At 39.3% G+C, this 123958-nt stretch overlaps 5 protein-coding genes and 1 long non-coding RNA gene across 8 annotated transcripts; 1 reads left to right on the top strand and 5 right to left on the bottom strand.

Annotated features, from left to right (window-relative positions):
* Window positions 1–4425: 4425 nt before the first annotated feature.
* On the bottom strand, window positions 4426–15167 carry sp2 (sp2 transcription factor). 2 transcript variants are annotated; one of them, XM_056252735.1, is made up of 8 exons: window positions 15068–15167; window positions 13701–13777; window positions 11664–12425; window positions 10405–10623; window positions 8145–8430; window positions 7816–8002; window positions 4946–5139; window positions 4426–4855 (listed from the first exon to the last, which is right to left on the bottom strand). In XM_056252735.1, exons 1-8 carry the CDS (start codon window positions 15072–15074, stop codon window positions 4755–4757), a joined length of 1833 nt encoding a protein of 610 aa, XP_056108710.1. In that variant the 5' UTR covers window positions 15075–15167; the 3' UTR covers window positions 4426–4754. The 2 variants fall into 2 exon arrangements, with proteins under 2 accessions (XP_056108710.1, XP_056108711.1); XM_056252736.1 differs by lacking the exon at window positions 15068–15167 and adding an exon at window positions 14053–14204.
* Window positions 15168–16449: 1282 nt separating this feature from the next.
* socs7 (suppressor of cytokine signaling 7) lies at window positions 16450–32488 on the bottom strand. 2 transcript variants are annotated; one of them, XM_056252731.1, is made up of 10 exons: window positions 30624–32488; window positions 28757–28821; window positions 28398–28502; window positions 24991–25122; window positions 22756–22901; window positions 22361–22529; window positions 19329–19457; window positions 17796–17931; window positions 17086–17226; window positions 16450–16983 (listed from the first exon to the last, which is right to left on the bottom strand). In XM_056252731.1, exons 1-9 carry the CDS (start codon window positions 31970–31972, stop codon window positions 17106–17108), a joined length of 2352 nt encoding a protein of 783 aa, XP_056108706.1. In that variant the 5' UTR covers window positions 31973–32488; the 3' UTR covers window positions 16450–16983; window positions 17086–17105. The 2 variants fall into 2 exon arrangements, with proteins under 2 accessions (XP_056108706.1, XP_056108707.1); XM_056252732.1 differs by lacking the exon at window positions 24991–25122 and having other exon boundaries at window positions 30624–32487.
* A 1996-nt stretch (window positions 32489–34484) lies between these two features.
* Window positions 34485–50692, top strand: gpr179 (G protein-coupled receptor 179). Its single transcript, XM_056252726.1, has 11 exons — window positions 34485–35457; window positions 35921–36029; window positions 38195–38291; window positions 41108–41319; window positions 41510–41578; window positions 42067–42176; window positions 42701–42939; window positions 43927–44065; window positions 44141–44243; window positions 44746–44895; window positions 47038–50692. The coding sequence occupies exons 1-11, from the start codon at window positions 34562–34564 to the stop codon at window positions 50251–50253; spliced, it is 5340 nt and encodes a 1779-aa protein (XP_056108701.1). The 5' UTR covers window positions 34485–34561; the 3' UTR covers window positions 50254–50692.
* On the bottom strand, window positions 41161–42934 carry LOC130086650 (uncharacterized). Its single transcript, XR_008807244.1, has 3 exons — window positions 42794–42934; window positions 41492–41648; window positions 41161–41289 (listed from the first exon to the last, which is right to left on the bottom strand). It is a non-coding gene; the product is annotated as an uncharacterized LOC130086650 (long non-coding RNA).
* Window positions 50693–51938: 1246 nt separating the features above from the next.
* Window positions 51939–57422, bottom strand: mrpl45 (mitochondrial ribosomal protein L45). Its single transcript, XM_056252742.1, has 8 exons — window positions 57312–57422; window positions 56860–57052; window positions 53801–53918; window positions 53608–53706; window positions 52843–52891; window positions 52587–52736; window positions 52336–52509; window positions 51939–52130 (listed from the first exon to the last, which is right to left on the bottom strand). Exons 1-8 carry the CDS (start codon window positions 57372–57374, stop codon window positions 52032–52034), a joined length of 945 nt encoding a protein of 314 aa, XP_056108717.1. The 5' UTR covers window positions 57375–57422; the 3' UTR covers window positions 51939–52031.
* A 760-nt stretch (window positions 57423–58182) lies between these two features.
* On the bottom strand, window positions 58183–91190 carry npepps (aminopeptidase puromycin sensitive). Its single transcript, XM_056252730.1, has 23 exons — window positions 90861–91190; window positions 88211–88295; window positions 87989–88066; window positions 87673–87794; window positions 86124–86231; window positions 85516–85716; window positions 84775–84871; window positions 84646–84679; window positions 84300–84414; window positions 84029–84193; window positions 83673–83777; window positions 82774–82834; window positions 81363–81472; window positions 81030–81093; window positions 80778–80917; window positions 72916–73050; window positions 72022–72241; window positions 69793–69935; window positions 62658–62714; window positions 62466–62573; window positions 61156–61311; window positions 60942–60989; window positions 58183–59651 (listed from the first exon to the last, which is right to left on the bottom strand). The coding sequence occupies exons 1-23, from the start codon at window positions 91143–91145 to the stop codon at window positions 59505–59507; spliced, it is 2784 nt and encodes a 927-aa protein (XP_056108705.1). The 5' UTR covers window positions 91146–91190; the 3' UTR covers window positions 58183–59504.
* Between the last annotated feature and the right edge of the window lie 32768 nt (window positions 91191–123958).

Raw genomic sequence — 123958 nt, 5'->3', positions numbered from 1 at the left:
AACTTTTTTTATTAGTTAGGCTATTATAAATCTGCAGTGGTCTACAGCGGCCACATGGTCGTAGCTCTCAGAAAGTTTACACGATGAAATTACAAGTTATACAAGCACATGAAGGCTTTTTACAGTTCAGAATCATTAGGCCTACAGTAAATACTAGGCTGGGTACTATACTAGGCTAAATACTTTATGAACTGAGATCGATTCTTAGGCTAAATCCCAAGAAATAATCTTTAAGGCCCATTCACACCAAGGACGATAACTACAAAGGTAAAGATATTGTTCTAAAAATCATTCTCAAAGAATAGCAGAATTCACACCACAGCTATAAGTTACGATAACGGCCCAGAGAAACGATATTGTTGGAATCACTTAAGAACGATTTTATCCAGCTGCATGATGACCGATAACAACATTGACAGGCAACCAGAATCCATCCTGCTGTAATGAGCTTGAGCATTTAAAGCTGCAGACAAGCCGACGCTTAGAATAAACAGACCACTGGTGTGGACGATAATATATCTTATTGATGGCCATGTTCAATGTCCCACTTGCCTTATTATCAATGTTCCCTACTCATTGGAATGTGATTGAGGGTACAAGGGCATGCGTGTTGGCCTCTCCTTTGCCCAGGTGTGAGCTGGCTTCCAGTTTTTCCAAAGAGGAACCCTTGTCTCTTGTGGCTTCTGACTAATTAGATAAGGATTAGATAAGGACAATTATACACCCTTGTAGAGATCTGCCAGGACTGTTTTTTTCGTCAAAGGATGTCGGAAGCGGCCGGCTATTGTCAGACTGCCTGCTCCAGTCAAACAAGAGATACCGACTGCTACCATCTTTGAAATTGAATGAATCCACTCCCTGTTGTCGCTAATGATCCAGGGTATGTGACGGGTCACTTTTCAACCTCTCAACTACAGCTTTGGAGAGGGATTACGAACAACAAGTGGCTCACTGGCACACTGGAGACAGGCTACAGTCTTCAGTTCCATCACAGACTCCTATTATGCACACATACTTGACCCACAGTGGTTTGGGACCTTCATCAAGCTTTCTCTCTATTTTTGGAGGTCTTGAAGCTACTGGAGAGGGTGCAATAGTTAAAGTAAATCCCTGAAAGAAACCATCCTGGGGGATTTCATTCAAAATATTTCCTTGTTTGCAAGAAGGATGGAAGTTTCAGGCCCATCCTGGACCTCAGATGCCTAAACAGGAGTCTCAAACACCTTCGTTTCTGCATGCTGCATGTCATAGATGTCCTGCAAGCCATCGTACCATGCATGTGGTTTACTTCTGTGTATCTGAAGGATGCATACTTCCACATTCCCCTTGCACCTCATCACAGAAAGTTTCTTCGGTTAACGTTCCAGGGCAGGACATACCAATATCAAGACCTGCCATATTATGGCCTCTCCCTCTCTCCCTGTGTTTTCACACGGCGTATCCAAGTGGCACTTGGACCTCTGCAGCGGGAGGGCATGATGATTCTCCTGTACCTGGAAGACTGGTTGCTCTGTGCCAGGACACCTCAACAGGCTGCCAGCAACAGCGCTTACTGGAGCATGCGTTAGGACTGAAGGTAAACCTACAGAAAAGCAACCTACAGAGCTGCCTCTCTTTGTGATAGTCAATACTCTTCCTGGGATTGCAAGTCGATGAGGGCCGATGAGGGCCACCCTCACAGCGTGCAGGAGGCAGGTTATACGGGGAGGCATAGCGAAGTTCCAGGTTTGATGTAAGCTACCTTATCTCAGCGTCTTACAGCTAGCTAGCCTTCTCACGGCAGCCTCATCAGCCATTCAATTAGGCCTTTTACACCTTCGCTCATTTCAACGGTGGCTGATAGCCAGACAGTTGTTGGCAGTCCACAATTGGAATACCCTTTTTCAGATCACAACCAGTTGTTCTGTTCATCTGAGGCCTTGGAGACAAGAACGATTTCTGTGAAGGGGTGTACCAATGGGACCACCTCTGGCACGCAGGTAAGTAATGACAATGGATACTTCCCTTACCGGATGGGGAGGACTGTGGCAACATCAGGTTTTTGCAAATGAATGGGGGATATAGATTGGTATGAATAGATTAATGGCGGCTTTTCCTAAGGAAGCAGGCTTTTCCTTTCTCTTAGCTATAACATCGAGATGGTCTCCCTCACTGCAGAACACGAAATCCAGTGGGAGGAGTTGGATCCAGATCCAACTCCTCCCACCGTACATATGCCTAAACCTACCCATCTCCGGCCCCTGATCCCTAACCCCACCCCTAATCCTACCCATCTCCGCCCCCTGATCCCTAAATCCACCCCTAATCCTACCCATCTCCACCCCTTAGATCTGGATCCAACTCCGCCCCCCTGGATCTCGTGTACTGCAATGAGGTGCTACTGATAACATCAACCAAAAGGGTAGGGGAGCTATGTCCTCTCAGTGAGCCCACAATGTCCCAGATGGGGACCTCAGAATAATCAGGTTATACTTTGCCCAAATCCAGCTTTCCAACCTGGGGTATTGTCTGATCGGTTTGTGAACCAACCTATTCAAGCTTGCGGCGCTCAATCATGAAGTGGCATTTATATCCATGTCCATAACATTAGAAGATTTTTTTCCTTATATTTTAATATTCCCTATTTATCAATTTTGTTTGTATACATGACTCAAAGCCCTCTAGTGAATGAAATCAGTACATTCCATGTGCTTTCTTTTGTTTGCTCCCAATAGGTTATCGCAGCAGCAAAAAAAAAAACATTTTATACTTGTGTTGACTAATTAGAGACCCATTATATGAATTAGGAGTTTCTCTGCACTTGTAAAATGTACAAGCAATTTGTTGACAAATTTAAAACATGCGACCCCCATAGTTTAATTGGGGCAACTTGATCAGGTCACATTTATCTCTCAAGTCTAAAATGTACCACAAGCTTTGCCCCTGATGTTTGCACAGTCATGACAAAAAGGCCTATGTGGGTTACACATGAGAATGATGTAAGTGATGAAAAATGTTATTTTTGGCTGAACTATTGCATTCAAAAACAGAGAAACACTGGATGTTTTGTGTTATGCTTTATTAGGTGAGTGGGAGAGGTGGTCTGACTGTAGAAAAAGATAGCAAGTTCTCTGGTCTAAGCTCCTCAATACAAGTTATACAAACACAAGTTTACCTACCGATATTCAAAGCCAGGGCTCTTAAATGTGGGGTTTATCAAGGATAGATAAAGAACTTTTTATTCTTTCAAATCAAACGTAGGTACATAAACCAAATAATTAAATTATCCACTCAGTGAAAACCCTGAATTTGGTCAGTGCACATAAATTGGCATTTCGTAACACTTTATAAGTTAGACAAAAAATAAGAATAAAGCAGGTCTACAAATGCAGTTCCCTGGAAAAAGACAAATCTCTTTAAATATGGGGTGCTGCAGACTAAGGCAACTTTTAGTCAATAAAAGGGTAATCTATTAGTCTTACATATTATAGGAATGAAACTATACAATGTTGTTTTTTTTCCTTCTCATTTACACTGTACACAGTCCACATCTTTCATGTTTGGCAACAACAGCCAATACACATTTATGTAACAATTATCCTACATTTTACACCCAAATAGAGCAGTATGAACTCAGACACTATACAAACATACATGAGCACAGATTTTGTTTCCCCTCTTAAGGCCTCCTTTAGAGAGCTTGGACAAAAACTTAGATTAACTTAAATGGAATGACTGAATTTAACGAACCATTAAATCCAGTAGCCGCTTTACTCGTACCTTGACTGAAATAAAAACATTTAAATTGGTATAACCACAATCACATTTTCATCACATTTGTGAGAAATTTCTTCTTGCTTTACAACAGAACATAAACATGACTTCTTATCTACATTTTTTTGAATGGACACATTAGCAATCTTTTAACAGACACAATCTGCATACATTCAATTCCATTTACGTTTTCTTTTAAATAAATTATTCCTTATTTCATATGATGATCAACCTTTAAACGTGTAGCAAATCCCAAGATATTTACTCTCCTATGTATCTCCTTTATACACGACATGATTGTCTAACATTGGACAAGTATGTAAAAGCCAAAATATTTTTTTTCCAAACCTTCACTAATGTTAAAACCAATCAACTAAAGTTATACAAAGTTTCAAGCGTCCGTTTAAAATTCTAAAGCAGACATTAAAAAAATCATTTAATAACTGAAAATAATTTAACTGGGTCAAAGAGTTTGTATTCAACCGCTTATGTATTCAAATTTGCCATAGTATGTACAAATGTATGTTTGTATGTATGAAAACAAACATTTACACAATAAAAGCCAGAAAACACTGTCCATTAGCTGCTACACTTCATTGTGAGGGGCATGATATAGCTAAAACAACCAACACATACATGTGAAAAATTGGTGGTGGTGGTGGGGGATAACTTATTTTCTTCTTTTCTTGGCTGGAGTGTCTGTTGGTGCTGAGACAGACGTCCTTTCCGCACCAAGACACAATTGGCACCCATGTTCTTCGTGAATCTCAGGTGAGGGCCGCACTTTACGGCCTGCCAGCCTTCCTCTGACAATAAGAGCGAGTAAAAAAGTGGACAGCGGGAGTGTAGTCTACCCTGAAACAGCTGGTATAAACAGGTAACTTTGTCGTACACGTGAAGGGGGGTTGACCTCTCTGTTTCCTCCCATCCTTCAAGCCCCGGGAAGAGCGTTTTTCTTATTTATCCCCCCAAAGTTCCTGAAACCCTGTGAAAGATGATGTTCACAGGCTCTTTGTGTTGATGTGTGTTTTGTAATGCTTTGTGAGGTGGTCGCTCCGCATGAAACGTTTCTGACACTTATTGCACTCAAAACGTTTGTCTCCTGAAAACAGACAAAAAAATAATAATAATGAAGAGAATTTACACAGTGAAGCAACACATTTGTGCATGTGTACATTTGGAGGTTGCATACCCGTGTGTGTCCTGGCGTGTCGCTGGAGCTCGTCACTGCGTGTGAATCGTTTTCCACAGAAGACCCAGCTGCACACAAAGGGTCTCTCTCCCGTGTGCAGTCGGACATGCGCCCGCAGCAGGGACGTCTTTCGAAAGGTCTTTTCACAGCCTGCTATGTGGCAGATGTGTTTTCTTTTCCCCACCTCTCCTGGCCTGTTGCAAATAAAAACCAAATATAAGCTGCCACAATGAGTGTTTCCTTTCATAAAAGCAGCCATTCATTATAACATGGTAATCAGAAGTGCGCCATTGAGATATTCGATCGTCGTGAAATCTGATCTGAAATCCTACATGGAACGGAACCAAAAACAGTTTCCAGCTGAACCAGCTTCATTGTTTGAATTTAAGCAGATTTACTATCTGGGCTCAGATTTCATTAGGAAAGCAATCTAGGTTTGGGCGATAAATCAATATGGATGTTTATCTGAAAAAATAAATCCATGATATTAATAATAAACATTAATTTTCAATATTTAGCTTACATCTAGATTATCAGGTGTGCGTCCCTATAAAGTCTGCATGCAAGTCTGAATATTCTGCTTGTCTTTGTGTGAATGAATGCCGCAGTTCTGTCTAATACAGTGTTTCTCAAACTTTTTCTGCCATTCCCCACTTTGAAGGTAGGGAAGGGTTCGTGCCCCACCTGTCCTCATGCAATCGCCCCAACAAAATGTTAATAAACTAGGCTTTAAGTTAAAATGTATTTTATTAACATGAAATTTTAAAAACATGAACATGACAGTAGATAAAAATAATAATGCAATTGTGTTTGTATTTTGCCTCTGATAATATCAAATTCCGAAACGGAAAAAATAAAAGTGTGGACTAGTTGTGCTTTGCTTTACTATTTTGTCCCTTCGCAAACTGCATGCAAAAAGAACAAACAAAATTGAAAAAAATAAAATAATAATATCTCAGAGTTTTTCCTGGTTCAAAACGAGGCAGAGGTGGTAAAATCCTAATGTACGTATTTTAGGTATATTTTATAATAATAATTGTATTTTTCGAAGACTATCATATAGGCTACTGTGTTTCCCACAGTATTTTGCGTGTGGTGTGGACCTCTGCAGCCCTAGGGGGGTCCGGGGGCATGCTCTCCCGGAAGAAAAGTTAGTACGTTTTAAAGATAAATTCATAAATCTGGTGCACTTTGAAAGTTCAACATTAAGTGATTAACTAATTTAGTGTCTGCAATGAGCCTGTCTTGTAGTAGGCTACACATATTTTCTGAGCCAGAGACGGAGAGCACTCACCGCTTGACATCACAACTATTCAGTGTTTTCAACCACATAATGTTTATTTTAGGTTTCAGACATTTAAATTCACATAAGTACTAAAAAAGCAATACATTTAGAGTTTGTCAAATACACACTTTCTATGGAAGCGGCAATAATAATTATTTACATTATAATTAGACGACACGTATTATTCATATCAAATACGCATCGTGTAAGTAACTTTCAAGTTTACTCTATGCTTCTCCCAGTTCACCGGCCACTTACTTTCATGTATTTCGGGAGAAGTGGATAAATTGACGTGTTAAATCCAACAGATCCGATTCTCTAAAATCTGGCATAAACTAACGCCCATCGCGTATAGCTCAACTAAGGTGTTTAAACAACAAAACGCATGCTCATATTTGACAATCGGAATATCAGATATTTCCTGCTATAGCCAACAAATTTGTGAAATAAAAGCAGATAATCAGTCATTGATTCAGCGCTATTGTGGCTGCAGTGTGACAAGCAATGACGCGTCACCATGGAAACCATAAAGGGATACGATCTAAATAACGGGCGCCTCTAAAAACTTTTAAACTTACGTGTGAAAAGGTTAAGTAAGGCTTACATTGAAATGTGTCGTTGTTTTGTTTTGAGTTTATGCTCAATAAATAGAGGAATTAATAGAGATGGGCACAAAAATTACCACATTTTCTCCCGTTTGTCGTGCCCCACTTGTCATGTTTCCATTCCCCACCAGTGGGGCGCGCCCCACACTTTGAGAAACGCTGGTCTAATACAAACACTTACGCAACAATAATTATTTGTTACCATTTTAAGCAAGAGTTCTGTTGTGTAGTGCCTTATTTGACTAAAAATGCTTGTAAATTAATTGTTATATTTTAATTTGATTACATTTTAAGATAGATTATGAATTCATTCCATATTTGATGATAATTATGTAAGTCATAAAATAATGAATCCAGAAAACAAGAGAAAAATTTATTTCAAATAAATTATAAGGAAGCTTACTCTGTGGAGGTTATGTTTACTAGGACTGGATATTGATACAAATTTCACCAATCGATTTTGATTAACAAGATTCAATTTGATATCGATTAATTTTGGATATATATCAGGTACAGTACAAGGCAAATTTTCTCATGGAAAAAAATTCTAAAAACTCATGCTGTAAACTATACAGGAGTCAGTTGGTACTACATTACTACAATATTGAAGGTTAAAATGAACTGATTTGTATACAAACAATTCATATACACACAAGGAAGTTTTTATAATAATAAAGTTATGATAATTACATAATTATGTTTCCACTCCAATTCGTTCCTTGAAATATAAACATTTAAATGGTGGCTGTCATAAAAACTTGACGGATTTATTCAACGAAAAAAAAAAATGAATATGCAATAGTGCATATATTTAGGAAAACATTTTTTGTTATTTATTATTTGAATTTGTAATAAAATGGACAGAATTTGAAATCCAAAACTTTGTTTCAAATCAAAAGTAACAAAGCTTATTGCGATTGATTGGATTGCGGAATTTCACACGGATTTTTAAATGCCTTTGTAAATAAAAGGTTTGCTACCTCTTTTCTGCGTCTTTGCAGTTTGGACAGGTGCAGGCCATACGCCGTTTTTTCTCTCCTGGCTGACTCTGCAGTTCCAGTGCGAGTGTCTGCGTTTGCTCCATCTGCATGGTCTGTGTTTGTGTCTGCACACCGCTCAACTGCAGACCTGCGCCTGGAACCGTCTGCACTGTGAGATGCTGCTGGCCTGAAAGACACAAACGCATCAATCAAAATGCAGCTCATATTAACATCACTCACAATGTCTTTGCGAGAGTCAAGTAACACAAATCAATAATAATTAAACACAGCCTTTTGCATCTGTTTGTCAAAACGCAGCACTCACTCACCCCCAGCGTTGGTGATTGTTACAGGAACACCCTGCACCTGGACACCATTAATATTGATGGTCTGAACAGCCTGAGCAGCAGAAGCTAACTGGGCTGCATTCAGGGTTATCAGACCCCCCCCAGCCGGGGCAATTTTATGCAGAGTCCTTTCTTTCCTTGACCCTGTTTGAGCCTTTTTAGTGACCATCGCAGATGTGAGGGTGCTGGTGGGTGTTGTTGGCGTGGACACAGTGGTCTCCTGTAGCTGTACAGCCTGCCATTCACCTGAGGCTGTTTTAATCAGCACCTGGCACAGCAGAGCACATGCATTAGATAATTCATTATTTATTTAGATTTTTTGCAAATGGACATGTAATGAACATATTAGATTCACTGCCCTTGTCAATTGTGTTGATTATTAACTCTAAAGAGATTTGAGGTCGACCGATTGATCGGTTTTGCCGATTAATTGGCACCGATAACCAATTATCGGAAAATATGCTACAAATAGTTTTTCCGGGTTGCGTCCATTGCTGAAGCGGCTGAGAAGGGTGCGTTTTCATTAAACAGTACGAGAGCGGCCTCTAGAGTTGAAATAAAAAACATCATGATGCCTTGAGGTATTTGTTTTGACACGTAAAACAGCGCTGCACAGAGCAGTACACTTCAGATGCGGATTAAAAACAGACTACACTACACTCCATGTTTTCATATCATTATAAAGTAATTCATTTGTTGACTAGATGCTGCATTAGTGGAGAACAGCAGTATGTCGAGGCTGAGAGGACGCCAACATTACTAGTACCTAAAGCGGTTAAAACAATGCAAACCCCCCCCCCCAACACACACAAAAAACACGCAAACCTGACCAAAATGTTTAATGTCATGATTATTACCATCTATTTGCATTAGTTTATATTCAGCTGGTTGCTTTTATGCCTTCTTTGTGCAGCGAAGTTGCATATTTAGAGCTAGAGTCATGAAAAACGACACAAACATGTAAACAAAATAGAAACGTTTTCGATTTCAGTTTTTTTTTTTCAGCATCACTGTAATACATGTTTAGTTATTTTTATTAGATAATCATTCTAAAATAGAAGCAAATAAAATGGGCTTTCGCACCAAAGGAACCTTTTCATAGTTCCTAGAACTATTGGTGAAAGTACCCGGATGTCGCGTGTTCGCACCGCAGGAACTAAGAGTGATTTTAGTTCTAGGAACTCTTTTAGAGGAACTAATTTAGCTCCTACTTCAGAGTAGGGTCTAAACCAGCGCTATAGGAACTATCAGTGACGTTAGTGATCGCGGATTGGCTGAACGCACGCAAAACAACAGCACCCGCCATTTAAAAAATGCTATGTAAACACAGATTATAGCCTCTATACTCCAGAAACTAACTCTATGAACATGGAAAACAGTGATAGATGGGCATCTTAACCTTTAAGCTAAGGAGAAAATCCAACACAACTTTGAGGAGACCAAGCCAAACATGACTATGTGTTTCTGCTCAGCTAGCAACACTGGACATCAACCACACGGCATACGCTAATAACTTTTCATTTACTGTCTACTTTCTATGTATAACAGTTCTATCTAATAAAGTATTAGACATGACTATTAGACAGATCGTAAACTAATGAACAAGGAGAATGTGAGCACTGTTTGTTTGCTCAGGCAAACTAAAGGTCAAAATAAATGTCCGCTGCGCCATCAAAATAAAAGTCACAACAACGAGCGTGGCTTACGTCACTTCAGAGTTCCTACTGGCGGTGCAAAAGCAACAGGAAAACGTTCCTAGGGGAACCATTAGTTCTCGGGGAACCACCCTGGTGGGTAGTTCCTATAACTAAGTTCCTAGAACTATCCGGTGCGAAAGCCCCTAAAGTGTGCGAGTAAATATATACGTCTAATTTCAATGCTATGGTGTTTGTGTAGATATTTAAAGATGGCCATCTTTAAGCATGACTGCTTAGATTTATATGAAATGGTAACACTTTACAATAAGAGTCCATTTGTAATATTAATTAAGGTTAGTAAAAGAATTGTTCATTGGTAATTTCAACATTTACTAAAACATTTACAACATTTTACTGACTAAAACATTATTTTTATATTTAAAAAGTACAGTACATTTTTATGGTTCGGTACTGTTGTAATAAGGTTCAGCACTATTTTATGTGTTATGTTTGTTTTCATTCAATATCCAATGAAGAAAAAACAATCAGTTGATTAGTCGGTTATCGGCCAGCTTGAGATAATAAAACAAGGTGTTTTGACGTACCTGTGTGGATTCTGGGGGGGACACCTGCACAGTGGGCGTGACTGTCTGTCTCTGTGGTACAGGAGGAAGTGTGGCAGAGGCGGCCTGTACCACTTTTAGAGCCTGCGAAGGGATCTGGACGACCTGCTGATCGGATTTCTGCTGAACCAACTGCACCTGCTGCACCATAGCAGGCTGACTCCCCCCTGGACTCTGCACGATCAGGAGATTATTTCCTGCCTGTTACAGGAAGACATTATTAGAAAAAACAGACGCAATCAACAAAAACAGTTGTATAAAACAGCCTAATTAAAGGTCATATTTCACTCAACGTTTCTTGCATTGTGACATTATTGACGAATATTTTCTGCCAAATTCTGGACTTTTTTAATGACCATTTTAATACCATTATTCTCATTACATTTTCATGATTGTAATAAGGGTTATTAAACTATTAACAATATTTGTCATAAAGCTGAAATAAAATAAAATATAAATATTGGAGGAAAAAGAAAATCTAAATTAAAAAGAGAAATACTGCCTTGGCATCTACCTGAAACAATTTTAAGTTGAAGCACTAAAATTATTAGCTTAAAAGAAATACAAACTAAAACTGAAATAACAATTAATTATCTCTACATAGTAATATTTTTAAAAAATGGCAAAACATCAAAATTACTAACATAAATGACCCCCCCCCCCCCCCCCCAAAAAAAAAATAGTAAAAATTTTGTAGTAGATAAATAACACAAAATATCAGCTTTTTAAATGTAATTATTGTTAAAAATTAATGATTAATAATTATCCGAGATTAATACAAACAATTTTATTTAAAATCAGTATAAAAACATTAACAACAAATATGGTGTAAATATACTTTATAACTTCAAATATTCTTTTTTGCATTTACTGTAATGTAAAGAATAAAATCTTTGCATTATGATAGTGATAATTACATGGGTCCAAGTACAATGTCAAAATCTTAAAAATAGCATATTTATTTTAACATAATTTCTCAATAGGTTTTAATTGTGAAATAGGACAGCTTATGCAACAACAAAACAACTGGTTTTTGATAAGAATGACTGAAAAGGACAGATAATGATTTTCCCTTAACACACATGCCAGCAGAGAACAGCGTAAACAAACAAGGTCATTTTAATGTATGAATCTGTCAAACGACATCCAGGAAACCAGCAATTCACAAATTTACACTATTATGAGCTAAAAGCACTCAAGGATTTTTAAAAGCCAAAGCAGAATGATAGAAACGCGCATACTTGTATAATGTTGTCGGCTGTGGTCTCTATTAGCAGCGCTTCAACCTGCTCGGCTACAGGTGGAGGTGAGGCCGGTTGATGGGCAGGGGGGGGCGGGGCTATAGCCACCTGTCTCTTCCTTCCCCTCTTGCCCTTCACTGGAGCAGCAGCAGTCTCTGTTACAATATGCGCTCCTCCCACATCACCAGTAGTAACGTTAAGAGGGAGCGTGAGTCCACTAGGGAGTCGTACAACGTTAGAATTTACATTGGCATTATTCTGCCGCCGCTTTTGGGAGGACGGCTTGATCGCCACCGTCTTATGATGGGATACCGGTGCTGGGGCCAGAGGAGGCGGGGCCGGTGTGGCAGCCTGAACTGTGACAGGTGAGGTGAAAATGGCCTGGTTGGTTCCGGGGATGATCTGGATCTGTCCTCCCTGAGGCATCATTTGAATGGTCTGAGACCCCTGGAACTGAGGGATCACTTGGTACTGGATGTTGGCATTGGATGTGCCTGCTGGACGTGAAGGGCTCTGAATAGTGAAGACAATGGGACTGGCCCCTGACGAACCAAGTCCCGCAGGCAGCTGGATGACATTTCCTTTCGCTGAGAGGAAGCCAAGGTTTTTGGGTGGAGCCGGAGCAATAGGGGCGGGCTTGATGGGGTGCAGACGGCGCGTGGTTGGCTGAGATTGTGGTGTGCTAACTGGTGCCTGGGCGGCAGGAGGCCCGATCTTACTGCAGGTAGCCGCCAGAAGTGCCAGTGGGGAAGGCTGTGAATCCTGCACGTGAGCGTGTCAATACACAATCAATACAAAATACCAGAAGCAAATTATTAGTATACAAGCATGGAAAAAAAAAGAAGAACAATATTTCATTATGTGTGGAGAAAGAGACAAAAAGACATTAAACTGCCACAGCTATGTAAGAAAACTGTCAATACAAATACAAAATGAATACAGTTTAGCAGTAATTATACCAAAAAACTTGACTGTGGAATGCAGCACCGACCAATCAGAATGAAGTATTCCGAGTAATAATAATAATAATAGAGTCGGGTTTAAAAATAGATTTTTAAAGATAACTTATAAACCTTTAAAGACAGCCCTACTGTGAGCTACGAGGTTGTTTATTTCAACTTATTCTTAAAATAATCATGTTTAACAGCGGAATTCGTGGCGAAAAACTACATTACCCAAGACGCTTGACAGAAAATTACACCTATCAGAGTCACCACAATGAAAACATGCCAAACAATCTCTTTATACAAAAGAGCGGAGCCCCACTCTCATTATACAATCGAGTCGGCCTCCCTACACTCTGAAAATACTTAAATATTTGTAATAACTTTAAATATATTTAAAACAGAAATCTATTTTTCATTTGGTACATTTCAAATGTTATTATGCTAACATGCACTTATAACTTTCCTAAAGCAGATAAAAAATTGCCGACACCATTTGCACCTTTCTTAGGACCAGGACCAATAAACAATCATAACTTCAAAAACTAAAGCTGCATTTTATCTAATGAATAACCTCTAATTCATGAGTGAATACACACACATTTAAAAGATTTGCCTGTCATACTGAAGATGCCTTGAGAGCCGAAACATTCGTGTCTCCCATGAGATCAATAAAAATTGTAAATTCTTTTGTTTTGGTTTTATGGAGTGTGAATCAATATTCAGGTTTTGATGAAAGCGTTGACTATTACCATGTTATTGCTACATTTACCCCGTTTTTATTCATTAATATAATAGAATTATTTAAAGTTAAACATTAACTGCCGCAAAAACCAATATGATGCCTGAAAAAAAAAAACTCAATATTTATGAGATTTTATTTGAATATGTCATAATGTGAAATATATAAAACTTATAATATGAGAATTACCAGTATTGGTAATTTAATTTAAGTATTTCAAATGATTGATTTAGATTTAATTGAAAACATGAAGATAATAAGTCTTCTCCATTTTAAAAAAAAATTAATAAAAATGAACATCAGTGCATCTCTAAAAAAAAGGTGTAAAAATATCACTTCAAGGGACCTTACTTGAGAAGCGGTGGTGGAGGGCTGAAGATATTCACTGGGGCTGACTGCGACAGTGGTGGCCATACTGTCCTTTTGATCTGGAAGGAGGAGGTGAATATTTATGCAAGGGAAAAAAAACAACTCTCCAAATGTGACTTTCATTTGAGAATGAAATAAGGTAGCAGGACTTATTTGTGTATTCTGTGCTTAGACTTTGCATGTACTTATTTTTTAAGCACCACAGTTTGTGATCACTGTTTGCATAGAGAACAGGAAATACTGAAATCGAATAAACGGATTGTTCAAAATAAACAAAACATGGATGGCATGCACTTTCAGTTATGAATTATGACTGTACCAAAGGAGGCGTTACCTGCTGTAATCTAAACCCTGGAGAGGAGCGATTCAGAGGGTTAGGGTTTAAAACCCAATCCACTTATAGCACTCAGTGGCACTTTACACCATACAATGTTCTCAATCCTGGTCCTGAAGTGCTGGGCTGCTCCAGAACCAGAACTGAGATCCACTGCTCTGCTATATATACATATTTGGTAAACAACCAGCACTGTCTCGTCATTGACGACGCATGTACAAATAACTCATATCGCAACCCAAATAAACACTTGATGTTATGATGCTTTCTAACTGGCTGTCAGAGCTAGCAAAATGAACTAGTTATACACTTTATTTGAAGTCGTTACATTTCATAGTAAGTCGAAAGGAATTACACCACAGTGATCTTTCTGCCATCAAATTCAACATTTTTGCAACTTTACTACATGAAAAACTTGCTCTCACAACAAGCTAATCAGGCTGAAAATCATGACAGACACGCTGATAACCAAAGAGAGCGTATTAACAGTAAAATTCGTGGTTGGAGGTAAGAAATTTTAGTTTTTTTAAGCCTATATGAATGTAAAATAGTTTGATTAAAGCTTCAGGATGAAGCCAGCGGCTAACGCTAACAGGCTAGCTGCTAAACGTCTGATGTCTGCAAGTGCTTGAGCTATTATGATTGAGTGCTTTAAAGTATTTCGTTATATCATGTTTTAATCAGCCGTCCACACGTTTACGTCTTTCTACGACCATGCAGTGCGCTATGAAAGAGTTATTCTGTCTGCGGGCAGACAGACTCAAGAGTGCGCTGATGGAGGAGGAAACTGCTTGCTTAGCATGCTAATGTGCTAACTAGCCAGATAAACTCTTCGCTGCGGAAAAGAACCGTGTTTCCGGAAGTGTCCATTTGGCAGAATCGCCGTGCTACGTGTGATTTTTAAAACTCGTGTGTGCAAGCTACGACATAAAATATATATCGGTTCATTCGCTCAATAGAATGTTTATGAAAGTAACATAGTAATATAAACACCAACGTTATAATTCCTACCCACCGCTCATGACGACATTCACTCTCCGTGAAGCCTTGAAGAGCCCACACGAGATACCGCCCCACCAGCGCCCTCTGGCCAATCTGGTTACTTGTCAATCAGCGAGAGCTAGCGGTTCTGACCACTCAGAGTACAGTATTTGTCTGATTGACGTTTGTTCCGGCCAATGGTATATGGTAGTATTTCTATGACAGTTGAAGGATATATATCTGGCCAATAGGTTGTCGAGTTTTCAGGAGGAGGGCGGGAGTTGTGAAGACGTCAAAATAATAAGCCGAACCAATAATACACCGGGCTGAGTTTCACTGACGTTTAGCTCGCCCAGTTAGAAATGGAAACAGCATATCAATCAAAAGTAATTGACAACAATTTCGATCGATCAACCTGCGTGGACTGTGGGTGCTCCATCAGAATATGGTTGTTGTCTTCTGAAACGAGTTACGCAACCTACAGGTGATGGACGGTGCATCTCAATAATGCAACCCAGCTGCTTTGTCAACAACAAATTGCTTTCATTCTCCAACATGACATTTTGCTTTTTGTAAAAGCTATTTGTTTTGTTACCCCAATATTAGTTAAATTTAGATTTTATGCATTCCTCGCTGAGTATAAAACTGAACTATGGGAATACTATGGGAATAAATCTGACAAAGCTCCTTTTGGGGGAAGTCCTCATTTATAAAAACGGTATGTTATAGTATTTATAACCACCATTATCATTTAGATAGCTAAGAAAACATGTGTGTGTGGGCTGGTAAACCCTACATTATGTGGACAAAATGTCCCCACAAAGTTGGCAAAATCCATTTGTTGGTCCCCATGAGGAAACCAGCTTAGAAACCATACTAAGTGATGTGTTTTTTGAAAATTAAAAAATGCAAAAAGTTTTTCTGTGATGGGTAGGTTTAGGGATAGGGTTGATGTGGGGATATAATATAAAGTTTGTACAGTATGAATATCATTATGTCTATGGAAAGTCCTCATAAAACATGAAAATACAACATGTGTATATCCCCAGCCAAAAGTTTAGGATAACATCCCTCAGAGAAAAAAAAAGAACTGTGGTGTTACCATTATATAATGATGGTAGCAAATTGGTAATACCATGGTACTGAACGATTACCATAGTCATATACAATGCTATTAATACAGAACACCATGCTAATTCACATGGAATTAATTGAAATTGGTACTATGGTACTATCATGGTAGTAACATGGTACTATCACCATGATAGTACGTGCCCAAATCAATCAAACAAACAAACAAGCACATGGTAACTCATAGAGATCTGCAAGGAAAAACAGATGCATCCAATGGAGGGACCAACTTAAATTCAAGCAATTATAATCCTTAATCATGAATAATGTGAAAAAGTCAACCACCTTATTTTCAAGTTTACTTTGTCTTTACTCAAAATACAGTTCAGGTGGCCTGACCAGACTGAAGGAGTTACAATCAGGGAAAGGACAAATAAAGGGGTCACACACTCCACCCAGGGGCAGGGGCCTGATGAGGAAAGCAAGAAGAACCAAACAGAGACGGATTCACAAACAGGCCAGTTTAAAAACTCCAGTGTAATATAACCTACAGATGAAGGCTTTTGCTAGTACCCCAAGTCAAATGTCCTTGTTCGGTTTTTTGTTTAACTTATTATTTTTTTAAGTCCACTGTTTGCTGTCCAGTGTCCTTTCAAGTCTTTTGTCTATCATGTCAGTCTCTGGATTTATTTGCCTGCTCAACATAGACAGTATTCCAGCACTCCTCTGTACTCCCTCTGTCCGCGTATTGGTCAAGAGGAGGGGCCAGTCGGCTGATGTTCATTGGCTTCTGCTGGAAGACTGGCAGGGAGTTGGAGCAGAGCTGTGCACCAGGAAGTGTCCATGTGCTGTTCCATCTATTACCCACACACAGAAATCCTAAAAAAGAACCCATTTATGTTTCGTTAATTTAATACGTTGGCTACAGGGCATTGAGTGCAACATACTATATGTAGAACAATCAGTGCTGCAAGTACTTACAGTGAAAAGGAGCGTTCTGGCTATGTTTCAGACTCGGCTTCCTGTTCCACACCTGCTGCCTGGCGCATGCCTTTGATTGACAGGTACATTTCTTCCTCTGGATCATAGTAATAGAACTTCCTCAAGTAGACAATGAGAGGTCTAAGATAGGAAAAATAGGGAAAGTTAGTATTTATAGACACTTTGTATGCACATTTTTTTGCCTTTTAATTGCTAAGCAATTTTATTTCAATAATACATAATAACAGTCGGTAGACCTATGTGATACACCCATAACCTTTGAACATAACCATTCTAGCTCAAATAAATGCTGTCCTTTTAAACTTTCTATTCATCAAAGAGTCCTGAAAAAAATGTGTTATGGTTTCCACAAAATATTAAACCGTTTTTAACATCAGTGATTTGGAATGATTCTGAAGGATCATGTGACACTGAAGACTGGAGTAATGATGCTGAAAATAAATTCAGCTTTGACATCACAGGTATACATATTTTTTTAAAATAAATTAAAATAGAAAAACAGTTATTTTAAACTGTAATCATATTTCACAATATTACAGTCTTTACTGTATTTTAATTATAAAAAATGTGCAGCCTTGGTGAGCACACAAGACTTCTTTCAAAAATATGTTACAGACCTAAAATTTTAGAATTATAGTGTATCAGAAATCTAAATGGGCAAAATAATGTAAAGTGTGAGTGAGTCATACTTGGGGAGGGGCAGCTCCTGGATGTGGTCTATGCGGACGAGTTGTCGGATACAGAAACGGCACAGATGCTGGAGTGATTTCACATTGCTGAAGCGTGAGACTGGGTAGAGCAGCTGCACGGGGGTCGGGGGCAACCCTGAGACAGACACCAGACGTTTCGTTACACTGACCTTTCATCTCTCACACCCTCAAACCAGTTTTTGGTCTTTACGAACAAAATAAACCCTGCCTCACTTCTGTGCACATTGTTACCACAAACACTTTAGACAAAAACATGGTTGTTAACTAAAACTATTCAAAATAGTTTTTTGCCCCTATTATGCTATTTTAAACTATTTTTGGTAATGTTCTACAATAGATTTACATGCATCCAAGGTAAAAAAAACACTTTAATTTTCTCATAATATACATTGCAGAATCACCTCTTTTCTCACAGTGTCTGAAACTGTTCAATAAAGGATCCGTTCTCTTTTTTCCGAGAGCCTACTCTGCTCTGATTGGTCAGATGGCCAAGTCTGTAGTGATTGGTCTACTGCTTACAGCGCGCGTCGTTAACAAAACGCCCAATTTCAGCTCTGGAGGCTTTCTTAGCACTTGTACACACAGTGATGCGAACAGTAACAATGGCGTTGGTTTTACCATTTTAATTCACCCTTCGCCAGAAGTTTGATTGACAGGCTATCTGACCAATCATAATGCCAAATCTGCCATTTTGTCCGACAAACAAACCAGACAGGAGGAGTTAGGGCCATATTTACTAAACAGGGCAAATTAGCATGAGAGCCCAATTGCACAAAAGCGGTTTTGAAACAACATACCTTCTGATGTTCATTCATGTTTATTTTGTGCTATAACTAGTATACGTGCTGCTTGAACTGAGGTGCTACAACGATCTTTCATGACACATTAACGTAGCAAAAGTAACTAAGGGGGGCGGGTCTTTGCAAAGGGTCGATTCCATCGCGAGTCCTCATGCTTTGGGAAGTGCATGCAAAGTGGATTTGCACTTTTGCAGCGCAGGAAACTGCATCCTCTTGACAACAAGACATAATGCTACAACATGTTGTTTCTCAGCTACAACTACAGTGTTTGAGGGTGGCTAAAAGTACTATGTAGACATTGTTCGCAGGCAGCCAATAAAGACAAACCTACATAGATATGTTACAGAAGTGAGACTGGGAATGGTGACAACTCGTTTCAGTAATTCAGAATCGATTATTTATTTTAGGAGACAATAACTTTATTTGTTGTGCACTTTGATCTTTAAAACTTTGCAGACCTCTTATATTCACACACTGCTATTTTACACACTACGTTAAAGATAACAGTATAATAGGGCACTTTAATTTAAACAAAGCTGTACATATAGGATAAAATGAAAATAAACACTTTATGTTGAAGTACTAAAAGTACTATTACTAAAACTGAAATAAATATAATTTAAAGCTAAATAGCCTCAAGCACTTTTTTTGTCCCTAATTGTCCCTATTTCATGAATGTCTTGTCATATAAGCAGGATATTTGTAGCCTTACCAGGTACACGGGAACGTAGGAAGTAGAGGAATTTTCCATTTTTAGAGTGCATGATGGCTCGCTCAATGAATTCAACCACAGAATGGCAGCGGTCCTCAAATTTAGGGTGGCACCATAAACTGAAGGTTCCTGAAGAGTTAAAGGCAAATTTTAAGGAAAAGAAATACACTGGGAAAAAAAGAAACTTTGTCACAGCAAAATGTATTAGTATTTCTCAAATTATATTTATAACTCTTTGATTTACTATTAATTAAAAATATTTTCTTTCAAAGACAAAAACATTCATTACAAAGTAAAACGATTATTTATTACAAAGACTATATCAAATCATTTTTTATTAGAAATAAGCCACACACATATATATATATATATATATTGCTTTTTACAAAGGGAACTTGGCCTTTGTGTTTCCTCATATTTAAACTCCTGTGAAACAAGAAGTCATGGCTGGACAATTTCATGTTCTTAGTCCTCCTGGTGTGCTAAAAAAGGTAAACATTAATGGGAATATACTTCAGATACTTTATTTGTAAAAAATTCTAGGGGTGCCAATAATTGTGGCCAACGTGTTTTGGAGAAAAACATTTATTTCATAATGTGATTCCCCCCCCACTTTCAATTCTTTTACTTCAATGAAAGGTTAGATTTTTGGCAATTTTTTGAATGAAAGATCAAAAGGATAAACGATGCAGATTTATTTTTTACAGCCAGTTTTGATTATATTTACCAGGGGTACCATTCATTCTGAGCACGACTGTATATATATATATATATATATATATATACATACACATATACTGTATTATAGAAACACAAACTTTTATTTTAGAATCGATTAATCGCATTTAATTGATTTGACAGCACTAAAAATGCACTTTAATAGATGATACTCATTTTAAAAAAAATTTACGAATGCAGGAAATAATGGGGGTGTGAAAACATTTAATGACTATCGATTTGATTTTTACTGTTCGCATTGTCATTCTGCAAGTGATGAAATGTAATCTTTTTATAAGTCTGTAAGTTTATTCAGACGGTGTAGTCAACAATTACCTTTTAATCGGACTCTGAGGATGTGGTTTAGATTGGAAAAAAGGAAGGAAAAGTTGGCTACCACAGCTCCAAAAGAAAAATATCACCACAGGTGACGTTTCGAGCCCAGTGGCTCTTCATCAGATTGGGTTTGTAAACATAGGATTTGTGTTTTTTGGCAACACATACGAGAATGATATGCCAAAAAGGAGTATGTGTGTGTTTATGGATATGTGTTATATAAGGGGTGTAATACAGTAATACGGTTCGGTGCATACAGTCAGACAACGAACACAGTCAGTCACAGACCATCCACACTCCAATCCAGAAGGGGGCGCGCGCAGTAATGCAACACTGTTTGCTAACCACCACAACATGAAAAAGAGCTGAAGAAGAAGAGACCGTCTACCAAGAGGGTAATCCATCGACCGGAAGTTGAAGCCGGCCGGGTGCCGCCATCTTGTAGCAGAACTTCACTTGCGTTAGCATTTCCATTGACTCCCATTCATTTTGGCGTCACTTTGACAGCGAATAACTTTACATCTGAGGCGTTTAAAGACTCCATTTGTCCATTATTTATTTCTAAAGAAACACGACAATGTATAAAAGGCTCCATTACTTTGTACCTTACGTTATGGCCCCGTAGAAGCCGTTTTTGTAAAAATAGGCTAACGATTGCGTCATAACACGCGACTCTCTGGCGCACACAAGAGAAAATTACCGTATAGACAGAAGTAGAAACTCGCGCGCACTCGGGGGGGACGTGGAGGCATAAAGTCAAGGGAGAAGCCCATAGAGAGTTGTAAAGTTGCTCCTGCTGCGAGCTCATGGACAGCTAATACTCACGATCTCCGGCTCTGCAAGTTTCGGAATGGAATGATTAGATTCCTCTTGGCACCGCTACTAGAAGAGTAACGTCTGTCAGACAGGTTGCTCACGTCATCAAGCTTAGTTTGAGTGGGTTTAAGTCTGCGCGTCAGGAACGGAAGTGCTCAAAAATCGCAAAAAATGGGCTTCAACTGTCTCAACTGAGTTCCAATGAGATGGCTCTGTCCACTTCTTATACTGTCTATGCCGTCTACACACCAACCCAAAACAAGAGTTCAGATGGCAATCAAGAGCTTGCTAGTAGCTTATACGCTGAGTTTCGATACATTTTTGGAGGCACTCCACAAACTTCACTAAAAGTAAACCGGGATGGCAGAAAGTTCGTTTTCTTTATTTTACAAAAGCACAATGTTTTGTTTTTATTGTGAGTGTACACAAATAAAAATAGACAGTTTTGAATGATGTACTACTCTTATCTGTATGACCCTAAATGACTGGGTATTTTAAGTTGTTTCCGACAAGATCATTTGCCATTGTGCTGATGTGTCGTTGAATCTCACTTACTGTCCAGTGATGAAATATGCATGTCCTGGAAATGAAAAGCCTCAGGTGGAGCTTAACTCGCTGTCTCCTCGTAGAAAGGTGAAGTAGGCTCTTTTTTTCTTAGTGATTTCTTGAAAAAGCGTAATATTGAACTTTTTGCATCTGCCATTGTCACAGCATGTTATTGAACTATCGTACACAAAGAAATCTAATCTTTTAGTTGCTAAACTAAAAAACGTTATTTTTCATTATTCTATTCATTTTGTACTTTTATAACACAAGAGATGCTTTACAGTTTTGTAGCTAACCCAATACCTTTTGTTTTTTTATCAGCCCTACAAAAAAATATGACCTATGTAAGAGTGCATTCTGTTTACTACTTAGTGCTTAATAATACATTAAAAGAGGCTGTACTGTACCAACTAGGGGACTAAATGCCGCTAGGTGGAACAAACTGAAATTTGCACTACTGTCAGTTCAAAATAAATCAAAAGAAACCTAGCATTGGGGATTTGTTGCTTTTTCCTGTTGTACCGAACTCGTATTGAACCGTGACCCAAAAAAACGAGGTACGCACCGAACCGTGACTTCTGTGTACCGTGACACCCCTAGTATATGTGTGTGTTTACCTCTGTAGTGCTCCATACGCGTGTGGTGTGTGACTCCCTGTGAGCGAAAACTGAGGCTGAGGATGTATCGTGGGTCTGAACTGTCCCGCACCAAAAACGAGCCATCTGGCTTCCCTCTTAGCTTCATTTCAGCATCCTCCCAGTTCATCGGCCCCCAATACCAGCCACACTGCAGACACACAAACACACACTGACCATCCAACAGTGCTAAACAAAAGCTGCTTATAGAGAAAACATGCAAAACCTACTAAATTATATGGACAACCACAGGAAGCCACAGATATGTTTCATAGTTAAAAAGGTCTGCCGATAAACATGCCCAATGATATTACAATCATGTGACTGGAAATTTTCAGTTGTTTCTTGACTTCACATCAACTGCTTTTGTCTCTCACCCGCTCCAGCTCTCTCAGGCTGGCAGTGAAGCTGCTGGAATCGGCTCCTCTCAATGGACACATGATCGGAGCCGGGGCCACTCTGGCAGGGGCCGCCGTGTCCATCGGTGACGCGGCCGAATGAGGAAGTGCTCGGAAGAAAGCATCTGAGACACAAATGGAGCATTTTTTGAATACACCAGCAAATTTTAAGTTCTGATCATCCTAGTTCTGAACTAGACTAGTATCCCATTCAACTAAATGAATACTTCTACTTTTTCTTTGGTGTAGATTGTCTCTTGACAAATAACAAATATACACTACTAAAGACAAAAGTTTGTGTCACATGATCTAATATGCTGATCTCCTGCTCAAGAAACATTTTGTATTATTTTCAATGTTGAAAAACAGCTTAATATTTTTGTGTAAACCTTGATACTTTTTTTCTAAATTCTTTGATGAATAGAAAGTTCAAAAGAACAGCATTTATTTATTTAAAATAGAAATATTTTGTAACATTATGAATGTCTTTACTGTAACTTTTTATCAATGTCATGGATTTCATGAATAAAAGTGTTTTAAACTGACCATAAACTTTTGAACAGTAGTATAAGTTGACAAATAACAGTTTCAATCATTTTACTTTAAAATGTAGTCTAAAATTTGGTCCATTTTGTCAAGTTTTTTACATATAGTCCTGCAGTATGACAGGCCTATCAGTGTTATAATTGCAAATTGTTAAAAGTACAATCATCCCAAGTTAATAATATGAGGTTATTAAAATGGTTGTATATAACAATCAGACAAGAATTAAAGAAAATATGTCATTTAAAATATGTCTAAATGAATTCGGATGAGACATGGGCTAGTTGTCACATTTTTTTTATGCCAGCGACTATTTATCAGTGCAGGTTTATTTCTGTATCAACACAAACTTTTGTATTTGATGATACAAAAATTAAATATTTTCACCATTATTGTCAATGAAAAAGATACAATTCACTGAACACACATTGACCTTTTGTGACAACATTCCCAAGTAGTGCTCTCCTGACAGCTAGAGCAATACAAAATTGTTTTGAAAAAGAATTTAGAAAAATTATTCTAATAGGGTTATATCACACTGCAGGACACATCTTTCACTAGCTATGTTTCAAAAAAAAAAAAAACGCTGGACAGAAACGCCAATATGTGCATACATTCTAAAAATGCACATAAAAAACGTATGTGGTCAATTGAGGCAGATACATTTTTTATCAGATAAGAAGACATGCGCATAAACTACGATGGAAACATTTACCGAATGAATCCCTCGATGCGCAACAAAAAACTCTTGTGACTTCTTCTCAACAGTGGATGCGATTGATAACTGGACTAACCAGTGGACCAATTTCAGTGCACAGCATCTCAAATGTTGGTTTGATCATTCTGAAATGTCTGAGCCAAAGTCTGTCATCAGAATGATTTGGTATAATGACCTCCCAGAAGCGTCTCACATGATTGTGTTCCCAAACACCATACATCTGAACGCAAGATAACATGACAGCATTTATGGTTAAGGTTTTTTTTTATGATGTAGAAAAATATCTAGTGTCTTCCTGAATTGCAGCAACTTCCATTTTTACTATAGAAATGTTGCGCTAATTTCCCAGGAAGTGATCATTTTGTTCTCTTGAACACATGGGAGGGAAACGAAATTCCAATTTTGCACATAAGTTAAATTCGCAACTTTGGATGGAAACATAGCTAGTGATGAAATGTCATATCAATGTGTGTACATGCTGTTATAGATAATAAAGTTACCAAATCTTTAATATTACCATCAACCTTCAAAGTTATATATGAGTTCTTCAGCAAATTCACTACAAAACTTAAGTTTGAAGTATGGCACCATCACGTTCACACTTCCTCTCTTTATAAACGCACATTAGTCACACTGCCTTCTTCCTCCAAACTGCGAAAGGAACTGAGAAACGAAACCACGCGGTCAACCAAAGCCTTTGTTTGACAAAACGATACATGCGGCAGATGGCATGTATTGTCTTTACCTTTGCTTTTCACAAGAAACATCACAGTTACATTCACACTTTATTCCATTTCCCTTTTTGTTTGATGGAATAAAGTTGCTACTGAGGGCGGAGAATGAGCCGGTTCGCAGAAAGGGAAGGGGATGTTGGAGTCTGCTCGTAGAACCAGAAAGGTGCCCTAAAACACCCTTAAACACACACCGCCCCCTCCACTGCACCCAAGTCTTACCATTGAGGCTGAGACTATGCTGGATGGTGGCGTGGAGAGGGGGAGGAGGAGGAAGAGGCAGAGGGAGAGACTGCAGGGACGCCCCCATTACACTCACTAGGAAAGGCCCAGGCTGCGGCCCACCTATATCGTCTGGAAGAGAGCAGGAGGGAGGGTTCAGAGCCAGGAGAATAAGGAGATGTCATAGAAAAAGCAATGGAAGCGTAGAGAAGGTTAAAGTCTATTAGAATGAGACAGGAGCCTGGGGCGATGAAGAGGAATCAGAACATGACTAAAATCAGCCCTAACACCATTCAGCTTTAGAGCAAAAGGAACAGCAACAATATTCTTGCACATGTTACCAAAAATAGATCAAAATGCAGCCAGATTTCAGAAGATTTTGATTAGACTAACATGAATATTACATTCAATGACCTCTGATTTGTGTATGAATAACGCAGTTTTGCCTGTATGAACTTTAAAGGAGCAAGACAAATCCTCCAATTATGTTACAATATCTGATCCTCTTATAGCACTTGAAGACTAAGACACCGTGACAGGAAGCATATGACATGGGGAACTGCAGCATGGGAAAACAACATGGGTAAATCCACACGCTGGTATGTGCATTCAATCACATACTCACGACACTGGAAAATTTCGTGTTTTTTTTTACTTTAAAGGAACATTGCGGGTTTAATAAAGTGTTTCATTGAGATACTATTCTAGTTTTTACTATATTTTGAATTAGATTTTCAGTTTTCATTTTGTTAACTTTGTTAAACCAGATGAAAATGAGTAATGTTGTAAATAAAATAGTCTTTTAATATTTTATTTTATTTCAACAAAAGTGATATTTCTTATGGCTTTAGTTTTAGTTAACTCTATGATAACACTGGTTCAATACAATCTTATTAAACAGCATTTGTGACAATGTCGATTATCACAAAAATGTATTTATTCCCTTACTTAAAAAAAAAAGATGGGTTACAGTGAAGCTTTTACTAAGGAATTGAATGTGGACAATCCGTACAAGTTACAAAATACTCATTGTTTCAATAGTAAATAATAATAATATTTGAAAACAATAAGAGTGTTAACATGATTGTAGTGGAAAAATCACTTACTTACAGTGTAAAGTTATATCCAATTTTTAGTAACTCTAAAACATCTGTATTTAAACAGCATCACAGCTCAAAAATACATAGGTTTTAACAAAATAATTCATGTAAGTGATTGTTATAAAGTTATAAGCTTCAAATTTCTACTTTTAAATACTCCAAAAATGGTCTCTATTCACTTTCATAAGTATTTCACTGTAACCTCCATGTTTCTTTCTTTTTTTCATGTCATGTTAGATTTGTATGCTTATCAACATCATGCCACAAATGCTATACATTGAGCTTAAAGGAATAGTTTACTTAAAAATGGAAATTCTGTCAGCATTTACTCACCCTGAAGTTGTTTCAAACCTGTATGAATTTCTTTCTTCGAAAGAATGTCGGTAACCAAACAATTGATGAACCCCATTGACTTCCATAGTATTTTTTTTCCAACTATGGAAGTCAATGGGGTCCATCAACTGTCTGATTACCGACATTCTTTAAAATATCTTCCTTTGTGTTCAGCAGAAGAAAGAAATTCATACAGGTTTGAAACTTGAGGGTGAGTAAATGATGACAGAATTTTAACTTTTAAGTGAACTATTCCTTTAACTATTGAACCCAGAATATTCCTATATACCTCTACTCTCAACCTAAACACACTTGAAAAAAAAAATCAACTTCAAACATGATGACTGAATAATCATACATACCTAATCATCTTTGTTCCCTCATGACAAAGACCGCTTCAGATCTAAAATCTATCTCTCTAGTATTGAGATTATTTCAAACTTCAATCTCAAAGACCACACTGAGCTGATGAACAGGAAGAAACTGTGCAGTGGTCTCACTTTATTAGAAAAGGAACTGCTCATCTGTGTGCCAAATACTAGTTAAGTTTAACCACATGTAGGCTTGCACAATAACTAATTTTAGGTGGCGCTTCTCTGAATTTTATGCTTTCAGAATGCAATCAGAGACTCCGGTAACCATGAAATGAAAAGAATGAAGGTCGAATAAAAAAGGGGAAATGAAAGGACAAAGTGAAAGAATAAGCAAGTACGTTGACGTCCTACACGGCATCTTTAACATCTGCCTTGGGTTCACTCACAGAGGTGAGGTGAAACAGATCATCTTTTAAAACTGCAGTAACAAAATCTCAGCATTCTTTTTTTGAAAACTTGTGTTTAGATTTTGAGGGGAGGTACTTTGATATTTTACTTTAAAAGTTAAAAAAAAGTAATAAAAAAAACGTCAAGCTCCTATATTATCAGATCAGTATTTTCTTTTCAACTCAAATTTTAGGAATATTTGATTGACAGGTGAGTAGGCAGTCCTTTGATGTTGACTGAGACCAACAATGAAGCTGTGAGTATAGGGTCTTTCTCACCGGGTAGTTCTAGGAACTGGTGGTTTCCCGAGAACTAATGGTTCCCGTAGGAACATTTTCCTGGTTGCATCCACACCGCCAGTAGGAACTCTGAGTGACGTAAGCCGCTTGGTTCTTGTGACTTTTATTTTGACGGCGAGGTGGACCTTTATTTTGACGGCGCTGAGAATGCCAGCCCGAGCACTCTCCGTGTTCATTAGTTTACAATCTGTCTAACAGTCCTGTCTAATACATTATTAGATAGAACTGTTATACATAGAAAGACAGTATATGAAAAGTTATAAGCGTATGCCGTGTGGTTGATTTCCAGTGTTGCTATCTGAGCAGAAACACATAATCATGTTTCGCTTGGTCTCCTCAAAGTTGCGTTGGATTTTCTCCTTAGCTTAAAGGTTAAGAGTTCCATCTATCACTGTTTTCAATGTTTGTAGAACAATGGCTTACAGCTTATGAAAACCCCAAATTCAAAATAGAATACTGTGAAAAGGTTTTCAGAGCTGTAAGCCATAATCATCAAAATTATAACAAATAAAGGCTTGAAATATCTCACTTTGCATGTAATGAGTCTATATAATATATTAGTTTCACCTTTTAAGTTGAAGTACTGAAATATATTAACTTTTGCACGATCTTCAAATTTTTTGAGTTTCACCTGTATATGAATGTTTTTACTGTGTTTTTGATCAAATAAATGCAGCCTTGGTGAGCATAAGAGACTTCTTTCAAAAATGTCCAACAATCTTACTGACCCCAAACTTTTGAATTTAACCGTAGATAGAGGTGAAAGGATGAAGGGAAGATACCCGGGAGGCGGGGAGGGGCGGGGATGGGGGAGGTTACTGGAGAATTATTTAAAAAGTATGAAACAGATGGAGATGTGAAAGCAGAAACGAAGGAGATCAAGGAGGTGTGTGAACATCTGTAGTGAGGCTCACCTAGCAGACTGAGGCTCCGCCGAGGGGGAGGTGGAGGAGTGGGAGGGTGAGGGGAGTTCCTCCCTCTCTGAGAGATGTCCACATCCACCAACGACACCGTCTCTCCTGCAACCAGAGCAATAGTACTTAATGACAAGAGCCATAAGAACGACATTAACAACATTTGTTACAATAATGTAGCATAATTCCAAAGATTGGCCTAAAATGAGACTAATCTCATCCAAATCGTGTGCCTGTGTCATTATATTTCCCATGCACTGTGTAAGCTTATTAGTGGCTTGCAAATGTGCCTTCATTTAATGTATTCCAAGGATTCCTTTAGCTTCTAACCCAATATGTTCCCCTGAATCTTCGTTTACCTGTGAAAACGGGAGTAAAAGAGGCCGCAGAGAAGGCACTTTGTGCCCTTGTTAGTCCAGGTTGGCTGCAGAAAGACAATCATCATTTTAATTGTTAAAATAAAAAAAGACAACACATTAATTTACATTAATTCTGTATCTCAAAGTTTATTATATCATTATTTATTTATCTACAGTTTATAATGAATTAGAAGTATAGATAATCACACTTGACTCACCTGAGGTCAATTATGACTTTGCGACTATCATATAAAAACAAATCAAAAGTACAACAGGTTTAATGAAATGTGTTTTATGATGGACATTTTATGAGAGATTTAAAAGAAAAACATTTATGGAGAAAAAAGTGTCCAATTTCTTGGTTAATTTCGAATGAATTGGCTAAATCATCGATTGAAATATTAAATATTCTTGGGATAAAGACCATAGTTGGTCCCATAATGCTGTCTATTTGTAGGTAAACAAAGAATACTTCAATACACCATAGCCAACCATTTCCAATTGGTTTTTAGAAAGAGGTTTATTATTTAATAGTAGGCTACATCAATGTCTGTTTTCCTACACTCCTAAGAAAATGTGTAATTTTAAATAAATTTTACCTTTAGGGATACAACAGCTTGTTAAAATGGTAGTGCCCTTAAAGGGACAACTATTCTATTTATCTAATCTAATCTAATCTACTTTATTTACCCCATCCAGATATCCTCTATAGATGTTTCCTTTAAAGGGATAGTTCACCCAAAAATGAAAATTGTCCATCAATTGAGTCCATCAACTGTTTGGTTACCAACATTCTTCAAAATATCTTATTTTGTGTTCAGCAGAAGAAAGAAATTCCTACAGGTTTGTGTAACACCTTGAGGCTGAGTAAACGATGACAGAATTTGAGGGTGACCTATCCCTTTAAGTGCTACCCCAGTGACAAACTGTTGTACCCCTAAAGATAAAATTCTTGTACATTTTTTCTGACAGTGTAGGCTCCTCCATAAAAATGTTGAAGGAACCATACTTATATAACCAGGACTACAACGGTTGCACAAAAACTTGTTCTTGTGAAAGTTGTAGTCATTAAACTATGTGGCAAGTTGTTATCAACTTTTTAAAGCAATATTGGTAACACTTCATAATAAGGTTTATTAGTACATTAGATAATGTATTAATTAACTAACATGAACTAACAATGAGCAATTAATTTGTTACAGTATTAGTGTCAGTATCACTAACTTTGTTAGTGTTAGTTAATAAAAATACAGCTTTTCATTGTTTGTTCATGTTAGTTCACAGTGCATTAACTAATATTAACAAAATACAACCTTTGATTTTATTAACATATTAGTAAATGTTGAAATTAATATTAACTAAGATTAATAAATGCTGAAGTATTGTTCATTCTTAGTTCATGTTAGGTAGTTAATAAGGTTAACTAATGAACCTTATTGTAAAGTGTTATTTAATAATATATTACAAAAATATCTATATTTTTTATTATATTAAAAAAAGCAATATTTAAAAAAACACAACTGCTTAAAAATCTACTTTTGAGGTATGACTGTGTAGTTTATATTGTATGAAAACAACCATGAAATTGTCTTCAAATTATGTTAACCTCAGAGCTTTTTAATACAATTCTTAACTAATTAAGTACTAATTAACTAATACTAATTAACTAATCATAAGGTGCCAATCTAAAGAAAGAAAGAAAGAAAGAAAGAAAGAAACTAAGAAAGAAAGAAAGAAAGAAAGAAAGAAAGAAAGAAAGAAAGAAAGAAAGAAAGAAAGAAAGAAAGAGAAAATTCCTGAGGGAGTAAATCTTATAAATAAGATGTTTAATATTTAATTTCAAGGTTGTTTGGGCAGAAGAACTCACCTGGCTGTGTCTTGTTCCCCACCGCTCGCTCCGGACATGTCCACTAAACTGCCCGCTGATGATATGGAGAACGTGACTGAAGGTCTCTTGTCCAAAAGGTTGTTAGAGCCACTACAGCTTTTAGTTCTAAAAAGTTTACTCAGGCGTATTTTAAGAGAGCCCTTCCTGGATTTCCCTGGTACTTTCAAAGTCTTCTCTCCTCCGCTGGCCGCGGAAAGATGCGCCCGGGTCGTGCTCCTGTCCGACCGGGCCTTCGGTGTGGACGCCTGGCTGGAGCACGGGGTGTCCTGGTTGGATGCGGCTTGCGATAGAACCTCGGGAGTCAGTTTATCTGTGGTGGGAGCCTGAGGCCTGGTGTTTACAGAGTCTCGCAACAAACAACACGCCGGTGAGCAAAGTCCCCCGGACACTGCCATAGCTTGTCCGGACAGCACCGACGGGAAACATTTGAGCGCAAACGCACCCGGCTCATTGTTTTGGGAATCGGTCTTCTGACAGGCATTGATGCCCAGGCCGTTCACTTCTTCTGACCCGAGGCCCTCCAGAACCAGCAGAGCATCGCTGGTCTCGGTCGGGTCATCTCCCTGCCTGATTCCAGCCGAGCCGAGCATGCTTTGACACGAGCAGTGCTGCAGCTCGCCGTCCTTCAGTAGAAATTCGGGTACCGGAGCGACTCCCAGCTCGCCGAATTTCCTCGCCAGCTCCAGGACAGGACCCTCAGGCAGAGCCGTCGTGCAGCTCCAGCCCGGCTCTGTCATCGAGCCCGTTTTGTGATCCACCACCGGCGGCCAGTCTTGTTTGTCTGTGATCAAGCGATGCCGGTGACACAGTTCGGCTCCCTCCGTATCCGTAGCAACCGCTGGCAGTTTGAGCTGTGGATGCAGCGTCCATGTAGGCGGATGCTGAGCGTCCACAGCGCCAGACTCCGAAGCGAGTACCGCTTGCTCCTCAAAAGCCCTTCGCTGATCCTCCGACTTGTTCTCGGCAAATCCTTCAGAGTCTCTCGATATGTTTCTGAATACCAACAGCTGAGGCCCCATTCCACCTCGGTGGGTGAGATCGTACCCGTGGGCCTCGGCTGAATGAAGAGGAGGCGGCGGCACAGACAGCGCAGGTCTAGTCGCCATCACTCCCGCGTCAGGTGCCTCCGTTCCGCTGGCCTGCGGAGCTTTGTTCACCGCCGAGATGTGGCCGTGATTCTGCGTGCATTCAAAGTTCCCCTTGATAGCCACCGTCAGTCCAGTGCCCGATGACAGATTCCCATTCTCCTCGTCCAAGCGGTCATCCTCGGCCGCGGAGACCAGGCGCATCAAGACAAAATCGGGAGACATATCTTGCGCGTTGTTCATTATTATTCCTCAATATACTGAAGGAATGAGCGATATCAGCGTTTCACATTGCTCCAGTCATGAGATCTCGTTTGTGTGATGATGGTAATCCACTTGGTGTTAGTTAGCCCTCTCACTCAGCGCCAGACAATTAGTGCATTTAAACTCTATTTCAGTCGCTCCTTCAACATTGCGCACGTCCTCGTCTCATTTCGCGTCCGGCCTTAAAAATCTCCACGGGTCTTTGTAGGGTCATACATAACGCTTCGTTTCACGCAATCCTAACGGCGTCTGTGGTCACATTACTGTCGAGGCCCCACCCGCCCGCTCACTTCCGCAAATTCGATGCGTTTCGTGTTTGGTCTTATCGGTGCCATTGCTGTCCACTTGGCTGCAGGCTATGTGCTGTCCCCCTTAGTGACGTGCACCGTGCTGTAATGTTGCTTTCATGTCATTTACCGCGCTGTTGTCTGGAAGATGGCCTTACCAACTGATGTTTATGATGCATCAATTATAGTGGCATCGCCTTACCGCACGAATTCAACACAAATTAAACTCTCCTTGCAAATCGGTTGCATTATGAGTCAACGTTAACTGACTTGCACGCTTTAATCATTTGAATAATGACTCTCATCCTGATATAGCCTACAAAAAAATGAAAATAAAAATACAGCATGGTGTCAAATAGAAATAGAACCAAAATAATATCATGATACTGGACATGCCAGTTATTCATTATGTAGCATGTAAAAATGATAACTTATTTAAACTAATAATTGATCATAACATAGGCTGTTTTTATCAACAGGGTTTTTACGAATGTACATGGAAATGTTTTTACCATTTTAATCTTAAATGGTGCAACAAATACATTTTTTAAAGTACAAACATTTCAATGCATTTGAATTAATATGCTATAATAAAAGCGGCAGCAATAATAATTTGAAAAGAAGTAGCATAATTCTGTTAGTTCTAGATGGAATGTAGCATGTAATTTTCCAAAAGTATTATATTATCATCTATGCCTGTACATATTGCAAAATCACTGCGCATGATGTGTATGCCAATTAAAGGCCTATTGAGACAAAATACAGTTATTGTTTACATCCACCCATTGTTCTGTGGTCAAGACTTTAAATTCGAGCTGTATTTGTGAAATGCAATTTCTTTGACCGACCGAATGATGTCGCTATACACAAACAATTTACACATGCCCATAGAGCCCTTTAAAACCTGCTGTTCACAAGGAGTTTATGGGTTTTAATACAGTTATGGGTTTACACAAATATCCAGAAGAAATGTGTTTTCACAGTACTTCATCTGAGAAATATTGCATACATTGACATCATCCTCTCCAATTAAATGCACACAGTACTGTGACACATAGCCTAACACACACAAACACACATGTATCCATAAAAAAAAAAAAACATTTACACAGTTCAGGTTTTGAGAAGGGAGTGCATGTACATAGACACACACACATATGTTTAGGGGCACACTCACACACACACACACACACACACACACACACACACACACACAGTCACAGCCTCTGCAGTCCTGAGTGGGGGTGGGGCCCCACAGGAATGAGTGTTGAATCTCAGAACCCTGTTGCCATGGCACCAAAACAAGGATTTGCCTGCATTACCCAGTATGACTGGATTTGTCTGAATCATCTCTCTCTATCTCACTCACATACACATCTTTGACAGACATTCATTCATTTATACACATGTGCAACATGCTTTCTTCTTTCTTTCTTTTTTTAATTTCCCTGATTGATGCACAACATATTTGCAGTTACAAAACGCAATTTGCTTATCAGAGATTAGCATTTCAGTGCACTTCATCTGCCAAACAGATGCAGACTTGTAAACCGCTGCATGCACATATTCACAATGTCACAGTCCATAAAAGACCACTCATGACTGACCCAGCCGGGGAGTGTTGGGTTAATCCACAAAGCGGTGAGATTCTGATGCATACCCAACCGAGAGGATTACCCTCCCATCCTCTCATCCATCAGCCCATCCTCATGCACATACACTCATCATAACAATCCAACATTAACAGATGTGCCTCTCTCAGCACTCACCACAACTGGGAGATTGGGAGAGGGAGCGAAAGAGATGGGAGAGTGGGAGAGATTTACAGGAGGACTGCAGAGCAAGTGAAGAGGTAAGCAGAGAGAGAGAAACAGGGGTGTTCCACATGTTCTCGGTTTCTTGTTGATCTTTGTTACTCACTCCAGTTTCTTGCAGGCCTGTTAACTCCAGCATCACATCCAGAAAGGACCTGACCAACTTATTGTAGGACGCACGGAGCATAAATGTTGTTGAGCTTCATCTTCATCTTCGAAAATGAGTAGTGCATGTCAGTCCGTGTGTGAACGCACACTTATTTGACACAGTTGTTTGCAACAAAGTGCGGTTGCACTCAAACTGACACCTGTGTCAATCGGTTAACAAGAATAGGAGAGAAGAAGAAAAGCCAGGGAAAGAGAAGAAATGGAGGGCTGCACTTTGAAAGCATCTTTCAGGATGTGAGAAAAAGCAAAAGCTGATCTTTTCCTTGACAAAAAGCATTGGAGGAGAAGTTTCTACAAGGATGGGCCTGTGTGCTTGTGTGCTACCTCTTCTGCTTCTACTGCCTAGCCTGCTTTCTGCTCAGCTCAGCACTGTGTCTGAAGTTGAGGACACGTCCAGCTTGGAGTTCACCCCAACACCTTGTCTTACTGACCCAAATACCCTAGCAGGGAACAGCTTGTCACCCAGCCCCCCACCCACCAGTCCGGCTCCTGTAAAAGTGAGCACGGAGGAGGACCGGTCTTCCGTGGAGAACTACCTCTACTTTGGCGATTCGTCCTCCTTGTCCTCCTCCACCTGCACACAGACATTCCAGCTGCTTGTTCAGCGGAGATCTCCACCTAGAGAGCTTCTCCCTCTCTTGCACCAAGCCATAGCGTCTCTGACCAATGCGGCCAACTTCCTCAACCTGATATTTCAAGCTAGTGAGCTGAGAGAAACAAGTGTACGAGAGGATATCGAGTGGTACCACGCACTGGTCCGGGCCATGCTCGAAGGGGACAGGCCAGGCCTGGTCAGACGAGCTTTTCTAACATTCGACGCAGACCCCACAATCCAACAGCCCCAATTGGTGCTCCATGCCTCCAAAGGCACAACCCAGGACATTCTCCTGCAGGACCTGACGTCTGTCTGGAGCAGCTTCCGTCCTCCTAGCCCTGACCAAAGCTGGTTTGATTCATTCAAGTCTAGCTCACCACCCCTCCATATCTTGTCTAAACGGGTTCTTCTAAATGACCTAAGTACCCTAGATACTCCCAAGTGGGCACGTGGGGATAGTTATGTGATAAATAGCAGCGGGGTTCTGTGGGGCGAAGTCCCTTTCCTTGAGTGTGTTGATGGCCGCTTTTTGCCAGGGTGGTTACTCAGCCTCTCAATGCCATTTTACGGATTGAAGCCAGACCTCAGCCCAGAGTTTAGGTCAGTGCACTTTCTTCAACTTCTTGTTTAAATAGTTTCTCGTTTTTGTATGCTCAAATTTGTATGTCTTTCAATAATCTCTGGCCATGCACTTGAATGGATAGTCCCCTTAAAATTTGATATTCTGTCATCTTTTACTCATTATGTATCTTGATAACTGACTTTCTTCTGTGGGATACAAAATAAGATATTTTGAAGAATGTTTCTGTTTCTTTTTGTCCATACAATGAAACTCAATGGGGTCTGAAACAGAACCCCATCGGACCCCATTGACTTCAATTTTGTATTTCACTGAAGAAAGAGAGTCATCAGATTTGGAATGACATGAGGGTGAGCAAATGATGACAGAATGTCCATTTTTAGGTTAACTATCCAATTCATTTCATTTCAAGTCTTCCGTCATTACTGTTACTTTGTTGTCACTACCGTACCTTTGTCGTCTCTCTATGCGTTCTGGTGGTAGGGGTGTGATCCGTATTGATGTCAATGTCCAGGGATTCAATGTGGATCAGTGTGCCAGTGGAGACTTCTGGTTTGCAAACACACACCAATGTAATCGTACCAGCATGGAGGTGAGAGTACACCGTCATTGACCAATACTTTCTCCAATACTTTCCATATGGGACCTACTGCAGACACCTCACTGGTCTCGATGCCATGTGTGCATGTCATAAAGTTTCATTAAAATTTTGGCAACACTTTGCAGTAAGGTTTAATTCATTAGTTAAAGGGATAGTTCACCCCAAATGAAAACTAATTTTTTGCTTAACCTTATGTTGTTCCACGACTTCTGCGGTCCCATTGTTTTGTATTGGTATAAAAAATGTATTAGTATATTTAGTAATTAACATAGATTAATAAAGATTGTTAGCTCACATAATGCATACAGTTAATGAATAGAACCTTATTGTAAAGTATCACCAAATCTTTTTATATATATAAAAACTGAAAGTAGGTTCTTAACACCATTTGGGTATTTAAAATTACTTTAAAGGTCAATCTGTTTTCATTGTCATACAAGAAGCTGCTACATTGTAAGTTCAGAGCTCTTCTTCAGATGGTCAGAATGATATTATAGGCTGCATGGGTGGATTTCACTAACCAGGGACAAGCAGGGCCAGAAAACATTCAGAGATCCACTCAAAATATTCTGTCACTAAATGTCAAGAGGATATTTGTGGTGAAGTGATTTATTTTTGTAAGTGTCTTTGTGAGCATGTTTCATTCTCCACTGTAATGTAGCTATTATGATAGCATTAGAATTTTGTTATCAGCTATGCTCTCCTCTTTTCCTGTATATATCATCATGTTTTTGGATTGACATTCCTTACTAATTGACACAATTGAGATGATATGTACTTGGGAAATTACAGGGGTACATTTAAATTCTGTCAAAACTTATTCTTTATGTCTTTGCAAATCTATGACTTTCTTTCCTTTGTGGGACATAAATGCTTCAGTTTTTTATTTATTTTTATTTCTCCATACAGTGGAAGTCAATTGTAATCAAAACTGTTTGATTACCAACATTCTTCGAAATATTTTTGTCAGTATTTCACTTAAGAATGTCAAATTATGAAAAAAAGGGGCATTTTTGGGTTAACAATCCTTTTAACTTGAATACTACACATTTCATAATGCCTGTTGCCATCAGATCTGGCATCTCAATATTATGTTGGATTATTATTAAGTAACATATTCAAACATCACCTGCTTTACACGTTGTATTGCTGGACTGTTAGCCTATATACATTTCCCATTTCCTGCTCCCACTGTTTTCCATCATCATACTCCCACTTTCATCCAGACCTTCTATTTAAAGATGTGAGCACTGGGTGCAGGATGATCTGAAGGATTAGGCTGATAATCCTGGGATGCTCACACACCACAACCCAACAACCCCCCACCCCCCACCACCCCACACACACACACACACACTCTCTCTCTCTCTCTGACCCCTTCCACAAGACTCAGACCCCCCCATCATCATGACCTACCAGAGCACAAGCTCACAGGTGTTGGCAGGTTAAGCAACGGCAGGATTTGGCACACTGAACGAATTTAATGAGAATTGAGTTGATCCGCCTAAGGAGTAACGTATTAATAGAACAGTTTTGTGTCATAACAATGCATTAATTGCATGAAACATTAGATTGACGTGATCTATGATATAGTCCCATGCATATTTTAAAGGTTGCATACTGCTCAGTAAAGTGCTGGTTTTACTGAAGAATTACTTGACACTGATCTGTAAAATAAAACATTACTCCAATTTAAGAATCAACTAAATTTCATTTTTATGAATAGATACTGAATAGAGATACATAGCGTAAGTAATTATTATCATTTTATTTATTCTCAATTGCTCCTCTTCAGGAGGACAATATCCTCTTATAAACAAGAATCTTGTTCTTAAGTGAAAATATAAAATGTATGTGAACAGTGCTGGATTTCCTTGAATAAAAAGATAAAGCTCTGCCAATAGAGGTATTACCCCTCCATTTAGGATTTAGCTTAGATTAAGTCTGATGGGTGGGTCAGCCGACTCTCACAGATAAACTGCTGATGAGAGACCACACATGCAATTAATGGCAGAAAGCAGAGAGAACACAATCATACTGGCAGAAACATCTGTGTTGATTTCCCCTTTCTAGGAGCAAGTCGTTTGCTTACAGATGAAGGTAAAACAGATGAGCATACTTTTGACTTCACCTCTCGTTCTTTCTCTTCCCCGTAGTGTGAGCCCATCCCGCAACAGGGCTTCCGGATGGGTCAGTACTGCTGCCGATGTAAAAAGGGCTACTACAGTCCAGTTCCAGACATACAAAACAAAAGTAAGAGGCTTGAAATAATCAAAAATCAGTTGCAAAGTGGGTTTAGATTTATTTGATAATATAATATATAGCTAACATGATGCCATATAAAAGTATCTCAATTAATGATTGGGCAAGGGTCAAAGTTATAGCAGAAAGGCATTAAACCATAGCTTTGATGTATTTTTGTACATAATTTGTTCTGTTTTCTTTGGAACGATTGAGCTTTGCCTCTCTTTATATATGGCAGAAACGATAGGGCCTAAAACTAACTTTTTACCGAACATAAATATTTTTTTTTTACCAGGCATGAAACAGATTAATCCTTATTAAAGTAACAAAAGTTATTCAATATAGAGCAGTGAGGGATTTTCTTTGTCTTTTGTTGTTTAAATAGTATTAAAAACCATAGGCGTAATTTGTCCCCACCACTTTTTGCCAGAGTCAATATTGTCCCCACCACTTTTTGAAACATCTTGCGGCATGGATGTACCTAATGAAACATCTCCAGCAAGCAGAATATTCATTTTGTTCGTTTGTTAAATAAGAGGCGATCTGGCGCTGGGATGAGATGTTTTTTAAATCATGCTGAGTGTTCATTGCCGCTGTTATCAGGCTTCGCACAGACGAGCGCTTCAATCTATCGCGAAAAGATGTTGCGGAGACTCTCTGAGAAACCTATACGAGGGCGGACTAGAACCCAGACACGTTTAAAAAAAGTTTTACCACCTGACCATGGGGTCACACAAACAGTTAAAGGGGATTTATGTATTTATTCACTGACGTGAAGAATCTCGGGATTAACAATGTATTGTATTATAGTAGATTTTAAGGATGAAAACATATTGATAAATTAAAGCAACACTAAGTAAGATTTTTTACCTTAAAAGAATGTTTTCAAAATCGTTTCAGTGGTTCATCAAGTCGTGACGTGGTGAAATGCACTTATGCCACCGCTTTGCGGTCCTTTATCTGATATATCCACGCTATGTAAGATTGCCAGATCGGGTCGCGTTTCTGTAGTCCGAATGAGACATAAGAAAACTACAAATTTGACTTGCTTTACGGCAAGCATTACAATTGCCGATAGGTGGAGCGTACTCGACAGTAGACTACAACTACATGTAAGATACCTAGCAGCCGGGTAGCTTTTAAATTGTCATCATGATTCCAAAGCCGGTGCTGGATAAACAGAGAGCATGTGCGTGCGTGCTCGTGCGACAGTAGGATGCGGTAGGCTAAATTATTTACAACAGCAGTAATGGACAATTCCGCTTCCAGCCTGTAGGGCGACTGCAGAGGAAAAGTTACTTGGTGTTAGAGGTCTGCTACCCGACCCGAGCCCGACGGGTCCCGAAAAATGTGCGGGTTTCAGGTCGGGTTCGGGTTAATGTTAATGAACAGCCTCGGGTTCGGGTCGGGTTCGGGTTTAACTAAGAAAAACTAAATAGGCTATATATAGTTTGCGTGCCGTGTGCTTTGCCTGCTTGCTGTGTTGTGGTGACCGGCACGCGCGAGAGAGAAAGTATAGGCTACGTCCGCAGATGTGCAATATGTGCATACAGGCTCTCTCTCTCAAATATAATGATATATGAATATAATATTTTTAATTATTTGTTTTATTTTATCATATCATTTATATCACAAAACTGTTTTGCGCATGTGCTACCGCTCTCGCGCGCTATTTCAGTCACAATACAAACAGCCGACGACAACAAGCAAACCATGAGTCTGATAAAGCAAAAAATTACTTGGTAAGTTTTTTCTCTTACTGCTGTGCTGCCTGCTGATAGGGCCACTGCGCCTCCATGTATTTGTTTAATATGTCAAGCAATCATTAAATACAACATAGCATATTGCAAAAATGGTATTGCTGTGAGAAACAGAATGGACCTCGGGTTCGGGTCGGGTTCGGGCTTAATATGTAAATGTAATTGTCGGGTCGGGTTAAATGATCGCGGGTACGGGCCGGGTTCGGGCTTCAGTTTAAAGCCCGTGCAGACCTCTACTTGGTGTTGCTTTAACCTCAATGTACAATTAAAATTGAACATGGATTATTGTACATAACATATATGATATAGCATTGTATTAGTAGCCCCAAAACACACAAACACACACAATCCTTTCCCACCCAGTTACGACACTGTTAAAAACACAGCCAGCAGCAGGAATATTAGGCTGCTGTCACTTTAAGAGCTAATGCACAGGTCCAATATACTGATAAACATCAGTACTTAAGTTCACTTAAGACATAACTGACTATGTTTACGGAGATACTTGCAAGACTGGCATTTTGACATAATTTGGTTTGAATATATCCGTTCAAGCGCAAGACAACGAGAAGCGCCCAATTCTGTAATCGTGACCTGTCTGAGATGCAGATTTCTGGGCTTCTCACAGAAAACTACCCATACAATAATAAACTGAGATCCCATTTGTGTCTTCTTGCGTTTGAATATTTAAATGGGCAAGGCTTAAACTTTCGTGACGATGCAGCACTGGCTCACATTTGTTCACGTTCCTGTTCTCATGTCTTGCATTGTTAGAACTCATAAAAATGTCACCAGCCAACTGGCGACTGACACGGTTTCATATACTCGCCAACACCAGTTTTTACTTGCATTTGGCGCTTGACGAGTGTTAATTTTAGGCCCTGGACACACCCATCCAAACAGAGGGGTCATGATTTTAGACCAAGGTGCATAGTTAATGCAACTCATGTTGTTTGTATTTTTGATAATTAAGCTATATGATTATATAGGTGAAAGTATTAATTAAATACACTTAAAATGGGTTTATTTAAAAAAGAAAAACGATGATGATATATGGTGTTACAGGGAACAACCGTGTGAATGGTACCCAGGCTTGTTACCCAGAAGTCCCTGTGTGTCTGCCCTGTTGGCCCGGCTGTGCTGAGTGTGAGGACGGAGGCCCGTGTTGGGTGCAGGAAGACTGGCTCCTGAGAACGGGCGTCCTGGCTGTGCAGGGTCTCTTCATGGTCCTTGTGCTTATTAGCATGCTGGTAGCATATCAGTGCAGAAGAACCAAGGTAAGATTTCGGCATGCGATTAATATGACATGACGGTCTCTCTTAACATGATATATCTTAAAATGCCACGTGTTATGATGCATCATTTCAAACACAGGCAAAGAGGTCCCACATGTGCACAAACTTGATGCACGCTTGACAGCTGTAATTTCACCTCTGCTTCCCCTCTCACCATCTTTCTGTCTCTCAGCGGATCCGATCGTCGGGGCTTTTGCTGCTGGAGATGATCCTGTGTGGCTCTCTGTTGCTTTACTTTCCAGTGAGTGTGGGATTCAAAGCTTCTTTTCAGATTACTGCACTGCAGTTGAAATCATAATAGCTGGGTGGCACTTATGGAGGCAGAAAATGATCAAGAAATTACACAATTTACTTGTTTACTAGAGTTACTGAACAATGAGCACATTAAAATGATTTCTGAAGGATCATGTGTCACTGAAGACGTTCAGCTGCTGAAAAATCGGCTTGGCCATTACAGGAATAAATTACATTTTAAAATATTTCCGAATGGAAAACAGTTATTTTAGATTGTAATAATAGTTCACAATATTACTGTTTTACTTTTGATCAAATAAACGCAGCCTTGGTGAACATAAGACACTTCTAAACGAATTTTGGGATATGGGATTAGAACAACATGAGTTTGAAAATATAATTACAGAGTACATTTTTTCATCATTATGCATTGTAAAATAAGCATTTTTTGCACCTTCCACCAATAATTTCAGTTCATTTTATTCTTGTTTTCAGGTCTTCATTCTATACTTCAAACCCAGCACTTTCCGGTGTATCCTACTCCGCTGGGTCCGTCTGCTTGGCTTTGCCATTGTTTATGGAACTGTGACACTCAAGATGTACCGGTCTGTGGCACTTCAGTCCAGTCCTTTATCAAACTCAACCCTCCCTTCTAACTGTCCCGCCTGCACATCTGTCAATGTTGTGTAATAAGATGCAATTCTTAAAGATGCACTGAATCATTTTTCATGTGTTTTTGTGGTACTGGTTTATTGTAGAATTGTAGAAATGTATAGGTATATATTGATTGATATGAATAAATTGTAGAATTTCGAATCAATTTAGTCCCTTAACAAACGTGTCCAATAACAAGGTCGCTACAACGCGTCGGCCTCCATGAGTTGAACCGCTGCTGGTAAATTTAAACAGCTTTTATTAGGCTACAGATGAGTGCACATAAATGATTTTTTTTCTACTTTTTTTTCTAAAGTGTTATTGTTTTGTATGTAATTAGGGAAAAATAACTGCGTGCACCTTTAAGACTACACTAGAAGTCTGTAAAAAAAAAAAAAAAAAAGAAAAGATCTGACTAAGTAACCCAATTAAACTCCCAAAATGAATCAGTCTATGTGATGTGCCATATTTCCAGGGTTCTGAGGGTTTTCCTGTCGCGTACAGCCCAGAGAGTGCCATACATCACCACCACGGGTGTGCTGAGGATGCTGGGAGTTATAGTGCTTACTGTCAGCTGGTTCCTGTGTGCATGGACAGTTGGCGTCCTGCAGAATCGAGACCGAAATGTCCCATTGCTGATCATTTCCTCCACCTCAGAAGGACAAGGCTTCAATGTGTGCGACCTGGACCGGTGGGACTACATGATGGCTGTGGGTAAGTGATGTCATTTCTGACTGGTGGCAGTAGTCCATGGGTTTTCTTGGGTGTCTGGCAGAGAGATTAATTGAAATTGGGGCACATTAGTAGATCAGACAAATGAAAGGATGAATGCTCCTGGATAATTTAATGTTCTTTGAAGCATTTAGTTGATGATTTGAACACAGTACCATTGTCATTGGATATGATTCAGCATTAACCACTACCTGCCATACTAATAAAATACCACAAAAATAATGATGTTACTGCTATAATGTCATAAGTAAATGAGGGACTGAACTGAAATGACACCAGGAGATAAAATAGATTTATACAACCATTCTGGCATATTCAGACAGCTTACACAAAATAAACCTTGCATTTTTTATACTGCTACACTAGCCTATAATACGTAACACTGTATATTTTCTAAATACATATCCCTTCTTCTGTTGATGTTTGTACATAAATAGCTTTCTTCCATTTAGTTTTGATGCTCACTTTTTAGTTTGGACTTAAGTTATTAAAAAATTTAAAACATTAAAATGCAATTCATACAACTTAAATACATGTCTTCCATGATTAACGTTTTAAGATGAAGTCATTTTGATATTTTGATAGGGTTCAAATTTATAGTTGGTGTAACTGTCTGAAGATTGTAATTTCAAGGTTAACATTTTTTAGGAAAAAAACATGCGTTGCTTGGGATGTACTTAATTAAAACTATTGTGATAACTATTGTAACATGTCAAGAAAACCATTAAACAGGAAACTATATCACAGAGATAAGCTCTGTAAACATTTACAATTGTGCCAAGATCATTGTTTTTTAAAGAAAACATTAGAAAAGGTAGCTCAAACCAAATGGAGTAAGCCTAAGAATAAATAATAATAATAATAATAAATAAAAAAATTCCTCATAAAAAGTTATTTCTGCTGTGTACATTTGTGTATGTGACAAACAAAAGCTTTGTAATAAAAAAGTACGTTGTTTTTCACTCTCAGCGGAGCTGTTGTTTCTGTGCTGGGGCAGTTTCCTGTGCAGTGCAGTGAAGACGGTCCCTTCAGCATTTCACGAACCACGTCACATGAGCATCGCTATCCACAATGAGCTACTCCTCTCCTCCGTGTTTCATCTTCTCAGGTGGGGGAATAAAGTTGTTTTGCTTTAACAAATAAGAGTTTGTTCTGTTGACTTCTTTGTTCGTGTCACTTTCAGATTTGCCAGGCCATCGATTCATCCTGACTGGATGCTCTTGCTGTTCTTCACTCACACGCATGTCACAATTACTGTAACACTCGGCCTGCTCTTTCTACCCAAGGTACTGTCTAAAGTGTCATTTTTTACTTATGCAATGTTTTTTAACCTATTCATTAATTATATAGTAGGTATCACAATTGGCATATCCAAATAACACATAAAACACTTCTTGCATCCTAATTCACTGTAATGTCCTAAATATTATGCCTGATTAGAATAAAATTTTAGTATATTAAAAATAGTAAGCCAATGGAGCTTGCATGATGAATTCTCTGGTGAATTTTTGAAGTGTGCATCTATGCATGCTTGCTGGCAAATATCAAATTGCGTAGCAGAAGAGTAGAGGTTTTTGGCAACACAAAGTAGAACCTTTTATGATGTAGTAGTAAGTCCTACAAAAATGTATTACACACTCAAAAGTATGTACATTTCCAGCAAAATACATATTTTTAATACATAGCATATACATGCAAACTATATTCTATTTATTAAATTCTGTCACATTTCTCACATTTGTTGTGTAGCTTACCCTATGTACAAATCAGCGTTGGTGTTTGTTGCAGTTTCTTTACATGTCACGGCCAGGCCGAGAGGAAATAGCTGCAGAGGTATACGAGGATGAAGTGGAATTGCGACGCTCATGTTCTTACCTCAACAGTAGTTTCACCTCTAACTGTTGGAATGACCACAACCTGGACCCTGATGACATTCGGGTAAAACACTTCGCCCTGCCGCAGCCCTACTAACACACATGCTCACACCTCCATTTTAAGAAAAGGACACATACTAACACTTTATGACAATGTCTACTTAGGAATTACATTAAAAGCGTACATTTTACCTTTTCAGCAAAGTAAATTAGTAAACTAATATTAACAAAGTCTAAATTCTCATATAATAAATTTTCATAAACGTTACACAAAAGCTCAATGTATACTTCGTCCATCTGCGTTGTGCAACGGTCTGTGCACTGTCTGTGCGACATAATTTTCGTCATCAGGTCCGCTGCACTGTACGCATGCAACCCGATTTTTTGTGTTGTGTACGACAGAGCATGTGCAAGGTGAATGTTGAGACAGAAGAGTATGCACAGTCGTGATCAAGGGGGTAATCCATCAGCCGGAAACTGAAGTCTCCCCGGGGGCCGCCGTTGGCTAGCAAGCCTTCACCAGCTGTTAGCAATCCATTGACTCCCATTCATTTTGGCGTCAGTTTGACAGCGAATAACTTTACATCTGAGGCATTTAAAGACTCCATTTGTCCATTGTTTATTTCTAAAGAAACACGACAATGTATAAAAGGCTCCATTACCTTGTATCTGGCCCGTAGAAGCAGTTTTTGTAAAAATGGGCTAACGGTTGCGTCATAACCACGCGACTCTCTGTCGCACAGTAGAGAAATTACCATATAGATGGGAGGAGAAGCTCGCAGGGGGACGTGGAGGCATAAAGTCAAGGGAGAAGCCCATTGAGAGTCATAAAGTTGATCCTGCTGCTAGCTCATGGACAGCTCCTACTCACGCTCTCATTCTCTGGAAGATTCGAAAGGGAATGATTGAGATTTCTCTTGGCACAGCTACTAGAAGACGTACAACAGTCAGACAGGTTGCTCACGTCACATCTACGTCGTCAAGCTCAGTTTGAGCCTGCGCAGTGCGCTCAGCTACCAGGAAGTGAGTGCTTCTAATTGACTTCACTTTTCTCCGTTGAAGTCTATGGGGTCGCTGTGTCCATTTCTTTTACTGTCTATGGTTGTGATGTACTGTGCAGCAGTAAAAAAAAAAAAAAACACTTTCACACAGAGATTCCGGAAAATACACTGATAATGTGTCGTTTGATTTTTGTTAATTCACACTGTCAGTGATTTTCTGGAAGACCAAGACATCAGGATGTGACGTGGAATGTCTCCGCAGTGTCTAAGTTTGCTTATGATCTGCGATTTCTCTTTTGAGAAACCACGTGCATTTTTTTTCTGATTCGATCATAAACTAGCGCATCGCGAACCATCTCAGCTTCAGCGTCATCACTACGACACACCCCATATGGCATTGGTCCTGCCTTTTGCTCACACAGGGCACGTTATGGTCAATCCCAAAACGTGTTTGCGGTCACACAGAAGGCACTCTAGCAATTATATGGCAATTTTCTGGGATTAACGCTCTGTTTGAAAGGGGTAAAAGAAATATACAGAAAGAACAATACAAAACAATATTCTTCTCCATAGTTTTTGTTTTGTTTCTTGTTCTAAACTTTGCATACAATGGCGAAACCACTACTTTCCTTCTATACTTCCGAGCGAATGTCTTGTAAATGACAAGACTCAGTGCTGCCCTCTGATGTCTGGTAGAGTATAAAAAAAGCAATTGTACTGCGCATGTGTCGAACTCGTCCATCCAAGGTTGAGTATACTTTGAAAGCTGTGCTAACACAACAGTGCATGAGACGGAGCAGAATGCGGAAAATGAAGTATACCTGTAACTTAAAAATAACAAAAAGCTCACAAATTACAAGATAAATAAAAGTATTTTTCTGTGTTGTATGTATTTCTGATATTTTTAAATAGGGAGAGAGGGGGGAATGAGACTTAAACCTGGCTCCCCATAAGCCAACATCCCCTGAGCATCTTTATTATTAAACATCAACTTACAAATAAATACAGTATTATTACTTATGCTAGCCTCCTCCTTCTCCTCCTCCTCCTTTGCCTTTAACTTGCCCTTTTTTAAAATATTACCCTGTAATTTGGTGCCTTTTGAACATCATGATTTGTACAGTACATACCATCTCAAAAACCGTCCTACTGTATTGCTCCCAATGACTTTCCTCAACTGAAACCCTTTTTCTCCTCTGCACCAGGATGAGCTGAAGAAACTGTATTCTCAGTTGGAAGTCCACAAGACCAAGAGGATGGCAAACAGCAATCCTCACCTTCCAAAGAAGCGAAGCTCTCGCCTCAGTATTGGACGATCCCTTATAAAACGGATCACTGAGATTCCAGAAAGTTTAAGCAGGCAATGCAGCCGTGAAGACAAGGATGTCAGTGCTGCAATAGGAACTATAACCCGATCCGGATCTTATTACAAATGTCATCAAACCACAAGCATTAACATGATGAATGAAACTTTAATGCAGCCCTCTCCAAAACTGCGAAAGTCCCATAGTGCCTATGACTGTACCCCAGAAAGAGAGGTCTCCCTTTTAAACTGCTCCATAAAGAGCATAACAGACAGAAGGGCTTCACAGCATTCTGACGCAGGATCCATCAATGCAACATTGCTGATCTGTAAGTCTGCAAGTGCCCACAATCTATCGTTAGACACTAACCTTCTACTTCCCGAGCCTACCAGGTTTCAAAAGTCACTCAGCGTTATAGAACGAAATGACCATCGCTCTGTGACTACTTGTAGAAGCATTGAAAATGTGTCATTTCCTGGCAAAGCTACCCCAGCAGAGAAACCCCAGCTAACTGTGGATGTCGACATAAAGAAGCAGACTTCAAGTGCCTTGCTCTCAGAGTCATTTGACAAGGCAGAGGTCTGCCCATGGGAGGTTCCAGAGGAGCAGCCAGCAAACAAGAATCAGAAACATGTCACATATTCTCTATCAAATCAAGAAGAACCCAAATCACCTGGTGCTGCCTCGTCACCAACGCTAATATACGTTTGTCCTTGGGAATACTTACCACCTCCTACTCCCACTGCAACAGAAACTGGCAATGGTATACAGTCAGATGTTGATTACACAAAAGCCAAGCCTACGATCTCCTGTAGCGCTCCAGGGTCGCCACTTACATTCTCAGACAAGCCAAAGGATTTTCGGGCTTTCTCTTTCCGCTCTGCTACCCAAAATCTCCTTACAGCAAAAAGCATTGGGGAAGTTGGAAGAAGTATGAGCAAAGAGAAAGGCCTACAAGAGAGTCATGTTAAGGAGGGAACACTACAAAAATCCCAGTCCACATCCATGAGATTATCCCCAGGCAGTGCAGCTTCAGACAAACGTACCCCGCAGACACACAGACGGGCTATGACTACCATAGGCACAAAACCTTTCCTTGTAAAGCAAATAGCAATACGGCTGCCATCTACAGATTCTACTGAGAGGAGCCCCAAACATACTGCTCCAGTTCACATCTGTCCATGGGAGTCAGAGGAGGTTATCTCGGAAGTCAAGAAGCAAAATGTGAACGACAGTGTATTACAAAGACAATACAGTGACAAGGAAGTACTCTCTTTGGCAACAAGTAATGTTGGCTTCAAATCCCCTGACTCCCAACTAAATTCTTTATTGTCTGTTCCTAATACTGAAGTGTGTCCATGGGATGTCCCAAAACCTTTTCATCAAACCAGCATTTCTGATGTCTGTCCTTGGGAAGTTGTGGAAGTAGAGCAATTGCAAACCAAGAGCATATGTGCTGATGTTTGTCATTGGGAAACCAACAGTGACCCATCAAGGATCACTGAAGACAATATATGTAATACTACTGTTGAAGTCCCTATGTCTAGAGACACCCAGAAGCAGATAAATGTAAAGCCTGAAGCATGCCCTTCTTATGTAATAGACACAAATAGCTCTCAGGTTAGACAGGGATCTATCAAAACTCCTAGTGACACAATAAAACCTGGTGAAAGGGTAATTTATGTTAATGTAAGTCCAGTACACCAAGAACCAGCTCAGAGAGCTGCATGTTCCGTTGAAACAAGTGAAACACAGAAACAAGAAGAAAGTGATTTTCCTGAACCCCCACCACCTGTAACTGACATAAGTCCTTGGGAGACGGAGCCAAAAACAAAAGACACTACAAGATCCTCTTTAAAAGAGACAATGACTAAAAAAGCAACTGTCTGTCCATGGGAAGTAGGGGATTCTGAGAAGTTAGAAGAGAGGGAAGGTGCTACGAACAAGGAGTCAATGCAAGTAGACCAAGAGCAAGACACTGTTAGTGTAATTGTGTGTCCATGGGAAACAAACGAGTCTGTGAAGTCCACACAGAAAGAAGAAAGTGTCTGTGGAGATGTCTGTCCATGGGAGACAAGTGAAACTGTCAAGACCTTGCAGAAGCAGAAAAGTGTTTATGCAGATGTTTGTCCATGGGAGGCAGAAGAGCCAACAAAGATCTTGCAGAAACAAGACAGTGTTCGTACAGATGTCTGTCCATGGGAGACAGGAGAGCCAACAAAGATTTTGCAGAAACAAGATAGTGTTCGTACAGATGTCTGTCCATGGGAGACAGGAGAGCCAGTCAATACTTTGCAGAAACAAGACAGTGTTCGTACAGATGTCTGTCCATGGGAGACAGGAGAGCCAGTCAATACTTTGCAGAAACAAGACAGTGTTCATACAGATGTCTGTCCATGGGAGACAGGAGAGCCAGTCAATACTTTGCAGAAACAAGACAGTGTTCGTACAGATGTCTGTCCATGGGAGACAGGAGAGCCAGTCAATACTTTGCAGAAACAAGACAGTGTTCATACAGATGTCTGTCCATGGGAGACAGCAGAGCCAACAAAGATCTTGCAGAAACAAGATAGTGTTCTTGCAGATGTTTGTCCATGGGAGACAGGAGAGCCTGCGAAAGCCTTGCAGAAACAAGATAGTGTTCTTGCAGAGGTTTGTCCATGGGAGACAGGTGAGTCAGTGAAAACCTTGCAAAAGCAAGAAAGTGTCTATTCAAATGTCTGTCCATGGGAGGCAAAAGCATCCCCCAAACAATCTGTGCCACAAGACTGCACTCATGCTTCCCCATCAAAAAGGCAAGACAGTGCTCAAGAATCTACCAGTCCTTTGGAAAATGACATAAGAACAGCAGCAATAACAGAAAGCAGCAATAGTCAAACTGCCCAGGACATACACCCTTCAGACACAGGCACACAGGCCACAGAGGAGACGAGGGTTAACCCACCTCTAGCTCGGCGTGACGCGATGTGCCCTTGGGAAATGGAAGGGGGCAGACAAGAATCTATACAAATGCTTGATAATTCAGATGTCTTCACTTGGGAGGAGACGATACCAGAGGAAGATGATGATGATGCAGAAACTGCTGCAGAGGCCTTCATCTTTCCTTCAGACTTGTGACCCACAAGGGCAGTTTCATTGTGCTTTATATATCTTGAAAGACTTATTACAAAATGGACCACTGTTCATACATTTCAGCTTTATGCAGAATGTCCCTCCACTGCCAACAGCACATTTCACTGAGACCGTCATTTAAGAACGGCGACCTTCTCCCTCCTCAGCTCAATAAATTGAAGACTGACTGATATCAAGACAGACTGCTCTCCTGTGCACATTTTCCTTTAGCCTTACATTAAAACAAATCCCGTTTAATTTGGTATTGTTTTGTGTGTATTTGTGTTCGTATAGCTATGTAGATTATGTTGTCAGTAAAACCTGTATCACCAACATAGCTTAGGTGGAACATTTAGAAAGTTTAATTTGACACATTTTCAGTCAACAAACATTGCACTAATATTATCAAGCAAGTAAGTGAAGAGACAAGCTGTTCTGGATGGTGTTAATAATTAAATTAAATTTAAACAGATCTTTAGCCTCTGCACTAAAATGGTTTAGACAAACATGTTATAAGTTTTACTTCAAATTCTCAAATAAGGCATTTCAACAAGATTAACAATTTACAAATCTACATGATCTCACCATGGTATTTCCTGATAAGTCCCATTCAAAAATTATTAATTAAAAAGGGTCACACTTTACTGTATCGGCTATTACATACCCATATATACTTAATACAACAGTGTTGTAATTGTGTGATTTCAGGCATTTTCAGCCACATACCTTCTCCTCCAAAACTCTACCCTTCAAAAATGTCAGTCAACTAAATATTAGCAAACCTTAAAGTGCAAAGTGATACAAGGGCCAACAAGGTTTATGATTGTGGAAAAAACTAGGCTTTATTTGCCATTTACAGAACCTAGGTTTATAACAGAGACCGTTGTGATTTCATAATATTGTTTATAGCACTTTTAATTACAAATAGCTTCACAAAACATTTAAATATTAATCCCATGATGTTCATGACTTTTACTCATTTTTAATCGTACACTGTGAGAAATTACAGTAAAATGGACATAAAATATAATCTTTATCTAAAGCAAACTCTTGATCTTTAAGAAAACATGTTTTAAATATGATTAAATTTGATTTGTGAATTAAGTGGTTTAGTCCAAAATATTCTTATTGTTGTTTTTTAGAATACAATTTTAAGTCCCATTGTGTGAGGATGTGAAACTAAATGAGGGTTTACAAAAGTGTTTACTTCAACCTTTTTACATGCTGCTTTCTTCTTAAAATAACTAGAGATTAGCACAAGTAATGACCATTAGATTGCACTTATAATTCCTACCAGTGTTAGAGTTTGTTTTTTAGTTATTCTGTGATTTTGAATGTACTTGCAATGTTAGCTTTTCAAACCAGGAACATAAAAACTGCGCTTTTGTATGAAGTAAGATTTTTGTAAGAACCAACAGTCAATTTTCAACAGTAGCCAAAGGAAGTTACCACTAACTTCTGTCAAAGTAAAAAATGCAACATTTTATTTTTATATTCTTGAAAGTCTGTCAATTGAGCATTCTGAAATAAACTTTTCAACTGCAAGGTGTCAATTTTCATCCAGTTCCATGTGTAATGAATTAACATCATGTTGATCACTGTAGGTAACAAATCAATATGTGCATGTATTTCAACGTACCCGAGTTCAACTTTGTTTTAATTAAATGTGGGGAAAAAGCAACAACCCAAGGTTTAATAAATACAGTAATATTTATTTTGATTATCAGGAATCAGTCTGTACAGAGTGGACCTGTGTTGGGCGGAGTAAGGCACCACATTCAGAATTACTTATTCCACTGCACTGCCTTCGGCTTTGGTACCTGGTAATTCAGATTCTCAAACTCATCATCGGGCTTCAGCTTCGGACCAGGAATCATGACAGTCTGTTGAAATCAGATGTCAGATATTAAGTAACATCTCTCACTTTTAAAAATTCCACGTTCTGCTCCTTCACACAACTAATCCAAACATCACATTTATTAGATTGTTTTTCAATTGCACATAAAATGTATTAAAAAAAACTCATATCTTGATATATATATATAAAGTAAATGATCACTTTTATGGAAACAAACAGCAGTCATTTACCTTAATAATGGGATCTTTTGGGGGAGCCCATGCTGGAACAATCTTTCCGTGAAGTCTCCAGCATCCATAAGGGTTGACCAGATGCCTCTCCAGCACTAGGTATTCCAGGACATCTCTGGGTTCATCCTCATCCCCCAGCATCAACCGGCCAAAACGGTCATAGACTGCTAATGTCTGAGAGATGGATTGATGAAGTGGTATCATGAACCCAAACTCAGTAATCCCATATAATCCCATTCTTCTTCACTCACCTGTCTAGAATGCATGCGGAGAGTCACCTGGCCATACAGGTTGCCCTTGCTGATCATGTCAGGACACCGTGTATGAACCACCCGTGGCGGCTCCAGTGATTCAATGAAGCGCCAGCGTAGAGTCTTATAACGGTTCCCGCGAACCATCTCCTGCAAAACATGCACACACACACAGGTTGGATAATCTGAAATGCTGAACAAAGACACACTGCACTATAAATCATATATTGAATTATCAATATACAGATTTACTTACAGGATAACACCTCTCTGTCACCAAAGAATGGAGCTTTTCTTTGTTAAATCTGGGAAAAGAGGACATTTATGCAAATACATAATGATTAATATAGATGTTATAAGTGGGGAAATTTGAAAAAAGACAAGGAACACCACATACACTACTGTTCAAAAGTTTTAGATGGGTAAGATTTTTTTTATGTTTTTGAAAATCTTCTCTGCTCACCAAGGCTGCATTTATTTGATTCAGTAAAAACAGTAATATTGTGAAATATTTTTAACTTTTAAAATCTGAAATAGAAAGCTTTTGTAATGTTATAAATGTCTTTACCGTCATCCTTGTTGAATAAAAGTGTTCATTTCATTCCAAAAAAAATTCTTACTGACCCCAAACTTTTAAATGCTAGTGTACAATGTTGAAAAAGATTTCTATTTCAACATTGATAATAATAATAACTGTTTCTTGAGCAGCCAATCAGTATATCAGAATGATTTCTGAAGGATCATGACACTGAAGACTGGAGTAATGATGCTGAAAATTCAGCTTTGCCGTCACAGGAATAAATTACATTTAAAAAAATATTCAAATAGAAAACAGTTTGAGTTTTATTTTGAAATATTTAATAATATTACTGTTTTTGCTGTATTTTGTAAATGTAGTAATGTTGCAAATGTAGCCTTGGTGAGCAGAAGAGACTTCTTTCAAAAACATAAAAAAAAATCTTACAGTACAGTCAACTCTGAAGCAGTAACTATTGTTGCTAAAATAAGATTTGTTTCTTACTGTGTGAGTGCTGCATGAGCGTCTATGAAGATCTGTTGAGCTAGTGCTGGAAATGCTTTAGTGGAGAAATCGGGGTCATGATCCTTTATTTTACGAATCCTGGTCAAACAGAAAACCATACCAATATTAGCCCAGCATAGTTCTGTTGGATTTGACTGGCAGTAGGAAACACTGAGGCAGATGTGGGCCTTACGACAGCTGTGACGCTGCACTCTGACGCAGCTGTTCTGTGCGCTGTTTCAGACCTTCTTTGGACAGAGTGGAGAGGCGAGCATCTCCTTCAGGAGGAACGTACGGATCAAAGATTCCAGCTGGAAAAAAAGATCACATTCGATGACTAACCATAATGTGAAAATCCAACATCACTTGTTTAACAATTTATCATCTGAACATCTGAAGAGCAATGCTCAAGACTTCAAGCTTTTGAATATGAATCTGATCTGATAAAAAACTAGACATGTATCACAAAACTAATACAGAACCAGTAAAAGGTTTGGACACACTTGGTACACTGACATTCAAACGTTAGGGGGTTGGTGTGACTTTTTAATGTATTAAATGTTTTTGTATGTAAAAGTCTATGCTCACCAAGGCTACATTTATTTGATTCAAAATACAGTAGAACTTTCAAATGTGTGATGGCAAAGTTGAATTTTCAGCATCATTACTCCAGTCGTTAGTGTCATATGATCCTTCAGAAATCATTCTAATATTCTGATTTGCTGCTCGAGAAACATTTTTTGTTATTAACAAAGTTGAAAACAGTTTAATATTTTTGTGGAAACCGTGATACATTTTTTCAGGATTCTTTAATGTAAAGAAAGTTTAAAAGAACAGAATTTATTTGAAATAGAAAGCTTTTGTGACATTAAAGGTGATTACTGTCAATTTTTATTACTTTAGTTTAAATAAACAAATAAAACAAAAATCATACTGACCCCAAACGGAAGTGTGTTTCATGCGATGATCTTAAAGGGATAGTTCACCCTAAAAATCTGTCATTAATTACTCACCCTCATGTCGTTCCAAACCCATAAGACGTTCATTTATCTTCGAAAAACAAATGAAGATCATTTTGATGAAATCTTAGAGATTTCTATTCCTCAATTTTACAGTCAGTCTGTCAATTTTGACAGTCTACGCCATCGGTTCCCAACAGGGGGGTCGCGGCCCACAAGGGGGCCTCAGCGAGCTCTGTGGGGGGTCGCGTCATATTTTGAAAGGTTTGAGCAATGAGCATTAAATAAAAGTCCTTAACTTTTTCTGTTCAAAATTTACAAAATGTATATAATGAGCGAGTTCATCATGAATCCATTTTCCAATCTGTGTTTTTGTCTTATCCTGAACCACTATGGTACACCTATAATAAGTGTTTACATTGGGACTATTTTACACTGGTTCGGATCGCTACCTCTGCGGAGTAGCCCAGTACCTGTGTGACTCGTCATAGACGTACACAGAGAGAAGTTCCGGCTACAATGTTCTTCCGAAAGACGCATTATTCTTAGCCTGGTTAAAACCAGACCATTCTCAGTTGTAACTGAGTTATGGTCTGGCAAAGCGTCATAGACAAATCATTTCCAGAGGGGCGTCACCAACGGACGTCACGGATAGACCTAAACCCAATCAGAGCGATGAAGGAGATAACATATGCAGAGCGGCGGAGACACATCTCCGAGTGTTGTTCTTTGCTCGGTTTTTAACAAAAAGGAAACGTTCAAATCGCTTAAAACAGACGCGATAGCTGATTCGAACGAGTGATGTTCGACGGCGGCATCCATCTTTGTAATGTAGGCTACAAAATCTGCTTCAAAATCCCAGCGCTGTCGTCATCGTGTAAAGCCCGCCCCAACGTTTCTGATTGGTGCCTCGATTTCGACGGATTGGAAATGGGCTTGAATGAGCTCTTTGCCAGACTAACTTTCAGAGCAAATCTAAATTTGCCGGAAGTTGTCTGGGTTTTCCCAGGCTACATTATTCTGTTTATAAACGCAAGTTTATTATCGCTCGCTATAGCGCCAAAAGCGTAAATTGAAAAAAGCCTCACATTGATAAACCTCACAAATAACATGCAAGTATTGAGGCCCCAGACAGCAGTCATTTAGTAATAGCCTATATTCTTTTTTTTTTTTTACCTACACACCAGTGAGAATATTTTTGTTTTTGCATTTCAAATAGGGCCAATTTATAGGCTTCTCCTAGGCTTACGTTTTTAAATAACAAAGGGCCTAGAGATGTTTTTGTTATTGTATTTTCAATATTATAGGCTATTATTTGTGCATAAACATACCATTTGTTTGAAAAAAACATATTTTGTCATCCTTGCTGCAAGCTTACAAGAGCGATAATATCATTAAATGTGAAGGGGGGCCCTAAAATATTTTCATGGGAAAAAGGGGGTCTCAGACAAAAAAAGGTTGGGAACCACTGGTCTACGCAACTACCACTTTGATGCTTCCAAAAGTTCATAAAGAATTATAAAACTAATCCATATGAATTGAGAGGTTTAATCCAAATTTTCTGAAGAGAATCGATCGCTTCATATGACGAAAAGATTGAATTTAGGCTTTTATTCACATATAAACATTAATCAGCGAACGTAAACAGAAGCTTAACTGAACCTGCTTGAAGTGCGAGAAAACCTCTTGCAGCTCAAACTGCTGCGTAACACAAGAACGAACCTCATTGGTTCTCGCACGTCAAGCGAACATGCTCGAGCTTCTGTTTAACACAACTGATGTGTGAGTTGATGAATGTTTATAAGTGAAACAAAAAGCCTAAATTAAATCTGTTCATCTCATAAAGCGATCGAGTCTCTTCATAAAATTTTGACTACACCATTCAATTTATATGGATTAGTTTTACGGTCTCTTTATGAACTTTTTGAAGCATCAGTGGTAGTTGCGTAACTGTCAATGGAGGGACAGAAACCCCTCAGATTTCCTCAAAAATATCTTCATTTGTGTTTCGAAAATGAACGAAATTCTTGCGGGTTTGGAATGACATGAGGCTGAGTAATTAATGACCGAACTTTCATTTTGGGTGAAATATCCCTTTAAAATCGATTTGAACGGTAGGCTTATGGTTACGTCTGACATTAGAAATAATTGTGCCAATGTACACATTTCTAAAAGTAGTGTGCAAGTAATTTACTATTAATTACTAAAGAATGAGTAGGAGTGTCAAGACTAATTGGAATGGAAGAGTTTGCATATATTTGTGCAGGGAATGACAGTAGTTTGACATGCGGACCTGTGCACGAGATGTTGATGGGTCTCTCTATGTACTGCTGTCGGACCACCACCCCCGCAGCCCGGGCTTTAGCCTCCTGGTCGGTCTGTGTTCTCTCTTTCACATTCACCGCTGGAGGAATGAAGTAGCGCTTCTTCGTGCGGATCGGAACCAACACCGGAACCAACCGCACGTCCAGCAACGACGCGGCATACTGGGTTATACGAAAGAGGGATTTTGGCAATAAATGAGTATAAATGAAATTAATATTTGATTTTTAACAAAAGCTGTTGTTTTACCTTACAAAAACAAGGAAATAAATCACCCAAACATTTACAACATGCACTGAAGTCTCTAGCTGACACTCAATGAATATCATTCAGATGCATGTTCACTGAAGTTATGCGAGCAGCATTAATTTGCACATTCAAATGTATGTGCCCTGTTGAGGTAATATTTGAATAATTTCATACCTTAATATTTTGACATGTTATCGGTTGAAAGTATTTCAACGTCCTACAAATGGATGTCGCCATGTTCTTCCAACACTGACTTCTTCGTGTAACCGTCTTAAAAATGGCGAACATGTGCGGATCCGTCATCAGCGCCCTCCGGTGGAGAGGAGAGGCACTACAGTATCTGACCTCGCTTATCAGAGCGACAGTCGTTTGTCATTGCTGGATTACGTTTTTTTTTTTTTTTACGGATAATTTTATATAGATGTATTTTCAAAGAACATTTTACAGCCGACAAAAGATTTAATTTTTTTTTATCTAAAAAAACAAGATTCACTATAGAAATGTACGATTTTACACGATTTTATTTCCCATGACATTTTAAAACAAATCTTATTTCCATTTTTTTTTCATGACTGCTTTTAATAAGCTACCAGCTAATTTGAAAGCTGGAAGACAGATGAATCACTTGTAATTTGTAATACTTTTATAAATGCAAGCAGTCCATTGCAAAAGGTTCCTCTTGCATCAGATGTGATTTTCTTTATTGCCTATAGTTTTTGTTGTCTTCGGCAATAATGTTATGAAAATCTTGTGAAATCAGACTCTGTGACACTATCAATGATGTTTGAAATCTGCCATTCAAATTCATTCAGATACGCAAACTGCAGTCTGCATGTTGCACAGTGAACACAAGCTCCCAACATAAAATCTGTGCAAACATAGGTGAACTTACATCATCATATCTGTGCTTCAGTGACCAAAACTGAGCATAAAATCAAAGTCCTCGTCTTTCCTCCCATTGTACCTGCTGCACATGATTTGAACTCATTATTTACATTTATATTCATAACTGATATGTTTTTGAAACACTCATTTGAACTGTGTGAATGTCTATGGCATATACATTTAAGGAATACATGTTCATTTGTGTATCGTTTACAAAATGCACAAAAACATAAGAGCATGAAGAGTCATACCCCACATGTACAAATCCAATATAGCATTCCAACAATACAGCTGTGCCCACATTTTTTCTCATCTTCTTTAATGAACATCAATTGTATTTTTAAACAAAAGCACATTTCAGGGAAAGATTTAGAGACAGATTTTGATGATCATGAACCACATTGGGCGCCACATCAGATAATAAATTCTGTTTAGGGTTCAACAAGGGTACCATGCCATCGAACAATAAGGTTGACCAATTTAAGGCCTCCAAGTTTGAAACCAGGTTAAATCATGATTTTTTTTTTGGGGGGGGGGGGCTTTTTTTGATTTCAACAACAGTAAAATAATCATTAAATAGATCTTATAAAATGTTTCTCTAACAGCTTTGCATTATTATGGCAGATGCTAATGACATTTCTGACTTTGTGTAATTTATCTTCCATTGAGTTGATTTCTCTCGCAGTTTCTGGAGGTATAAACCACTGGAAGTGCTGAAGAACAGATGACAGTGACGTACAGGAGACAAGGGCAAAGACGTATGTATATATATAATCACATTTCAGATTAATTGAAGGTCTCAGAACTAATGCTCGCAGTTTACAATATAAACACAGTACCATGCTTATGCGTCTTCAGTCCTAACCGTTACTAACGATGGGATTCAGAGCCGTTACCATAGAGTCCGTTCAGTTACCAGTGCATCCCAACCTTTAACCTCCATTCTGCCCAGTCACGCCGCAGAGGATTCTGGGTAAAATGCGTATATAGCCATTACTAATAAAACCGAAGGAGGAGATCGTCATTTGTACAGAACAAAAGAAAACACAAACAAACAAACTTAAAATTGAGCATATCAACATCATGCTTGATTTTTTTTGTTGTATTTTTTTACCGGTAAATGCAAGGAAAGAGAGATGATTGCGTTTATAATACCACTGCATTAAGAGCAGTGCCATACTGAGGGAACGATGTGTTGACATGCATTACCAGCTCATAAAATAACATGGAGAATCTCTTGCGTTTCAGTCACAGCTCTGCTCGAGTGCACTTGCGCCTCCCACTGGCAGAATGGGGAACTACGTCACACTCAAAGCGTGAATAACGGTCTTGTTTCCTAGTTTCACTTCTCTTTATTGACTCTTGGGTAATTCTTAAGATGGAGTTGCAGTTTTGAAATCATTTCTGTTTTCGCTGAAGATAGCAAGATGATGCTCATTTTGGAGTGAGTGAGCAGGTCAGGGAGGGGTCAAAGTTCGGAGGTCAGACAGGGGGCGCTTTCCTCTGCAGGAGATAGTGGTGGATGTCATCTGCGTCTCTCTTGAGCCAGGCAGCGTTCAGGAGAATGTTCTCGCAGCACTGCTGTACCGTGCGCTCGGCCGCTGGTGCGTGATGACTTTCAAAGAAACTCTGAAAAACAACCAGCATTTCTGTGAAGAACAGCAACCTGCAGTGGTTATCAGTCTCTTTTTAAACGTAATACTCAAATTATCTGCATCTTTAACAGGATATCTGTTGTTTATATTGATATCTATTGCATCATGTAAAACTAAACAAACATCTTTCTGTGATAAGTTGTGTTTGATATGTTAGCTTGTCATACATTTCTTGAAAATAAATCCAACTTATATAATGGGGTGACATTCATTCATTCAAACTCAAAACAGTCCCTCCTTCAAACTTTTTTAATGTTTTTGAAAGAAGTCTATAATGCCCACCAAGGTTGCATTTATTTGATAAAAAATAGAGAAGAAAAATTAATAAAACGGCGTAATTTTATTATTTTTAAATAATAAAAAAAATAAAAATGTAATTTATTCCTGTGATGTCAAAGCTGATATTTTTTTAGCAGCCATCACTTTTATGAACCTTCAGAAATCATTCTAATATGCTGATTTGCTGCGCAAGAAACATTTCTTATTATTATCAATGTTGAAAACTCAACTCAAATGAATGATTTGCCAATTTGACAAATGAAAAATTTTACTTTTATCCAAGTGTAAAGTAATATCTAGTCTATGAAATATTTAGAGCAGAAAATAACTAGAAAAGCATCTCTCTCTCTCTCTCTCTCTCTCTCTCTCTCTCTCTCTCTCTCTCTAAACACATATATATATCTAATATATATATATATATCTATCTCCATAATTTTTTTATTTTTTTTTTTAGGCCAAAATATGACCAGGACATTTCATTGCCAGGTTTGGTGCGATTCAGACAATGAAACTTTAAAAATGTGAACATTTTAAAAATGTAAACAAATATCATTTTGTTTTATATTTTGTTATATCAGTGGCATTCATACAAGTGATACTCAGTTTTTTGGGTTATTGTATATACATTTTTATATCTTATTTATATCTTATTTAAATACATTATATTAACAGATAAGTGTTCCTGTACAGAGTTTATACATTTTTTTTAACATTTTTTTTTTTTTTAAATAACTGTATAAGGACTTAACTCATTCATAAAAATCTCATAAGGACTTCACTGATAAAAATCAATTCAACTCAACAATTTGCTTACATAGTTTACATTTGCTTACTCCCAAAAGCAAAATCCAGTCAAATTAAATGAAATTTCCAAGGAGAACATAACTAGAAAATCGTATACAGAAATTTCCATTCACTTTGGACAACAGTCTGTAGAATGCAAAAAAGGTTTTGCTAGAGACATGAGAAAGCACATGATGCTCACCTTAACTTCAGCAGCCATTTTATCTATTGCAAACCCATCCACTGTCAGCTGCAGTGAAGAATCAAAAACAACGCATCAACACTGCATATATATACACAGTGATTATACACAATCAAATTAGATTTGGTACAGTATTTCTCATCTTGATTTACTTTACTGTGTTGCTTATTTTATCTGTGCTTTCGTCTCTACTTGTGTACTGCACTTGTTTCACCTTGATGAGTCTTGATATGAGGAAGCCGCCCTGGTAACGGTTATGAAGTTCTTCCCAGTTGTCCTTAACAAATTTCCATGCAGCTTTGCGCCCCTGTTTGCTGCTTCCAGCTACGCCCCCGATTACAGACACAGTGTCCTGGGGACGAACCTCCTCCTAAAAATACCACAGCCAGAATCAGTGTCACTGTTCACACTGTCACTGGAGATTTTTAATTCCTACAGATTCAGATTAGAGCGTGTCAGATTGGATTTCTTGTGAGAATGTTAATTTAAAGATGAGAGAGAGATGAAAATGGTGATTTATTGATCTCCTGGGGATTTAAAAAAAAAAAATCTTTAAACATTAATACAACAATATTAAAGATACATAAACATACAATTATGTCAAAATGCCCATCTTGTGGAGTACTCAAACACAGTCGGTTATGTCTTAAATGAACATAAACAGTTGGGAAAAAACTGTTCAGTATATTCATTCTTAAAGTGACAGCAGCTTTATAAACCTGTCTGTGTCATTAATGTCAATCAAACAACAAAAAACAAAGAGAAAATCATTCACTGCTCTTAACTAAGAATCAATTTATATTTAATTCATACAGAGAAGACTATGCAGTGTTTTACTTTTATATTCAAATTAAATGACCCTTCATACCACAGCTCTACCAAACTTGGATGTCTTTTCCAGTAATAAACAAACACTGTTAAGTTGTTTTGATTGATACTGTGAAGCAGCTTTGATACAATCTGTATTGTGAAAAGCGCTATATAAATATATTTGACTTGACTTGAACATTTGATTATTCAATTTATGTAGTATTTCTTTTATGCTAAATAAGTCTACTGTACCAAAAAGTATATTTAATTTGTATCTTTGTTCTATTATATTGTTCCTCTTGTTTGTATTATTCGTTCTTATTTTTAACAGCTAAAATAAAATAACAAAAATAGCTTTAATCATGATATTATGGAAGCTTGTTTCCACCACAGAATAAAAAAACATTTAAAAGATAATTGCAACTTTTTATCTTTTAATCTTTTCAATTACTCGTCGTAATTGCGAGTTATAAAGTCAAACGGAAACAAGCTTCCATTTGATATATATCATCATTGTGAAATAAGATTTTGCATTTCACCCACCCTTATTGACAGGTTTGGCAGGATTCACCCAAAAGGACATGACTAATGTCTCCTGCCATTCCATTTATCTGTTCAAACATTTCACACTCTTGCAAAGCGTGTTTCTGGTGCTTTCAAATTTTTCCACAGTCTGACCTATTTTCTACAGTAAGTGTGTGCGTATTCACGTACCGACAGGGCAAAGTTAAGCACTCTCTGGATGAGGTCAGGAGCGGGAATGGCTCCCAGCACTCTCTCGATGCGGTTCTTCTCCTCCTGCATATCTGCCTGCTTATGAAGCTGAAAACAGAAAATGAAAGATGCCATTTATTTGTTTGCACCTTTAACGCTGTAACCAATGTTTAGACACGTGTAAATTGTCACCTTGAGCATGGTGTCAAGCGTTGTGCTGTCTCCGTGCTTCAGAACTGTCAGGTACACCTAAAAATATGAAGAAAACAAAAACACCTTTGTTTACAGGGACATGTTGAAACTAGGCTTGCTGAGATAGTCAGGATTACATGGCGTTCAGCCGCACACCGATTACATCACTTGCCCACAGCGGCACCACCCCCACCATCTTTTGATTTTTTTTTTATAGTAATAAAAATCATTTAGTTCAGTCAGAGAACAGACAGTACAAATAAAAACTGAAGGCGTCTGCTCAATTCAGAGTGAGCCGAACGAGTCACAGCACAGATCAGCAGCAGGAGTCAGATTTCATTTATCATGTGACGAACAAGACGATGGCGGAAGATTTGGTTTCAACACTAAATGTAAAAGTGCATATTTGGCAATATTTTTAGTTAAACCCAATGCTAACAAGGTCATTGAACTGTTTTGTTGTTGTGTTTTTCATTAAAGGGTCATGAAACCCTAAACCAGATTTTATCAGAGGTATGTGTGTTGAACACCATTGAAGACAATGTTAGCATCTGTTAGATTTAATAGTAGGGTGAAAATGGTTAAATTTTTGTTTCTTTCCGCTATTTTCATCTTCCGGGTTTAAAATCTTCATCGCAGGCTGTGACGTGGCAGAGCACAGTATAGTGCGTTGATGACTCATCGATGTCTCATAATTATTAATGAGACTGAGTTTTCATATCCTATGAGAAAACACGGTCTCTTAATTATTCATGACACCACGTGGATCTTTCCAGTGACAGACATGTCAAACTGTGATCATGGGACGCACGCAAGTGTTTGTTTTCGTGGTGCAAAAGTCCAATTGGGTTGAATATGTTTCCCCGCGATGCTGCCCGGGCTAGACTCTGGCTCCGGGTGGTTGGTTTTCCATCAACGACGGACACATCTAAACGTGTGTGCCGCAAACATTTTTGAGCTTCGAGAATTGGAGAATGGTGGACTTCGCCTTGTTGACAACCAATGCAGGTTGCGTTTTGCGAGCAGTGTTGGGGAAGTTACTTTTAAAAAGTAGTGTTTTCTCGTTACTCGTTACTTCTTAAAAAAGTAATCCGTTACTTTACTTAGTTACCCCCTTTGGAAAGTAACTTTTTATGTTACTCGTTACTTTTACGTTACTTTTATGTTGCTTGACTTTGGGCAGAACCCAATATCTGTTCCTAAATGTGTAGGCCTACATAAAATTCTACTATGAACTCTACTTATTGAAAAACTAGAAAAAAAAACTAGAAAAAAAAGAGAGATTTTGAGATAGAAAAAAAATATATATTTATTTACATAACATTTGAAAAACCTGTATAAACTGAACACCAAAGCACAATATTAACTATTGAGCGGTGGTGACGCGTTCATGAAAAATGTCACAAAGAACCGGCAAAAGAAATGATTATGAATATCAAATATAGTAAGGAGACATTTCAATTGTTTATTAATAAACAAGTGTTTTCTTTGTCAGTCAGTGTCGGCTGCAAAGATAAAGTTGACGATACTGACTCGCGATCTTCACAGTAGTGAACAGCGCCAGAGAGAAATGCACATTTCATATGGATTACATAAACAGAGAGTCTGTTTTCTCTCGTTTTGAATAGTTTTGTTTTAAAGTACACATTTCAAGCTTTCTATATATTTCTCAGATCTTTGAGGCAAGTAGCTTGCGCTAAGTTTCGGTTCATTTATGAGACGAGCTCAGTCCACGCACCGGCACGGAGCTCCTGAGAAGTCCTGATTATCTTGCCTGCTATATTTACTGCTTATTTATTAAAGACAATTGGTTGATGAAACATTGATTAAAATTAAGATACAATTAATACAAAACGAAATTCACTTTAATGAAAGGCTTTCTACAAAAACAAACTTAATGAAGTGGTCAAAATCATGTCTGCCCACTCCATTTGTCTCCCGATTCCGCATCTTATGCTCTTACTCATGCTTTTCACTTTTCATATAATCAACATTGATGAAATTAAAAAATAAATTATTTTATTTAAACATAAATATGAAACTAAATCGTTTTCTTTAATGACTAGGCTACAACACGTAGGTCTATACAGAGAAATTTAATATCGGAGCGGGATTTGAGCGAACGCCGTCTTACTGTAAGCATGTGGGGGTAGAGGTACGATTTTCGAGCAATCATCGAATATTATTTTGCTTGATATGCCAATCCTTAATATTTGGTGTTTTAAATGCCTGTTTGAGGTCTCTGTGAAAGATTTAAAGCAGTCTTTTAGTGCCGCTTTCAGAGCGGTCAAGTCCGAAGAACTGTTACGTCCATAACATTGTTTCTTTCCTCATAAATGCGAACATGAAAAATTCAATACAATTCATATTTTATGTTCTGTGGAGAGCCAACCCTTCTTCATCCGGTGGGAGTATTACTTTTGGTTTGCGCAGTGTAATTCACAGAATTGATTGCTCTGCTACCAGCCTCTGTCACGTACCATGTGGAGCTTGTGACTATTGCAAGCGCGCAGCTGAGGAGACAGTGTTGCTGTCAAATCTGTCCATGGGAAAAGTAACGTTGTGCGGAATTGAAAAAGGAACTACGTTTCGTTACCAAATTTTCAGTAGTAACGCGTTACACTACTTTTTACCCGAAAAAGTAGTTGCGTTACACACAACACTGTTTGCGAGTGATGCGGTACCAAGTCCCGAGGACTTTTCTATCCCTTCAGAGGTGTGTGTGTGTGTCTAAAATGAGAAGTCATCCACCTCCACAGAGCCATCTTTATTATGGGGGTTCAGGGGGCGCGTAGATCTAGGCTATGCACGGAACTTTTTTTTTTTTAATTAATTAAATTAATAATTTTCAAATATATGTATAGTGTCTATAAAAAACTATATATATTTTATAAAGACATTATAATTATACATGTAGCCTACATTAATATGTTCTCAATAGAATTACGATTACTGTAGGCTTACTAGGCTAATATAGCAGGGCATTCAGTTACTTTTGAAAGGACAATAATAAAGTGTCGTATTTCATAAGACTTTAACTTTGCCAGCTAAAAAAAAAAAATCTAGCATTTCCTCACGTTTTACCACTGCTTTTAGTGACAGTCGATATGCATGGGATACTGGCGATGACAGTGATGGCCTTACCACACCCCTTCTCACAGCCATCCACGCCCATTTAAGTTGCATTTTTCAAAAAGATTGTGAGCTAGACTTGAGCTGAAAGAGGGGGGTTTCATGACCCTTTAAGAATGAAAATGAACCCAACCCACCATTCAAGCAATTTCCTCTCCAGAATCGCTGTAATTCTAAAGCGAAGGTAAAAAGTGCACGGCCGCATGGGCCAGCACCCGCCATTTTTTAAAAAGCTGTGTAAACACACAGATTATAGCCTATTTATTTACTCCACAAACTAACTCTATGAACATGGAAAACAGTGATAGAAGGACCTCTTAACTTTACGCTGAGGAGAAAATCCAACGCAACTTTGAGGGGACCAAGAGAAACATTATACAGTAGTCAACATTTGAAGTGGATCAAAAAAGTTAATCAAAGTTGTCCTAAGACAAGAACGGGTATTGTTCAAAATTCATGTATAACTTTAATGAAAGGTTTTGATCCACTTCAAATGTTGACTACTGTATATTTCTGCTCATCTAGCAACCCTGGACATCAACCACACGGCATTCGCTAATACCTTTTCATTTACTGTCTACTTTCTTTGTATAACAGTTCTATCTAATAACGTGTTAGACAGACCGCAAACTAATCGAACACGGAGAATGGGAGCACTATGATCAAAATAAAGGTCGGCTGCGCCGTCAAAATAAAAGTCACAACGACAGGAGCGGCTTACGCCACTTCAGAGTTCCTACTGGCTGTGCGAACGCAAACAGGAAAATGTTACTAGGGGAACCATTCGTTCTCGGGGAACCACCATGGTAGCTAGTTCCTGGAACTAACCGGTGCAAAAGCCCCTATTGACTGCACAATGACACTGTAGGTCTGACCTTAGCTAAACTTGCACCTGCATTAGGGTGCATCAAATTTGAATGGGAAATTTTAATTTCAAAATGTCAATTTGGCTGGCATTGCATTTTGTTCCAATTAACATAAAAATGACTTTTGCAAAGTTTTAAGGAATTCAATTGAGATTTAGGGGTGCCCCCTAACACATGAACTTTGGCGAAATTTCAATTTTTAGTCTAATTGCCAAAAGGTTGACCTGGGAATGTTGAGTACAGTGAACTTTTAAACAGTAACATATTCTATAGGGTTATAAAAGTAAAAGTTGTTTGTCCTATAGACAAAATGAATGGAGGTCAATCGGACATGTTCACGTGGCCTTACCCTGAATTTTGTGCAGCATGGATGGATGTCGGATGGATGTCTAGTGGCTAACTCACTGGCAACTAACAGGGCCTAATGGTAAGAGCTGACACTAACTAAATTTTAAACTTAATTGCTCAGTCTGTGCCAGAGTCTGCTCCACTGAGCAACATCACCAGGGACAAAGAGAGAGGAAATGGAACCTGAACTCTGAACCTAACCAGTGCGTCTCCCCCAGAAATGTCTCCCCACCCGCCACCCAAAAGTAACCGTCCTATTCAGGGATTGGCTAGGGATTGGTTTGCGTTTGCAGTGGCGAAGGTTTGGCTGTATGTTGCGGTCATGTTCAACTGCCTGCAGCACATTCTTTCCTTCACATTCTGCTCCTTCCTTGACACTGCGACGAAGTCGGATGTGAGCTTGACGCCACGATCGGGACACAGTCATTGACCACGTTCATTGCACGTACATTGATCTCACTGTGAAAACCTGGTTCAGGAGGACCTCACCAATGTGGTGCCGGCACCCAGACCAAAGCAGTGGTCGACCCAGTGAGAGCTGTATGGCAATGCAGGCTGCTGTGAGATGGCCGGTGTTTGACGCAGTGGTGTCAAATGCCATGTTGTGTCAACCGGGCAATGATCATTCCACATGCCTCATTGGTCTGCTTCTTATACGCTGGGACACCAAGCAGTTTCAGCCGCTCTGTATCTCCAATCACTACTGTAAAACGCACCTCCAACTGGCGCACATTGCTGAGCATCTGTGTTAACTTGCTGTCCCAGTGTAGGGTGCACAATGGAGGTGGTGTCCACTGCTTGTGCTGTTCCTCACTGATTGTCTCCAGCACTTGGCGTCTTGCTCGGTTAGCATTTGCGTAAGATGCAGAGAGATGTGTACATTCACTGCCTGACTCTGCAACAAGGCCACGTGTGAAGGCAGCCTGTTGCATTGGTGACATCTTCAACCTTGTAGCCAGAGACACGACACTTGGTCGGCTAAGGATGTCATGTGGAATGAAGACGTTTGTCCAGTCTTCTTATGCTTGTGGGATGGTTCGCCCTCAGATGGTGGATATACTGTGTTAGTATCCTCCTCTGTCTCCTCATCACTCTCCGACTCCAAGCTGGACATTGCCGTCATCTCCTCCAGCTCCTTTTCACAGCGGGACTGCCTGGCTGCTGCGGCAGCTTGACGCTCCTCTCGCCTCTTGAGCTGCAGCTTTTTGTCCAATACACCAAGGGCCGGTTTCACAAAGATAGACTTTGACTATGGCTTAGATATAGTAGATAGTCAGACTTCACATAGACATCTAAATCAGACCATTGCACAAAGCGCTTAAGACTCTGACTATCTTAAGTAGGACTACACTGCAATGCATTCTGGGTAAAATAAGACACTTTTCAAAACAAAAAACATGGCGGATCGAGTAAGCGCATTCATCCGCTCAGTGCAGTTTACCCCAGCGGAAAATATATGTTTGTTGGAGTAGTATAACAGTTACAAGGACATTTTACTTGGGAAATTTAGCAGAGAATGTAGTAACAAGATGAAATGTTTAATTTGGAAAGGGCCATTTTCCCTTTGCTTTTGGCTGTTTGTAATGTAACTGATTGTTACTGTTGGTTGCCAAGGTAACAGAGTCCTAGACCTAAGTTAGCCTGGGGGGGGAAGGCGTCTAATTTTTTTGGTCTAAATTAAGTCAGTCTTTATTTTTGTGAAACAGTCTAACTTGCATTAGACTAGTCTATGAGCAAATTTTAGACTTGTCTAACACTATAGACCGGTCTAAAATAGCTTTGTGAAACCGGCCCCAAATGTGGCCACTCTCTCATTCTTCATGCTGGCCAAGAAAGCTAGGTCTTCTGGGTTATCAATCAGCTTTTCAACATTTGGAGGCCACAGTGGAAATGTGGCATCAAGTCTGCACTCCATTTTCTCCAATTGTTTCGCTGTAGTCTCACTGGAGCGATTGGCCTGGGCGATTTTCCGCAGCTTGTTGTTAGCATTGACTAAGTCTACCACCAACTACAATGCTACTCTCAATAAACATGAGTCATCTATACTGTGAATATGACATTGTCCACTCTAGAATACTGTTGATGTTAAGCTTAATAGCTTAGCTAACATAGATAGCTAACTGTAGTTAGCAAACTGTTGCTAGCTAACGTTAGCTAGATGTAATGAGCACCAAATACCTATAAATATGACTTAAATGACTTATGATAAATAAGTATACAAAGATACAATTCCAGATATGATAGTAATATGTAATAATACATACCAAACACAGAAAGATCACCTCAAACAGAAAGATCACCTCAGATTTCTTGAGCTGTAGTATTGTTTACCTCAGATCTCAATGGCGACCATTGAGCACTGTTAACCACTTTATCCAACAAAAACAGATGTGCGGTGGCACCCCTAAATCATCATGTACTGGAAAAATATTTTGCATTTGTTGTTTCTACATATATTGGAACACTTTTAGCACCCAGCCATATCAAAATTCAAGAATTGTGTTTTTTGATGCACCCTAACCTGCATAATATAGAAATCTCTTCTTTGGCCTTCAACACGTGATAAATGTTTCAAAACAGACCATGCCACTATCAGGGAGTAGCTAGAAGATTTGATAAAAACTGTGGATGAGCTAATTAAAAAGAGTTGGAAGGTACCCAAGTATATCAGCTTTTTTGTCTCCACCAATAAATTCTAAGCTTTGGCATCTTTCTCCACGACAATACATGTTAAGTGCACCATGATGCATATGTGTCTGTGTTATAAATGGTAATGCTAGAGGACTCACTGGACTCCTGAGGTCTGCAGACAGAATCTGTTTACCCTCCACATGCTCTTTGAATCTCCGCCGGGCCTCCTCCAGAGTGGCCTTATGCCCCGCTTTACCCAGCTTCCCCAGCACCAGACCTCGCAGCAGGGCGTCCAAATGCCCTGAACAAGAGACGGGAGAGGGGCAACAAACGAAAGAGCACTTCATTTGAATGTCTCATGACAAATGAATGACAACTAATCAACCAAAAAGCATTGAGCTAAAATAAAACAAGATATTTCACGGTAAAAAGGGATTATTGTACCATGCAAACAAACGTTTGTGTGAGAAACAGTCCCGATTCTAGACGAATGTCTGACCGGTGCGCAAGTGCAAATACTTGTGATACAGAAGTTGTGTCGAGAGGATCAATTAGCACATAAATATACTAATACCAAATGTTTTAACTAGTAATTTTCTTACTTATTGTGAAAATTAAATGTGCAAAATAAACTCATCCCTAGAAATTGAGGGAAAAAAATCCCTCAATTAAGTAAAACAAAACAAGCCATTAAACTAATATTTAAAATATATAATCTTTATGGTGTTTCTACATTAGTTTGGACCCTAATGATCTGATTGTAATTGGACTGGTAGAACAGTCGGAATAAAAAAAAGACACATGTAACTACGTCAATCGGAATGATTGGCCAAATCCAATTTAGATTTCATTCGGATTGTAAGGGGTGGTTTAAACCTGTTCTAATCCGTTTGATAGGACACGTAAACACTTGATCGGATTGAAAAGCGAAACTGGAAAGCAATGACGTAGAAATAGCGTATTGACATGTGTAATGAGCTGTTGTTGTTAAATAAAGTGTCATAAATAACTGTTGTGTCATTTTAAAATTCCCCTTCCACTCATCGTCTGTGAAGTGAAGCAGGACAACATCCCAACAGTTCTTGTTTCGGACTATCATCCACAGACAACCACACTTGTTATGAGCGAGGGAAGGGGTGTTTTTACTGCTTGATAAATATAGGCAGCACAGCGCAATGGTTCATGTGCTTGTCGTCTCCTAATTAGGACCCGAAATATATAAATATTAAGTCTGCTCTTTAAAACCCCCCAAAAAAAGAAGCAATGTAAGAAAATAGTATGCGCAAACAGCGAGAAACTCTGTATATTCGTGCAGTGTGCGCATGTCACAAAAATCTATTCCCATTTGAAGCTTGACAAACACGAACACTTTTAGCGTTCATTAAAACTACATTCAAATTCATTCCGATTGAAACAAAAGGTGTCCATGTAAATGTAGCTAATGTGAAAATAAGTATTTATTACAATATAAAAATGTACTAGAAATTTTAATGTCAGATATGATTAATTACAGAAAATAGTATATTTTTTTAATTAATATTGACAGCACTAATATTTATATATTTAAAAAAAAAAAAGAAATACTTGAAGGCTACATGACATTTTAACATTTATATATAAATTTAATTTAACTGATATTAATATATACATTTCTAAAGATATTTACATGAACTTATCTTAATAAATGAGTCTAATCAATAACATATGTTTTTGCATTAGTATAAAAATTGGTATTGAATATGAAAAATGCAATTATACTGATACTGGTATTGACTACAGGAAATTTGGTATTGTGACAATCCTAACCCTGACCATTTATTCAAAGTAAAAAAAAAAAAAAAAAAGGCTTGTGATACTGCCATGGTTATTACATCCTAACTATGAGAACATTAACATATGCTCATTGCTCGCCCACATTTATATATCAACTCACATACAGCATTTAGCAAATGTGTAGGTGAGTTATCACTCATTGCACATGTAAAGATATCAACCAATATTGTTAACATTTAATATATAAATGTTATATAAAAATGGTATAAAGGAATGAGAAAATTGTCATGTAAGACTAAATTATGACTTTTATAGTATAAAAAAACATTTGCAAACAAATCGACTTTGGAGCAAAAAAATGCAGAATATGGCCCCTTTAAATGTACAGTTGACACATTTATCATGAATGATGTTCCAAACCTGTATGACTTACCTCTGTGGAACAAAGTTTTTTTTTTTCATTTAATCAAAGTTAATGGGCTCAAAAGCTTCAAATTACCTTCTTTATATGTTCCACAGAAGAAAGTAAATCAAACAGGGTTGAATTGACAATTATGATCGTTTGGATTTTTGGGTGAACTATCTCTTTATGAATTTTGAGTTCTGGCTCTCACCCTCTCCGGCTCTGCTGTCCCATCCCAGCTTCATGCCGATAGGGGTGAAGAGATCTCGAATGAACTCCTGGATGTCCTCGTGGAAGTCAGTGTGTGAGAGCAGAGAGGACAGAACACCCAGATTACAGCTCAGGTCACTCCACACCGTGTAGTTAGGCTCATTCACAAATGCTTCCATCACCTTCAACACCTCCACAGTACTGATCATACCTGCTCGAGCCTGAGGGCATGACAGAGAGAGACAGCACAACACTATTAAAAACAGAAGGTGATAACAGACGGAGAGGAGAGACAGAAATGAATAATGATATTGTTGAAATTGCTTTTCTCAAGAAACCTTGCACTAACACTGAACACAATGATAGCGACAAAAGAACTGGAGCCTATAAAAGAGCTCAGTGCAACACCAATAGTAAATCAATGAAGCACTAAGACAAGCACATAATACACTTCAGAATTAGTTATATTTGTAAAAAAAAATTATGTAATACATTTAATTGGATTTTTGGTGCTGTATGAATACATCATTATTATAAAAATCAACCGAAATGGGCCAATGGATATTAAAAATATTTGCACCATACAGTATCTGATAACCACTTCCAAGAAACTTTTATAGTTCCAGCAAAAATTCAACTTAACATTTCTCAGTAGTCTTGTAACTTTTTTTTTTTTTTGGAGCTGAAGTTACAAAACTCACACGATTTGATTTTTAATTTATAATGTATTATTGAGACCTGGAGGCTTGAAAGCACCTGACTTCCATAAGACTGTGTAACTTGACTCTTCACTCAAGTCTTCATCATAAATACTTGAGAACTGACTCAAGGTGGAGACCTGAAACTCTACTCTGACTTGCAAACCAATGATTCAGGCTCATGTGTGGAGTCTCACCAGAGAGAAGAGGTCGTTTTGCAGACCCAGGCGGTCCACAGGCAGCAGTGTGAGGTCTCGGATACCAGGCAGAAGACTCTCCAGCATGGCTGAGCTGTACTGGATCCTGTAGAATCCTACGGTACCTGGATTAATCTGCCCATGGAAGAAAACAAACACAGTTTGGACATATAGATTGCATACATGCTGTTGTTTTACAGGGTTCCTACACATTTTTCCAGACCATATTTAACAAATGATTCATGCAGCATTATTTGGTATATAGTGCAATCATATATAAGTATACGTTTTTTCCCTCATTGGTTTTGTCGAAGTGATAGCATACGCTTGAATGATGAGAAGAACCTAAAACACTTTATAACCTGCATTTTTCACCTCTGACCCATCGGTTTGACGATGTAATCGTGGTTTGATGTTGCATGACCACCAAACAGCAAAGTACAGTCTGAATTAAATGATTGTTTGCTCCTTTATCTGTTGCTGGTTTGAGTGGCACATACACATTCTTTAGTGAAGTTCAAAAGAGACTCCCTTATGGTAAAGAATCACTAAATGATCACTAGATTTTGCCATGAATTCACTCTGCTTATCTGTTACATTTATATTTAGAAATTCTTTTATATTTTAGAAACCTAAATAGGGTAAATAAATAGTGTGTGGAAAAATATTTGTGTTTCCAGACTGTTTTCTTTTTACATACTTTTCCAGACCTGGTAATAGGGGTGGGCGATATGACCAAAATCATGATATGAGTAATTTTATTTCACAATAACGATATTTATCATGATACAGTTATTTTTGCTTTGAATAAGGTTATGATATCAAAATGTTTGATTCCTTTAAAATTGCATAATACTTTCAATTCTGTTCAATTTCAATATAATTTAAAAAACCAATACTAGTCTAAAAAAACTCTCAAGCTTAGCTTACTGAAGACCAGTAAACTGATAAAGAGCAAAGAAAAGAAAAAACTACAATAGAACAAAGACACAAATGAAATAGAAATACCTGAAAAACTTCAAGCATTAGAATTACTACATAAAATGTATGAAGTAATCGAACGCATCATAAAACAATGCATTGTCTTTACTGTGTAAATTAAATATACATTTATTCTTATTATAGTTACAAAAGTGATTCAGCCTAGAGCAGTGAGAGATTCTCTCTCTTTAAATTTTTTTTTTTTAATATTAAAGGGGGGGTGAAATGCTGTTTCATGCATAGTGAGTTTTTTACACTGTTAAAGAGTTGGATTCCCATGCTAAACATGGACAACGTTTCAAAAATGAAGTTGTAAGTTTGATGGAGTAATTATGTTCCAAAAATACTCCTTCCGGGTTGTCACAAGTTTCGGAAAGTTTTTTTCGAATACGGGCGTGTGTGACGTCAGAGTGGCCGGAATTTCCTTATACGGGTCTTAAGGGCACTTCTCCCGGAAGGGCGCGCGCATCTGTAGCCTAGTGTGTGCGAGAGTACGCCTATGCCCATCAGAGCGCTGGGCTCGGTCGGCTGCGCTGCAATTAAAAAATGGCACCAAAAAAGTGTGTTTTTGGTTGCCAGGGCAAGACAACACTGCACAAATTTCCAAAGAAGCCAGCGTTAAGGGACCTGTGGATGGATTTTGTTTTTCCAGAGCAGCAACGGAGTTGTGCAAGTGTTTTTGTTTGTTCCCTTCATTTCGACGGTAATAGAGGAAATGACTAGCAGTTTGAGCACCATTTTCTCTAGTACATTAGATATTGTTGCACCAATTAGATCAAAAAAGGTTAGAGAGAAAACTAAAGCACCATGGTACAACAGTGCTACGCATGCTATCAAGAGAGAAACTCGTAACCTAGAGCGTAAATGGAAACAAACTAATTTAGAGGTCTTTAGAATCGCGTGGAAAGACATTATAAAAAAGCTCTAAAAGCAGCCAGGGCTGAGCATCTCCGCAAACTAATAGAAAATAACCAAAATAATCCAAGGTTTTTATTTAACACCGTGGCTAGACTAACAAATAAACAGACATCCCCCGAGCAAATTATTCCGTTACAGTATAGCTGTAATGATTTTATGAACTACTTCAATGAGAAAATTGAAAACATCCGAAACACAATTGTAAATGTACAATCCTCTATGGTGTCTTATGATTCAGCCTCAATTATCGCCCCTCAAGAACAACTACACCGCTTTACAACTATAGGACAGGAAGAGCCAAATAAACTTATCATTGCATCTAAACCAACAACATGTTTATTAGATCCAATACCAACTAAATTTCTGAAAGAAGTGTTACCTGTAGTGGAAGAGCCTCTTCTTAATATTATTAACTCGTCTTTATCTTTAGGTCATGTTCCAAAAATATTCAAGCTGGCAGTAATAAAACCTCTCATTAAGAAACCGCAATTAGATCCAAATAACTTAGCAAATTACAGACCGATTTCAAATCTTCCATTTATGTCTAAAATACTAGAAAAGACTGTGTCCGCTCAATTGTGCTCTTTCATGCAAGAAAATGAGATATATGAAAAATTTCAGTCAGGATTCAGACCGCATCATAGCACAGAAACTGCGCTAGTTAAAATTACAAATGATTTACTTTTAGCTTCTGACCAAGGCTGTATCTCAATATTAGTTCTACTTGATCTTAGTGCTGCGTTTGACACTATCGATCATAAAATACTCTTGGATCGACTACAAATCTACACTGGTGTTCAGGGACAGGCATTAAGCTGGTTCAGATCGTATTTATCAGACCGTTACCATTTTGTTTGTTTAAATGGGGAAAAATCGAAGATAACGTCAGTAGACTATGGAGTGCCGCAAGGATCGGTGTAGGGCTGTCAACTTTAGTCGTTTAGTCGACTAATCGGTCGATGCCGTCTTGGTCGACTGACATTCTTTTTGGTCGACCAGTTGCATTTTTTTTCTTTTTTTTTTACCAATAGAAAGAAATTTTCAATGATTTACTCCTTGATATTTATTCCTTTATAAGCAGTTATATATTACTGTATTCTAAATATAATTAGCCTATGGTTTATCCCCAACTTTAAATGCTTTAATTTAGGCTATTTTGTAACAGCGCCACAGTTTAGCGCACACACATAGAACACTCGGTTCGCACCTGTGGCTGGCTGCGCTGCTGCTTCGCGCTCAGTAAGGGATATAGGTAGTTTAGCTGTATTCATTCAGTTAGAACGCTACTTGTTTCGGTTTTTATGTTTTTATACACTATGTTTTTATCTCGATGCGGCGTGGACGCACTTGGAAAAAAAAGAGCGCGTCGCACCGCGACCGCGTTGCTTCCATCATGAGCGCGCACCGCGCGCCTACATTTGAAATCGAACTTGAGCGCGCAAAAGACGTGAGCAGTCCCTTTAACGGCTTTATCATGCTGACTCAATAGATTGTGTTTTCTTGATATGTTTTTATTTTTATTTGTACACTTGACGCATTTGAAAATAGCCTAAATAATGTAACAAAACGAAAATAAACCTATATGCGGTCCTACAATACAGCCTATTATTATTAGGATTGTTTTTTAGGCTCTTTGGGGTTTTTTTTGTGTTTGTTTTAAAACTCCCTGATCGGCTGGACAAAAGTTAACCCATAGCTTTGAAAGACAAGTAAAGAAGAATATATTATACAGCCTGTAAACGAGAGCTTTTGTTAGGATTTTTCATTGTGGCAGATAGCAGTTATATTTTGTGTAGCGTGTGGTGTGGTCAGGTGCGCGATTGTGACTGTTAATATAGACCTAGGACAGTGCTCCTCACTTTGCAGTTAAAAAAAATCACTTAATTTTCAAAGAATTGTATTATTATCATAGTTTTATGTATTTTTGATGTTTTTTCGTTGTTGTTTTATACATGTTCTATGACAATTGTTAAATGTTCAATCAAAACATCGCGTCTTTTTTTTTTTTTTTTAGTCGACTAATCGTTGCGCAGGACAGGACTTTGGTCGACTAAGGATTTCTTTGGTTGACTACAGCCCTAGATCGGTGTTAGGCCCTCTGCTATTCTCAATATATATGCTGCCACTTGGTAATATTATAAGAAAACATGGAATTAATTTCCACTGTTATGCTGATGACACTCAATTATATATTTCATCACGGCCAGATGAAAACACTAACTCATCAAAATTGACAGAGTGTCTTAAAGATATAAAATGCTGGATGACGCATAATTTCCTGCTACTAAATCCAGATAAAACGGAGGTATTACTTGTTGGTCCAAAAAACTATCCACAAAACCACTTACAATACAACTTTAATATAGAAGGATGTCCTGTTACTTTATCCTCTACGGTAAAAGACCTGGGTGTTATACTAGACCACAACTTGTCTTTCGAAAATCATATTTCATATGTTACAAGAACAGCCTTTTTCCATCTTAGAAACATTGCTAAATTACGTAACATGCTATCTGTTTCCGATGCAGAAAAGTTAGTTCATGCATTCATGACCTCGAGACTAGATTACTGTAATGCTTTATTAGCTGGTTGTCCTGCATCCTCAATAAACAAGCTACAGTTAGTGCAAAATGCAGCCGCTAGAGTTCTTACTAGGTCCAGAAAATATGATCATATAACACCAATTTTATCATCTCTACACTGGTTACCTATCAAGTTCCGTATCAATTACAGCCTCAATTATCCTGTTTAGCTCCTGTGTATTTAATGGACCTTCTATCGCCCTACAATCCATCGCGTTCTTTAAGATCACTAAATTCGAGGCTTCTAGTCATTCCTAGGATATCTAAGTCCACTAAAGGAGGGAGGGCGTTCTCACATTTAGCTCCTAAACTCTGGAATAGCCTTCCTGATATTGTTCGAGGCTCTGACTCGCTGTCCCAGTTTAAAGCTAGATTAAAGACGCATCTTTTTAGCCAAGCATTTACATAATGCTTACCTTTTATAATACTGCTGAATCAGATCAAATGCATTTAATACTATAAAACTTGAATAGACTGTAGGTTATCTGTATAGGTTGCATAGTATTTGCAGTCATTACGTTCCTGTGTATATTGCATGAAAGACGGGTGGTTGGGCAGATATTGTGTTGCGGTAGGTAGTATGCCATACGGAACCGTTGTCCACTGAAACTGCCTATTCACGCACCAGTGGGGCTCGACAGCCTTAGTCAACGGGTTGGCGTGTATGGTTGGGTTGCGGAGAGATTGTGAGATTGTGGTTAGGTCTCAGCAGCAGGAGGGACGTAGAGGTCAGTAAGCTGGGCTGAGTTGAGTGGGGGACGGAGGGGGGTGATTTTGGGACGCAAGAGTCACTGTCTTCATGTTTTGTCATTTACGCCTGTGTTATGGAAATCATCATTATGAACAGCAGCTACGCTAATTATTTTCCCTTTGCTTTTCTGCTGTTATCTCGGGACGCGAGTCCCGAGAAAATGGCGTTCATCAGCTCCAGTTTGTATCCAGCCTCTCACGGAGACTTCAGATGCTCCAATCACAAAGCCTGTGAAGTGACGACTCAGCACGGGCGATATGGACTCTCTATGGTGGACGGCACTGATCCTCAACAACTCGTCTTAAGACCGGCGTGCATACTTGGACTTCCAAAAAATACTCTAAATGTTCCGATCCAATCTGACTTGTAATGCTGCCCGAATCATGCACTGTTCCTTCGTTGGCCAGAGGAGAACTGGCCCCCCGACTGAGTCTGGTTTCTCCCAAGGTTTTTTTCTCCATTCTGTCACCTGATGGAGTTTTGGTTCCTTGCCACTGTTGCCTTGGCTTTTGGCTTGCTTAGTTGGGGACATTTAACATTTAATATTATTGATCTGCCTTACTTAAGGTGGACGTTGACGCAATTTCTTTTAGAAACAAACTTTGTTATATTGTTTTCATGTTATCACTGTGAAGCGCTTTGATACAATCTGTATTGTAAAAAGCGCTATATAAATAAAGGTGACTTGACTTGACTTAATAGTTTTATAAACAAGGCCCAGTTCAACGCCGGATTTGCAGATCGCCTAATACTTCTTGAGTGGAGAAGTCTCAAATCTCATCTTTAGATGGAGCAGTCCCAACGATAAAGGTTCACGGTCGTGCGTTGGAACCGCAGGCGGTGAGTAAAACTGCTTCAAATGTCTGTGAGTTGTTAACTATCGGCGTGTAAGCACAGCAAGTAAACAACATGATCACATACAGTTAATGTATCTATGGAGCATGCGATGTATGGTGTGTGTGTGTGTGTGTTTAAATACATTTGTTTAGCTGGCCACTGTAGGTGTCAGTTTGTTTATTGTAAAAATAAATCATGTCCTCATAAACCACGAGTCTGTCTGTTTACAAATGTTGTAAAACTCGCGCTTGACATGGTGTTCTAAAAACACTGCGCTCAAGTTCAAATCATTTCTATTTTTAAAAAACCGCTCGAAACCTTATGTTTTTCACCCATTTCACTGTCCATCTCACGTTTTTGTGAGCAAAAACGCGTTCTGTATGAACGAGCCCTTAGTATTGTTTAGATCCTTGTTCTGCATGGGATTACTATCTGATTATTAGCCATGGTTTATTTTCGGATGTCACTCACAGCTTACAGACGCTCTCAACGCAAAAGCTTTGCGCGCTCGTGTTGTGATTATTTAGCTCCGCCCACACGGCAAGCCTCCACCCGCTCGGGTTTTTCCGGAAAGACTCGGTACAGCCTATCTTTCTTTTATAAATATAATAAAACTAAAGACTTTTTGGAGATATGAAGGATGCAATACTACTCTATAGGTACTCAAGATGAACATGAGATTGAGTGAAACTGAGTGTTTCACCCCCCCTTTAATAATGACAGCAGGTAAATTTGGATGCTGTCACTTTAAGACAGACTGTACGGATCCAATAAACTCGTGTGTTTTCTTTCTCAACTGTTTAATTTCACTTAAGACATAAATTACTATGTTTATTTGCAAATACATGGTCACTTTGACACATAGATACGTGTATTTAACCATTCAGGGGGTTCCCAATTAGGTGAAAAAAAGCATTCAGTTCAGTTGTTAATTGCGCTTCAATGGTTTAAAGTCCCCGTGAACCGGAATTTGCAAACGACTTTTCTCCAGTGTTGTGACGTATTTCCGAGAGAAACGGAATACTAAATGAGGCAAAATAGTGGGCGTGGCTTTTCCCCCCAACTATCACCTGATTGGATCTAGAAAAGTAGGTGTTTTCATTCAGCCTGTCTACTGTCCGTTGGAGGGTCGTGGTTACGGATGTTAAGCAGACACCCAAACCGTCAAACCTACGTCATCAGGGAAGGTCCTCCAATGCAGAGGGGAGGGGAAATTTCAGATTTTGATTAAAGATTACGAAGCCAAAACATTTTTTTGTGTGGATTGACTTACATGGATGAATTGTTCACCACAAAACTATCAATTTAGGCAAACAAAGTAAGTATGGTCAATTTTGAATTCATGGGGACTTTAAAAATCACCTGTTTTTAAACCACAATGCTAAAAAACGCATGCAAGCGATAAGCGTGACCTCGCAGCACAGCAACATTACATGAGCATAACCGTGACAGAGATGATAGTCCAAAATCTCCAGTTGACAAATTTCTACCGGTTAATCGTGTCTACCGGTATAATTGCCCACCCCTACCTGGAAATTACTTAAATCTAATTCCATACTTATCCAAACCGCATAGGAACCTTGAATTTAGTTTTATATTACCTTTTTCAACCTCTCTGACCCCCAAAATTAAGCATCTGTTTTAGTTATACCATTTTCCATAATATGACCCCTTTTTATACATGTTCACGAGATCGGTTGTCAATCTTTGAGTCATCCCAAGTTTCAGAGTTCATTGATATTTGAAGTATAAATAGCCTTTTCTATAAAATACATAAAACACAGCAATCTGACCTTGACCCACTGGTCAGGTGCAACGTTGGTGACGTTAACTGTGGTTTCAGGCTGGTCCAACAGAACCTTCATCTTAGTGCAGCTTGGGTCCTCACTGGTGCAGATACTGATGGGAACCATCCAATTGGGGCAGTCCTCTTCTAGCACACGGAAATTAGGGTAAAACAGAGTCAGAAAAAGACAGATAAATAAATTGATAAACAGTCAGCGGGTTCAGTGCCTAGTTTAACTGCTCTCTTTTTTGGCACGTACCATTACGTGGTCCACTAGCACAGAACTTCTTCTGAGACATTTTCAGCACACGGTCACTGCCATGCTGGAAAGAAAAAGAAAAAAAAATTCAAAAGCAATTATTTCAGCTCTGATTACATCTTGTATTGCCAAGACAACAGTTGTTATTACCAGATGCTCCCTGAGAAGCTCATAGTCCATCTCAGCAAGACTTCTCAATACCCCGAGGGTTATTTAAATTGTATTTGAAAACTTTAAGGGAAAGAACATCCAGAGAAATTTGAAAGGAAAGCAATCCCACTGTGCTGGATGATGACAAAACAAAAATGATGAGAATGGGTCTGTAAATGTTACCTGCTCTTGATCCACTACTATAATAGGGAAGCCCATTTGTTTGGTCCAGGAATTCATCACTGCGGCAATAGGCTTCCCGCTTGCTTGCTCCAAACACTCCCATAGGTCCTCTGGAATAGAAAAAGAGAAAGAGAGAACCCTTTTATTTCTGACTACACAACAATTAACAAAGCATAATAACAACACTGGTGCCAGATCACACACCCACAACTCTCCCGCCAAATACTATGCTGTGTCAGAATTACAATGTAACACCATGTTATTACTACAGCTGTAATTTCTGTTGTTTGGATCGGATCATGGGCCTCAAGGCAATGCTTAATCACTTCCTTATGGATACCTTTGCCTATAAAGAGTACACGGAGCACAAGTGGAAATTAAAGGCTAATTTATATTATAAAAATGTAATTTGTAATACTGTATTAAAATGTATAAAGTTTGAAAATATCATAAGGTACAGACAAAAGTCAAGCTAAAACTTAATGTTAGAAATATCATCCAAATTTTATGCAGTGAAACTCCCTCATTAACACACTTTAAGCTTTCAACAGTTCAAGATAAAACTGCTAGAACTGCCTTGATTATGAACTAATGAGTTATTATATATATATATATTAATGAGTAATTGTCATACAAATAACTGTGATTTACGACTTAATTGAGTTATGTTCATGCCAAATACAGTGTAAGCCTTTAAAGCTGCAGTCCGTAAATTTTTTTTGTGTTCAAAACTTAATTTATATAATATGCGAGTACATCATGAATCCATATTCCAAACCGTGTTTTTGTCTTATCCTGAATCACTATACGGTACACCTATAATAAGTGTTTATATTCAGACTATTTTAGACTGGTATGGGTCATACCACCACCTGCGTGACCCGTCCTAGACAAACAGAGAGAAGTAGCTCCGGCTACTTCTGCAAGACGCACACACACACAGTTCTGTTTATTAACCGCTAGAGCGCCAAAAGTTACAGACCACAGCTTTAAGAAGTCATTTATTCATATTTAAAGTAGTGACAGATCTTTTCTTCCCTATTGTGACGTGCATCTGAGTGTAACGGAATATCCAAAGAGAAAAAATTTAAGTTGGGACTTGGTTATATGCATTAGATCAAACAATTGTGAGTTGTTTTTGTTTTTAACCACAATCCCAGCTTCTTTGGCAGTTTTCATGGTTAAAACACAGCTTGAATAATTTAAATTTTAAATAGATAGATAAGATATTTAATTTTCTAAAAATTCTAGAACTAAATTTGGATTTTAAATAATTGTTAACAGGTCTTAACAGGCCTAAAATCTGCTATAAAGGATCCTGATTTGGGTTTAACAAGGTCATTAGGCTGTTCAGTCATCAAGATAAAAAATTAAGCTTAATTTTCACAAATATTATCGCAAGTCAACTTACCAGTAGATGCATTTTTGTGCTGAAATTTCAAAAGGTAAGCATTCATTCCCTTTCTAAAATCCTAGAGAGAAAAAAATCATTCAATCAAATATCATTCAAAACCAAAGCTCTAAAGATAACTGCAAAAAAGTGAATGAATCTAAGGGTGTTCACACTTGCAGTTTGGTTCTCTTAGTTCTTTAGGTCCGGAACAAAAAAGAAAATTATTCATTTAGTCCTGATCATTTTTAACACTGAACCTAAAGATACAAAACATAAAACAGCTTCTATGGTGTATATTTTACTACGGAACAACCAAAACAATGCTATGTGCCGGGCTAAAGCGCTTAGTGCGTACATATGATGCTATTTTTACCAGCTGAGAAGTCACAAAGAGCTTATAGAATATGTAAATGAGTCAAAACAGTGGAAGGAATTCCTCTGTTACATATACAAATGAAGATTTGCTGCAAGGAGAAGGTGGTTCCAATGCTTTTACCAAACTGTAACAGGCAACATATTTCCAATGACGAGAAGAACCAGGTATCCTTGAGCATTCTGTTGTTTTTAGGGCCGCATTTTGATTAGATGTCTTTGTTCAGTTTTGTGCTCATATTTCAGTCGAACCATCTATTCAAATCAACCGCACTAACAGCATTAATTTTAATCAAACCAAGAGTGCCAAGTGTGAACACAGTGTCAGAGTCAGTCAGTGTTAATGATGGCTGGAACTATGGTTGCAACAACTAACAAAAGTCATCTGTCAGATTACAAATGCTTAAAGATCTTAGACTCTAGCACAATAGACAGATAAGCAACATGTCTTTCCATACATCCTCTTGGGGGAGTCACATCGACCACCTGTCTGACAGATTTACACTGAGTGTCTCTCTGAAGCTGGCCAAAAGCGTGACTCTCACCTCATCGCCAATGTAGTTATGCAGCATGCGAATGACAGATGCCCCTTTGCTGTACGATATGGCATCGAATATTTCATCCACTTCTGAAGGGTGTCCGACATCAACCTATGATTCAAAAGAAACACACACACACACGCACTGAAACATGACTCGGAGATCAATATTTCATTAGGCTAAATCTGGGTCTGGAATTTAAATGCTGTAAGAGATATGGCTGAGTAGACAGACAGACTGACAAACAAAGTGCAAATCAAAACTTCCTGCTGTCCACACAAACACTTAAAAGCAACAAACACCAGAGACACACACTGGGAGAGCTTGGGGTTATGGGGGAGGCACACTCATCTCATGCAGACCTCAATAGGGTGGCTGTTATCTAAGGCATCCAGGTCCAGAGCCCTGGTGTAGTCCGCAGATACAAACTGGGTCCAGATGTCGTACTCAGGGAAACAGTGGTCTACACAAAGGTACTCGATCCAAGATGCAAAGCCTTCGTTAAGCCACAAATGAGTCCACCATTCCTGCAGTAAGAGACATATTCTCAGCAACCTGAATAACAGGTTTTTGTGACCTACAAAAAACATATGTAGCATGAACCTACCACATTGAACATTTGAACACACTCACCATGGTAACCAGGTTCCCAAACCACTGATGTGCAAGTTCATGGCCGACTACCAGGGCGACCCACTGCCGGGACGACGCACACGAGTTCTTTGGGTCAATCAGCAGAGCTGTCTCCCTGCAAGGGGACAATCACAAAATTTTCAAATAAAAAATCCATAAGAACGAAACACAACATAATGCATCTCATATTGTTGAGGTATGTTGGGAATTAACATGCTACCAAGAAAGATGAAATATTAATGAAGCTCTCTTGAATAGCTGCTTTCAAAAGGCTCAACGTTCTGTTTTCATGATGATTTATGAAGTCTCTGGTTTGCTATTCGTTTCTTTTAAAACTTAAAATCACCTGTAAGTAACAAGGCCCCAGTTTTCCATGGCACCTACAGGACAAGAGAAATCCAAAAGTTAAAACAAATTAAACATAGACGAAGTCTATTACGACAGATGTTTCATTTATAATGTAAATTATACAAACCAGCAGCAAAATCAGCAATAGCAATTAGATCAATTTTAGGCAACGGATAAGGAACATTGAAATAATCTTTGTAGAACGGAAGCGTCTTTGTAGCAACCTGGGGAAAAAGAAAAGAAAAAACCTTTCACAACCAAAGTACTATTATAACCACAGCTGCTAGCATTAAATAATATATGAGATCTCTTTCTCAAACTGTGCATTATAATGTTGAGATGTTTAAATTCACTTGCATCATTTAAAACTATTTATTTTAGTTTTTAGAGCTTTATTTTTTATTTAGACCAAATACTATACAATTTTATTATCAGCTATTTATCAGTCATAGATAAAAAAGACACTGTATACCAGATAGATAGTAATAATAATGTTAATATTATTAAATAAAATAATCATGAGAAGAAACAACAGCATTTGTTTGAAACAGAAATTATGTTTAACTCTTTACTTTCATTTTTGTGTCCTGTCTGAATAAAAGTAATAATTTATCTCTTCCTCTAAAAAAAAAAATAATAATGACTCCAAACGGTAGTGTATTTTTTTCTTCTATTTTAATGAGATGTTTGGAAAAAATAAACATAAAAAATGTAGATTTTATAAATATTACTAGGTTTGTAAAAATCGAATTTCATCTGGGGGATTCAGACTACAGAAAGCTAAACCAATTTTAATTTGATTAGCAAAAAAAAAAAAAAAAAAAAAAAAAGCGCAAACCATCACAGACTGAGGAAACAGCTCTCATACCTCCAGTGCAAATTTCCCTTGCTCTGCTTTTCCGACAGGGGTGTACACACGGACTGTCACACCGTCCGACGACGTACTCTCCACAAAGTCATACTCGCCGATGACAAATGCCACCAGGTACGTAGACATGATGGGTGTGGTGGCAAACTTCACCTCCACCAGACTGTGATCCTCTGGATATGGCTTTCGGTCAACAACATTCTGCACAGAAAGTGAAACACGATAGAAATATGTGCGTCCAGTATGGGAACTAGTCTCCCAGAACCACACGTCGAACTATCATCATAAACTCAGCAGAAGCAGAGCAGATGCTTTCAGTTTATAAATGTAGCATCCATGTCCAACTCAACTAAATGTTTTTTATTTTCTATAAAAAAGTATAACGACATTGGTGGCCAAGTAATCTAATCGGTGTACAGCCAAACACTGTTTAACACCAACTACCGCAGTAAGCTTAATGTGTGCCAAGTGTCATGACTGGCAAGGGTAGGCACAATGCCTCTGGGCCAGGGTTAGATAATACACAAGTCTGACGGTAATGTGAATAAAGCCATTTAGGGACGTTTGCTTCCAGAGGGAAGGATTAAAAAAAGAAAAATGACACATACCATATTCGACAAGGCTACTCTCTCCTTTGGGACGATGAGGGTGATGTCAAAAGTGGCTTTGATAGCTGGTTCGTCCCAGCAAGGGAAAGCTCGACGTGCGTCCGTGGCCTGGAGCGGGTGAGAGACGTCGAGAGAGATGGAGACAGCGAGACAGGAAGAGAGGATTCAGGGTTAGAATGGGTTGCAGTGATACAAACACGAGCAGGGATATTTGCATGGCATCAAAGACTGAAGATGCACAAAAGCACCCTATTCTGATCTTCTGATCCAGCAGTTTACTTGCCCTGCCAATATTTTCAATTGTCAAGTGATAAAAGTATGCTACATTTTTATTTTTAGCAATGTATTTTTTATTTTTGCTATAATTATTTACATTTTATTTCATTTTCTGTTAAATTCACAAACAGTTTAGGTTACCAATTTCTCAAAATTAAAAGCTGAACATTATATATCTGTAATGTAACATAAATAAAACACACTTTTTCTGGAAAATGATGGCATGCAATGCAAAACTTTACTGATCAAAAGATGTATATATATATATAATTTTTTTATATAATTTTCAAGTAACATGTTTTAGTAACCAACTTTTTTTTCCTTCATTTAAAAATAAAATTTGCAATAAGCTTGAGCTATTACACAAATGTACAGTTTTGCTGGAAAACGATGGCATTCGATGCAAAACATTACTGATAATGTTATAACAAGACTATAATAACAAGCCTTTTTTATGTGCAATTTTGACAAAACCTCTTCTATCTTAGTCAGCTAGATAACACTGTCTTGCAGACAAATCAGCAAAATGTACAACAACAGTTTAGACAACATCAACGAAAACCAAATGCTTAATCTTGGCAAGGCATACAAATGGATGAACAAGATCAATGCATGTAAATATTTCAGTGGCAACATCACTCAACCAAAGGGGCAAATTACTTTTCCATCAACTCTCTCACACTGGCCCAGAGCCAGCGGGACATCCTTATCACTGAGCCCTGATTAAGTTAACTTCAACCAAAGCTCAAGCTAAGAGGCTAAACTTTCAGTTAAATATCCCTCCCACATTAAAATCTATCAAGTATGAATGTAATAAGCATGAGAACTTAAATAATGACTATTTGAATGAATTTATAATGCAAGCATCATAATAAAACCAGTAAATACATTAAAATGGTACAATACGCCAGACATACATTATGGGCCAGACATACATTATGGGCCAGACATGCATACCGGTATGTAACAGGGGGTCTGAAAAAAGGTTCTCCACTATTTACAATTTTACTTCTGCATGACTCCATTATAGGCTCCTATGTAATAAATTGCAGTTTTTCCTCATCTGTAAGTCGCTTGGGACAAAAGCGAATGCTGAATGACTATGTGAATGTGAATTTGTCTTTATCGAGAGACACACTCAAGATCTTAGAGGAAAGTGAATGACTGAGCAGGAAGAGTGAGAGAGAGACACGACAAATGATAAAGCAAACAGTGGCAGAGAAAGTGAGCGAGCAAACAAATGAATGAACCGCGTACCCTGATATGAGTTTACCTCAAACTGTGTGACGGCAGCGAAGCGGACTTCTCCCGAAGGAGTCGCGTATTTACTCCTATAGAAGCCTTTCATTTTGTCGTTCAGCTCTCCAACAAAGTCTATTTTCAATGATCCTGACCCTGAAAAACAAGAAGCCTATGATTAAAAACCAAAACAAAAGGCACATAAAACAGAAGGACAGAGCAAGAAAGGTCATTCATCTTTGAAGCCGCTTTCATGTGTCAATAAACCCACTACTATAGCAACTCATTACACAGAGACTGTTGACATGACAGCGGAAGGCTTCTTCCAGGCAACAATATGAGTTCTTTACCATTTTGCAGAGTGCTGGGGAAACATAGGGTAACCTTCTCATCCTCGTTCTGATAGTTAAATCCTGTAGCGTTAATTTCTAAATGGACGGGGAGAAAATGAGCACAGTTAATCCTAAAAATAAAACATGACTATAAAACATTTAATGCAGGTCGAACAAGCAATCAGGCAAAAGTCGTGCAAATACATCACTAAATGTGGATTACAGTTGAGTTCCACTCACCTTCCCCCCCTTCAGGCACAAAAGAAGCAGTAATTATGTCTATATCAGCACAGTTCATCACAATCTGGTTTGTCCCTTGCGTAACCTGTCAAGAACAATGACAGACAGTTCGGTTTTAATGTTCATACGGGTCCAGTAGTTTCATGATCCTCAGTTTTCAGTATTTAGTGTGTGGTTTCTTTTCTAGTAACACTTCATCGCCTTTTGCAAGCGTTGTGAACCTTCCTTTGTTTCATACTGTATCAGATAACAGTCATAAAAAAAGAAACAATCTCACGTCACTTACATACAATCCAGACAATCAGTGCAGGGAAATTCTTCCTGGTTTAGTAAATACTAAGCCAGGGTCTTTCTCTGACGCAGAAAGAGAAATTAACCTCACATTTTAAAATGATGTAGTATATAAGTTTGTGGTAAGATTGTGTTTTTAAAACAAATACTTTTATTCAGTGAGAATGCATGAAATTGATCAAGCGTCATTTATAACGTGACAAATTATTTCTATTTCGAATAAAGGCTGTTCTTTTGAACTTTCTATTCATCAATCCTGAAGAATGTATCACAGTTTCCACAAAAACATTAAGCAGCACAACTGTTTTCAACAATGATAATAATAAGAAATGCTTCTTGTGCACCAAATCAGCATATTAGTATAATTAGAAGAATGATTTGAGAAGGATAACATGACACTTTTCCATTACAGTAACAAACTACATTTTAAAATTGTAATAATATTTCACAATATTACTGTTTTTTCGATCAAATAAATGCTGCCTTGGTGAGACTTCTTTCAAAAAACATTCAAAAGGAAACAACTGTGAGTAACTGTGTTGGGATCCTCTACTTCGTTTTTATCTTTGCTCATATCATAGTGCGTTCGATTTCACTCTTCTCGTTTAGTTGTAGGAAATCTCCAGGAGAACAAGCAAATACAGAGCACATGGAAAAAGAACCGCCTGAATCCTCACGGCTTTTCTGAGGCTCAAGGGCCATCTCCTGCGGCTATGAAATTCTGACGTGCGCATATATAATCAGATTATGAATAAAATGACCAACAGTTTGCATGGCCTCTTATGTTGCAATAGGCTGTTTAAGACTGCATTTATTGCATAATGCTGAAGTGAAACTTTCCCGGGACGATCAATAGCTTTCAGGCTCTCATGTCCATAAGCTAGCTTTTACAGACAAAGAGACACAATACATCCCAGAATCTGTTTTAATTATTCCTCAACCGAACTATTCAAACTTCATTTACGGTGAATTGGATCCTACATAAAGATACGCATTGTGTTTAGAGGCTTGAAGATGCCAAGGTAAAGCTTTAGAGGGCACATGTGGCTTGTTGAAGCTGGATGTGACCTGGATGCAATGAGTGCACTGGCCATGTGACAAAAGGCCGCCACTAGCAGTACACTGTTTTAATGGTGTTTATCAATGTGAGCCATATCTGTCCACAATGACAGTCATAATGTGTTTGGCATTGTGGGGGATGTAGTTAATCTCATGCTCCAATGAGTTTTGCCATCTAGACTAGATCAACTGTAAGGCGACTTTCACAACACAGCTGCATGAGAGTGGGATACAACATGACTGAACGTGTGAAGCTGTTGAGTTATAAAAAGGCTCCACAAACAATCTTACGCAAAGGGCAAGGCCGGACCTCAATTTCATCACATCTGGCCCGCATTTACCTCTACCGTCTTTTCTATTTGTTTACAGTATCAACCACAGTAATTTACCCAGTAGTAACAGCTGCGATTGTACAAAGATCCACTGATATATGTATGTGTGTGTGTGTATATATATATATATACACGTTTAAATATACGGAGAGAGAGAGAGAGAGAGAGAGAGAGAGAGAGAGAGAGAGAGAGAGAGTGAGAGAGAGAGAGAGAGAGAGAGAGAGAGAGAGAGAGAGAGAGAGAGAGAGAGAGAGACTGATCTGACCAACTGTTTATGAAAGACGTAAAAAAAAGAAGCTTAAATAAGATCATGTATAATCTTTATCAGTTTTAACTAACCTAATATTTGGAAGATTTATATGCGTTTTAGACTTACTTTATCCCCAGCCACAAAGTCCATCCTGCACCTGAGCATTTCCTCGGGCGCTACACTGTGATTATTGTAAGCTATAAAGTATCATGTAAACTGTCAGACAGGCTCAGAGTGACTCAGGAGCTTGTAGACAGGACTGATTCGCCGTCTCGGCCATGTACGTGAAACTATAACCTGGAAGGAGGTTAAATTACGACATTTATGTGTGCATGTACGTGCTTTTTGACAGCAGCTCTGCAGGCTAACGTGGTTAGCAGTGTGGCGCCAGTTAGCGCTTTAGCTTGCGGGGCAACACACTGACTGCTTAAGTCTCTTTATTGTGAGAGTCAGACCTCAGAGGACACCAGGTTTAAGTATTTAGTAACAAATAATACAATTCAAACATGCTGGAACTCGTAAATATGAAAGACGTGGTGTGTAAAGCCGCTGTCTGGTTCACTAGCAGGTAGCTCGTTAGATTAGCAGCAACAACACTATCAACAATTATAAAAATGCAAAGTGAAAAACTAGGCTTAACATTAAAATGGCATGACATTGTGGCCCAGACCAGGGCGGGGGGGGCAGAGGGGCTGCATGGCATCAGGTTCAACATTACCTCCACGGCTGCCTCCAGTTTGCCCTCGAAGGTGAAGTCGATGAGGTCGGGCTTGAGGCGCAGCCCGTAGTTGACGGGGTAGACGTCAGTGGGCAACCGCACGAAGGGCCTCCGCTCGGGCATGCTGCTGAATAATGTCGATACGCTGGAGACCGAATTAAAACGGACTGGGAGTTTGCTTGCTCGGAGAGTCGGAGACACGGGCTTCGCTATTGGAGTCGGATTGCGGGGTAGGGCTAGCCGTATGACTGACAGAGACACCCGACAACTCATGAAAAACAACATACAAACCGTTGGAGATGGTCCTCGCTGTGCCCCGCCCCCTCTTCGGGTAGAGATGTCCGAAGCTTTTCAGTGAATCGGTTAAATTGGCTCACCAAACCGGTCTGAATGATTCGTTCACTAATCGAAATGAACGAGTCGGATTGGTCAAGGCGGCGAATTTGCGTTATCAACTTGAACCAAAGTCCCTTTCAAGGAAAGTCTGTTCACTCGGCGGCCACATTTGCAACGACTACTGGCAGCTATTTCGGGCATCCAAATCCAATAAAATTCTAATCAAAACCACTAAGGCTTGGGCCATGGCGCGCCCTCTACATATTTAATAATAATAATAATAAATAATTCATTACATTTATATAGCGCTTTTCTAGGCACTCAAAGCGCTTCACATGGAAGGGGGAATCTCCTCAACCACCACCAATGTGCAGCATCCACTTGGATGATGCGACGGCAGCCATAGTGCGCCAGAACGCTCACCACACACCAGCTTACTGGTGGAGAGGAGACAGAGTGATGAAGCCAATCAGTGTATATATATATATATATATATGGGGATGATTAGGAGGCCATGATGGACAGAGGCCACTGGGCAAATTTGGCCAGGATGCCGGGGTTACACCCCTACTCTTTCGAAAGACATCCTGGGATTTTTAATGACCACAGAGAGTCAGGACCTCGGTTTAACGTCTCATCCGAAGGACGGTGCTCTTTGACAGTATAGTGTCCCCGTCACTATACTGGGGCGTTAGGACCCACACAGACCACAGGGTGAGCGCCCCCTGCTGGCCTCACTAACACCTCTTCCAGCAGCAACCTGGTTTTCTCAGAAGGTCTCCCATCCAGGTACTAACCAGGCTCAGCCCTGCTTAGCTTCAGTGGGCAACCAGTCTTGGGCTACAGGGTGATATGGCTGCTGGCTAAAATAAATTGTAATAAATAAATAAATTTAAATTCATATTGCACAGGTAGATCAAAGACTTTTTCCCGTCCAGATGTTTTTAATTCTGTTCTTCCGTTCTGCTCAGTTCATCAGTGAAAATAGTGACAAGAAGTCCGATTCATTTCCGCGAATCGGTTCTTTTGAACAGTTCATTTAAAAGAAACGTTCAAAACGGATTAAGCTAAATTTGCGTCGTGACTTGGCATTTAACATGCTTTAGTGTCTAAACTCTACAACACTCAAAAAAAAACTTTACAGGCACACATTGCTATTATTATGTTTTGTAGTGTGCCCGTTCAGTTTCTTGTAGTCAAGGTTCTTCAGCTCATAAAGTCATTTAGAATTTATATAAATATAATTTGCATTTACACTAAATATAAAATTATCTATTCTATCTATTGGTTTTAAAAAAAATTGCCAGTTGTACCTATTAATAGGCCTATTTTTTATCATAAAAACGGTCAACATTTCTAAACATATTTATCAAAACATTTAATTATATATTTTTTTAATGTAATAAAATTTCTTTAAAAATATTTGTAACATTTCTGCACTTTGACTTTTAAACTTTCCTACTTTTTGCTGAATCAGTCAAATCCACGATTTGTGTTGCGGTCACAGTTGTTTGGCGAACTTTCACATTCTAAATCAAGTCATTTCAATTTCACACCAGGACAAAAGATTTCCCCTCGCAGACTTTGCATTGGGTTCAAACATGTAGAAAGCAGTTCACTCCTATTACTAATGAATGGGAGAAAATACAACAACGCGCAATATGGCTGAATAAGTCCCGCCTTCTAAGTAAAAGAGCCAATCGCTGATTGGTAAAGTCATTGCGTCACTTCAGCTGCCGTTAGGAACTTCGGTTCCCATGGAAACCTTAGACTCAGATTTTGTTGCTGGTTTGAATTACGTTATCTAATTGTGAGTACGGCAAGCAGTTTTGGAGATTTCAAATCGATACGACTTGGTCTTTACACTAGGCTATATGTCATTGTTTACTTACAGTTTTTGTTATTTTTCTGTGAAACAAAAAAGGAGACTTGTTGAAGAATCATCAACACAAATACATAAAAGAAATGTTGACCACATAAATCAAGGTCCACATATCTAAAAGTATAGTCTGTATCATTGGAATAAAAATTTTAAAGCAATGAAAAAAATTTAATTGCAATTTTTAATACATATATTTGCTATTAGTTAAAAATGTGAAGATGTTAATGTTATCATTAGGTTGTCTTTAGGATGATATAACTGAAATAGATCTAAGAATACTGCTTTAAAGTAACCAAATAGGAATAGCAATATTTTGTGAATATTCTAAGAATAAATATGTGATGACATAAATGTTTAAATTGTGACATATATGAATTTTGGCCTGGAAACAGTCAGATTAGGCAAGTCTTTGTTTTTTCAGGGTTGTTTTTTAAACTAACTTTAAATCCAATTGTATTCAGTTTTAATACTTTTATCTTTCTTTCTTTTTCTTTAAAGAGTTAAAGGAGCTGTATGTAAGAAATTTATTTCAATTAATCATAAAATGGCCCTGAAATGTCACTAGACATTAAGAAATCATGTACATTTCAAATAATTATATCACTGACAACAGTAGTCTGGCCAGGATATTGTCATTTAAAAAGTGCAGTTGTAGCCCTCAACTGATGTTGATGTTGTCATGTTGTGTTTTGGTCTGATGCTCCACCCTCCACCTATCGACCAATCACGAAGTCAGTAGTGTTGCGGCATCCGGGTTGCCAGCTCTGCTCTAGTTACCACAGCTGCAGCTCGTCACGTTCCTGCTGGATCCTGCAGCCGATCTGGCAACCTCGAGTCAGGGAGGAGGGGGAGGGGATACACCACTCTACAGTAATTTGACAGTGATTGCAGTACTAGTTTTGGCCACAATCTTACATACAGCTCCTTTAATAGGGCCTAATGTAAAGGGTCAATGAAACCTGAATATTACCCCACATCTGCACATAGTGATTCGGTGTGCAGATATTGGCCCTGCCCATGTCATGAGACATGTTTTGAACAAAGCATTTTGTAAAGCTTTATTTATTATCCATCGGAGTCTACATACTTTTGAGCACTGTTCTTCAGAAAAGTCAGATTGGCCTCATTTTGGGGAAGGGTATTAATAAAGTGTGAAACAGCGCCTCCATCCGGCCATGGAATACAGTCAATGAATACTAAAAAAACATTTCACATATCTTCCAGAGAGAGGCGATATAGGACCACTATGGAACTCAATGGGGCCCCACCACAACTGTTTAGTTACCAACGGCAACATTCCTCAACATATCTTCCTTTATGTTCAACAGAAGAAAGAAATTCATACAGGATTGGAACAACATGTAAATGATGACAGAATTTTCATTTTTGGGTGAACTATCCTTTTAACGAGTAAAATGGAAACGAATGCACGGTCATAAATTTAATTCCTATATGCTAGTCAATTTATTAATCTATAAACATTTATTTTTTCACTTATATCCCAATGAACAAGTACAAACACAAAAGACTTAGTCTCGCAGTATCGCTCAGGCTGCACTGCAGTGTCGATTCACAGGCGCGATCCCACTACTGATCGACACGGGGACTTTGACCTGCTCCGTGTCCGACCTGGGCCGGTTCACCCCTCCTTAGGCGACCTGGTGGTCCCGGGCTCCCCCAGAAGCACCATATCGATACCGAACTTAGTGCGGACACCCGATCGACATAGTCCACTGCAGTCCAGAACCCCTGAGCTCAAGCGATCCTCCAGTCTCAGCCTCCCAGTAGCTTGGACTACAGGCGCGCGCCACTGCACCCGGCGAGAGCTGCGAGAATCAGCGCTGCTACTGAATCTAGTGGCTCACAGCGCCCTCTAGTGTATGAAAACAGGGAACGATTAGGCAGGGTGAACTAAATATTTTTACAATCTCTTTGGTAGCTATATTGTTTAAGGGACATTTTCTTCCTAAATACCTTTAAATAAAAAGATTAATTAATTCAGCACAATACACTAATTTAATGTATAGCTGTTTAACCACATGTAGGCCCTAGGCTGAGTTTTCCATCTAGCATAAGAGAAGCCTATTTATCTTAATCTTTTCTAGTTCATTTTAATACATCTGGTTGAGCTTTTTTTATATATATAAAATGATTTACTTTAACCAATGAACCATTCACTATCTATACATTTTCAGCTTTTTGATCATTAAACATGTATTATATTCGATCGGGTGTCCGCACTAAGTTCGGTATCGATATGGTTATTCTGGGGGAGCCCGGGACCACCAGGTCGCCTAAGGAGGGGTGAACCGGCCCAGGTCGGAGACGGAGCAGGTCAAAGTCCCCGTGTCGATCAGTAGTGGGATCGCGCCTGTGAATAAACACTGCATTGCATCCTGAGCGATACAGCGAGACTCAGTCTTTTGTGTGCTCAGTTATTCTGTGGAATCTAATAAACAACAGCAGCAACAACAATTGAACACAAAATAAATGCCATATTGACCAAATTAAATGATCCAGTCCAGCCTTCGTTTATTATAATAAAGCACTAAATTGTTCTTAATGGCTACCCTGTTATATAAATTGACACCAATGCGGTAAATTTTTTCATACTGTCTCACAAATGTAATTTAGATGTCAATATTCTACAAATAGCCTATAATACATGTTTAATGATCAAAAAGCTGAAAATGTATAGATAGTGAATGGTTCATTGGTTAAAGTAGATCATTTAAAAAAAAAAAAAAAAAAAAAAAGCTCAACCAGATGTATTAAAATGAACTAGAAAAGATTAAGATAAATAGGCTTCTCTTATGCTAGATGGAAAACTCAGCCTAGGGCCTACATGTGGTTAAACAGCTATACATTAAATTAGTGTATTGTGCTGAATTAATTAATCTTTTTATTTAAAGGTATTTAGGAAGAAAATGTACCTTAAACAATATAGCTACCAAAGAGATTGTAAAAATATTTAGTTCACCCTGCCTAATCGTTCCCTGTTTTCATACACTAGAGGGCGCTGTGAGCCACTAGATTCAGTAGCAGCGCTGATTCTCACTGCTCTCGCCGGGTGCAGTGGCGCGCGCCTGTAGTCCAAGCTACTGGGAGGCTGAGACTGGAGGATCGCTTGAGCTCAGGGGTTCTGGACTGCAGTGGACTATGTCGATCGGGTGTCCACACTAAGTTCGGTATCGATATGGTGATTCTGGGGGAGCCGGGGACCACCAGGTCGCCTAAGGAGGGGTGAACCGGCCCAGGTCGGAGACGGCGCAGGTCAAAGTCCCCGTGTCGATCAGTAGTGGGATCGCGCCTGTGAATAGACACTGCAGTGCATCCTGAGCGATACAGCGAGACTCAGTCTTTTGTGTGCACAGTTATTCTGTGGAATCTAATAAACAACAGCAGCAACAACAATTGAACACAAAATAAATGCCATATTGACCATATTAAATGATCCAGTCCAGCCTTCGTTTATTATAATAAAGCACTCAATTGTTCTTAATGGCTACCCTGTTATATAAATTTACACCAATGCGGTACATTTTTTCATACTGTCTCACAAATGTAATTTAGATGTCAATATTCTACAAATAGCCTATAATACATGTTTAATGATCAAAAAGCTGAAAATGTATAGATAGTGAATGGTTCATTGGTTAAAGTAAATCATTTTATATATAAAAAAAAGCTCAACCAGATGTATTAAAATGAACTAGAAAAGATTAAGATAAATAGGCTTCTCTTATGCTAGATGGAAAACTCAGCCTAGGGCCTACATGTGGTTAAACAGCTATACATTAAATTAGTGTATTGTGCTGAATTAATTAATCTTTTTATTTAAAGGTATTTAGGAAGAAAATGTACCTTAAACAATATAGCTACCAAAGAGATTGTAAAAATATTTAGTTCACCCTGCCTAATCGTTCCCTGTTTTCATACACTAGAGGGCGCTGTGAGCCACTAGATTCAGTATCAGCGCTGATTCTCGCAGCTCTCGCCGGGTGCAGTCAGTGGCTCGCGCCTGTAGTCCAAGCTACTGGGAGGCTGAGGCTGGAGGATCGCTTGAGCTCAGGGGTTCTGGACTGCAGTGGACTATGTCGATCGGGTGTCTGCAATAAGTTCGGTATCGATATGGTGATTCTGGGGGAGCCCAAGACCACCAGGTCGCCTAAGGAGGGGTGAACCGGCCCAGGTCGGAGACGGAGCAGGTCAAAGTCCCCGTGTCGATCAGTAGTGGGATCGTGCCTGTGAATAAACACTGCATTGCATCCTGAGCGATACAGCGAGACTCAGTCTTTTGTGTGCAGAGTTATTCTGTGGAATCTAATAAACAACAGCAGCAACAACAATTGAACACAAAATAAATGCCATATTGACCAAATTTAATGATCCAGTCCAGCCTTCGTTTATTATAATAAAGCACTCAATTGTTCTTACCCTGTTATATAAATTGACACCAATGCGGTACATTTTTTCATACTGTCTCACAAATGTAATTTAGATGTCAATATTCTACAAATAGCCTATAATACATGTTTAATGATCAAAAAGCTGAAAATGTATAGATAGTGAATGGTTCATTGGTTAAAGTAGATCATTTTATTTAAAAAAAAAAAAAAGCTCAACCAGATGTATTAAAATGAACTAGAAAAGATTAAGATAAATAGGCTTCTCTTATGCTAGATGGAAAACTCAGCCTAGGGCCTACATGTGGTTAAACAGCTATACATTAAATTAGTGTATTGTGCTGAATTAATTAATCTTTTTATTTAAAGGTATTTAAGAAGAAAATGTACCTTAAACAATATAGCTACCAAAGAGATTGTAAAAATATTTTCACCCTGCCTAATCGTTCCCTGTTTTCATACACTAGAGGGCGCTGTGAGCCACTAGATTCAGTAGCAGCGCTGATTCTCGCAGCTCTCGCCGGGTGCAGTGGCGCGCGCCTGTAGTCCAAGCTACTGGGAGGCTGAGGCTGGAGGATCGCTTGAGCTCAGGGGTTCTGGACTGCAGTGGACTATGTCGATCGGGTTTCCACACTAAGTTCGGTATCGATATGGTGATTCTGGGGGAGCCCGGGACCACCAGGTCGCCTAAGGAGGGGTGAACCGGCCCAGGTCGGAGACGGAGCAGGTCAAAGTCCCCGTGTCGATCAGTAGTGGGATCGTGCCTGTGAGTAGACACTGCAGTGCATCCTGAGCGATACAGCGAGACTCAGTCTTTTGTGTGCAGAGTTATTCTGTGGAATCTAATAAACAACAGCAGCAACAACAATTGAACACAAAATAAATGTCATATTGACCAAATTTAATGATCCAGTCCAGCCTTCGTTTATTATAATAAAGCACTCAATTGTTCTTACCCTGTTATATAAATTGACACCAATGCGGTACATTTTTTCATACTGTCTCACAAATGTAATTTAGATTTCAATATTCTACAAATAGCCTATAATACATGTTTAATGATCAAAAAGCTGAAAATGTATAGATAGTGAATGGTTCATTGGTTAAAGTAAATCATTTTATTTAAAAAAAAGAAAAAAAAAGCTCAACCAGATGTATTAAAATGAACTAGAAAAGATTAAGATAAATAGGCTTCTCTTATGCTAGATGGAAAACTCAGCCTAGGGCCTACATGTGGTTAAACAGCTATACATTAAATTAGTGTATTGTGCTGAATTAATTAATCTTTTTATTTAAAGGTATTTAAGAAGAAAATGTACCTTAAACAATATAGCTACCAAAGAGATTGTAAAAATATTTAGTTCACCCTGCCTAATCGTTCCCTGTTTTCATACACTAGAGGGCGCTGTGAGCCACTAGATTCAGTAGCAGCGCTGATTCTCGCAGCTCTCGCCGGGTGCAGTGGCGCGCGCCTGTAGTCCAAGCTACTGGGAGGCTGAGGCTGGAGGATCGCTTGAGCTCAGGGGTTCTGGACTGCAGTGGACTATGTCGATCGGGTGTCCGCACTAAGTTCGGTATCGATATGGTGCTTCTGGGGGAGCCCGGGACCACCAGGTTGCCTAAGGAGGGGTGAACCGGCCCAGGTCGGAGACGGAGCAGGTCAAAGTCCCCGTGTCGATCAGTAGTGGGATCGCGCCTGTGAATAAACACTGCATTGCATCCTGAGCGATACAGCGAGACTCAGTCTTTTGTGTGCAGAGTTATTCTGTGGAATCTAATAAACAACAGCAACAACAACAATTGAACACAAAATAAATGCCATATTAAATGATCCAGTCCAGCCTTCGTTTATTATAATAAAGCACTCAATTGTTCTTACCCTGTTATATAAATTGACACCAATGCGGTACATTTTTTCATACTGTCTCACAAATGTAATTTAGATTTCAATATTCTACAAATAGCCTATAATACATGTTTAATGATCAAAAAGCTGAAAATGTATAGATAGTGAATGGTTCATTGGTTAAAGTAAATCATTTTATTTAAAAAAAAGAAAAAAAAAGCTCAACCAGATGTATTAAAATGAACTAGAAAAGATTAAGATAAATAGGCTTCTCTTATGCTAGATGGAAAACTCAGCCTGGGGCCTACATGTGGTTAAACAGCTATAGATTAAATTAGTGTATTGTGCTGAATTAATTAATCTTTTTATTTAAAGGTATTTAGGAAGAAAATGTACCTTAAACAATATAGCTACCAAAAAGATTGTAAAAATATTTAGTTCACCCTGCCTAATCGTTCCCTGTTTTCATACACTAGAGGGCGCTGTGAGCCACTAGATTCAGTAGCAGCGCTGATTCTCGCAGCTCTCGCCGGGTGCAGTGGCGCGCGCCTGTAGTCCAAGCTACTGGGAGGCTGAGACTGGAGGATCGCTTGAGCTCAGGGGTTCTGGACTGCAGTGGACTATGTCGATCGGGTGTCCACACTAAGTTCGGTATCGATATGGTGATTCTGGGGGAGCCTGGGACCACCAGGTCGCCTAAGGAGGGGTGAACCGGCCCAAGTCGGAGACGGAGCAGGTCAAAGTCCCTGTGTCGATCAGTAGTGGGATCGCGCCTGTAAGTAGACACTGCAGTGCATCCTGAGCGATACAGCGAGACTCAGTCTTTTGTGTGCACAGTTATTCTGTGGAATCTAATAAACAACAGCAGCAAAAACAATTGAACACAAAATAAAACCCATATTGACCAAATTTAATGATACAGTCCAGCCTTCGTTTATTATAATAAAGCACTCAATTGTTCTTAATGGCTACCCTGACTGTTATATAAATTTATACCAATGCGGTACATTTTTTCATACCGTCTCACAAATGTAATTTAGATGTCAATTTTCTACAAATAGCCTATAATACATGTTTGATCAAAAAGCTGAAAATGTATAGATAACAAATGGTTCATTGGTTAAAGTAGATCATTTTATTAAAAAAAAAAAAAAAACCTCAACCAGATGTATTAAAATGAACTAGAAAAGATTAAGATAAATAGGCTTCTCTTATGCTAGATGGAAAACTCAGCCTAGGGCCTACATGTGGTTAAACAGCTATACATTAAATTAGTGTATTGTGCTGAATTAATAATCTTTTTATTTAAAGGTATTTAAGAAGAAAATGTACCTTAAACAATATAGCTACCAAAGAGATTGTAAAAATATTTTCACCCTGCCTAATCGTTCCCTATTTTCATACACTAGAGGGCGCTGTGAGCCACTAGATTCAGTAGCAGCGCTGATTCTCACAGCTCTCGCCGGGTGCAGTGGCACGCGCCTGTAGTCCAAGCTACTGGGAGGCTGAGGCTGGAGGATCGCTTGAGCTCAGGGGTTCTGGACTGCAGTGGACTATGTCGATCGGGTGTCTGCAATAAGTTCGGTATCGATATGGTGATTCTGGGGGAGCCCAAGACCACCAGGTCGCCTAAGGAGGGGTGAACCGGCGCAGGTCAAAGTCCCCGTGTCGATCAGTAGTGGGATCGCGCCTGTGAATAGACACTGCAGTGCATCCTGAGCGATACAGCGAGACTCAGTCTTTTGTGTGCACAGTTATTCTGTGGAATCTAATAAACAACAGCAGCAACAACAATTGAACACAAAATAAAACCCATATTGACCAAATTTAATGATCCAGTCCAGCCTTCGTTTATTATAATAAAGCACTCAATTGTTCTTACCCTGTTATATAAATTGACACCAATGCGGTACATTTTTTCATACTGTCTCACAAATGTAATTTAGATGTCAATATTCTACAAATAGCCTATAATACATGTTTAATGATCAAAAAGCTGAAAATGTATAGATAGTGAATGGTTCATTGGTTAAAGTAGATCATTTTATTTAAAAGAAAAAAAAAGCTCAACCAGATGTATTAAAATGAACTAGAAAAGATTAAGATAAATAGGCTTCTCTTATGCTAGATGGAAAACTCAGCCTAGGGCCTACATGTGGTTAAACAGCTATACATTAAATTAGTGTATTGTGCTGAATTAATTAATCTTTTTATTTAAAGGTATTTAAGAAGAAAATGTACCTTAAACAATATAGCTACCAAAGAGATTGTAAAAATATTTAGTTCACCCTGCCTAATCGTTCCCTGTTTTCATACACTAGAGGGCGCTGTGAGCCACTAGATTCAGTAGCAGCGCTGATTCTCACAGCTCTCGCCGGGTGCAGTGGCGCGTGCCTGTAGTCCAAGCTACTGGGAGGCTGAGGCTGGAGGATCGCTTGAGCTCAGGGGTTCTGGACTGCAGTGGACTATGTCGATCGGGTGTCCATACTAAGTTCGGTATCGATATGGTGATTCTGGGGGAGCCCGGGACCACCAGGTCGCCTAAGGAGGGGTGAACCAGCCCAGGTCGGAGACGGAGCAGGTCAAAGTCCCCGTGTCGATCAGTAGTGGGATCGTGCCTGTGAGTAGACACTGCAGTGCATCCTGAGCGATACAGCGAGACTCAGTCTTTTGTGTGAACAGTTATTCTGTGGAATCTAATAAACAACAGCAGCAACAACAATTGGAACACAAAATAAAACCCATATTGACCAAATTTAATGATCCAGTCCAGCCTTCGTTTATTATAATAAAGCACTCAATTGTTCTTAATGGCTACCCTGTTATATAAATTGACACCAATGCGGTACATTTTTTCATACTGTCTCACAAATGTAATTTAGATGTCAATATTCTACAAATAGCCTATAATACATGTTTAATGATCAAAAAGCTGAAAATGTATAGATAGTGAATGGTTCCTTGGTTAAAGTAGATCATTTTATTTAAAACAAAAAAAAAACCTCAACCAGATGTATTAAAATGAACTAGAAAAGATTAAGATAAATAGGCTTCTCTTATGCTAGATGGAAAACTCAGCCTAGGGCCTACATGTGGTTAAACAGCTATACATTAAATTAGTGTATTGTGCTGAATTAATTAATCTTTTTATTTAAAGGTATTTAGGAAGAAAATGTACCTTAAACAATATAGCTACCAAAGAGATTGTAAAAATATTTAGTTCACCCTGCCTAATCGTTCCCTGTTTTCATACACTAGAGGGCGCTGTGAGCCACTAGATTCAGTAGCAGCGCTGATTCTCGCAGCTCTCGCCGGGTGCAGTGGCGCGCGCCTGTAGTCCAAGCTACTGGGAGGCTGAGACTGGAGGATCGCTTGAGCTCAGGGGTTCTGGACTGCAGTGGACTATGTCGATCGGGTGTCCGCACTAAGTTCGGTATCGATATGGTGATTCTGGGGGAGCCCAAGACCACCAGGTCGCATAAGGAGGGGTGAACCGGCCCAGGTCGGAGACGGAGCAGGTCAAAGTCCCCGTGTCGATCAGTAGTGGGATCGTGCCTGTGAGTAGACACTGCAGTGCATCCTGAGCGATACAGCGAGACTCAGTCTTTTGTGTGCACAGTTATTCTGTGGAATCTAATAAACAACAGCAGCAACAACAATTGAACACAAAATAAAACCCATATTGACCAAATTTAATGATCCAGTCCAGCCTTCGTTTATTATAATAAAGCACTCAATTGTTCTTAATGGCTACCCTGTTTTATAAATTTACACCAATGCGGTACATTTTTTCATACTGTCTCACAAATGTAATTTAGATGTCAATATTCTACAAATAGCCTATAATACATGTTTAATGATCAAAAAGCTGAAAATGTATAGATAGTGAATGGTTCATTGGTTAAAGTAAATCATTTTATATATAAAAAAAAAGCTCAACCAGATGTATTAAAATGAACTAGAAAAGATTAAGATAAATAGGCTTCTCTTATGCTAGATGGAAAACTCAGCCTAGGGCCTACATGTGGTTAAACAGCTATACATTAAATTAGTGTATAGAGGGAATGCATTAACGTCACTTCCCCGCCGGAACACGCCCCCCTCAGCGGGACTGAGTGGCAGAAGAGCTGCTGCGTGACTGGAGTTAATAGGGGAAACTGCGTTAACGCGAGTAAAACAAACTATTATCAGTTTAAACTAAAAGTTGGACTCGATATAGTGTTCCTTACAACTTATCAAAGATCCAGTGATCCATGGATATTGACATGCAGCCAGGAATCGTGTTTCCTGACATTTATATGTGCCTGATTTCGACGCGGGGGAAATAAATGAAGACAATTTGCCTGTAAACGTTTTATATAAATACAATATAGATAGGTCTAAATCCGAGTGATCACTTACATTAATGTTATACTGTATATCATCATATCGTCCAGCCCTAAAACTTGTATAGTTTTTTGTCAGTGTTTATTTAAAAACATCCAATTATGCAGCATATAGTCTGTTCTGTAGCTTTTTGCAGTCTGTAAAAATATACAGTACCTCAGATTTCTGGTCAAATCTAGTTGTACAGTCAATCGCAAAGCTCTTTCCCGTTTTAGATGTGTTTTGTGTGATTTTCACGGCGTTCACGCTGAAAACAAATGCTGCCGCTCAGTCTTTTTGCCACTTGTGGGCGTGACCGCATTCACTCCGGCCGACGGTGACGTCATGCGCATACCCTCTATTGTGCTGAATTAATTCATCTTTTTATTTAAAGGTATTTAGGAAGAAAATGTACCTTAAACAATATAGCTACCAAAGAGATTGTAAAAATATTTAGTTCACCCTGCCTAATCGTTCCCTGTTTTCATACACTAGAGGGCGCTGTGAGCCACTAGATTCAGTAGCAGCGCTGATTCTTGCAGCTCTCGCCGGGTGCAGTGGCGCGCGCCTGTAGTCCAAGCTACTGGGAGGCTGAGACTGGAGGATCGCTTGAGCTCAGGGGTTCTTGACTGCAGTGGACTATGTCGATCGGGTGTCCACACTAAGTTTGGTATCGATATGGTGATTCTGGGGGAGCCCGGGACCACCAGGTCGCCTAAGGAGGGGTGAACCGGCCCAGGTCAGAGACGGAGCAGGTCAAAGTCCCCGTGTCGATCAGTAGTGGGATCGCGCCTGTGAATAAACACTGCATTGCATCCTGAGCGATACAGCGAGACTCAGTCTTTTGTGTGCACAGTTATTCTGTGGAATCTAATAAACAACAGCAGCAACAACAATTGAACACAAAATAAATGCCATATTGACCAAATTTAATGATCCAGTCCAGCCTTCGTTTATTATAATAAAGCACTCAATTGTTCTTACCCTGTTATATAAATTGACACCAATGCGGTACATTTTTTCATACTGTCTCACAAATGTAATTTAGATGTCAATATTCTACAAATAGCCTATAATACATGTTTAATGATCAAAAAGCTGAAAATGTATAGATAGTGAATGGTTCATTGGTTAAAGTAAATCATTTTATATATAAAAAAAAGCTCAACCAGATGTATTAAAATGAACTAGAAAAGATTAAGATAAATAGGCTTCTCTTATGCTAGATGGAAAACTCAGCCTAGGGCCTACATGTGGTTAAACAGCTATACATTAAATTAGTGTATTGTGCTGAATTAATTAATCTTTTTATTTAAAGGTATTTAAGAAGAAAATGTACCTTAAACAATATAGCTACCAAAGAGATTGTAAAAATATTTTCACCCTGCCTAATCGTTCCCTGTTTTCATACACTAGAGGGCGCTGTGAGCCACTAGATTCAGTAGCAGCGCTGATTCTCGCAGCTCTCGCCGGGTGCAGTGGCGCGCGCCTGTAGTCCAAGCTACTGGGAGGCTGAGGCTGGAGGATCGCTTGAGCTCAGGGGTTCTGGACTGCAGTGGACTATGTCGATCGGGTGTCCACACTAAGTTCGGTATCGATATGGTGATTCTGGGGGAGCCCGGGACCACCAGGTCACCTAAGGAGGGGTGAACCGGCCCAGGTCGGAGACGGAGCAGGTCAAAGTCCCCGTGTCGATCAGTAGTGGGATCGCGCCTGTGAATAGACACTGCAGTGCATCCTGAGCGATACAGCGAGACTCAGTCTTTTGTGTGCACAGTTATTCTGTGGAATCTAATAAACAACAGCAGCAACAACAATTGAACACAAAATAAATGCCATATTGACCATATTAAATGATCCAGTCCAGCCTTCGTTTATTATAATAAAGCACTCAATTGTTCTTACCCTGTTATATAAATTGACACCAATGCGGTACATTTTTTCATACTGTCTCACAAATGTAATTTAGATGTCAATATTCTACAAATAGCCTATATTACATGTTTAATGATCAAAAAGCTGAAAATGTATAGATAGTGAATGGTTCATTGGTTAAAGTAAATCATTTTATATATAAAAAAAAGCTCAACCAGATGTATTAAAATGAACTAGAAAAGATTAAGATAAATAGGCTTCTCTTATGCTAGATGGAAAACTCAGCCTAGGGCCTACATGTGGTTAAACAGCTATACATTAAATTAGTGTATTGTGCTGAATTAATTAATCTTTTTATTTAAAGGTATTTAAGAAGAAAATGTGACTTAAACAATATAGCTACCAAAGAGATTGTAAAAATATTTAGTTCACCCTGCCTAATCGTTCCCTGTTTTCATACACTAGAGGGCGCTGTGAGCCACTAGATTCAGTAGCAGCGCTGATTCTCACAGCTCTCGCCGGGTGCAGTGGCGCGCGCCTGTAGTCCAAGCTACTGGGAGGCTGAGGCTGGAGGATCGCTTGAGCTCAGGGGTTCTGGACTGCAGTGGACTATGTCGATCGGGTGTCTGCAATAAGTTCGGTATCGATATGGTGCTTCTGGGGGAGCCCGGGACCACCAGGTCGCCTAAGGAGGGGTGAACCGGCCCAGGTCGGAGACGGCGCAGGTCAAAGTCCCCGTGTCGATCAGTAGTGGGATCGCGCCTGTAAGTAGACACTGCAGTGCATCCTGAGCGATACAGCGAGGCTCAGTCTTTTGTGTGCACAGTTATTCTGTGGAATCTAATAAACAACAGCAGCAACAACAATTGAACACAAAATAAAACCCATATTGACCATATTAAATGATCCAGCCCAGCCTTCGTTTATTATAATAAAGCACTCAATTGTTCTTACCCTGTTATATAAATTGACACCAATGCGGTACATTTTTTCATACTGTCTCACAAATGTAATTTAGATGTCAATATTCTACAAATAGCCTATAATACATGTTTAATGATCAAAAAGCTGAAAATGTATAGATAGCAAATGGTTCATTGGTTAAAGTAGATCATTTTATTTAAAAAAAAAAAAAGCTCAACCAGATGTATTAAAATGAACTAGAAAAGATTAAGATAAATAGGCTTCTCTTATGCTAGATGGAAAACTCAGCCTAGGGCCTACATGTGGTTAAACAGCTATACATTAAATTAGTGTATTGTGCTGAATTAATTAATCTTTTTATTTAAAGGTATTTAAGAAGAAAATGTACCTTAAACAATATAGCTACCAAAGAGATTGTAAAAATATTTTCACCCTGCCTAATCGTTCCCTGTTTTCATACACTAGAGGGCGCTGTGAGCCACTAGATTCAGTAGCAGCGCTGATTCTCACAGCTCTCGCCGGGTGCAGTGGCGCGCGCCTGTAGTCCAAGCTACTGGGAGGCTGAGGCTGGAGGATCGCTTGAGCTCAGGGGTTCTGGACTGCAGTGGACTATGTCGATCGGGTGTCCACACTAAGTTTGGTATCGATATGGTGATTCTGGGGGAGCCCGGGACCACCAGGTCGCCTAAGGAGGGGTGAACCGGCCCAGGTCGGAGTCGGAGCAGGTCAAAGTCCCCGTGTTGATCAGTAGTGGGATCGCGCCTGTGAGTAGACACTGCAGTGCATCCTGAGCGATACAGCGAGACTCAGTCTTTTGTGTGCACAGTTATTCTGTGGAATCTAATAAACAACAGCAGCAACAACAATTGAACACAAAATAAAACCCATATTGACCATATTAAATGATCCAGCCCAGCCTTCGTTTATTATAATAAAGCACTCAATTGTTCTTACCCTGTTATATAAATTGACACCAATGCGGTACATTTTTTCATACTGTCTCACAAATGTAATTTAGATGTCAATATTCTACAAATAGCCTATAATACATGTTTAATGATCAAAAAGCTGAAAATGTATAGATAGCAAATGGTTCATTGGTTAAAGTAGATCATTTTATTTAAAAAAAAAAAAAGCTCAACCAGATGTATTAAAATGAACTAGAAAAGATTAAGATAAATAGGCTTCTCTTATGCTAGATGGAAAACTCAGCCTAGGGCCTACATGTGGTTAAACAGCTATACATTAAATTAGTGTATTGTGCTGAATTAATTAATCTTTTTATTTAAAGGTATTTAAGAAGAAAATGTACCTTAAACAATATAGCTACCAAAGAGATTGTAAAAATATTTAGTTCACCCTGCCTAATCGTTCCCTGTTTTCATACACTAGAGGGCGCTGTGAGCCACTAGATTCAGTAGCAGCGCTGATTCTCGCAGCTCTCGCCGGGTGCAGTGGCGCGCGCCTGTAGTCCAAGCTACTGGGAGGCTGAGGCTGGAGGATCGCTTGAGCTCAGGGGTTCTGGACTGCAGTGGACTATGTCGATCGGGTGTCCGCACTAAGTTCGGTATCGATATGGTGCTTCTGGGGGAGCCCGGGACCACCAGGTTGCCTAAGGAGGGGTGAACCGGCCCAGGTCGGAGACGGAGCAGGTCGAAGTCCCCGTGTCGATCAGTAGTGGGATCGCGCCTGTGAATAAACACTGCATTGCATCCTGAGCGATACAGCGAGACTCAGTCTTTTGTGTGCAGAGTTATTCTGTGGAATCTAATAAACAACAGCAACAACAACAATTGAACACAAAATAAATGCCATATTGACCATATTAAATGATCCAGTCCAGCCTTCGTTTATTATAATAAAGCACTCAATTGTTCTTACCCTGTTATATAAATTGACACCAATGCGGTACATTTTTTCATACTGTCTCACAAATGTAATTTAGATTTCAATATTCTACAAATAGCCTATAATACATGTTTAATGATCAAAAAGCTGAAAATGTATAGATAGTGAATGGTTCATTGGTTAAAGTAAATCATTTTATTTAAAAAAAAGAAAAAAAAAGCTCAACCAGATGTATTAAAATGAACTAGAAAAGATTAAGATAAATAGGCTTCTCTTATGCTAGATGGAAAACTCAGCCTGGGGCCTACATGTGGTTAAACAGCTATACATTAAATTAGTGTATTGTGCTGAATTAATTAATCTTTTTATTTAAAGGTATTTAGGAAGAAAATGTACCTTAAACAATATAGCTACCAAAAAGATTGTAAAAATATTTAGTTCACCCTGCCTAATCGTTCCCTGTTTTCATACACTAGAGGGCGCTGTGAGCCAGTAGATTCAGTAGCAGCGCTGATTCTCGCAGCTCTCGCCGGGTGCAGTGGCGCGCGCCTGTAGTCCAAGCTACTGGGAGGCTGAGACTGGAGGATCGCTTGAGCTCAGGGGTTCTGGACTGCAGTGGACTATGTCGATCGGGTGTCCACACTAAGTTCGGTATCGATATGGTGATTCTGGGGGAGCCTGGGACCACCAGGTCGCCTAAGGAGGGGTGAACCGGCCCAAGTCGGAGACGGAGCAGGTCAAAGTCCCTGTGTCGATCAGTAGTGGGATCGCGCCTGTAAGTAGACACTGCAGTGCATCCTGAGCGATACAGCGAGACTCAGTCTTTTGTGTGCACAGTTATTCTGTGGAATCTAATAAACAACAGCAGCAAAAACAATTGAACACAAAATAAAACCCATATTGACCAAATTTAATGATACAGTCCAGCCTTCGTTTATTATAATAAAGCACTCAATTGTTCTTAATAGCTACCCTGACTGTTATATAAATTTATACCAATGCGGTACATTTTTTCATACCGTCTCACAAATGTAATTTAGATGTCAATTTTCTACAAATAGCCTATAATACATGTTTGATCAAAAAGCAGAAAATGTATAGATAACAAATGGTTCATTGGTTAAAGTAGATCATTTTATTTAAAAAAAAAAAAAAACCTCAACCAGATGTATTAAAATGAACTAGAAAAGATTAAGATAAATAGGCTTCTCTTATGCTAGATGGAAAACTCAGCCTAGGGCCTACATGTGGTTAAACAGCTATACATTAAATTAGTGTATTGTGCTGAATTAATAATCTTTTTATTTAAAGGTATTTAAGAAGAAAATGTACCTTAAACAATATAGCTACCAAAGAGATTGTAAAAATATTTTCACCCTGCCTAATCGTTCCCTATTTTCATACACTAGAGGGCGCTGTGAGCCACTAGATTCAGTAGCAGCGCTGATTCTCACAGCTCTCGCCGGGTGCAGTGGCACGCGCCTGTAGTCCAAGCTACTGGGAGGCTGAGGCTGGAGGATCGCTTGAGCTCAGGGGTTCTGGACTGCAGTGGACTATGTCGATCGGGTGTCTGCAATAAGTTCGGTATCGATATGGTGATTCTGGGGGAGCCCAAGACCACCAGGTCGCCTAAGGAGGGGTGAACCGGCGCAGGTCAAAGTCCCCGTGTCGATCAGTAGTGGGATCGCGCCTGTGAATAGACACTGCAGTGCATCCTGAGCGATACAGCGAGACTCAGTCTTTTGTGTGCACAGTTATTCTGTGGAATCTAATAAACAACAGCAGCAACAACAATTGAACACAAAATAAATGCCATATTGACCATATTAAATGATCCAGTCCAGCCTTCGTTTATTATAATAAAGCACTCAATTGTTCTTAATGGCTACCCTGTTATATAAATTTACACCAACGCGGTACATTTTTTCATACTGTCTCACAAATGTAATTTAGATGTCAATATTCTACAAATAGCCTATAATACATGTTTAATGATCAAAAAGCTGAAAATGTATAGATAGTGAATGGTTCATTGGTTAAAGTAAATCATTCTATATATAAAAAAAAAGCTCAACCAGATGTATTAAAATGAACTAGAAAAGATTAAGATAAATAGGCTTCTCTTATGCTAGATGGAAAACTCAGCCTAGGGCCTACATGTGGTTAAACAGCTATACATTAAATTAGTGTATTGTGCTGAATTAATTAATCTTTTTATTTAAAGGTATTTAGGAAGAAAATGTACCTTAAACAATATAGCTACCAAAGAGATTGTAAAAATATTTAGTTCACCCTGCCTAATCGTTCCCTGTTTTCATACACTAGAGGGCGCTGTGAGCCACTAGATTCAGTAGCAGCGCTGATTCTCGCAGCTCTCGCCGGGTGCAGTGGCGCGCGCCTGTAGTCCAAGCTACTGGGAGGCTGAGGCTGGAGGATCGCTTGAGCTCAGGGGTTCTGGACTGCAGTGGACTATGTCGATCGTGTCTCCGCACTAAGTTCGGTATCGTTATGGTGCTTCTGGGGGAGCCCGGGACCACCAGGTCGCCTAAGGAGGGGTGAACCGGCCCAGGTCGGAGACGGAGCAGGTCAAAGTCCCCGTGTCGATCAGTAGTGGGATCGTGCCTGTGAGTAGACACTGCAGTGCATCCTGAGCGATACAGCGAGACTCAGTCTTTTGTGTGCACAGTTATTCTGTGGAATCTAATAAACAACAGCAGCAACAACAATTGAACACAAAATAAAACCCATATTGACCAAATTTAATGATCCAGTCCAGCCTTCTTTTATTATAGTAAAGCACTCAATTGTTCTTACCCTGTTATATAAATTGACACCAATGCGGTACATTTTTTCATACTGTCTCACAAATGTAATTTAGATGTCAATATTCTACAAATAGCCTATAATACATGTTTAATGATCAAAAAGCTGAAAATGTATAGATAGTGAATGGTTCATTGGTTAAAGTAGATCATTTTATATATAAAAAAAAAAAGCTCAACCAGATGTATTAAAATGAACTAGAAAAGATTAAGATAAATAGGCTTCTCTTATGCTAGATGGAAAACTCAGCCTAGGGCCTACATGTGGTTAAACAGCTATACATTAAATTAGTGTATTGTGCTGAATTAATTAATCTTTTTATTTAAAGGTATTTAGGAAGAAAATGTACCTTAAACAATATAGCTACCAAAGAGATTGTAAAAATATTTAGTTCACCCTGCCTAATCGTTCCCTGTTTTCATACACTAGAGGGCGCTGTGAGCCACTAGATTCAGTAGCAGCGCTGATTCTCGCAGCTCTCGCCGGGTGCAGTGGCGCGCGCCTGTAGTCCAAGCTACTGGGAGGCTGAGGCTGGAGGATCGCTTGAGCTCAGGGGTTCTGGACTGCAGTGGACTATGTCGATCGGGTGTCCACACTAAGTTCGGTATCGATATGGTGATTCTGGGGGAGCCCAAGACCACCAGGTCGCCTAAGGAGGGGTGAACCGGCCCAGGTCGGAGACGGAGCAGGTCAAAGTCCCCGTGTCGATCAGTAGTGGGATCGTGCCTGTGAGTAGACACTGCAGTGCATCCTGAGCGATACAGCGAGACTCAGTCTTTTGTGTGCACAGTTATTCTGTGGAATCTAATAAACAACAGCAGCAACAACAATTGAACACAAAATAAAACCCATATTGACCAAATTTAATGATCCAGTCCAGCCTTCGTTTATTATAATAAAGCACTCAATTGTTCTTAATGGCTACCCTGTTATATAAATTTACACCAATGCGGTACATTTGTTCATACTGTCTCACAAATGTAATTTAGATGTCAATATTCTACAAATAGCCTATAATACATGTTTAATGATCAAAAAGCTGAAAATGTATAGATAGTGAATGGTTCATTGGTTAAAGTAGATCATTTTATTAAAAAAAAAAAAAAAAACCTCAACCAGATGTATTGAAATGAACTAGAAAAGATTAAGATAAATAGGCTTCTCTTATGCTAGATGGAAAACTCAGCCTAGGGCCTACATGTGGTTAAACAGCTATACATTAAATTAGTGTATTGTGCTGAATTAATTAATCTTTTTATTTAAAGGTATTTAGGAAGAAAATGTACCTTAAACAATATAGCTACCAAAGAGATTGTAAAAATATTTAGTTCACCCTGCCTAATCGTTCCCTGTTTTCATACACTAGAGGGCGCTGTGAGCCACTAGATTCAGTAGCAGCGCTGATTCTCGCAGCTCTCGCCGGGTGCAGTGGCGCGCGCCTGTAGTCCAAGCTACTGGGAGGCTGAGACTGGAGGATCGCTTGAGCTCAGGGGTTCTGGACTGCAGTGGACTATGTCGATCGGGTGTCCACACTAAGTTCGGTATCGATATGGTGATTCTGGGGGAGCCGGGGACCACCAGGTCGCCTAAGGAGGGGTGAACCGGCCCAGGTCGGAGACGGAGCAGGTCAAAGTCCCCGTGTCGATCAGTAGTGGGATCGTGCCTGTGAGTAGACACTGCAGTGCATCCTGAGCGATACAGCGAGACTCAGTCTTTTGTGTGCACAGTTATTCTGTGGAATCTAATAAACAACAGCAGCAACAACAATTGAACACAAAATAAAACCCATATTGACCAAATTTAATGATCCAGTCCAGCCTTCGTTTATTATAATAAAGCACTCAATTGTTCTTACCCTGTTATATAAATTGACACCAATGCGGTACATTTTTTCATACTGTCTCACAAATGTAATTTAGATGTCAATATTCTACAAATAGCCTATAATACATGTTTAATGATCAAAAAGCTGAAAATGTATAGATAGTGAATGGTTCATTGGTTAAAGTAAATCATTCTATATATAAAAAAAAGCTCAACCAGATGTATTAAAATGAACTAGAAAAGATTAAGATAAATAGGCTTCTCTTATGCTAGATGGAAAACTCAGCCTAGGGCCTACATGTGGTTAAACAGCTATACATTAAATTAGTGTATTGTGCTGAATTAATTAATCTTTTTATTTAAAGGTATTTAGGAAGAAAATGTACCTTAAACAATATAGCTACCAAAGAGATTGTAAAAATATTTAGTTTACCCTGCCTAATCGTTCCCTGTTTTCATACACTAGAGGGCGCTGTGAGCCACTAGATTCAGTAGCAGCGCTGATTCTCGCAGCTCATGCCGGGTGCAGTGGCGCGCGCCTGTAGTCCAAGCTACTGGGAGGCTGAGGCTGGAGGGTCGCTTGAGCTCAGGGGTTCTGGACTGCAGTGGACTATGTCGATCGTGTCTCCGCACTAAGTTCGGTATCGATATGGTGCTTCTGGCGGAGCCCGGGACCACCAGGTCGCCTAAGGAGGGGTGAACCGGCCCAGGTCGGAGACGGAGCAGGTCAAAGTCCCCGTGTCGATCAGTAGTGGGATCGTGCCTGTGAGTAGACACTGCAGTGCATCCTGAGCGATACAGCGAGACTCAGTCTTTTGTGTGCACAGTTATTCTGTGGAATCTAATAAACAACAGCAGCAACAACAATTGAACACAAAATAAAACCCATATTGACCAAATTTAATTATCCAGTCCAGCCTTCGTTTATTATAATAAAGCACTCAATTGTTCTTACCCTGTTATATAAATTGACACCAATGCGGTACATTTTTTCATACTGTCTCACAAATGTAATTTAGATGTCAATATTCTACAAATAGCCTATAATACATGTTTAATGATCAAAAAGCTGAAAATGTATAGATAGTGAATGGTTCATTGGTTAAAGTAGATCATTTTATTTAAAAGAAAAAAAAAGCTCAACCAGATGTATTAAAATGAACTAGAAAAGATTAAGATAAATAGGCTTCTCTTATGCTAGATGGAAAACTCAGCCTAGGGCCTACATGTGGTTAAACAGCTATACGTTAAATTAGTGTATTGTGCTGAATTAATTAATCTTTTTATTTAAAGGTATTTAAGAAGAAAATGTACCTTAAACAATATAGCTACCAAAGAGATTGTAAAAATATTTTCACCCTGCCTAATCGTTCCCTGTTTTCATACACTAGAGGGCGCTGTGAGCCACTAGATTCAGTAGCAGCGCTGATTCTCGCAGCTCTCGCCGGGTGCAGTGGCGCGCGCCTGTAGTCCAAGCTACTGGGAGGCTGAGGCTGGAGGATCGCTTGAGCTCAGGGGTTCTGGACTGCAGTGGACTATGTCGATCGTGTGTCCGCACTAAGTTCGGTATCGATATGGTGCTTCTGGGGGAGCCCGGGACCACCAGGTCGCCTAAGGAGGGGTGAACCGGCCCAGGTCGGAGACGGAGCAGGTCAAAGTCCCCGTGTCGATCAGTAGTGGGATCGCGCCTGTGAATAAACACTGCATTGCATCCTGAGCGATACAGCGAGACTCAGTCTTTTGTGTGCAGAGTTATTCTGTGGAATCTAATAAACAACAGCAGCAACAACAATTGAACACAAAATAAATGCCATATTGACCAAATTTAATGATCCAGTCCAGCCTTCGTTTATTATAATAAAGCACTCAATTGTTCTTACCCTGTTATATAAATTGACACCAATGCGGTACATTTTTTCATACTGTCTCACAAATGTAATTTAGATGTCAATATTCTACAAATAGCCTATAATACATGTTTAATGATCAAAAAGCTGAAAATGTATAGATAGTGAATGGTTCATTGGTTAAAGTAGATCATTTTATTTAAAAAAAAAAAAAAGCTCAACCAGATGTATTAAAATGAACTAGAAAAGATTAAGATAAATAGGCTTCTCTTATGCTAGATGGAAAACTCAGCCTAGGGCCTACATGTGGTTAAACAGCTATACATTAAATTAGTGTATTGTGCTGAATTAATTAATCTTTTTATTTAAAGGTATTTAAGAAGAAAATGTACCTTAAACAATATAGCTACCAAAGAGATTGTAAAAATATTTTCACCCTGCCTAATCGTTCCCTGTTTTCATACACTAGAGGGCGCTGTGAGCCACTAGATTCAGTAGCAGCGCTGATTCTCGCAGCTCTCGCCGGGTGCAGTGGCGCGCGCCTGTAGACCAAGCTACTGGGAGGCTGAGGCTGGAGGATCGCTTGAGCTCAGGGGTTCTGGACTCCAGTGGACTATGTCGATCGGGTGTCCACACTAAGTTCGGTATCGATATGGTGATTCTGGGGGAGCCCGGGACCACCAGGTCGCCTAAGGAGGGGTGAACCGGCCCAGGTCGGAGACTGAGCAGGTCAAAGTCCCCGTGTCGATCAGTAGTGGGATCGTGCCTGTGAGTAGACACTGCAGTGCATCCTGAGCGATACAGCGAGACTCAGTCTTTTGTGTGCACAGTTATTCTGTGGAATCTAATAAACAACAGCAGCAACAACAATTGAACACAAAATAAATGCCATATTGACCATATTAAATGATCCAGTCCAGCCTTCGTTTATTATAATAAAGCACTCAATTGTTCTTACCCTGTTATATAAATTTACACCAACGCGGTACATTTTTTCATACTGTCTCACAAATGTAATTTAGATGTCAATATTCTACAAATAGCCTATAATACATGTTTAATGATCAAAAAGCTGAAAATGTATAGATAGTGAATGGTTCATTGGTTAAAGTAAATCATTCTATATATAAAAAAAAAGCTCAACCAGATGTATTAAAATGAACTAGAAAAGATTAAGATAAATAGGCTTCTCTTATGCTAGATGGAAAACTCAGCCTAGGGCCTACATGTGGTTAAACAGCTATACATTAAATTAGTGTATTGTGCTGAATTAATTAATCTTTTTATTTAAAGGTATTTAGGAAGAAAATGTACCTTAAACAATATAGCTACCAAAGAGATTGTAAAAATATTTAGTTCACCCTGCCTAATCGTTCCCTGTTTTCATACACTAGAGGGCGCTGTGAGCCACTAGATTCAGTAGCAGCGCTGATTCTCGCAGCTCTCGCCGGGTGCAGTGGCGCGCGCCTGTAGTCCAAGCTACTGGGAGGCTGAGGCTGGAGGATCGCTTGAGCTCAGGGGTTCTGGACTGCAGTGGACTATGTCGATCGTGTCTCCGCACTAAGTTCGGTATCGTTATGGTGCTTCTGGGGGAGCCCGGGACCACCAGGTCGCCTAAGGAGGGGTGAACCGGCCCAGGTCGGAGACGGAGCAGGTCAAAGTCCCCGTGTCGATCAGTAGTGGGATCGTGCCTGTGAGTAGACACTGCAGTGCATCCTGAGCGATACAGCGAGACTCAGTCTTTTGTGTGCACAGTTATTCTGTGGAATCTAATAAACAACAGCAGCAACAACAATTGAACACAAAATAAAACCCATATTGACCAAATTTAATGATCCAGTCCAGCCTTCTTTTATTATAGTAAAGCACTCAATTGTTCTTACCCTGTTATATAAATTGACACCAATGCGGTACATTTTTTCATACTGTCTCACAAATGTAATTTAGATGTCAATATTCTACAAATAGCCTATAATACATGTTTAATGATCAAAAAGCTGAAAATGTATAGATAGTGAATGGTTCATTGGTTAAAGTAGATCATTTTATATATAAAAAAAAAAAGCTCAACCAGATGTATTAAAATGAACTAGAAAAGATTAAGATAAATAGGCTTCTCTTATGCTAGATGGAAAACTCAGCCTAGGGCCTACATGTGGTTAAACAGCTATACATTAAATTAGTGTATTGTGCTGAATTAATTAATCTTTTTATTTAAAGGTATTTAGGAAGAAAATGTACCTTAAACAATATAGCTACCAAAGAGATTGTAAAAATATTTAGTTCACCCTGCCTAATCGTTCCCTGTTTTCATACACTAGAGGGCGCTGTGAGCCACTAGATTCAGTAGCAGCGCTGATTCTCGCAGCTCTCGCCGGGTGCAGTGGCGCGCGCCTGTAGTCCAAGCTACTGGGAGGCTGAGGCTGGAGGATCGCTTGAGCTCAGGGGTTCTGGACTGCAGTGGACTATGTCGATCGGGTGTCCACACTAAGTTCGGTATCGATATGGTGATTCTGGGGGAGCCCAAGACCACCAGGTCGCCTAAGGAGGGGTGAACCGGCCCAGGTCGGAGACGGAGCAGGTCAAAGTCCCCGTGTCGATCAGTAGTGGGATCGTGCCTGTGAGTAGACACTGCAGTGCATCCTGAGCGATACAGCGAGACTCAGTCTTTTGTGTGCACAGTTATTCTGTGGAATCTAATAAACAACAGCAGCAACAACAATTGAACACAAAATAAAACCCATATTGACCAAATTTAATGATCCAGTCCAGCCTTCGTTTATTATAATAAAGCACTCAATTGTTCTTAATGGCTACCCTGTTATATAAATTTACACCAATGCGGTACATTTGTTCATACTGTCTCACAAATGTAATTTAGATGTCAATATTCTACAAATAGCCTATAATACATGTTTAATGATCAAAAAGCTGAAAATGTATAGATAGTGAATGGTTCATTGGTTAAAGTAGATCATTTTATTAAAAAAAAAAAAAAAAACCTCAACCAGATGTATTGAAATGAACTAGAAAAGATTAAGATAAATAGGCTTCTCTTATGCTAGATGGAAAACTCAGCCTAGGGCCTACATGTGGTTAAACAGCTATACATTAAATTAGTGTATTGTGCTGAATTAATTAATCTTTTTATTTAAAGGTATTTAGGAAGAAAATGTACCTTAAACAATATAGCTACCAAAGAGATTGTAAAAATATTTAGTTCACCCTGCCTAATCGTTCCCTGTTTTCATACACTAGAGGGCGCTGTGAGCCACTAGATTCAGTAGCAGCGCTGATTCTCGCAGCTCTCGCCGGGTGCAGTGGCGCGCGCCTGTAGTCCAAGCTACTGGGAGGCTGAGACTGGAGGATCGCTTGAGCTCAGGGGTTCTGGACTGCAGTGGACTATGTCGATCGGGTGTCCACACTAAGTTCGGTATCGATATGGTGATTCTGGGGGAGCCGGGGACCACCAGGTCGCCTAAGGAGGGGTGAACCGGCCCAGGTCGGAGACGGAGCAGGTCAAAGTCCCCGTGTCGATCAGTAGTGGGATCGTGCCTGTGAGTAGACACTGCAGTGCATCCTGAGCGATACAGCGAGACTCAGTCTTTTGTGTGCACAGTTATTCTGTGGAATCTAATAAACAACAGCAGCAACAACAATTGAACACAAAATAAAACCCATATTGACCAAATTTAATGATCCAGTCCAGCCTTCGTTTATTATAATAAAGCACTCAATTGTTCTTAATGGCTACCCTGTTATATAAATTGACACCAATGCGGTACATTTTTTCATACTGTCTCACAAATGTAATTTAGATGTCAATATTCTACAAATAGCCTATAATACATGTTTAATGATCAAAAAGCTGAAAATGTATAGATAGTGAATGGTTCCTTGGTTAAAGTAGATCATTTTATTTAAAACAAAAAAAAAACCTCAACCAGATGTATTAAAATGAACTAGAAAAGATTAAGATAAATAGGCTTCTCTTATGCTAGATGGAAAACTCAGCCTAGGGCCTACATGTGGTTAAACAGCTATACATTAAATTAGTGTATTGTGCTGAATTAATTAATCTTTTTATTTAAAGGTATTTAGGAAGAAAATGTACCTTAAACAATATAGCTACCAAAGAGATTGTAAAAATATTTAGTTCACCCTGCCTAATCGTTCCCTGTTTTCATACACTAGAGGGCGCTGTGAGCCACTAGATTCAGTAGCAGCGCTGATTCTCGCAGCTCTCGCCGGGTGCAGTGGCGCGCGCCTGTAGTCCAAGCTACTGGGAGGCTGAGACTGGAGGATCGCTTGAGCTCAGGGGTTCTGGACTGCAGTGGACTATGTCGATCGGGTGTCCGCACTAAGTTCGGTATCGATATGGTGATTCTGGGGGAGCCCAAGACCACCAGGTCGCATAAGGAGGGGTGAACCGGCCCAGGTCGGAGACGGAGCAGGTCAAAGTCCCCGTGTCGATCAGTAGTGGGATCGTGCCTGTGAGTAGACACTGCAGTGCATCCTGAGCGATACAGCGAGACTCAGTCTTTTGTGTGCACAGTTATTCTGTGGAATCTAATAAACAACAGCAGCAACAACAATTGAACACAAAATAAAACCCATATTGACCAAATTTAATGATCCAGTCCAGCCTTCGTTTATTATAATAAAGCACTCAATTGTTCTTAATGGCTACCCTGTTTTATAAATTTACACCAATGCGGTACATTTTTTCATACTGTCTCACAAATGTAATTTAGATGTCAATATTCTACAAATAGCCTATAATACATGTTTAATGATCAAAAAGCTGAAAATGTATAGATAGTGAATGGTTCATTGGTTAAAGTAAATCATTTTATATATAAAAAAAAAGCTCAACCAGATGTATTAAAATGAACTAGAAAAGATTAAGATAAATAGGCTTCTCTTATGCTAGATGGAAAACTCAGCCTAGGGCCTACATGTGGTTAAACAGCTATACATTAAATTAGTGTATAGAGGGAATGCATTAACGTCACTTCCCCGCCGGAACACGCCCCCCTCAGCGGGACTGAGTGGCAGAAGAGCTGCTGCGTGACTGGAGTTAATAGGGGAAACTGCGTTAACGCGAGTAAAACAAACTATTATCAGTTTAAACTAAAAGTTGGACTCGATATAGTGTTCCTTACAACTTATCAAAGATCCAGTGATCCATGGATATTGACATGCAGCCAGGAATCGTGTTTCCTGACATTTATATGTGCCTGATTTCGACGCGGGGGAAATAAATGAAGACAATTTGCCTGTAAACGTTTTATATAAATACAATATAGATAGGTCTAAATCCGAGTGATCACTTACATTAATGTTATACTGTATATCATCATATCGTCCAGCCCTAAAACTTGTATAGTTTTTTGTCAGTGTTTATTTAAAAACATCCAATTATGCAGCATATAGTCTGTTCTGTAGCTTTTTGCAGTCTGTAAAAATATACAGTACCTCAGATTTCTGGTCAAATCTAGTTGTACAGTCAATCGCAAAGCTCTTTCCCGTTTTAGATGTGTTTTGTGTGATTTTCACGGCGTTCACGCTGAAAACAAATGCTGCCGCTCAGTCTTTTTGCCACTTGTGGGCGTGACCGCATTCACTCCGGCCGACGGTGACGTCATGCGCATACCCTCTATTGTGCTGAATTAATTCATCTTTTTATTTAAAGGTATTTAGGAAGAAAATGTACCTTAAACAATATAGCTACCAAAGAGATTGTAAAAATATTTAGTTCACCCTGCCTAATCGTTCCCTGTTTTCATACACTAGAGGGCGCTGTGAGCCACTAGATTCAGTAGCAGCGCTGATTCTCGCAGCTCTCGCCGGGTGCAGTGGCGCGTGCCTGTAGTCCAAGCTACTGGGAGGCTGAGACTGGAGGATCGCTTGAGCTCAGGGGTTCTGGACTGCAGTGGACGATGTCGATCGGGTGTCCGCACTAAGTTCGGTATCGATATGGTGATTCTGGGGGAGCCCAAGACCACCAGGTCGCCTAAGGAGGGGTGAACCGGCCCAGGTCGGAGACGGAGCAGGTCAAAGTCCCCGTGTCGATCAATAGTGGGATCGTGCCTGTGAGTAGACACTGCAGTGCATCCTGAGCGATACAGCGAGACTCAGTCTTTTGTGTGCACAGTTATTCTGTGGAATCTAATAAACAACAGCAGCAACAACAATTGAACACAAAATAAAACCCATATTGACCAAATTTAATGATCCAGTCCAGCCTTCTTTTATTATAATAAAGCACTCAATTGTTCTTACCCTGTTATATAAATTTACACCAATGCAGTAAATTTTTTCATACTGTCTCACAAATGTAATTTAGATGTCAATATTCTACAAATAGCCTATAATACATGTTTAATGATCAAAAAGCTGAAAATGTATAGATAGCAAATGGTTCATTGGTTAAAGTAGATCATTTTATTTAAAAAAAAAAAAAAAGCTCAACCAGATGTATTAAAATAAACTAGAAAAGATTAAGATAAATAAGCTTCTCTTATGCTAGATGGAAAACTCAGCCTAGGGCCTACATGTGGTTAAACAGCTATACATTAAATTAGTGTATTGTGCTGAATTAATTAATCTTTTTATTTAAAGGTATTTAAGAAGAAAATGTACCTTAAACAATATAGCTACCAAAGAGATTGTAAAAATATTTAGTTCACCCTGCCTAATCGTTCCCTGTTTCCATACACTAGAGGGCGCTGTGAGCCACTAGATTCAGTAGCAGCGCTGATTCTCACAGCTCTCGCCGGGTGCAGTGGCACGCGCCTGTAGTCCAAGCTACTGGGAGGCTGAGACTGGAGGATCGCTTGAGCTCAGGGGTTCTGGACTGCAGTGGTCTATGTCGATCGGGTGTCTGCAATAAGTTCGGTATCGATATGGTGCTTCTGGGGGAGCCCGGGACCACCAGGTCGCCTAAGGAGTGGTGAACCGGCCCAGGTCGGAGACGGCGCAGGTCAAAGTCCCCGTGTCGATCAGTAGTGGGATCGCGCCTGTGAATAGACACTGCAGTGCATCCTGAGCGATACAGCGAGACTCAGTCTTTTGTGTGCACAGTTATTCTGTGGAATCTAATAAACAACAGCAGCAACAACAATTGAACACAAAATAAATGCCATATTGACCATATTAAATGATCCAGTCCAGCCTTCGTTTATTATAATAAAGCACTCAATTGTTCTTAATGGCTACCCTGTTATATAAATTTACACCAATGCGGTACATTTTTTCATACTGTCTCACAAATGTAATTTAGATGTCAATATTCTACAAATAGCCTATAATACATGTTTAATGATCAAAAAGCTGAAAATGTATAGATAGTGAATGGTTCATTGGTTAAAGTAAATCATTTTATATATAAAAAAAAGCTCAACCAGATGTATTAAAATGAACTAGAAAAGATTAAGATAAATAGGCTTCTCTTATGCTAGATGGAAAACGTCTCTGGTTACTCACGTAACCGTAGTTCCCTGAGAGGAGGGAACGAGACATTACGTATGGGGAAATCCATTTTCCTCGAATCATGAAGTCTGATAGAATAACTCTTTTGCTTGCAAATAGCCAATGGCGGTCCCGCCATCACCTGATTGGCTGACACTGCTCAATATAGGTGACGGCGGGCGCCAAAAACCTCAGAATCTTAGCTGAACGAGAGTAAGGAGACTGAGAGTCCCTCCCACACGGCAGGTTACGTAATGTCTCGTTCCCTCCTCTCAGTCCTCTCAGGGAACTACGGTTACGTGAGTAACCAGAGACGTTCCCTTATCGAGTCGGTCTCTCGACATTACGTATGGGGAACAATAAAACCCCCACCGCGTGGGAGAAACCCCGCCCAGCTCTCAGGAACAGACACCGGACCTGGTTGAAACATCTATTGGCACAGAGCCAACTCGGCATCTGCACCAACGAAGGCCCCTCCCATCAAGCTAAGCACGCTGAACTGAATGGAGGGAGATTGCAGCAAGTGATTGGTGCTTAGGAAAATACTGCCGGCTATGAATGCGGACATAACAAAGGGCACAATATAGTGAACATAATAGCTATGCTAATAATAACTCGCACTGTCTGACGACTAGTCGAACCGTGGCTAGAGCGCGCGCCATCGGGGCAGTCTAGCCTAGTCCAACGACAGCTCAGCTTTCTCTCCCTGCACTGACAGACATGTGGTTTGAATGAAGGGATATTCAAGTTATAGAATCTCGCGAAGGTATTACGAGACGACCAACCTGCCGCGAAACAAATGTCTTGAATAGACATGCCTTTCGCCCACGCCCATGATGACGCCAAACTCCTAGTGGAGTGGGCGTGCACCCCTATAGGGAAACGGCTTCCCGTGAAGCATAAGCCAGCCAGTGCACAGCCTCCACTATCCAGTGAGATAGCCTCCGTTTCGACAGCGCGCCGCCTCTTAGCACCCGCGTAGCAGACGAAGAGCTGCTCTGAAGTTCGAAACTGGCTAGTTCTGTTCACATAAGCACGCAGGGCACGCATGGGGCACAAGCGTACTTCTGAGACTCTGAAACACTGACCTCATCCGGGCAAAATGCTGGAATTGCAACCACCTGGGCTCTGATGAATATACGCAGTAGATAATAGCCCCATAATAGCATAGCACCTCAGTAAACAACAAACACATAGCCGTAGCTACAACTGTGAGTAGACGAGTTAGCACAGAATAGCCAGTTGTACTGAAGGAAACGGGGCAACATAACAGCATAGCACATGTACATAACAGCATCGGTCGCTGTAGCACATCCATGCATGTACATAACGCAGCATAAGTCGCCGTAGCGACAGAACTGCGTAGAGACAGAAACTGAGATGTACAGTTCGATCAGGATGGCTAGCTGCACGGAAACGGGGCAGCATTACAGCATAACACATGGTAAATTGCACATCCGTGTACGTACATACATTCAGAAACTGTGAGTATGCACAGTAGATTAAGATAGCTAGTTTTGCACTGAAAGAAACAGAGCAACAAAATAGCAACACGCGTCCTTATACGTACATAAGTGCAGTGTAGTCGCTGTAGCGACAAACTGAATATGCAGTTAGATAGGATAGCTGGTTGTTGCACTGAATGATAG

Source organism: Rhinichthys klamathensis, unplaced genomic scaffold (assembly GCF_029890125.1).
Source record: "Rhinichthys klamathensis goyatoka isolate OS25496 unplaced genomic scaffold, OSU_Roscu_1.1 h1tg000098l_1, whole genome shotgun sequence".
Taxonomy (NCBI): Eukaryota; Metazoa; Chordata; class Actinopteri; order Cypriniformes; family Leuciscidae; genus Rhinichthys; species Rhinichthys klamathensis.
This window is presented reverse-complemented; position numbering and strand designations above follow the sequence as displayed.

What these genes read in the sequence shown, in the direction of transcription:
- sp2 (XM_056252735.1), bottom strand. An exon ending in AACAATCACCAACGCTGGGG is followed by an intron (nt 8,003 to 8,144) that starts GTGAGTGAGTGC and finishes TGTGTCTTTCAG; the next exon opens with GCCAGCAGCATCTCACAGTG. An exon ending in TGCAAAGACGCAGAAAAGAG is followed by an intron (nt 5,140 to 7,815) that starts GTAGCAAACCTT and finishes TATTTGCAACAG; the next exon opens with GCCAGGAGAGGTGGGGAAAA.
- socs7 (XM_056252731.1), bottom strand. Translation starts at nt 31,972, where the DNA reads ATGAACAACGCGCAAGATATGTCTCCCGATTTTGTCTTGATGCGCCTG. An exon ending in GCATAGTCTCAGCCTCAATG is followed by an intron (nt 22,902 to 24,990) that starts GTAAGACTTGGG and finishes TTTGTGTCTCAG; the next exon opens with ATGCTTTCTTCCGAGCACTT. An exon ending in GCCTGAGAGAGCTGGAGCGG is followed by an intron (nt 22,530 to 22,755) that starts GTGAGAGACAAA and finishes GTGTGTCTGCAG; the next exon opens with TGTGGCTGGTATTGGGGGCC.
- gpr179 (XM_056252726.1), top strand. Translation starts at nt 34,562, where the DNA reads ATGGGCCTGTGTGCTTGTGTGCTACCTCTTCTGCTTCTACTGCCTAGC. An exon ending in GACCTCAGCCCAGAGTTTAG is followed by an intron (nt 35,458 to 35,920) that starts GTCAGTGCACTT and finishes TTCTGGTGGTAG; the next exon opens with GGGTGTGATCCGTATTGATG. An exon ending in CTCTGTTGCTTTACTTTCCA is followed by an intron (nt 41,579 to 42,066) that starts GTGAGTGTGGGA and finishes TCTTGTTTTCAG; the next exon opens with GTCTTCATTCTATACTTCAA.
- mrpl45 (XM_056252742.1), bottom strand. Translation starts at nt 57,374, where the DNA reads ATGGCGACATCCATTTGTAGGACGTTGAAATACTTTCAACCGATAACA. An exon ending in AGTGCAGCGTCACAGCTGTC is followed by an intron (nt 53,707 to 53,800) that starts GTAAGGCCCACA and finishes CTGTTTGACCAG; the next exon opens with GATTCGTAAAATAAAGGATC. An exon ending in TCCGCATGCATTCTAGACAG is followed by an intron (nt 52,510 to 52,586) that starts GTGAGTGAAGAA and finishes TCCATCTCTCAG; the next exon opens with ACATTAGCAGTCTATGACCG.
- npepps (XM_056252730.1), bottom strand. Translation starts at nt 91,145, where the DNA reads ATGTTGTTTTTCATGAGTTGTCGGGTGTCTCTGTCAGTCATACGGCTA. An exon ending in TGCTAGTGGACCACGTAATG is followed by an intron (nt 80,918 to 81,029) that starts GTACGTGCCAAA and finishes TCCGTGTGCTAG; the next exon opens with AAGAGGACTGCCCCAATTGG. An exon ending in TCATATCAAGACTCATCAAG is followed by an intron (nt 60,990 to 61,155) that starts GTGAAACAAGTG and finishes TCTTCACTGCAG; the next exon opens with CTGACAGTGGATGGGTTTGC.